Source organism: Osmerus eperlanus, chromosome 19, assembly GCF_963692335.1.
Source record: "Osmerus eperlanus chromosome 19, fOsmEpe2.1, whole genome shotgun sequence".
Taxonomy (NCBI): Eukaryota; Metazoa; Chordata; class Actinopteri; order Osmeriformes; family Osmeridae; genus Osmerus; species Osmerus eperlanus.
The window spans coordinates 14,224,253-14,368,431 of record NC_085036.1 but is presented as its reverse complement, the minus strand read 5'-3'; the positions used below and the strand labels follow the sequence as shown (position 1 = coordinate 14,368,431).

Below are 144,179 nucleotides of genomic sequence, written 5' to 3'. Positions count from 1 at the left end.
AACAGTGAGTTATTCTGAAAAGAAAGGAACTTCCCTAACCCCCGTCACTCCACCTTGCTCCGCCCCCTTCCCCCCAGAACATGGCTGTCTGTTGTGGAAGACACTTTACCCCAAGCAAATCCTTCCTTTTGTTGGGATCTCTGCTTGAAGATTCTGGTGTTAAGAGCCTCGAGAGGTGAGGAAACATTCATGTAAATGAAAGGTCAGGGTGTGAGCTTGCATGCAAAGCTTCGCCTTTCCTGTTTTGCCTTTCAGTTCTATGAGAATGCTTATTAGTGGAATCTACACTGAAGGTATTCCCCTCAAAGGAATGGAAGTACACATGTGACATTGCAAATAATGTGTATTGAATGTTGGAGATGCAGACGTTAGAGGTCTGTGCTGTAAGGGTATTCTTACAGCACAGACCTCTAAGGGAATCTCTAAGGTCACCTAGCCAACTGTGAAGAAGGTAAGAAAATGGTAACAAATGCTTTCACAACTGAAAGGGAAAAATTTATCTCTTAAGAAAACAGAATAATGCTATTCATGTTGCCATAACAACAGTTTTTAATTTTATTTACCAGAGCTGAGCCTAAAATGTGTTCATTATGGCACTAAATATAAAAGGAATCTTTTAGTTTGCTTTTCCCTCAGAGATCAATAATGTACTAACTTTATTAAATATGTCATCGATAAGTATTGTAGCTCATATAGGCTAGACTGATTTCTTATAGGTTTAGTTTATTTACTATAGTTTGAGATAGGCTGCTGGGGATTATCAAGAGGAGCAGAGCAGCACCGAATACTTCCAATTTACCTGTGCTTGTTACAAATGGGAAGAAACTTGAAACGTACTACTCTGAAAAGAAGCCTACTACTACTATCCTATACTTTACTCCACTTTTGCTTTGCTGGCCTGAGTGGTTGTTGTCCGACCACTAGGGGTCACTGTCTATCAACACAACAGACAGCAGACGCCTCGCATCTGGAGTCTCACTGCTTCTTTGAATCAGAGCCAACAGACAGCACAGCTCCAAATCTGAATAAAACAGCATGATCATCAGGCTGGATTAATGAGCAGGTTTTTTTTTCTCATCTTAAAGTAAATGGGAAAGCAGTTAATTTTTTTTTCCGGGGATTCATGTTTGGTCACCATCTTGAGTAGTAGAAAGTAGTATCTACAATAAACTTCAAAATGTGTCCCATAGCATAGATGTGCTAGTGTTAAAACAGTTTAATATTATAAATCAATTAAATTTACAAAAACTGAAATTCTATTTTATATACATATGTACAATCACAACAGAGTATACAAATGTACATTATATTCAACAAAGTCAGGGAAAATATACCCTATTTACCTACAAACAATCAGAATAATGAGTTACACAATATATTCCTACTCATCATCTGAACAGGTTAGATTCTGAGAAACGACCATTTTGGGTTGTGTTCAAATTCATTATTCATTTTCATCATTTTCATCTTGTCTCATCTTTAGTAAGCTACTCTAAGAACTTAACTTCATGAGGCAGACGTCCCATAATAATTCTACATGAACAACGGGACACATCAACCACATCAGTAAAACACATGGCAACAATTCAAGGTATTATGGCAAGGACTCGGATCTTACAGAATCTAAACAGCCAGATTTTTGATTCTCATTGATGGACTGCTAACTTGCTTTTGACTGAGAGGCAAGGGGCGGGTGAGGGGGCTTGAATATGGCCAGCAAAAGAAAATGTTTCGAATGTTATAATTCTAATGTTGATTCCTTTCTTAACTTTGTTTCACGGAATGAAATAATTCAAAACAACTGGACTAGATTCTGATACTGTAATACCCACATACGTTCTAGAGGGCTGATTGCATAGAGATGGACCTGTAACACTTACAGTATATGCACAGTGCAGAGGATATTCATAAAGAACCATAAACTGTAGCCTACTTGGAAGCATAATATGTGCCCATAAATGCTATTTTAAAGACTATTGTGTCCTTTCACATAGAAACATGATCATGAGACAGAGTATGGTAAGAAACATTCTGACTGTGTGATATTTACAAAAGCTTCAAGCTGCCTATGTATGCAAAAAAAAAACTGTTTTGAGAAACGCGTTGAAAAAATAGAAACACATTCTACCTTTCAGGAAAAAAGACATGGCTGGTTTGGCTCAAACAGAATGACAAGTAAATTAGTCACTTTCAAACAATCCAAAGAACTACAGCAAGAAAAATACTAAATTCAGAGAGAAACTGGGTGGCAAAAGTAACACAGAAATTGCATCGTTTGTGTTATTGAGAGCAGACAAAGAAATATTATCATGGAATTCAGGAGATTCAGTCTTGGCAAGCAACTTCATTTCAATTATCAAACACTAAAACATTCATACTGACCTTACAAGAAAGATTGAGAGAGAGAAAGAAAAATCCATAATTTGCTTCAATCAGTGCACATTTTATCTGTGAATCTCTTGTGCTTGAACATAATGTGTGTTATTTTAATCACAGAAAAGCACAATCTTTATTGTATTTTCCTCAATAAATTCAAAAGCTAATAATTATGTGTGCATGTTTTCATAATGGCATACGTGAACCAATCACATTCAGGACCACAAATACAGTTTTGTGTGAAAATACAAGCATTCTACACTCACAGACACAAAAAAAAGAAGAACTTGGAATGGAAACATGACATGAGGTTTTTATCAACCTTGCTTTCCATCTCCTCGCTCATCTAAAAGTCGAGACAAACAGACAAATTTTATTAAAAACATCAAGAGCAAGGACGCCTCTCATCGTGGATGTATAAGGTACGTTTGCAGTCCACCATCACCACAGACAGACTCCAACTGTACGAAGCGTTTCCCCCCCAGAGAGAACAAAGTAATGGTTTACTCCAGGGTGGGTGTGGCCTGGAGGCGTGTGTGACTTCCTGCTCACGAGTGATTGGCTGGAGGGGCCTCCCCTAGGCGGATGCTTCCCAGGAAGGTGGTGTGATTGGTCATGCTGATGGAGGTGTCCTCGTACACCATACGGATGGAGATCTTCTGGCGCGCGCGCAGTAGACACACCCCCGCCGTGTAGCAGGTGTTGAACTTGCGTTGTCCCGTCTCGATGCTTCTTGTGCAGCGCAGGAACGGAGTCTTGTCCACCATCACCTCGTAGCTCGCGATGTCAGTGAAGTTAAGGTAGTAAACCTGACGAAAAAGGTGGGTTTAGAAAACGAGCTGTGAAAAAAATCGAGCATGCAGGGCAGATCCATGAGTGTTGCTATACAGATCCATCATTTTTACTCATGCTTCTGGTGATCTGGTAAAAATCTACTTACAAAAATGTAAATGGAATGCTGTACATTCCCTTCACTCATTCAGACATTTGCCTCTGCAGTTAAGAGATCTGCCATAAGTAAACCCTGTTTCCACATTTATATATTTCAACAGCTTGAAACGAATACTATGACTAAACAGTTAGAGTCCTGTTGAGATGTTTAGGTCATATATATAACAGTGAAAATCTAAAGTTCTGCGCACAAAAATGTATAAGTAAGGTATTCATTAAATCCGTACTCTACAGTATTCTACAAATCGGAGCCACTACCTCAACAATACTCCTCTGACCCTGCTGGTAGTGGGAAAAGGCACGGACCTCTAAGACTGCAGAGTAAAGGCCTGAGAGGCTTGCAGGCTACAGGAAGAGTTAGGCCCAAGGACGTACTCACTTCTACCTGACTATAGATGAAGTAGGTTCCATCAACCAGAACCTCCAGCTCTCCTGAACGGGAGTGCATCTTGAACACCTTGTGGTGAATGGAGATCATTTTCCAGTTTCTTAACACGCCTTCTGAAAGATCTCAGCGTGAGAAAAGGGCAGCCACTCAAAATCCGTAATTACCACAAAACAACACGTGGTTAAACAACATCAAGCACTGACAAAAACATCTTTAAATGCCAAATACACCCCCCCCCCCCCCCAAGATATACATGATTGCATCATATCACTCTACAGCAGTCTATTAGAGCGTTTGTTTCATTGATCACTCTTCTACTGAAGTTCCATAATGTGGGCAGCCTGTCAGGGCTTCATGTCCGGTAGAGAAGAGACGCTTACCTTCCTTGACCTGTATGGTCGTCTCCTGGCCTTGAAGATGAACCACGGCCGGCTGGAACACAATCACACCGAATTTACAGTCTTCCACAGAGAAATGCAACTTTAACGTGGTGTCGTAAACTTTGATATGTATTCAGGATGTGTTGTGTTTTGTTTCATGAAACCACCGTCAGCAGACGAGAACAAGGCGATGTCAAAACGCTCATACCTGACTGTCTCTCAGTCTGACCTTGTCCACGCCTCCTGCGCAAGTCAGAAAACAAATCATGTTAGTTCGACAACCTCACGCAGCGCAGTATATGAAAACACAACATCCTACATTGTGACACAATCCAACTAACATCAGTTTAAGAAACACAAAAAGATTAAACACCAAAGTACATCCACATCCTTTGAAAGGTTTTTCTAGGTCGTTCAGCCAAAGATAAGAAAACTTTAGGGGCACCTGCAGGTCCTTGAGGGCCAGGGGGGCCCTGTGGCCCTGGGGGGCCGGCCGGGCCGGGGGGTCCTGGGGGACCGGAGGGGCCCATGGCGTTGCTCCCAGGGATGCCGGGGATCCCAGGGATGCCAGGGGGGCCTTGGGGCCCTGGGGGCCCCGGGGGCCCTGGGGCACCAGGAGGGCCCTTCTTACCTGGAGACGATAATCATGGAAACCAGCCTTTAAGACACACCAACATCAGCCAAAAGCAAACAGATGAATCTTGAATCGGGCGAATGCCCACTTAACCTGGTAGGGGTAAGCCTTCATGATCTCACAAGCTTGTGTTTTGCTTTACTTTAAACATTCAGTGTCAGAGATTTTGTGTACGTGTAGATGAATGTGACAGATTAACGTGCAGCAATATGAGATGGGGTTGGTCCAGAACATTGACAACAGTTGCTAGGAGACATGTAATTGTTTTTGTTTCTGACGATCAGATTGATTGGCGGTCAAGCCCATGATCCAATCGTCCCTGATCAAATTTGGCCAACGCCTATTCACTCTCCTTCAATCGCAGAGGGCGTGTCCACAGTCACGATGAGAACTGTACCTTTTTTCTTTTCTTTCCGTCTTCCGTTTGACTCTGAGAAAGAGAAAACACAATCAGATAAACGGTGTTGGTGACACACTCATATTCTGCTGTATTGTTCAGCTGAGCTGTTTTACAGTTAGATCCACACGTTCCATCTGCCATTGCACCAGATTCCAGTTGGCATCTCCCACACTGACCCGTTGAAAGCACTGTTCCTTTCAAGACCCTGGAAGCTCAGGGAAATGACTAACACACAAATCATCTGACAGAAGGTGTGGTTTCCAATCAGACACATGGGAGAAACACAAGTATAGGTGGGTAGGCGGGTAAGGTGGCCAATACGCAGGTTAGAACACAGAGATACCTGCCTCTCCCACCACAGAGCGGATCAGAATGTCTGAATCTTTACAACATCCAGGCTGGCTTCTCCTTGTCTCTAATTGCTAATGTTAAGATAAGCCATGAGTCATACAATAAGGATTCAGAGGGGGAGCATGTGGAGCCAACGATCGGATTTAGCTTCAGGGTCCCTGCCCTGAAACAAAGAAAGCTTTCGCCTCGAAATTAAACTAAATTGAACAGTGCGCTTCAAGAGCAGACTGTCCATGAAATAAGATGGCTCAGTTGGTGATGACATCTCTCTGTTTCTTGTAGATGGATCTAGATTGTTCTCCCAGATAAAGTTTCTCCCTGGACACATTAGTGGATGCACTTACATTGTTTTTTCTTAATGAGTGAAATACAATCTGGAACATGTTAGTGAAAGATGTGAAATGCCAAGTCCTGAGTGATTATAGACACAGAGTCTGTGTCTGTATCATGGGTAGGCAGGAGGTGGTCTGGGAGTAATTAGCATTTAAAGACTCAGGAATTTTACAGATTTGAGGAAAATCTCTCTAAAGGTGGTTTGCATTCTTTACAGGCTGTATGTTTCAGTAGCTTTTTCTAGGCTTAAAAGCAGCCAGGAAGACAGTTATTTGAAAAGGTATTTGGTAATGGAATCATACCGACATGCCACGAGCAGTATTTCAACAGCAAGCAAGACAATAAATTATGACACCCTTCTGTCTCTCTCTCCCCAAATGTTTGAAGCACCCCACATTCCAAAAATAGCAGGAATGTTTCTGAGGCGAACTAGAAAATCCCGATAGCTGGGGCTGCGAAGTCTGCAAGCTGAAACACTTAGTGATTAATTAATACTGAGAGATGGTGTAGCACCGTGCGCACGTCTGTGCTCTGTGGTCTGTAGCCGAGTGGTTTCTTCACATAAAGAGAGTTGCGAGTTCCGGAAAACAACTTCCTTTACCACAGCTCTCTCCGCTGCCAGGTAATGCACGAATCTGGCTGAACGATACGTCATTAACGCTGGGATTCAAACACAACAAGACATCTGTGTTACTGGACCCAAATAGCAGATGGACGTTGAAAGGAAAATTGCCTTTAATGAGAGAACAGCTAGCATAGTTTCTTGTCGTGACGTTGGATCAGTGGCTGTAACAGTCACTGCTGGAAAAATAATATCCTCGTTGACTCATTGAGCAATATGTGTTTGTTAACTGCTTGTGTGTGGAAGTGTGGTGGACGTCAGGTGGCTGAGCGGTGAGGGAGTCGGGCTGGTAATCTGAAGGTTGCCAGTTCGATTCCCGGCCGTGTCAAATGACGTTGTGTCCTTGGGCAAGGCACTTCACCCTACTTGCCTCGGGGGAATGTCCCTGTACTTACTGTAAGTCACTCTGGATAAGAGCGTCTACTAAATGTTACATGTTAAGTGTGTGAGGAGCCAAGGATACCTTTTAATGAAAGACCTGTGACATCTTCTAGCTACTCCCTCATCTGCTCCTGTTGGGGCTGGCTGAAAAGTTGTTTTTTCAATGGATGTAATAATGTAATTTTTCTTTATTAAAGTTGTTTCTCAATGTTGTTTTGCATGTCATCTCACGCAATAATTCATTTTTTCTCTCTCTCAAAAACACAACATCAAAAGCAAATATAACAATCAGCCAAAAGCTTTAGCTTAAAAATTGTATATTTTCCAGATGACTTTCATTCCAAATGAATTCAACCATTTCTCTGATGTAAAACAGTAAACATTGCTTGGCTAGCTAAGCTGCAGCTCAGTGAACAACCCTACAGTTGGGAACACACACGCATCCACAGGAAACACTCTTCCTATTTGTTGATTCGTTTTCACTTGGTTTGAATTTCATGGTCTGTTCCTGAAGGTCTAACACTTCAGAGATGAAAACAGCCGTGTAAACCAAATGGACTCTGTCCACCTCGAGTCCGCTCTCTGGCCTGCCTTCCCTGGGACCTGCCTCGTGGCAGGATGCATTGAGAGCTGAGGGGAGTTTAACTCATTAAACAATCTACTTATCTGTTGAATCAATGATCATTCTTTATTTGTTTTCATTGGCTGAAGTCTGATGAAATGTGTTTTTACTGGAAACACGACTACAGCAGCGCACAACTGTAGAAAGATAAATAACTAGAACCTCCAGCGAAGCCATGACTCGGCGGATTGTTGTTTGAGAAAAACAGATATTTTCTTGTTTTTTCGGAAACTTGCGTTCACATAATACACATCCATACTTAAGTGAGAAAGCTTGTTGTTAGCTGACAGTATGATGAGGATGTCCTCTCTAAGACATTGTGCAGTCAGGAGGAATGATCACCCCTGTGGTTTCTCTGGCTATAAAATCTGCTGTAATTGGACAGTATTGGACAGCTATGGGGAAGGCCTCTCTGGTCTGAATTTGGCTGAATAAACACTTGTCTGTGATTGTTATGACGAAAAGGCACCTTGAACAAATCTAGCCTGACAGGAAATTTAAATAGATATAACAAACACTTTAAACACAATTTCCACTTCATGACAGCAATTCTGCTTTCTCTCATTGTCACACTGAGATATCACCTAACGTGGTCAAAGTGTTCAACTGGACAAGCTCTTCTACAGTTCAGACAGTATAGACGCTGACTGTAGTAATAGTGCAGATAGTAGTGTTTTATGTTCTGCATCTCAATCTCATAAAAAATCCTTCAGTCCACAATACTCTAAATCATTGGACAAACATCTTAAGAATGGGATGTCTATATTTCGACATAAGGCTTCTGAAGTGTCTTCAGAAAATGAAAGAGAACATTTCATTAAACCAAGCCAGAAAGAAAGAGCCCCACACTGGGACAGATGGGTGGTGCGTTCATACAAGCTTCCCTGCAGAAACAAGAGCTCAGAATCAGCTGTTCCTCTGCAGGTGTCCCCCAGTGCTCCAGATAGTCAGCACAGCCTCCAGGCATTCATGATCTGAACCAGGGTCATAAATACTGGTCAATGTGTTATGGTGCGAGCAATTCAACAACAAAGGGAGAGATTCTTCTGCATGTGACACGGCACTAATGGACGCACACTTGCAAGGATCGGTTTCTTGGAAGAATACCCATAATGCATCTGTAAACAGATTGTGACAAAAAGTGGTAAAACGCTTTAATGAATGGAACAAATTAGCATCAAAGAAGGGCAACATTGAAAACACATTTTCACAACACATACTACAAAAACACATCTGCTACGAAATGGCTTGTGAAGGCAAACTGCATATTTATGAAGGCAAAGTGCATCTGACATGAAAGAGAAATTATTATTTTGGCAATGGCTTCAGTACCAGCCCCCTTTGGTCTGATAACACAGAGGGTTCTTTTAAGTCTTCTCCCAGGGTCGGCTGATCGACTTCCATCATGAACACATCCGGGAACCGAACACTGGGGCCGGGAACCGAACACTGGGGCCGGGAAGCGAACACTGGGGCCGGGAAGCGAACACTGGGGCCGGGAAGCGAACACTGGAGCCGGGAAGCGAACACTGGAGCCGGGAAGCGAACACTGGGGCCGGGAAGCGAACACTGGAGCCGGGAAGCGAACACTGGAGCCGGGAAGCGAACACTGGGGCCGGGAAGCGAACACTGGGGCCGGGAAGCGAACACTGGGGCCGGGAAGCGAACACTGGGGCCGGGAAGCGAACACTGGGGCCGGGAAGCGAACACTGGGGCCGGGAAGCGAACACTGGAGCCGGGAAGCGAACACTGGAGCCGATCTAACCCTCGCGGGTTAGCTGGTGACTCTTGGAAGATACAGATGGTAGGTATACCATTCGGAATCGATACAGCATCGTGGCACTGGGCTAACTGCCGCTGTTGTTAAGGCATGATACGAACATGACTGATGGCTTTGCATGGCTTGTCACATCTCAGATATCGCACTACCAGCGTTTTATAATGCTCACATGCGATAATATCATTATTGATAATAGAGTTGACTGATTTCAGCGTTAGTAGAGGGGGAATCAAAGGCGCACTTGTGTAAGGAGACACACTTTCACAGAGAACATATCTTCTTAGTGTCTATCCAGATGTGAAAGTGAAGCATTATTTCATATACACTTTGCAAATTCAGTGAACAATCCTAAACACAGTGAGTCTTTGGTGAGAACTGAAAAAGAAATACAGGTTTTGATCTCCTCCAGCAAGCCCAAAACAGGGTTGTACCCGTAATCTCATTCTTTAAGAATATAATCTTCAGACATATTTCAGTTTCACATTTCCTCTAATTCATACTACCACATGGCAACATGCCTTTCCCTACCAAAAAAAATCAAATTAAAAGGCACAAAGTAAACCTTGGCATGGCACAAAAATCTCTACGACTGCCAAAAAACCCTCACCAGTTGTCCAAAAGGAATGGGATATTCTTTTGTGAAACTTCATCCTGTACCAGGCCCTAACACTGCTGTTTCAAGCTTAAGGTTTGTGATTCATGGCAGTGTGTTCCAATACAGCATTTCTTCCTTTTAATCCATATACAAAGGTACACAGACCTGACAGGAACCAGGTGGGGAACACTGTCCACATGCATTCCATACCTTTTAAAAATGGGTTATTATTGTTTTGGCAGATCAATCTTAATCAACCTTGTTACCTTGAATTAAACATAAATCATATTTCACAATCCACCAGTACAGATATTCTAAGCATGTCCTCTAACATCTGTCTAGGTTAATCAACTGGATTGACTTTTAGATCGGGGCTGCTGTTTTTTAGAAAAGCATGTAAAAGAAATAAAATGGATATTAAGTTAAAATTCAATTGAATTGTGAAACGAAATGGCTGTTATTCAAGGCATTGAGTCAGCCAATGGTCATGTCTGGGAATTAAGTCTGCTATCCCATGCTCCACACCAGGGGAGAAACAGCATTATCTAATACTTTGTGATGGTGCTCGCAGCCCTGTCAAGGTCCTTGTCAAGAAACAATTTCTGTTTAAGTGGCCGGCCTTGGGGATCATAACACAAGCATAGGAGCGAAGGCAAAAGGGAGGTTAGCCAACTGGCTGATCTGTCATCTTCTTCTCTAATTAGATTTAAAAAGATCTGCGTTAGCCAGCAACTTCAGTGCTGCAAATTGGAAACGTTTCTCGGTAGGAAACTTGATTGCCCGTGGTTCAGTACACACACGTATTCAAATTCATAAGTATATTTATAGTTTTTTCGAGCCTGCCTTAGTTGTTGAAACATTGACAAAACATCCCTGTATTTCACCTTGCTGTAAATATTCTTTAGGCGATATATGCTTTCCAAGTGAGAGTCACATACTGCAGGTGTAAGCTGAGCAAAAGGGGAGCTATGCTGAAGTAAAATCATGACAGAAGACTAGTGCCAAAACAGCGCGAGATTTATGTGATATAACGGCCTTTGATTTAGTAATCCTGCTGACCATACCTTCAGATCCACGAGAGGTGTACCTGAGTGAGTTTAGAGACACGCCCTCTAAAACTGTACCTGAGTGAGTTTAGAGACACGCCCTCTAAAACTGTACCTGAGTGAGTTTAGAGACACGCCCTCTAAAACTGTACCTGAGTGAGTTTAGAGACACGCCCTCTAAAACTGTACCTGAGTGAGTTTAGAGACACGCCCTCTAAAACTGTACCTGAGTGAGTTTAGAGACACGCCCTCTAAAACTGTACCTGAGTGAGTTTAGAGACACGCCCTCTAAAACTGTACCTGAGTGAGTTTAGAGACACGCCCTCTAAAACTGTACCTGAGTGAGTTTAGAGACACGCCCTCTAAAACTGTACCTGAGTGAGTTTAGAGACACGCCCTCTAAAACTGTACCTGAGTGAGTTTAGAGACACGCCCTCTAAAACGGACCTCTCCACTTGGCATTGTGGGATGGCTTCAAGAGGAGTACAGAACTCAACAGGAAGCAGAGAAAGCCTCTGTTTGTCACGGTCCTGATCCAGGGTCTCTGCTCACGCCAGGGTCGCACGAGTACACCGGGGCACCAGCTCTTTCAACCCCCCTCTATTTCAAACCACATGTTTACACCATAGCATGCCGAGGAAACATAATTAACGTTCCTTTTCCATTCAGGCCTCGATTGCAGATTCACTTCTCCATTGAGAAGGAGGACTGAAGACAGATGGGTTTTTCGAGGTTTCAACATGTCTTTTAATGTGAGTTCACTGACGCATGCAAGTGAAGATGAGGAGAGGAACTACATGACAGGTGAACATTAAACCCTTCCTCTGAGAGCCACAGACACCTGTCAGGGCTTGTCTCAAGGTGCTTGTCTCTCTAGCTGCTTCTCATAACTGTGACCCCAGCCTTTGACGAACAGGTGAAAGTCACCACCATTTTGAACACGGAGGAGAGAACCCTACCTTTAATAGAGGTCTCCATCTATTTGGGGAGGGAACACAGAAGGGGTTCTGGTTTCCTCGCTCCCCCTATGTTGTCTCTTCAACCAACCATCAAAACGGATCCGATGTCGCTGAAAGTTGTATACACACAAGCTTCTCATTTGTGGAAGTGGACTGAACAGTGATCCCACACAAGCTGGTGGTGTGTTGTTTTTCCAGCTATAACTAGATGGTTTATCGTTCTTGTATACATACTGTCTAGTTTCATGAATTGTATAAATACCGTCCGTGACCAGAACAATGCTGGCTATTACAAGTTTTTAACAATTCTTTTGTTTTTATTGTTGTTGGCTCTCCCTGTCTTTCTACCTTCTTTTTCCTTTCAGTACATCTTTCTCTCTTTCTCTATCCCTCCCCCTCCTCTTTCTGTCTCTCTTTCTATATCTCCCCCCTCTTTATCGCTCTCTTTATCGCCACCCCCACCTCTCTCTTTCTCTATCTCCCCCCTCTCTCTTTTTCTCATTCTCCCTCCAGTCTCCCCCCTCTCAAAATCATTTTCTATAGCTGTCTGTGGAGGAGCCATTTCTCCAGGATCTTGGGAATGTGAGCATCTCCAGGCCAGACAGCCATCCCAGCCGAATCCCTGGCAGGCTCTGGGCCCCTGGCTCCTGGCAGGCCCTGGCAGGCTCTGGGCCCAGGTTCCACGCTCCAGGCCCCCTGCCAACACATCTCTGGCTTGGTTTGTCCTCTGGGAGCTTCCAGAAGCAGTACCACTCTCTGAGTACTTAGGGCTTGTGGATACCTTGCACCTTTACGACTTGATCCTATTCTCTAAACATGCTTTGACACATTGTTACTAAATCTATCGATCTATATTTCACGGAGGATTTTCAGCGTTGGTCGGGACAGTAACCATCTGCTCCCGTATGGAGACTGCCATGGAAAGAATCAGACCTGCATGTTTATGTGTAAATCAATCCTCCAGGAAGCAAAGACCTTCAAAACTTGGAGGTAATCAGAGAAACAATACATTGTACAACTGACAGGAACATTCCCCCGTGTTGTTAAAGAACCTGTGGTATGTGCACTCCCTTCAACTGATACCTAAGCAGAGGCCCACAGTGTAATGAAAGAGAGAGAGACGGAGAGAGAGTTAAGGAGAGAGAGTGAGAGAAAGAGAGAGGGAGGGAGAGAGAGTTAAGGAGAGAGAGAGGGAGGGAGGGAGAGAGAGGGAGGGAGAGAGAGTTAAGGAGAGAGAGTGAGAGAAAGAGAGAGGGAGGGAGAGAGAGTTAAGGAGAGAGAGAGGGAGGGAGGGAGAGAGAGGGAGGGAGAGAGAGTTAAGGAGAGAGTGAGAGAAAGAGAGAGTGAGGGAGAGAGTGCAGGCTAATGATAGAGAGCCCAAACAAATTACTGTGTTGTAAATGTACACATGCAATGCATCTCCAGCTTTGAACAAAACACCACATCAAAACGTTCTGAGTTCACCCCTGTCAAACCAGGAAACCGTGAGGATGGCCTCAAAAATGTAATTACTAACGTTTTGGTTTCTTACCAAGTGAATAAGAGAGGGAAACGTTCTCAACAGCACAGACTCAACCTCTGTAAACATGGGTCAGCTCAGCTAGCTAGCTTTACCAAACACATTCCCATCAACATACGTCCCAGTTCACAGGATTTCTGCTGTTTGAGTTCATGAATGTTTTTCAAAGACAACGTCTATCCATCGTGCAAATGAAAGCAGAGTTAACAACACTCCCTGAACGAGTAGAAATTCAGACATACCTGATTCTGGTCGCTTTTGACTCCTTTTGGAGCGAAGGACGACATGTTGGCTGTCCTGTTTTAGGTGAGTGTTTTCCTCCTCGGCCATGAGCGACAAGGCCTGTTATGAAGAGAGGGAGAGAGCGGGAGGGGAAGAGTTGGCATGAACATGTTAGCAATTTTGATTAGTTTAGGTAATCTCTGCAACAACTCTAAATGGCTGTTATGACAATTTGAAAAACAAATCTACAGTAAATTCAGAGTTCAGAGTAAATAAGAGTTTCTGAGTATTTTCTGAAATAGGGAGGTGAGAGAGAACATCTTGATGTTCTTTCAAGGCTGAGACGGAAAAAAAAGACAGATATTTCATCCACAGATTGAAACCCTTCTGGAATGGATTAGATAGTCTCTGTGTTTTGGCCTTTGTTGACACAGGATTGAATTACTTGGCTGTAGTAATTTTTGGTATTTATGAGACCTGCACTTGTAGAACTTAAATTAAGGCAAACTGCTGCGATTGTCAGAGTTCCTCTCCTCAGATACCATGAAGAGAGCTGGCAAAGCGGGAGGGAGAGGGAGGCTGAGGGAGGCTGAGGGAGGCTGGGGGAAGCTGAGGGAGGCTGAGGGAGGGAGAGGTAGGCTGGAGGAGAGTGAGGGAGGTTAAGGGAGGCTGGGGGAAGCTGATGGAGGCTGAGAGAGGCTGAGGGAGGCTGGGGGAGGCTGGAGGAGGGTGAGGGAGGCTGGGGGAGGCTGGAGGAGGCTGAGGGAGGCTGGAGGAGGGTGAGGGAGACTGAGGGAGGCTGGAGGAGGTTGAGGGAGGCTGGGGGAAGCTGATGGAGGCTGAGAGAGGCTGAGGGAGGCTGGGGGAGGCTGGAGGAGGGTGAGGGAGGCTGGGGGAGGCTGGAGGAGGCTGAGGGAGGCTGGAGGAGGCTGAGGGAGGGAGAGGGAGGGAAAGGGAGTCTGGAGGAGAGTAAGGGAGGCTGAGGGAGGCTGAGGGAGGCTGGAGGAGGCTGAGGGAGGGAGAGGGAGGCTGGAGGAGGGTGAGGGAGGCTGAGGGAGGCTGGAGGAGGCTGAGGGAGGCTGAGGGAGGCTGGAGGAGGCTAGGGAGCCTGAGGGAGGCTGGAGGACAGTGAGGGAGGGTGAGGGAGGCTGAGGGGGGCTGGGGGAGGCTGAGGGAGGCTGGACTGTCAGTCGAGGGCCTCTCAGCAGTGCTCCTGGCAGAGCTGATCCATGTTTTAACTGGAGTGGTGCTCTTGATAAATCGCCACAAACGGTACTTTTCATTCAACTGAAAATGCTTTGGCACATAAGGTATTTTATTATGGCTTGGAGTATGATTCCAGTAAGTATGATGTGAAAATCAAGCATAAGTATGAACTTGAGAAAGCCCACTCTTTACTTCCTTTGACCTGCCTGTAAAGCACCTCTTCTAAGATCCAGAAGGAAAGCTGATGGATGCAAAACTGTACCTGTAAAATGTGAACATTGGCAAGGAAGGCTGGGCTTGCCAAACATGAACAATGAACATGACCTCATATGACTCCCAGCCAAAAGATTCATTTTATGGCCCCTCTGCATTCCTGTGGAGTGATAGTCCTCTTCCACCAACTGTGATTACACAGTGCTGAAGTGATTCTGAGAAACTGATATATTTACAGAATTTAAAATGCTGTAAATATCAATTTCTCAGAATCACTTCTTTTACTAATGTAACTAATGTACATTTTACAGGATAGTCTCGGTTCACCGCGATTCCCTAACAGTAATACGTTGTCTTGCTTCACGGATGTGGCATTAACTCTCCGCTTTGCTCCGGTGTTGAAGCAGAAGCGTTTGTTCATTGGGGGATTCCGAACAAAAGAGTGGTGGTGCCTTCCTGTAGAAGAAACTCTCTCTCTCTATCAGGATTAGGGTTATCTCTCTCTCTCTCTCTCTCTCTCTCTCTCTCTCTCTCTCTCTCTCTCTCTCTCTCTCTCTCTCTCTATCAGGGTTAGGGTTATCTCTCTCTCTCTCTCTCTCTCTCTCTCTCTCTCTCTATCAGGGTTAGGGTTATCTCTCTCTCTCTCTCTCTCTCTCTCTCTCTCTCTATCAGGGTTAGGGTTATCTCTCTCTCTCTCTCTCTATCAGGGTTAGGGTTATCTCTCTCTCTCTCTCTCTATCTCTCTCTCTCTCTCTCTATCAGGGTTAGGGTTATCTCTCTCTCTCTCTCTCTCTCTCTCTCTCTCTATCAGGGTTAGGGTTATCTCTCTCTCTCTCTCTCTCTCTCTCTCTCTCTCTCTCTATCAGGGTTAGGGTTATCTCTCTCTCTCTCTCTCTCTCTCTCTCTCTCTCTCTCTATCAGGGTTAGGGTTATCTCTCTCTCTCTCTCTCTCTCTCTCTCTCTCTCTCTCTCTCTATCAGGGTTAGGGTTATCTCTCTCTCTCTCAGTCTGGGGAAACCAACAGGCCTGGCTCCTGTGGACGCTGCTGCTTTGAAACAGAGTTTGTGCTTAACTCTGCACCTGGCCGACATTAAAACCGGGCAGGACAATAAAGGGTGAAAGTAGCGCTGGGAGTTTATTTTGTTTATCAGCGGCTCCTTTGATATCCCAGCCAGCCTGAGAAGACTGAGGACGGCCAAGACTCCAGCAGACCTGACAGGCGCTCATTACAGAGACCGCTGAAACTCAGCTCCATGGAAAGCTGATTCTCGGCATGTACGTTTCCACTGAAAGTGGATGCTGCTCAGCTATGAGCAGGGATGTCAATCATCCCGACAGGAACTCTATACATCACATACTTCTGATAGGTGTGTTCTACTGTCTTCACACAAGAGGATTTTTTATGTATCAGACTTGTGACCTGTGTGCTGTGTACTCAGCTAATGTCAATCCAATATGTGGTTTACATTCATGACTGGAGGGGGAGATATCTCAACATAAAAGATACACAAAGTTAAGTGTGGGATGACAAGCACAATGATGTCATCTTAAATGATTCTTTCCAACAGGCAGCTGATCATTACATGCTGTCAATCACTGAGCGTTATCTTAACGTCACCCAGACACACACACAAACCCACACCTCAGAAAAACAATATCAGCTAAGGCAGCCAATGGCAGGGGGAGGAGGGGGGTGGAATAGAGTTGTACAAGATTATTAATGAAAAGTAATTTGAGGTCTTTGAGCAATCATACCAACAGTGTTCTTAAAAGTATAGTGTTTCACACTTACTGGATTAAGAATGAGGTTTTCAGGATTTGACAGGAACATGTTTTATGTGGGCAGATATTATCTTTCAGTGGGATGGGTAGAACACAGTCAGGTAACCTGTGTTCGTACAACACTGGTCGGTGGCAGTTGTCAAAAACTTGCACAATAAATTAGCCAACACAATGTAATATCTCTCTACAACAACTCTACACCTGATGGCCCAAGGCATAGAAATATTTACGAATTTGAAAATGAAGACTGCGAGACTGAGAGATAGAGTACCTCTCCAAAACAAATGCACGGCACTAAATTATACCACTGTCTTTCTTTTCTCACCAAGCTGAAATTAATCAACCAGTAAATAAATGATCCCATCTAAAAAGCCCTGATGAGACAGGTGCAAAGGAAGGTAACATTCTGAACCAAGAGGTTAGAGGAACTGGAGAAGCTGTCAGACAGGAACCGAGAGTAGAACACACGGATGAGAAGGAGAGAGAAGGAGAGAGAGAGAGAGAGAGAGAAGGAAGGAAAGAGAGAAAGAGAGAAAGAGAGAAGGAGAGCGGAGGAGAGAGAAGGAGAGAAGAAGGAGAGAGAGAGATAGAGAGAGGAGAGAGAAGGAGAGAGAGAAGGAAAGAGAGAAGGAGAGAGAGAGAGACAGAGAGAGACAGAGAGAAGGAAAGCGAGAAGGAGAGAGAGAGATAGATAGAGAGAGAGAAGGAGAGAGAAGGAGAGAGAGAGGGAAAGAGAGAAGGAGAGAGAGAGATAGATAAAGAGAGCGAGTGCCCCTGGGGAGAGGAGAACATCCAATATTAGAGGAGCCCAGTGTTGGGGTGGAGTGGGTTATCACCAGAACAGACACTGACCTGCCAATTCCTAACCTAATGCGCCGGGGCTCTGAAAGCCTGAAGAGACGTGTTGTCTAGACTGTGCAACATGACTCTGCCAGGAGACCACGAGCATTTCTATGCAGGTGGCGTTTCCAGGTGCGTTTTAAATTGCACCTTTTCTTCCGACGGCGGACATGGCCGTCTCATTCATCGCGCTGAAACAGAGGAGACCCAAGAACAACTCTTTCACCCTGTCTGCGAGGGTTCACTCTGCAGCCGGGGCTGGGCCGGGAGCTGGGCCGGGGCTGGGCCGGGGATGGGCCGGGGCTGGGCCGGGGCTGGGCCGGAGCTGAGCCGGGGATGGGCCGGGGCTGGGCCGGGGCTGGGCCGGGGATGGGCCGGGGCTGGGCCGGGGATGGGCCGGGAGCTGGGCTGACGCCGTGACCTCCACGGATCCCTGTTCACCAAGCCGGTGTGGCCAGGAACGGGGTTGAGCCCCGTCAGGCTCAGTTGGAGAGCTGAGGGCTGGGCAGGGAGTCGGCCAACCCCGAACGTAGCCAGGGGGACAGGGGGTGATGGAGAGAGACCAGTGTGACTTATTCCAGACCGCCACAAACAGACCACCCAGAGTTTATTCTCCCTTAACCAAGGCCAACAGGGCTGTGTGTGTGTACGTACGTGTGCGAATATGAGAAATAGTCTTCTCTCTCTGTCTAAACTGTGAATGTGATGTTGTCGGGGGTCAGACTGAAAGATGTGACATGCACAATTTACTTCCTGGAAATGTAAAACTGGGAAAGAAAGACAAGAAAATAAGAAAAAAAAGTGTCCGACTGATCACGGCTAAATCATTGAATTCAGTCCTGCAGTGACATGTAGAGGATTTTTGGCACATGCAGCGTGGTAGTTCTATTCCTATGGGAATGTGCCTGGGAAAGAGAAGCCAGAGGGAGGAACACGATAGCCTGCAGCTACTGGTTTATTGATTTGTTTTGTGGGTCACGCTGGTCCAAAAGATCTTAAATGAGTTATCAAATGTATCTTGGATGGCAGGCCCCAATTATAACACATATAAACTTAAGACTGAGATATTTTGGCTCATTCTACCCATATCTACACCGTGCTGTTTAGCGATCCACTACCTCAAGAAGATTTCAGCCCGGGCTTCGCACACACAGGGAACGTCCTGACAGAGAACGTCCTGACAGGGAACGTCCTGACAGAGGACACGGTGCCCTCTACACAAACACATCTTCAATCAACTATCACACAGAAAAGTTATATTTTCGCGTGGGGTCAATTACGTTTTATCCAATCACAGGAGGCTGTCCTCCCTCCCAGGTGGTCAGAGACCCCGGCTGGTCTGGTTTAGGCCGTGTATCAGGTGTTGACCCAGGTGACAGCAACACACCCACTGTAGTCAGGGCTCACCACACTTCAATAGACTCAAACTGGAAAAGGTTTGATGTGAAACGCACATGTTGGCCTCTGGAAACACACCTTTAGCTGCTCTACAGAGATCCTGAGGTTCAGGAAAACTGCTTCTCTTCTAGTGACAAGCCATGTAAACAATAAAGGCTTGCTTGCGGTGGTGACCTCCTCTTAGCAAGGTAGCGTCTAATCTACTACAAAATATCTTGCTTCAGTCTGCAAGTCAGTTCTAATTAGGCAAGATTTAGTGAACTGAACTGAGCACTGAGGTGGAGATGAAGAGTAATGACTGTGAGAGTGGTGGATGTGTTTCACAGTAGCTTCCTCTCCTTTCCTGTTTATTTTCACTTGTCACAGAAACCTACTTGTGCTTGCATGAGCACTGTTTTTATTTCATGAAAGATGTAGCTGGTCATTACATTGTAAACAGCCCATAAGAAATTGCATCCTGCAATGGATGTGTGGAACGTTTTTATGCCCTTCCCCATGAATCACTTAAAGAATAAACACCAGTTACTGTTTATACAGGCCCAAATGTTTTGTATATATACAAAATGTGGAGAAGTAAATGGCTGTGACTGTTCAATGGGAATCAAATGTGTCCCATCCTTGCTCAGTGTTTTGTAGGAAACAGCCAGCACACTGTGGAGCTGGTCCAGTTGTCAGAGAAAGTTGAAGTGTGGACAGCTCACTTCAACGACCAAGCCCACTCATGTAAACTGTCAATCAAAAAATGTCCTTGCTGAAACTCTGACAGTTATAAATGAATCGCGGTTGGGTGTTGAACTTCTAATCAAATCTTTGATTTGTCTGGTTAATAGTTTCCATCCAAATAAGCCATGCAGACAAGTATTAGATGAACTTCGAACCAGCCAAGACTTGTTATATATACACAACATGTATATAATATTGTACTGTTTATATGCTGTGTGTATATACAGTTAGGTCCATAAATATTTGGACATTGACACAATTTTCATCATTTTGGCTATGTATACCACCACAATGGATTTGAAATGAAACAATCAAGATGTGCTTTAAGTGCAGACTTTCAGCTTTAATTTCAGGGTATTTACATCCAAATCAGGTGAACGGTGTAGGAATTACAACACATTTTATATGTGGCCCCCCCCTTTTTAAGGGACCAAAAATAATTGGACAAACTAACATAAATCATAAATCTAATTGTCACTTTTAATACTTGGTTGCAAATCCTTTGCAGTCAATGACAGCCTGAAGTCTGGAACCCATAGACATCACCAGACGCTGGGTTTCGTCCCTGGTGATGCTCTGCCAGGCCTCTACTGCAACTGTCTTCAGTTCCTGCTTGTTCTTGGGGCATTTTCCCTTCAGTTTTGTCTTTAGCAAGTGAAATGCATGCTCAATTGGATTTAGGTCAGATGATTGACTTGGCCATTGCAGAACATTCCACTTCTTTGCCTTAAAAAACTCTTTGGTTGCTTTCGCAGTATGCTTCGGGTCATTGTCCATCTGCACTGTGAAGCGCCGTCCTATGAGTTCTGAAGCATTTGGCTGAATCTGAGCAGATAATATTGCCAGAAACACTTCAGAATTCATCCTACTGCTTTTGTCAGCAGTCACATCATCGATAAATACAAGGGAACCAGTTCCATTGGCAGCCATACATGCCCACGCCATAACACTACCTCCACCATGCTTCACTGATGAGGTGGTATGCTTTGGATCATGAGCAGTTCCTTCCCTTCTCCATACTCTTCTCTTCCCATCATTCTGGTACAAGTTGATCTTGGTCTCATCTGTCCATAGGATGTTGTTCCAGAACTGTACAGGCTCTTTTAGATGTTTTTTGGCAAACTCTAATCTGGTCTTCCTGTTTTTGAGACTCACCAATGGTTTACATCTTGTGGTGAACCCTCTGTATTTACTCTGGTGAAGTCTTCTCTTAATTTTTGACTTTGACACAGATACGACTACCTCCTGGAGAGTGTTCTTGATCTGGCCAACTGTTGTGAAGGGGTTTTTCTTCACCAGGGAAAGAATTCTTCTGTCATCCACCACAGTTGTTTTCCGTGGTCTTCCGGGTCTTTTGGTGTTGCTGAGCTCACCAGTGCGTTCTTTCTTTTTAAGAATGTACCAAACAGTTGATTTGGCCACACCTAATGTTTTTGCTATCTCTCTGATAGGTTTGTTTTGATTTTTCAGCCTAACGATGGCTTGCTTCACTGATGGTGACAGCTCTTTGGACTTCATATTGAGAGTTGACAGCAACAGATTCCAAACACAAATACCATACTTGAAATGAACTCTAGACCTTTTATCTGCTCCTTGTCAATGAAATAACGAACTCCCATGAGGGAATAACATACACCTGGCCATGGAACAGCTGAGCAGCCAATTGTCCAATTACTTTTGGTCCCTTAAAAAGGGGGGGGCCACATATAAAATGTGTTGTAATTCCTACACCGTTCACCTGATTTGGATGTAAATACCCTGAAATTAAAGCTGAAAGTCTGCACTTAAAGCACATCTTGATTGTTTCATTTCAAATCCATTGTGGTGGTATACAGAGCCAAAATGATGAAAATTGTGTCAATGTCCAAATATTTATGAACCTAACTGTATATGACATATGTGTATAAGACAGGCATGAACCTTGGCCACCAGCTTCACAACATGTTTCCATGTTTCCAGGGGCACTCACTCTCTCTATGTATTCCATGTTTTTATCCAAATATATTTGGATAAAAGCGTCTGCTAAATGAATACATGTAAATGTAATGTTATGAACATTAGTCTGTAATCCAGTCCAGGCAATCTCCAGTGTCCATGTTTTACCACTGACATTGACACAAGTACGGTGTCACGGACGATGTGTGTAAACTCAGCAGATCTGCAGCCAAACGTGCCTTATGACAGGCCCTGACCTGGGATCTTAGAAGCATGACAAGCACCACGTCGGCAGGGATGGTACAAGTGAGGCTGACCAGGTCAACTCTAGCCAGGGACTGTTCCCTAAGAGAGGCTGACCAGGTCAACTCCAGCCAGGGACTGTTCCCTAAGAGAGGCTGACCAGGTCAACTCTAGCCAGGGACTGTTCCCTAAGAGAGGCTGACCAGGTCAACTCCAGCCAGGGACTGTTCCCTAAGAGAGGCTGACCAGGTCAACTCCAGCCAGGGACTGCTCCCTAAGAGAGAGGCTGACCAGGTCAACTCCAGCCAGGGACTGCTCCCTAAGAGAGAGGCTGACCAGGTCAACTCCAGCCAGGGACTGTTCCCTTCACAGCCATCGGAAAGAGTTGGAGCGATATTTAAAGTACAGTTTATTAATAAGACGCCATCCCTCATCATCCAGTCTATTATCAGAGCCTTGCATCACTTTGGGGTCATGATGATCTTGAGTCGAGTCAAGTTTTACCCCAAAATATTTACACAAAAACAACAATTCAAAGGTTTGGATGGGAACTACCTTTTCTCCTCCTCCAGGACAAAAACTGACTCCAGTCAGTTTTTTAATCGTATGCAGATTTCTGTTCAGCCTCCCAGCCAAGCTGAGTAAATTGAAACTCTCCACAGAGCTGAGATTACCGTGAAGACAGCTAAGTCACTGATACTGGAGATGCACACAGTGATTCAATTTCCTTTATTTGATATAATCGTTTGAGCATTTTTTTGGCTAATCTTTATTTGTCTATATAAAGAAACTGACAACCACACCAGCCAGGATCAAGATAGCGTCACTTGTCACTCCAATGGCTACGCCAAAAAATTAATCTACCAATAGATTGTTTGTACCAATTAAATATGCCTTGTGTGTATACCATGTATGTACAGTATGTTTTCATTGCGTACATTCCCTCTGTTCACACGAAACCATGTATCTGTAACGAACAGTTGGATAGATATGCTGCCCCAACCATGAGTAGCACACTCCCTACCAAGCTGCAACCAAATCCCTCACGAGACCAGCCTCCACACGACCCCTTCCCACAGACCCAGAGGAGACCCAGAGGTCGTCCTGACCGCCGCCATGACAGTCCTCCCACACGCCCAGCTCACGGCGTCTGAGGAGGGCCAGGACCCAGACGTGAGCGTGTCCTCACCTCGTCAGGCTTCCCTCCAGGAGGGTCCGGTGGAGGGAGAGCGGCCCGCCGGTCCACAGGCCTCCACATGCGAGCCAGCTGTCGCCTCTCAGTCACACAGCGGAGACCTGACACAGCGAACCACCCGGCCTTCATTACTCCCAGAAACACACCCAGTACACTGGGCTCGTCAGGCTGTGGCTGCTGCCTGTTCACCCGCCGGAACACATCTGAAGGAGATGCACGCTGAGGACACTGACAGAAACTGACCGTCCAGTCACCCAGAAACTGACCGTCCAGTCACCCAGAAACATAACTGATCAGAGAGACTTCATCTAAGGACAAGGGAGGGCCGGCTCCCTGAGCACCAGTAATCAACGATGTTTCACATCTGTGCTGAGAAACTGCTGCACGTGACACTTTCAAGAACTGCCATTCTCCACAAAGCACACCAACGCTTGATGAGTGTTTTCCTACGGACAAACTGAAATGAGATCATTTGTCATTACCCATGTCATTAATAGTCTGGAACATTAACACTGCATCAGTGTCTGTGTGAGTATATACGGTGAAGCTCATTACTCCTTCAACACATCCGCTAGATCTGAACGGTAAACTGTTCAGTATTACAACTCAGAGGCCACACAGAGTCAGTTTAAATCACAGACATGAAAACATGTGACAGCGCCGATGTGTTGTTTCTGACCTCATAGCCCCGCCCGGCAGCCCCGCCCGGCAGCCCTGCCCGGCAACCCCGCCCGGCAGCCCCGCCCGGAAGCCCCGCCCGGCAGCCCCGCCCGGCAGCCCCGCCCGCCAGCCCCGCCCGGCAGCCCCGCCCGGCAGCCCCGCACGGCAGCTCAATAACGTCTGAGGAGAGATAATCCCAGCAGGAGGACAGGTCTCCCGACCGTGGCAGACAGATCTCTTGACCGTGGCAGACAGATCTCCTGACCGTGGAAGCGCCAGGGGAAACGCTAGAGATGAGGTGTCACGTCTCGTCATTTCAGATTAACACAGGACACATGAAGAAGAGGAGTTTCCTCTCCTCACGGTAGCAAAGCCGCAGCTTTTTGAACAACTCTTCTGTGTGTGTTTGTGGATTTACCCCTTTTTTATTATTTTTTTTACACATACAGGACTCGTTACACACTTAGTAAACAAGGTTGGTGTTGTGCTGTGAAAAGTTAAGAGTTGTTTTTTCGTCATCGAAAATGAATAAGATGTGATTGAAACCATGTGGTGTTTGAGCAGAACTTGGCTAAGCCACGCCAGCTGTGAGGGGAACTAGCTTTACATGACAAATTCTCTCAATAAAGAAACTCACAATGAGAGGATGGTGGACGAGTCAAAACTACAGTTGTTGAACCCGGTGCTAACTGTACTGGATAACATCTCTGATCACCATGATAAGGTTGTTAACATCTCTGATCACCATGATAAGGTTTTTGACAGATTATTTCAAGGTCCTCAAAGCTATTGAATGCCAAAATGTAAAATATTTGAAACACATAACCTAACTATTTCCCCTCTGCAGATGAGAACTGAGGAGATGATAAGGCTGTGTGGGGGTGGGTGTGTGTGGGGGGGGGGGTGTGTGTGTGTGTGGGGGTGTGTGTGTGTGTGGGGGTGTGTGTGTTTGTGTGTATGCATGTGTGCCTGTGTTTGTCTGTGTGTTTGGAGGGGGGGGGGGAGTCCACTAGAGGTTAGGAAGTGTCCCCCTAGAGATGCCATCTGACAACAGTGTCACAGAATACATTCACATCCCAGATTGTTCAAAAGCAGTCCGATGGAGTGGGAAAATTTAGGACAACCGAGGGAATCAGCGTTTCTACGGAGACAACTTGGGTCATGTCAACACAGAGCACACTGCATGAAGACTTCAAACAAACACTGGGTACTTTCAACAATAGTTATGAGAAGAAAAGTTCTAAAGTGCTGGGTTTTCCTTAGTTTGAACACAACAAACACTATCAAGCTTCTTTATACAACAGCCAAGACATGCCTGGTGAATGACTCACTGGTCTCTTTCTCTAAACTATGAAAATGTATGGCAAAAATGTTATTCTAACTGCTCCCAAGCTAAAACTGTTCCCACAAAAGGCTACAAAACAGATTTTCCTTATTAACAAAGCAATTGGGTGAACCTAAAATAACTTTAGTACTCGCAATCAACCTTCCTTTTTCTGAAGATGGTTTGATAACAGTGTTCAGACTTGGGCCACAGGACACAGGCACACATAGGAAAGGTTCAGACAGTCTCTGAGTGACTTGGATAAGGGATAAATCTAATCAAATAGACACTCAATGCTCTAGTAATGTAGCCAGACGTTCCATGTCTTACACAAAAAAATCAAACAAAAATTACTGCTTAAGGCTAGGAATAACAAACTACGATTATGTGTCATCCACTTTAAGAGCCTATTAATATATCAGGGGAACGCTGCATTGAAACATGTTCAGATGTTTCCCATAGATTTTACCTCTGGGCTCCAAATATTTTCAGCTGAATTTCCTGCTCGTCAAATTGAAAAACTCTCCAGTGAAACGATAACACTAGTCTGATTCCCTAAGATGTCATATTTGGGTGTGCTTTGCCTTCGGCAAGGGCACAACCTTTGTTCTCTCACATATATTATTATTCTTTTTATTCTTTTTGCCCCCCTAAAACTCAGTCAATATTTGGCCTACATAGACAACCTAGGTGTCAAAAGTTTCGTCTTGGTAGCGATTGAGTTGCTTCTATTGGGATTTACGTTCCGTTGCATGGTTTAAGTGGAAATTAAGTTTTTGTGGCGAAAAGTGAAGCTAACGGTGGCTAACTTGCTAGCCACAGTCAATGACGCTACTTACGTCACTAACGTCACGAAAACTCGCGTGACTACCTCTAGCAGAACATTAGTTTAGCAGCTCGTTAACTTCTGGGAGATAGCTAAGCTAACTGCTTTACTGCAAGGCAGCTGCAGAAACGCCACAAGCAAAGAGGCCAGGGTGATAAGTATTTACTAATTTTACATTGTGATATGACACACAATTGTGACGTGTAATGTACAATATAAGCTGATTTTATTAAGGAAGTACATCTACTTTCGGAAACAGTAGTCTACTATGTCACTGAAGTATTAGCATCATGACATTAGCCTCTGTTGCCCGGGCAACACATACTACAGTGGTCTATGATGCATCTGTTTTCAATCGTTAAAATAAACATTCCTCACAAATACATTTTCGTTGTAGGATTTATTATGACATTACATTACAAGTAAACGATTTGTGGGTGAAATTATAATTACCTGTGGTTTCAAACCAGTGTTGCTCACTGCAACGCTGTAGCCTACCCGAGACACTACAAAAACATCTACACAGCTGTAGGAAGTCAAACGGCGACAGAACATGTTCGGCACTCCCCTTACTTAAACCAAAAGTCTATCTAACTACTAACCTTAACTTCATTGCCACAGCCTAAACTTTGTCAATCTGTTCATGAAAATAATTAATTTCAGCCTAAACCGTACAAAGGAACGTTAAATCCAATTCAACCAAAGCAATCGCTACCAAGACGAACGAACACAGGAGTAGTCTAGTACTGTACCGTAGTACCGGGGCAGCTTCTCCACACAGGGCTATATCGCACTTGGCGCTACCACTGAGCTTTTTATGAAAGCGATTTTCCACTAAATAAATGTCAAGCTTATTTACGTTTTGGGGGGCATATTTTCAGTTAGCAGATGGTACTGTTTGAATCGCGATTCCATCTTCTACTGCCGGTAACATCGTAGAATAATCTTCAAAGGGGGTTCTTTATTCATGAATGAATGCAATACGAGTAGACTAAATTCCTTAAAATATCACGAGAAGGGAAAAACTTAAAAGGACGTTTAAATCATAGAGATTAGGTCAATTTTTACACCGGTCTGCCAAATGTATTCGTTTTGATTCAACGATGAGGCTGCCTCTTGCAGGGGAAATGAGAAGACATCTATTTCATTCTGCACTTCACTCGTATTTTCAGTTGTAAATGAGCAGCAAAAAAAAAGCTTTTAAATCTATGTAATCTTTATAAATAATAAGTATGCATTTTTATATAAAATATACAGAAATATCAGTTGTAAAAATGTCATTCAAAAACGGACCCCTGTGCAACCGACGCAAGCAAGCACACCCTACAATTTCCCCAGAAATTGTACCCTCTCTAGTTTCTTAAGTAATACCAGATTATTTGGTTATCTTTCTAAATATGAAATCTGCAAGTCCATAAATGTGTTGAATGATCACAGCACTTAGGGTTATATTTCTTTTGAAATGAAAGATCAGTTGAAATAATACGGAATCTATGTTTCTGCTATATAATATTTTCCTCAGATGACGTGCTAGTCATCCGCAACATCTGCGCATAATCAAGTATTCAATAACACTGGAAGTTAATTGGGTCGACATCAATTAGGAACTCAAGAAATAAAACAGTTCATAACTCTTGACAAGTTAGATTATCTGCCATCTCGTAAATCCGAGCCACACACTTGAGTGATGTCACATTTGACAATGTGTGGTCCGCGAGAACACTACTTCTTCATGACTGGCAATCTCAACACACACGACCAAGAAACTCTGTTATTTGTTTCAGTATGAGTGCAAACCGCAGTTCCAATGCACTCTGTACCAATAACTGCATACAACGGTTGGTTATGTTGAGTATATTTGTAAAAGGAATTAAATAAAATGAAAGAAATTTGAGGTACGCTGGCTCCTATGGCCTCCGCTGGGTGACGGTTACAGTGCTCCTGGGCAGGCGTCTCTCTTCGCTGAAACAGCCCAGTACATCATCGTTTCTCAGCTCCCCCTGTCTCCAGTAGAATGATGATCTGCACATCTGTGTATGTTACAAACGAGAGAAGGAACCCCCGGTCCCTTTAATTGAGTTTTATAGCTCTCTGGAATTGGTCTAAATTACAACGAAAGACAAACGGGGATGCGTTTTCCGCGTAAGGCTTTCCGACATGACAAATGAGTTTTGTTTTTTTTCATAAACCAAACTGCGCCAAAACTGACATCAAACACTTTGCATATCAACAAAAGGCCTGGGACGTCTCCGACACGCCTTATCTCATCTAGCCTCAGTAATGCCCCACAGCTGCTTTCAGTAAGGCAGTCACGAAGGCCTTTGGACGTCGCTCTGCTCCAAATGAACATCCTGGCTCATCACAAATGGCATTGTCTTTTGAATCTGCTAATCCCCCGGGTTCTAAGCAAGGCATTCACAAAATTGGAGCCATTTACTTTATTCTTAGGAACTTAACACCAAAGATGAATTCAAGTTTAATACATAGGCTATTAATTTAATATCATTATTCCATGCACAGGATATTAAGGAATATGGTTTTGAAGCAATTGTGTGGCCCCTTGTTGAAGACTTGAAAGTCTTTGAAAGTTAAGGAATTCAAGTTCCTTTCTCCAGAGAGCCCTTGTTTGGCACAATTGCAGGTTACGGGAGATAACATAGGGATGCACACACTACTTGGATTCATGGAATCATTCAGTTTAGTAAACCAGAAAACATCACAGTCAGTTTTCAGTGAAGATGACACTAAAATGATATTACGAAACAAAGCAAACAAGAACAGCACTATGCAGACTTAGCATCACTGCTTCTTTTGGCGTTAAACGGACATGTCTGCTCATTGACTTACAATATTTTCATATTTGTAACAATTACGCGCCAGATATAATGCATGATATCCTTGAGGGCATTGGACAATATGAGATAAAGTTACTTCTTGAATATCTCTCTGGCATTATATCGAGACAAGAGATTTGTAACATAATTTATTCTTTAAATTATGGCTACTTGGAAAGAAAAAAATCGGCCAACTAGATTAAATCTAGAGCAGGTAGGGAATAGTATTGGACTGAATGCCATTCAGACATTATGTTTAATTTGTAATATTCCTCTGATATTTGGAGACATTGTTGATGAGGGAAACCAACACTGGCATTTACTACTTTTGTTATTGCAGATAATTAACATAGTGTTTTCTCCTGTAGTAACAGAAGGTATGACTTACTATCTAAAACATCTTACTGTGGATCATCATAGTCTCTTTAAAGAGTTAAATCCACAGAATAATTTAATTTCAAAACATCATTACATGTTACATTAAAATATAGAAAAAAGTAATTGTCAAAAGATTAGCACATTGCAGGTGTGTATTTAACTCTACAAGAGTGTATATATTAACACTAGTGGGGAAGATAACACACACAAATGTACTCTGTGAGTGATGTACATATTTGACACATTCAAAGGTGTTATTTTAACTCCAAAATGGAGGGAGTCATATATACATTTTAGGAGTGTTAAATTAGACTCAAATGTTGCTGTGTAGGGTCATGATCCACTGTTATCTTTGGGACATTGACGGAAGAAAATACAGTCTAATTCAGAGGAAAATAAGAGCTGTTTTGAGAAGAGATCAGTTTTGTTAGTTTACTTTAGGGACGACATGTCCTAACGCTGATGTGGAGACAAGCTGCTCATAATAAAGAGTGTTATGCTCTTTAGATAAAAAGGTTTCGTTTTTGGCATGACATTCTTTCAAAACGAATGAATTTACAAGGCCGTCAGACTAAGACGGAACTGAGATCCTGGCCATGGCAGACCTTACCATGTCACTGTTCCCCACCGGTCTCACCTCACACGGACCTGCTTGAAGCTATGAGATCTTGGAAAAACTGTGAGAAACTTCCCTCCCATCGACATTCGAAAGAGGCAGTCTAACTGCATATGATCAGTTGGTTATTTCAAAGAAAAGACCTGGAATGTTTTCAACATTTTAGCTCACTTTGTTGCCCTATCTCCTTTAGTTTAAGCATTTAATACCAGATTTTTACAAGGTTCAATAAAGTATCCCTTCGCTCAGACGAAAAAAAAAGAAGAGATCTGGTCGTTTGAAGGCTCAGGCTTTTAACGTTTGGTACAGTCTGTACGTGTGAGGCTCACAGACTTATGGCCACATACAAATGATGGATAACAGATAATAAAAATTAATGGGGGTGATTATCATCAAAACAGTAATCCATTTTAAACTACAATCAAATGTAAAAGTTGACAATGAGATAGCACATTTGAACCCCAATGAAAGGGATTTTGAATTGATTTGTGTTGGAACAGTTATGCACACGAGTAGTGTGAGTCAGTGAAGATTAGAAGCAGTGAGGAAAGAAAGTCTTCTTCAACACCGTGCAGTTCAGTCTATGGACATCTAAGTCTTAAACGTTGAACATCCTGTAGTGTCTGACTCTAGGAAAAGGTCTCTATCCCTAGACCTGAAACAGTAGTTCCGAACACACCAAATGCAAGTGATCTCAGTTGGTTCAAATTAAACTAAGTAAATCCCAACGTAAGTCTAAACAACACACTTGGTGCTAGGTAGCTACAAATGACATCTTGCTTTGAGTGGCTCAACGCCAAATTCTCTCAGCCTGTTCTGTTCTCCACGCGGGCTTTTCTATTTGAACATTCAAACCTGGGCTGTTGCGCACCTGTCAGCAATTTGGCAAATATGTTTTTCCACCTGCTACCTCGTTTTTCCCTCCTTTGTTCCTCTGAGTGTTCCCCTGCCCCCCCCCCCTCCCCCCCTCTCCCGCCCCCCGGCTCCGTAGCTGTGTGTTGTGGCTTTAAAACAATTCCAATTTGGGACAACCAGAAAACCACATGAAACATGTTTCGTCAATGTGGCCTCCACATCTGTTCTGCAGCAAGGTTGACAACTTGCTTTCACCACTCCACTATTTTTCATGGTCTCTTCTCCCTCCCAACGATAACCACGACAACAAGGAGACTCAAGTGAAGGAGTCCGATACAGGCTAGGATAGATGTGATGAATGTACAGAGATTAATTTATTTCATTACAATTGTATATACGATTTTCATGTTCAGTTCAAGTTTCCGTAATTGAAATTTCCCAAAGATTTGTGGGCGCATTACTCTTTAACTACATGTTAACGTCATTGCAGGTCGTTAATAAAACAGACTTTAAGAGGTTTTGTGATGAAAAGGTTACAGGTTATGATAAGGACCATGTTGCTACTCTTGATGGTCAGTATCAAAATACTTCTGGTCATATTATAAAGATGTATGTTATGATTCTCTACTCATCCCTCTGTGCTGTGTTACACAGGCCTATACTACAGTAGTATCGGCCTGCTGTCGGATGGTTGAAGCACAGCCTTCATGTTTCCATCATCCTTGCCCCACACCAGTTCTCATGGTCTGAAAATATATTGTGAATAATCTAGGACTAATTGGGATGGTAAATATACACAATCTATCCAGAATATCAAGTGGAATATTACTCAACAGAGTATAAAAGGGTCAGAAAGAAATATTGTGTGAGAAACTTTTCATTTTGACACATAATTCTTTTTGCATATGCTTTTATCCAAAGCGACTTACAAACAATGCATGGAGATCTAAAAGGAAACTATGTACAGTATTTCTGTATCTTCATGGGCACCCTTTGTACAGTATTTCTGTATTAAGAAGGGAACTCTTTGTCTTCTCTGTGCTGTAAACAGACCACGAGCCACAAAACGGATTGTCTGGTTTGCTTCACACAAGAAAGTAAGAACATCTGTCTAGCCACTTGACTGTAACCCCAAGTTCATCTAAACAAAAGCAGGTGCACACAAGGGCAAACATCATCCACAATTAAGGACGTACATTCTTTCCAAACTCTCACAAGGAAACTAAAAGTAAGGAAAACAACAGCATTGACACCTGTCCTCTTGTTACAAACATGGCCCAAGGCCGACTTTTCCTTTGATAGGACTCCAGATAGTTCAATTAAAAACCTAGAGCTAAAATAAACATCATTACCAATCACATGTTCACAGTTCATCATCAGTGAATGATCTAATCTTGGATTGGGGGTGGAGCCAGGACTAGATGGGGAGAGCGTTGGACATAACTGGAAATCTTTTCTGGGCCTCCTAGAAGATCACAGCTCACAAAAAAGCTAGTTAGCCATTAATCAACTTCACATGTCAGTGATCACAAAACTATACTTCGACATCAACAAATGTATCCTATGGTGTCTCAACTGACTCCTAAGACCCTTGCTGATAGGGCACACAGGCTAACATTTCCAACCACATCCACGTAGTGCATTCTCCCACAATCCATTTTAACAATAAGTAATTGAATGGATGTAATTTACTTGCGTGCACAATGTTGCTATTAAAAGGGAACATCCTGTAAGAGATCTCATACTACACCGGGTGCTTGGTCTGGTTTAATGGCAGCGTTGAGAGTTGGCTCCGGATCTCTGTGTGGAGCAAACTGTGCTAGTCAAAGATTTCACACTGAGCTCTGGAGGAAAGCCACAATGCCTCAGGAAGGCAACCGAAGGAAGCACGGGGTGGTTTACCTGTTTTGGTTCATTCAAAATCTCATTTAGGCTTTTTGAAGCATTTTATTCTCCACATGAACCCCTGAAAGCAAACCATTCCTACAACAAAAATTACTTGACTAAATAGTAACTGCCATGGCCCTAGAATTCAGAGGATTACACAGCTGCAAGTGCTGTGTAATTCCATGCTCTTTTCAACGGCATAGTACTCTATGCCGTTGAAAAGAGCATGGAACTTGATAGATTTCACCCAGAATTCTGGTTTGCATTGTCTACAGTAGACAATGCAAACCAGAATTCTGGGTGAAATCTATCAAGTGCTTGAAAGGACTCCAATGCTGTGTCATGTCACAGCATTGGTAGTAGTATGAGATCTCTTACAGGATGTTCCCTTTTAATAGCAACATTGTGCACGCAAGTAAATTGCCAAGGTCCCATCTTTCTGAGCACCTCTGTTCTTAACATGGTTGGCCAGCTCATGAGATTAGACTGTTCAAAAGAGTACATTTGGCAAAGAATTGCCCGAGCCTTTTAAGGATGTGTCAGCATTGTCCCCTGCAGGCCGTCAGACCACAAGCTGACAAGAAACCGGCAACATAACGATTCCAGTCTCCCTCGTGCCAACGCGGTTAAGTGTCGGCAGTTATACTTGGCGGGGATGGGTGGAATTTTACAGCCCACATGCAGAACCCTCTGTAGAGCCCGCATCTGCCCGCCTCAACACGCATCACCAAGTCTGTCTAACAACCCCACTCACACATCCTTGCTGCCATTCATTCAGTCACCAAAAGAAGTTGCGGAACATTGAACTCCCACTACATTATTGTGCAAAAGTCATAGGAACAAGAGACTAGGCTCTGTTATGAATACAGTATGAAATGTGGTGACATAAAACATCACTACACGTGTTCGATCTTGCGTTTAAAAGGAAAGGTCATGTGGTTAAATGGTATCAAGATCACAAAATATTTCCAACACATTGTCAAACAAAGATACTTCATGTTCAAGTTGGGATTTAAAGCAAAACACACTTTAGACCTTGTAAGATTCTAAGTACAGGAGCTTGATGGCATGCATAACGTATCTGGCCAAGGTCCTCTATTACCATTTTAGCCGGTCCTGCTTTAAGTTATTACATCACATCGGGTAAAACAATTACCCCAAACAATAGCCGCACGGTGGAACTCCAATTTAAGCCACACCTACACACACACACAGACACTCTCTCACTCTCTCTCACACACGCACGCACGAATGTGTAATTTCACTGGACGACATTCATTAGGTACCTGAAGGTCAATTGGGTAGCTGACTTCCAGCAGTTGGAAGCCAGGCGCGTGCTTCTCATTCATATCGCTGGTGCCGGCCGTCTGAGACTCGTCTCTGTTTTTCTGGAGAATCTCTCGTTGTACCTCGGATCTCAGGTCCAAATAACAGAACAGTGTGATGAAATGCAAGGAAAGGGATAAAACGAAAAATCCCAAAAATATCTTACAATTGTTGCACTGTCTCCTGCAAATGCAGGTAGACTCTTTCAAATCACTCTCCTCTAAGTTTGCCAACTTTACAGACAAAGATTTCGGTGCCATGTCGAGAAACTGTTCCAGTCTATGCTATCTAAGCATACTCGGCTTCTGGCTGCTCTATGATCCTAACTTGAACTGTCTGCACAGAGTGTACTACAACGCCAGTTATCTTCGGCCACATCTAATAAGGGGGATGGGATTCACTTATGTTACCGTAACATTCAAAGATCCGCCCAGTTGTCTATGATTGGACTGCGCTGATTTCGCTCACTCCATTGAAAAAGGAGCGCTTCGTTGTTCGCTTCGTTCTCGGCAGTGTGGCACTGAAGCAGGACGTGTTCCTTTGTCTTTGTGGTGGCAAGAATAACGCTGTCATACCTGTCCATCATTTTACCTGCGATCGTTATTACGGCTGGGCATTATTATTACACGTCTGTCGTTTATTCAAGACCTGTTATCTCATGATGTGAAAGGAAAACCAGATATAATTCATATAGTTTCTGTCGGCCAGTTTTGTTTTTAAACTTCACTATTTACGGGTGACTTCATGGCCTGCTGTTACGTGATAATCACACACTTTACATGTATGTGCTACTTCTACAAGTACTGAATAAGCTAAGCATGCAATGCAAACAAGACTGTAGGCTATGCAGGTTTTAGTCACTGCATATCTCTCTCTTTCTTCTCCCTCTCTCTTTTTTTGGCTACATATCTGCTTGTTCAGTGATCTTATCTCTGCTCCAGTCCAACATCAACAGCTGAAGCAACATGAGTGGCTCTGGTGAGCAGGGGGAACTAACATCTTTAAAGTGTTATAATAAAAGGCATTATAGCGTAATACTAACATATGTAGGGTCATATATTTTCATCCCCTAAGTCTGTCACTAAAAAGGCAAGCCCTGTGGAATTCATATGTCAACTGAATAATAAACACACACGCTCCAGTTCTGTATCTGCCAACGCATATTGCCATTCTTTCACCATGACTGATGGCCCTCAAGTGAATCCCATCCTGTCAACACAGGTAAAAGTTATGGGACTTCATTTCTCAGTTGGAAATGGAGATATGGTATAACTTCCTGAGTATTTCTACTTCCCTGCTTTGTGGTGGGAGCTTGTCAATCAGGGGGTCTGTGCTCCAACTTAGCAGGTGTTCACATACAGCAAGGATAGGGCATAAAAAGAGAAATGTATTACTAAAGAAAGAAGTACGAATTGGAAATGAAGGGGGGGGGGGGTCTGGAGTCATAGAGCTGCAGAAAACTGATAACACCTGAAAATGATTCTGATAAGAATGAATCTTTTACGAAAAGAAAAATTATGTTGGTAAAAATCATTTACCCCTCTACTTTGACTTGATAACATACTTGTGTTAAGACCAGTGATCAGATGTGTATAATCATGTCACGATGTAGCTTAATTTACCAACCTCGTCCTTTTAAGTAATCTCTCTCAAGTTCACAGCTGTTCCGCTATGACTGCACAGAACAGAAAACATACTGTACACACACTCCCTCCATCTTTGTGTCTTTACATCTCTCACTAATGCCACATACTGTATGCAGCCTTCTCAAGAATAAAACAGCGTCTTTTACAGTCTGGTAATGGAGGAGATGCTGAACTGGTTTCACTCCTGACTCGTCTCAGAGCTGAGACCTGCCACACCACAGAAAACCCTCATCCTCAAAGTGTTAGTGTTCTCTGAAACAGCAGGATCCATCCATTGTTTGGGCAGGAGGGGAGAGAGAGTCTGTGCTGCCTGACTCACTGATGCTGGGGCGTCCGTCACACAACACCAGCCAGAGACGCTTACATATCGTGGAATGTGTTTGGTCATAAAATTGGTAAAATATGATTTAAATAGGAGAGTAATAATTTCCTCATGCCCATGAAAATAATAAGGTATGTGTAGATGGTGGCTCCATGTAGTCCAACATCTAATGAATTTGCAGTTAAATTCATTAGCGCTAACAATCACAGACTTGCTATAACTGGGGCCCACATTTTCACCAGACACACTCATAACTGCGCACTTGATACAGCACAGCTTGTTTCTTGTCGAGGCCAGACACAAAGCATGGCTGTGACCTGCGCTCCAATGTTAATAATCCTGTCGAGTTAGATCATTACTGAACTTATGTTCGATATCCAGGCAGGAGGTGAGGGGTGTGGAGGTGAGGCAGGAGGTGAGGGGTGTGGAGGTGAGGCAGAAGGTGAGGGGTGTGGAGGTGAGGCAGGAGGTGAGGGGTGTGGAGGTGAAGCAGGAGGTGAAGAGTGTGGAGGTGAGGCAGGAGGTGAGGGGTGTGTGGAGGTGAGGCAGGAGGTGAGGGTGTGGGGGTGAGGCAGGAGGTGAGAGAGGTGTGGAGGTGAGCCAGGAGGTGAAGGGTGTGGAGGTGAGGCAGGAGGTGAGGGGTGTGTGGAGGTGAGGCAGGAGGTGAGGGTGTGGAGGTGAGGCAGGATGTGAGGGGTGTGGGGAGGTGAGGCAGGAGGTGAAGAGTGTGGAGGTGAGGCAGGAGGTGAGGGGTGTGGAGGTGAGGCAGAAGGTGAGGGGTGTGGAGGTGAGGCAGGAGGTGAGGGGTGTGGAGGTGAGGCAGGAAATGAGGGTGTGGAGGTGAGGCAGGAGGTGAGGGGTGTGGAGGTGAGGCAGGAGGTGAAGAGTGTGGAGGTGAGGCAGGAGGTGAGGGGTGTGGAGGTGAGGCAGAAGGTGAGGGGTGTGGAGGTGAGGCAGGAGGTGAGGGGTGTGGAGGTGAGGCAGGAAATGAGGGTGTGGAGGTGAGGCAGGAGGTGAGGGGTGTGGAGGTGAGGCAGGAGGTGAAGAGTGTGGAGGTGAGGCAGGAGGTGAGGGGTGTGTGGAGGTGAGGCAGGAGGTAAGGGGTGTGGAGGTGAGGCAGGAGGTGAGGGGTGTGGAGGTGAGGCAGGAGGTGAGGGGTGTGTGGAGGTGAGGCAGGAGGTGAGGGGTGTGGAAGTGAGGCAGGAGGTGAGGGGTGTGGAAGTGAGGCAGGAGGTGAGGGGTGTGTGGAGGTGAGACAGGAGGTGAGGGGTGTGGAGGTGAGGCAGGAAGTGAGGGTGTGGGGGTGAGGCAGGAGGTGAGGGAGGTGTGGAGGTGAGCCAGGAGGTGAAGGGTGTGGAGGTGAGGCAGGAGGTGAGGGGTGTGTGGAGGTGAGGCAGGAGGTAAGGGGTGTGGAGGTGAGGCAGGAGGTGAGGGGTGTGGAGGTGAGGCAGGAGGTGAGGGGTGTGTGGAGGTGAGGCAGGAGGTGAGGGGTGTGGAAGTGAGGCAGGAGGTGAGGGGTGGGTGGAGGTGAGGCAGGAGGTGAGGGGTGTGTGGAGGTTAGGCAGGAGGTGAGGGGTGTGGAGGTGAGGCAGGAGGTGAGGGGTGTGGAAGTGAGGCAGGAGGTGAGGGGTGTGTGGAGGTGAGGCAGGAGGTGAGGGGTGTGGAAGTGAGGCAGGAGGTGAGGGGTGTGGAGGTGAGGCAGGAGGTGAGGGGTGTGCTGGCAGGTCACAGACCGGCCAGTCAGGCCAGCTTGAAAAGCCAGAAACTCGGTGGGTTCCCCTGGTTTCTGTTTTGTCATTGTTGCAGTACAAAAGGGATTAAGTGACTCCATCTGGTTTTCTGAGTCTAGATCTGTTGCTAATTCATCTGGAACCACAGGAGGCTGCACAGCACCCGACACTCTGCACTTTCAGAAAAGAGCAAAGATGAGATTTCTTTTCGCTCCCTCTTACAAATTCACACAGGGTGAAATCCCATCTGGTAAAAGCATGACCTGTAACGATACCATGGTGAAGAGTTTGTTGATTTGAGATGACGGGGAGGTTGCACGGAGTACGTGTACTCTTAAAACCTGTATCACAGGGTCCTTCTCCATCCTCAACACACGAAGCTGTACCACAGATGTAGATCGTTCCTATACTGTATTATTCACAGCCCATGCCTGCTCCTTAAAGTATTCATTTAGGAGAATACTCTCTGTAGAAACAGCATTCCAAAAGCAATAAAAATGAGCTTAATATAAATATGCGTTTTATCACTTTCCAGCATTGGGAATGGATTAGTCTCTCAGAGAGGTTTTATATACGACCCGTAGTTCAGAACGAGATATAAACATCAATACAAGACAGCACTGGGGAGCTGCCTTTTTCTGATGTTCAAACTAGCTGTGATCCATTACATCTCTCAACATCTGACAGATGTCAACAAAGCTCATATTGGAGAACAGGGAAACACTGTGCTATTTGAAGAAAAATGGGACGGTATTATTACTGAATCAATTTAACTGTTGGAAGAATTGAAATATACCATTCAATAACGTCTGAGACTACTTCAGCAGACAGGGCGCAGACCAAGACAGAAGGAAATCATTTTCACGTCATTACAAATACAGTGCCGTTTATGAGACAGTCTGGCATCTTAATGCTGCAGTCAATCTCCCAGGACAAACGAATACCATAAAAATGTCTAGTTGTTAATGACATCAGTCATCTTCAAATGCATGCAATAAGTGATCAACTCTCTTGGCAACAGACATTATTATAAAGAAATCATCACTTTTCCTGGATCCAAAATTGAGTTGAGATTGTTCAGATCATTTTCCACTACTTACTTAACAATGGCGCCATCTACTGGTGTGAGAGAGTAGCACCTATTCATTTCTGGAAGAACAGTTGAAAATGTGTCTGTGTCTCTGTCTGTTTTTCTGGTTTTCACTGTTGAAAGGTACTTGTTGTTTTGGGCCCCCACCTGTTTAAGGAAATTTCTTCTAATTTGTTTCTGAATAAATCAATAAAAATAAAATCTTTAGACAGGACAGCTTTGATGAACGATTGTATTACTTTATTGGGCTTGAACAGTGGGCAGTCACTGGTCCGCCCAAAATACAACAGAAACATAAAAACAGATTACATACAGGTTAACCAGAAACACAGATATGGGATCATAGTTTTTGATTCAGAACAGAATATAGCACAGTTTCAAAACAATCTCAGAAAAAAAATAATGTTATTAGAACTAGTGCAAAAAGGTCTAAACATTAAAGCACAGTGTATAAAATGGCATAAGAAGTAGTGTCCTCGCAGAGCATAGGCCGGGGAGGAAATGAACACACATCCTCTGAGCCTTGTCAAACAGAGGTACGTATTCCTTTACATTCTACTGTAGGATGAGCCAGTGGCATTGGGATGGGGAGGGTACAAGCGGTCTTCTGAGGAGCGGGGAGATCATGAACAGTAATCACACATCGCACCGCCTGACACAAGGCAGCGGCTCTCTGTCGGATCCTGATGTTGAGAGTTGATGGTAGAAATACGACGTTTACTTTCACACAGCTGTGCTGGTTTGGGATCTTATTTTCTTTTGGGGGAGGGGGTGGGATCAAAGGGTCTAAAAAATGTTTTAGATATCAATGCTTTTCATGAAAAAGCTCCACTCTATAAGAGGACAGGGCCTTGTGACTGATGTACAGAATAACTCCAAAGAAAAACAAAGTATGCAAAGAACACCAGAACAGGTCAGAGGATTTCAAACCTAGCAATCAGACACACATGAGAACGATTTATGTAATCATACTCTGTTTAACTGTGTTGCAAATACCAATTCCACGTTTTGTCCACAGATGGACTTCATGAATAAATTAAGGTGGAAATGTTGTTGTAAACTCTGACATTTAGAGCATCTTCCCAATGCTCGCTTACATTCCTGAACATGCAAAGAGAAACTCAAGAGAATGGAAAACCAAATATGTCTCCATGGTGCCCTTTGTTTCAGTCACGTCACGTGACGCATTCGTATCTTGGAAACATATTTTTTTTAACCGTTTACTGGTAAACAGCCCCCCCCCCCCTCCAGCCAGCCTCGCCGGAGACTCAGTGAAATGTAATTAGTGGTAAATGATCTGTTTTATGAGTAAGAGTTGATTGGTGCAGTTCTGATGCAGACAGGGTCTAGGGTGAGGCTTGCAAGGTACAATCATGTGCCTTCTTGAAACGATTAGACACACAGGAGGGGCTCAACTCATTCATATCAACTTTGCATAAACACACGGTGCCCCACTGCAGTACAGTACCTCTGACATTCTCACATCATTTCGCCCCAATTATAATCTGCAATTTTATCTTTGCATTAATCTATTCCTCCGGTAATAGAGGTGGTGGAGATGATGGTGATTAAAATGATTATGACCATATTATTATAACCGTTATAATATATCTAATAGTCACTGGGAAAACCCTGTAACTACACCGCAAAAGTATTCATAAACATGGTTATTCTTTGCAAATTGAGAAGTTCCATTTTCTATGACAGCGTAGATTCGGGAGACATAATTATCGCCCAATTACACAGCTTTGAAAGATCTGTTATCAGACATATTTTATCTGATCTTGCTCCAGAAATCAAATATCTGTCCTGCTTTGGCTAATTGATTGATGACGTTGATTGCTCTATTCATTTATTACCCTGGAACTCACTCTCATAACACACACGTGCACACACACACACACATTCAGAAAAGCCTCTCTCTCACATCCAGCACTATACCTCTACATTATACAGTCCTCCTCCTTTACAGTACAGACTTATGGTTGCGATCACACAGTCTGTTGATGTGAGGATGTAATAGTAAAAAAAGACAATTTGTACCCGATCCCTTACCAGAATCAACACGCTTGTTTCTGGGGGAAAATCTCAGCTGTCCAGCCGTGTTGGAGAGCTCTCAGCCCCGGGCCCAGGAGAACCTCCCTCCTGCCCCCGGGCCCAGGAGAACCTCCCTCCTGCCCCCGGGCCCAGGAGAACCTCCCTCCTGCCCCCGGGCCCAGGAGAGCCTCCCTCCTGCCCCCGGGCCCAGGAGAGCCTCCCTCCTGCATGGTGAAGGGACGTGTCCTCCCGTCCTGCCACCGTGTAGAGAAGAGCACAGGAGCAGAAACACCTCTCCTACCCTCCTCCTACCCTCTTTCTCTCTCCCCTCCTCCTCCTCCTCCTCATCATTACCTCCTCTCTCTCTCCTCCCACCCCTCCTCCTCCTCCTCCTCCTCATCATTACCTCCTCTCTCTCTCCTCCCACCCCTCCTCCTCCTCCTCCTCCTCCTCATCATTACCTCCTCTCTCTCTCCTCCCACCCCTCCTCCTCCTCCCTACTGTCTCTGTAGACTAGACTGGAGGTTCTAGACTGAAGGTTCTAGAAGCCGTGTTCATCAGGCAAGAGCTTCTCCTGTCTTGTAGACTGGAGGTAGAAGGAGGCAGGGAGGGGGCAGGGGAGGGAGATGGAGGCAGGGAGGGGGCAGGGGAGGGAGATGGAGGCAGGGAGGGGGCAGGGGAGGGAGATGGAGGCAGGGAGGGGGCAGGGGAGGGAGATGGAGGCAGGGAGGGGGCAGGGGAGGGATATGGAGGCAGGGAGGGGGCAGGGGAGGGAGATGGAGGCAGGGAGGGGGCAGGGGAGGGAGATGGAGGCAGGGAGGCTAGGGCAGGTGGAGGGGAGGATGGGAAGGAGTGAGGAAGGAGAGATGGAAGAAGGGAAGCAGGAGGCTTCAGGTGGAGGGAGGGAGGCAGGGAGGAGGCAGGGCAGGAGGGAGGCAGTAAGAGGTCATCACTCCTCCCGGGCAGAGCTCTCCTCCAGAGGCAGCATGGCCTCCAGACCCAGGGCCCCTCCACTCTGCACGCTGGAGAACGACACCACGGTGTGCAGCAGGAAGAGGACCAGCACGCACAGACGCATCCGGCTGCTGCCGCCGCCGCACAGCCGCGGCCCGGACGACACCGGCGGGGAGCTGCGCTGCTGCCCCGGCAACGAGCCGGGGAACTGGCTGAGGGCGCAGGCCTCGCCCGCTGAGGCACAGCCGGCCCACCGCACGTCACAGCACTCCGGCTCTGCAGCGGAGAGGTGCTGTTCAAGTAGCCCTGCAGGGGACCGGGGAGTAGAGGCATTTAGTGATTGAGAGAGGGAGTGAGAGAAGAGAGAGAGAGAGAGAGAGAGAGTGAGAGAGAGAGTGAGAGGAGAGAGGAGAGAGAGAGAGAGAGAGAGAGATGAGAGAGAGAGAGAGAGAGAGACAGAGAGTGAGAGAGGAGAGAGAGAGAGAGAGAGAGAGAGTGAGAGAGGAGAGAGAGAGAGAGAGAGAGAGAGAGAGAGAGAGAGAGAGAGAGAGAGAGAGAGAGAGAGAGAGAGAGAGAGTGAGAGAGGAGAGAGAGAGAGAGAGAGAAAGAGAGAGAGAGAGAGAGAGAGAGAGAGAGAGAGAGAGAGAGAGAGAAGAGAGAGAGAGAGAGAGAGAGAGAGAGAGAGAGAGAGAGGAGAGAGAGAGAGTGAGAGAGGAGAGAGAGAGAGAGAGAGAGTGAGAGAGGAGAGAGAGAAAGTGATTGAAAGAGGAAGAGAGGGGTGAGAGACAAAGGGGAGGAGAGTGAGAGAGAAAGTGAGTGCTTGAAAGAGGGGTGTGAGATATGGGTGAGGGAGAGGAAGAGAGAGAGAGATAGAGAGAGACAGAGAGAGAGACACAGAGAGACAGAGAGAGAGAGAGAGGGAGGGTTTTCAGCAGCCCTCTCGTCCCGTCTGATGACTCTTCCAGCAGGTGAGTCGACTCCTACCTGTACAGATGAAGCTGGAGAGCCCACCGTAGACCAGGTCATCGTTGTCTGGTAACACAAACGGACACTTAGTCTGCACCTCCAGACAGTATTGCTTGCAGGGAATCCTGTGGTGACACTGGCTCTGGGTCGCGTTGAAGTATTCTGAGCATAACCAGGCTTTGTAGACTGACTGCAACACAGGAGAGACACATCCGTCAGGGTTCAGACTAAGGCACAGGGCGACAGCATCCTGACTGAACGTGGGTCTGGAGAAGCACGTTATGCATAGTGTTTTCTGATGAAGTGTGTCCTTGTGTAGTTTCATATCTGTCGATAAACTATGTTGGGATGTGTGAGTAAAAACAGGTGTGGCTCACTGGCTCTGATGCCAAGACTGTAAAACAACTTGATGCTATTCCTGTGCAGCAGTTTGCACTGTGCCGCTTCACACACAGAAAGAGAGGTGCTTCTGTCTCTAGTTACAGAACACTTGAACACTTCATGTGAATCCTACTGAAAGAGCTATTTAAAAAGTAAACGCTGTAGCATGTCTATACAGCAAACGGCATTGGGCCAACAGAAAAGATACCCTCTGTCTGTGAGGAAGACATATCTGTGGATCATCTGAGAGCAAAACAAGAGTGCAAAAACGAGAGTTAGAGAAAGGAGAGAGCAATAGAGCTCTAGAGAGAGAAAGAGGGGGAGAGGGGGAGGGAGAGAAAGAGAGAGGGGGAGAGAGGGAAAGACAGAGGGGAGAGAGAGAGAGCTTGAGAGAGAGCTAGAGAGGGAGAGAGCTAGAGAGAGAGAGAGAGAGAGAGAGCTAGAGAGGGAGAGAGAGAGAGAGGGAGAGAGAGAGGGAGAGAGAGAGGGAGAGAGAGAGAGAGGGAGAGAAGGACAGAGAGCTAGAGGGAGAGAGAGAGAGAGCTAGAGAGAGCTAGAGAGGGAGAGAGCTAGAGAGAGAGAGAGAGAGAGAGAGAGAGAGAGCTAGAGAGGGAGAGAGCTAGAGAGGGAGAGAGCTAGAGAGGGAGAGAGAGAGAGAGAGGGAGAGAAGGACAGAGAGCTAGAGGGAGAGAGAGAGAGAGCTAGAGAGAGAGAGAGCTAGAGAGGGAGAGAGCTAGAGAGGGAGAGAAGGACAGAGAGAGAGAGAGAGAGAGAGAGAGAGAGAGAGAGAGAGAAAGAGAGAGAGAGAGAGAGAGAGAGAGAGAGAGAGAGAGAGAGAGAGAGAGAGAGAGAGAGAGGGAGAGGAGAGGGAGAGAAGGAGATAGCTAGAGGGAGAGAGAGAGAGAGAGAGAGAGAGAGAGAGAGAGAGAAGGAGAGAAGGAGAGAGCTAGAGGGAGAGAGAGAGATAGAGAGAGAGAGAAGGAGAGAGAGATGAGAGAGATAGAGAGAGAGAAGGAGAGAGCTAGAGGGAGAGAGAGAGATTTCCATACACATGAACCTGCAGTATGTTGCACACAGATGGAGATGAAACACTGGGCTCCCAGAATAACAAAGACCGCCAGCAGTGATCTCGTGTCTTTAGAAAGCGGCCTCCAATAATGCATCCTATAAATCATAAATACTACTTAGCTAAAGACTTTTTAATGTGATGCACCAAATGTGATGTATTAAAATCTAACTACCGTTGTTCAGTCGGCACTTTAGCTTGAAATGCCTGACATGTAGATAAAATAATCAAATACAAATGAGTTGATATTGATCTATATTGTTACATGTAATACGATGTAATACTAATACTATTATAGTTTAGAGGTTTGTTGACATCAGTTTATCAGGATTTCAAATGCTTCTTGTACGGTTGAGGATATTGTTACCATAGTAGCACAGGAGAAACCTTAACATGTCTAAGCATGGGATGTAAAGAGCTCCAGAGATCTCCCAGGCCTGTTCACGAGGTAGAGCAGAGCAGGTGATGAAGGACACTTCATGATCCTCACTGCAGCGGAGTGTGTTCTGGGTCACAGCTCCTTTTAATCTCGGATTAAGTTCAAAGATTCCTTGTTCCTTTCTTTCAGTGTGGTTGCGTCAGTGTCGCTCTCTGCCTTTCATGCGGTCCAAACTACGACCGTTCTCAGATTGCAAATGTGCTGGGTGTGCTAGCGGGGAATTACGCAACATAATGATCGACTACACGAACTGTGACATGGGCAGTCATGCACAGTGTAGTGTGGCTAACTCTTCTTTCCTAACCCCAAACCACAATCAAACATACAGCATGTCCGCTCATATACATTCAACTCTGAGTGTGTATTGTGCAGTAAGGAGGGGTGTGTCATTCGTCTAAGACGCCTTATAAAGACTCTGGCTATCATATCCTGGATGCTGGAGACCAGAGAACTGACTGGCTCTGACAAGCCCCCCACAGTGCATCTCATGACCTCATAGCTCTGTCTGCAGTTTACGAGCGGATGTAAAATATTTCGCCCTCAGCATCTCCAGTCAGTCAGTAAAAAGTGGAGCTTCAATCTTCAGACAGAAACCCAGGCAGCAGCCTCTCCTCTCTGTGGCTATGGGAGGTCCTGAAAACTGCTGTTTGGATTGGATTCCCCTGTGTTTGGCTTTGGTGCTGGGTCTAAAAAAATTCTCAATGCAAACCCCCCCCCACCTCTCCTCCCCCCTCGACACCCCTCCCTCCCATCTATACACCCCCCGCCCCCCTCCCGATATCTCCTCCCCACCTCCCTCCCCTCCCTCCATCTCCCTGCCTTTCGGAGCTCTCTCCTCACCAGCAGAGGTCCTCAGTGTTACGCCTAAATGAACCACAGCAGAACGCCTTCCAAGTCGCCAACAAGTCATGTCTGGTAACCGTCTAAACAAACCAGAACAGGGAAAACCTCATGTGACACAAAAACAAGGCTTCTCTATCACCTGGCCATGCCTTAGCTTCACATAACCTTTCATAAAACATGAAGCAACAAGCTGCAGAGCTGTCTTGCGGAGCTGCTGAACACATCTGAGGTTACCCATTCATGATGCGGCATACGCCCCCGGGGTTGACTAGTCTGTGTAGCAGGGCTGTGTCAGGCATGCTAACGCTGGCATGGATGTGCTTTTGTAAAGCGTTACTGGATGGGTACTATGCAACCCAGCTTCGTCTCAGCACAGCAGTTTTAATTCTCCTGCTGGCCTTGACAGCAGACTGGCTTGATAGCATGGTTGTTGTTCCACACACTGCCCTGCTACCCTGGCTGCTGTTCCACACACTGCCCTGCTACCCTGGCTGCTGTTCCACACAGCCCAGCGATCTGGCCGCGGGTCCCAGCTCAGCCACCTGACAGGAGTCAGGTGGCTGAGCGGTGAGGGAAGCGGGCTAGTAATCTGAAGGTCGCCAGTTCGATTCCCGGCCCTGCCAAATGACGTTGTGTCCTTGGGCAAGGCACTTCACCCTACTTGCCTCGGGGCAAGTAGGGTGCTGCAAACAACACATAAATGAGTTGTTTGCAGGTTCCATCCAGTGACCCTATAAAACTGTGAGAAACATCCTTCATTTCTCAAACTGCACATTAGTATGAAGGCCTCTAGGTAGCTAACATTATACACTCCAGAACAAAAACTGGTGATCATGACGATGAGAGCTGGGTAACAACGTGAAAAGGTTTGCACTGTGTTGCCAAAACACATCTTGAATTTCCCATGCTTACAGTTCAAGTGCATACACAGACATTTTCAAGCTTATTAGTCCGCCACTCAGAACACTAGTATTTTACCTTCCTTTCTTGTTAGATGGTCGAGATATTTAGATAAAATAACACTTGTCTCAGGTACATGAGTATCAATGGCTAATCAATAGCTTGTTGCTAAGGGGAAGTTACTCATCTGAACCACACAACTACAAATCAATAGTTCCAGCAGAACCCCCAGTATGGGCTCCTTCAAACGAGACCACAGATGAAACCGCTGACACCAATATCGTTTTCATGACATCGTTGTAGGACGTATGGAGAATATTAAGAATGTAAGAGTTAATGGATCTACAGTTTCTTCATCTAAATCAATAGAATATGATGTATATATATATTTACATTTACATTTAGTCATTTAGCAGACGCTCTTATCCAGAGCTCTTATCCACAGCGACTTACAGTAAGTACAGGGACATTCCCCCCGAGGCAAGTAGGGTGAAGTGCCTTGCCCAAGGACACAATGTCATTTGGCACGGCCGGGAATCGAACTGGCAACCTTCTGATTACTAGCCCGACTCCCTCACCGCTATATATATATATATATATATATATATATACACACACACATGATACAATATGTTGCCACATGGTTCAGATAAAGAAGAAGAAAGAGAGTCCAAGCTCATGAAAGAGTAACGGTGTAACCAGCGAGCCTGTCCCTCTCCCTGCCCAGGCTGCTTATCACAGACTGTGTGCTCAGCTGCTAGGATTCCCATTAGTCACCTGCGTGTAACTGAGGCGAACGAGGACTGGGAGCCACCTCACACTACAGTGGCTCTCTTCTGCAGTACTGTACTCCTGAAAGGACCACTGGAGTCAGTCTGGTATGACATCGCTAAATTCAGAACATATCTTAAAATAATATCACTTATTTATGCAGTCTTCGAGTTTAATGCCTGTTAATATTTGTATATATATATATTTGTAAATAAGGAAAATGTTTCAAATAACTAATTATTATTAGATACAAACTCAGGACCAAGGGAAGAGGATAGTATTTGATCAAACTGAACCCAAAGAGAATACACAGTTTAATGACCAACTACAAAAGTTATATGTGCTAACAACCCTGTACATAAGTTCTAATTAAGTTGATTAAAAGTGTGATATCAGGATGAAAGAAAGTTTTGCGTGAGCTCTGCACTTACAGATTGAGGGGTTTCCAGTAAACTGCGAGACCAGAGAGATATATGTGTTAAAGCAACAGCAAGCTCTAAAAGATGGCCTAGTTTTGCCCTGTCTTCAACATTTCTTTGTCTGCTCACCATTGGTGACTCATTTGGAGACTTCAGTCAATGCTAAGAGGGCTAGCATTAGTGCTAGCCCTTCCTATCGTTAACATGGAGTGGGTTGCAGAAAACAGCCTTCAATTCTGATAACAGGCATGATAATCAGCTCAATCAGATTAAGATCTCGACACTAGAACTGTAAAATGTAGTGTTTTTTTTTATTTACATTGGTTGATTTGAACATTTCCTTACCTATAAATAATTGGTTGTCTATAATATTTGTGTTACACATTTATATCTATCTATATATTGTATAAATGAGTTTGAGCATCATGTCAGGTATTTTATATATGTACTTCTCACACAACACAAAGTCACACCAGTACTGTTGACTGACAGATATATGACTGGAGCAGGTGTTGCAAAAATACTGATCTGGGATTTCTATTAAAACTAAAGTGTCCATAGCTGCTGGAGAGAGAGGATTAGGCTTCCTCTCTGGAAGAGCTGAACTGATAGAAACATATTCAGATGAGGTAGGGTGACAGAAAAGCCTTACTAAGCACTAAACCCTGCATGAAAAACCATCATCAAGGAAATCCTCTACTAGAACAGCTCAATGTGACAATCCGAATTGCGTATTTCTGTTAACGTGATAATTTGACAGTACATTAACATAACATTTGACTTTTAAATTCTAGCTAGCACACTTCACAAGATATCATCTGTGTAAGGGCTTGAAATATCTAAATTAGCCAAAGAAGCAAATTAGGGGGAAACCCCTTTACAGCCTGTTCTAAATTGAAACAAATCCTTTCTAATTGTGATTATTATTCTCATTGCCATACAGAGAGAGGTTGCTAGGCACAGACTCCGGTATCTATGGTAACTGCAGGCTCCCCTGTATGGGAGCCCCAGGGGGATTCTAGGAGCTCCTGAACCTATTCTGCTACGGACACAGTCAGGCGCCAGGGCAGGTAAATAAAGACAGAGGAAATCGGCCATGCAAACAGGGGGTTTCCAAGAGTCCCCCTCCCAGAATGCGATGACAAACCTCCAGGCCTGCCCACTGACATCCCTGCCCACTGACATCCCTGCCCACTGACATCCCTGCCCACTGACATCCCTGCCCACTGACATCCCTGCCCACTGACATCCCTGCCCACTGACATCCCTGCCCACTGACATCCCTGCCCACTGACATCCCTGCCCACTGACATCCCTGCTGCGCGCCAAGCACATCGGAGAAGCTCGACGGTTTGACCACGGATGGATGGAATTAATTTGCATAACAATATACTCAACAAGCTTTTATCACTCAAACAGATCCAGCCGGGGGAAACGGTTGTGTCTGGCGACGGCTGTCGCTAAGTGTTTTCAGCAGTTAAGCAACACAACCAAATGGTGATGAGAAAATGTGAGATCAATGTTCTCAATGTGGTTTGGTGTAACCCCCCAATCACTGTCATTAGAATGCTTTTAAGCAAGAAATCGTTTATCAGTTTAATCCATTAATTGTCTGATATTGAACTGCTAAATGTGCCACTGTCGATACAGCTGTATTTAAAGATGAGGATCTCATGCACATTGCCTGCATTGACACATTGCTGCATCCTAATCTGTGTTTTCAAGTCATTGCACAGACCTCTAATTCTGTCCTTCATACAGCTTTATTGTACAGACAGAACAGAGAGACAGGAAATGCATGGGAAAAGGAAGAAGACAAGTAAAAAAGGCCCTGCATCAGAACCGAACCCAGGTCAGTGTTGGAGCCTTAGTTCATAAGGTACTCGCTCTACCTGGTGAACCACTAACCTAGCCTAGCACATTATACCTCTAAGTCTAAACTTTAGTTTTGATTTAAGAGTATGTTAGCATCAAACAGGTAGCGTCAACTGGTTTATTTGTTCAATAACTCCATCTCATTGGCATAAGTCAAGTTTCAGATCGCTGGAATTGGCTATATGCACACGACTGCGATGCGTATTTCTGGGAAAGGAATAGGCCAGGTCTATTACGAGGTTAGAAACGTGACTTTTAATCAGAACAGGTTGTTAACCCTTAGATATTGCTAACCCTAACCCTATTGATCCAAAAATTCAAAGTTTGGAGTCATACAGAGTTACACCAAGGACAAATGTATATCTCAACCAAGGGTTACTTAACCTTATGGGGTCAAAAAGTCAGTCCAGATCATTGGTTTTGCCTGAACACACATATTTTGATTGGTTTAGGAAATAGGCCTAACCATTAAGCATACAATTGACCATATGGCTTATGTAAATAACAGCAGAGATTAATCCCCATATATTGACATAATTACTAGGTCTACTTACTAATTAGTATAATTAGCAGGCCTCATAATAAATTCCTCTAATAGGTATCTAGTATTTGACTCCCTAAATGTTTTGATAAACACAAACAGAAAAATAAACCATATTAAACAAAAGCAACACTTTGTCTCAGTCTCGAGCCTTCCGAGGACTAACAGCCAAATCTCCTGCATCCTACAAGTGGTTTTGAACCACTCTGTAATAAGTTTGTTATGATGAACTAACAGAAGTAATATGGACAGTACTGTTCTGTCGCTGTCAAAGTAGGCAGTGGCAGAGATTTGACAGAGTGGATTCTCCAGTCTGCCTCAAAAGCTGAAGGGGAGAGTAGGAGTGAACACGATATGGCAGGTGGCTATCTCTTTCAGAGATGGACCGGCCTGTTATGATGTAGATACTGCTGGTCTCTCTGGGCTACAGGAAGGTTCTGTGATTGTGTTCTTAGAACGGTATGACTGTGTGTAATTGTGTGTTCAAACAAAAAAGGCGTAAAATGAAAGTTCACGTGAAATAGATCTGTCGAAAACCTCTGCCATGACACTGTACACAGAGATAAGATTTAATCAAATCACCATGCTAAACACTTGTTCCGGCAGGTGTCTGACACACAGGATGGCTGTTCGACTGTGAGAGCTCATAATGGATGTGTCAGCTCTGGAGCGAGGATGATGGTTAGCTAAGTGAGTCATTATCCTTAAAATCTTGCGCAGGCCAAGCCTGCTGAACAAGAACACAGACGAACAGAGAGAGTCTTCCATCTCTCCTGCTGAGTGGAGCCAACAGCACATCCCCCCTCTAATTAGCATACAATACAGAAACTGAGTTTTGATTACAGGAAATTCTCCCTAGTTAGCAAACAATGGTATTTATAAAGGACAACAAAATACTTCTCTGGATTGTGATATTTACAGTTTCGCATTTATACACAGCCACGTAGTATCAATTTGAGTTTTGGTTCAAGTGTTTTGATGTTGCTTTGTGTGTGATCTGATTCAATGCCAGTCATAATAAACAAGAAATCACAAGAGTAAATACATTTTATTTTTCATCCTAAAACTATTTAAGACACCATCCTAACTAATTATTGAAACTGGTTCATGTCAAGGTTTTGCTTCTGAAAATAAAACCGATGGCCCAATTCCACAGTCAGAAGAATCTTTTCATTATCTAACATTTATGACACACAGAACAAAGTTTATTATGTCCCTGTGTACAAATATTCCATGTACCAATAGTACATATGATTTTGAACAGTCAAATATCCAGTCAAAAGTTTCTAAGATTCCGTAACGCAATTGACAGGACCACCTGATTAGAGATCAAATACTGTCACGGGAAAAGTACATAACACAAAACGACAAAAACAAGGAAGTAGTGAAAACAAATCATAACATGAAGGATATAAACACAAAAATGGGACACCGAAGATGATTACACAAAGAGCACATCCTGTTGTTTCACTCTTATTTTCAGTAGAGGAAACCTGCTCCCAGCTGGGCCTTTATCTTTGTCTATTTTCAATCCTGCCGTTCAGGACTACAGAGGGCATTCCTGTGGTGAGGGATCTTATTCACCTGGGTGATAAACACTGACGCCTCATGGCTGTCCATCAGGAGAAACACATAATCACTATCGAGCAGTTGGGCCCAGGATGATCATAACTCACAACAACCCCAACGAAAGAAAGAGAATTAGTGCAGTGTTTAACTCGGAATATTTAGAAAACACACCAGACGGACAGTCCGAGGGTTCCGTTTCACAATTACCAAAAAGCAACAAGTTTTCAGTCCTCCGTAAAAAAGGTCTTACATTTTCTACAGAATCGATTTGGAGAACTGAAGAAGCATTTTTGTCAACGAGGGAAGGACAATGCTGACCCCTCCCTTGGCAGATGGACAGGCACATAGTTGGAAGAGGTGCAGATGGTATGGATATGTGACACTTCCTGTCATAAATCCTTCAGGAGCCTCCAGCTTGCCTCATTGCTATTCCAATAGGCTGAGTCAGCCACTTCCTGTTCTGACACCAGCAGCCATGTCTGCTCCAAGACACCACCTTCTCCGCTCCAAAACACCACCTTCCCCGCTCCAAGACACCACCCTCTCCGCTCCAAGACACCACCCTCTCCGCTCCAAGACACCACCTTCCCCGCTCCAAGACACCACCCTCTCCGCTCCAAGACACCACCCTCTCCGCTCCAAGACACCACCCTCTCCGCTCCAAGACACCACCCTCTCCGCTCCAAGACACCACCCTCTCCGCTCCAAGACACCACCCTCCCCGCTCCAAGACACCACCCTCTCCGCTCCAAGACACCACCCTCCCCGCTCCAAGACACCACCCTCTCCGCTCCAAGACACCACCCTCTCCGCTCCAAGACACCACCCTCCCCGCTCCAAGACACCACCCTCCCCGCTCCAAGACACCACCCTCCCCGCTCCAAGACACCACCCTCCCCGCTCCAAGACACCACCCTCCCCGCTCCAAGACATCACCCTCTCCGCTCCACAACCCACCTCTGTGTCCCTCTGCAACACCTCATGTGACTACCTCAACAACAGCACGCATAGCCACTTGCACCAGTGTACTTGCATTTAGGTCCCTCGATTTGGCACTGACATCTTTTTCTTTTCTTTTGTTCTAATGCAACATCGCTTGAAATGTGTTTGAAATCGCGTTTCGTGAAATTGTCAGAAGGTACCAGGCTACAGGCCTGGGATTGGAGTCCATCAGTAAACGTGAAGGTTTCAGTGCATTCTGAAAATTCTTTAATTATACACTGCTACCTCTACTCAGATTTTTACAGGAAATGTGAAGTCACATAAGATTACCAGTGATTAAACATTGATTCTGATTGGACACACTTCTCAGTGCTAGGGTGCACTTGCGGGCTGAGTTTTAACAGCTGCAGAAGATCATCAATAATTGACCATATAATGTTTTAAATGGAGAGCGCGAGTTGCAGGCATTTAAATCACAGCCAGTTAATATTTAAACATTCCCAAGAACTCGAAAATATGCATAGATCAAGGTGACATCGGTATTTAGAGACCTACACAGCACATTACATTCTATTTCGAAGTGTGACAAGGCTCAAAGTGACGTCCCAGCCACAGCACTCATCCATAGTTTCCGGCAGTATAATAAGAGGAGATCCGAGCTTCGGCACTTCAAACGCATGCCAGAAAAGCAGAGAAAGATATCTGCTGATGCCTGAGCCAAGATGTTGACACCGTCAAAACAATTATGCGTGGAAGGGTGTCTTTTCGTGCTGTCACCCAAGAAGCTTCATCTGTGAGGTCACTCAGTGTGTTCGTCCTTGGAAGGAGCAGTCATTCAGTCATGTAAGGGGGCTGGCGTTCAGGAGCTGGAGAGGTTTGCTTTCTAAATAACACACCCCCACCCCACACAAGAGAACAGATGAGAAATGTAGCCCATGTGGCCTGTCACCTCGAATTTATCTCCGTACTGTAAACACTGTGCCCAGCATGAGTCCCAGAGGATCATGGGTATCTACACGTAATGCGATGAGACCTGCTAGGGATTAATTGATGGCATCGCTAGTAACCTTGTCACAACAACAACCTTCCCACTTCCTAAATCTCGTTTCTCTGAAACTGTGATTAAGATGAGGACGTGTATGGCAACATAAAGTAACACCTGTCCGCATACATTAGCTTGAGCACTGAAACATGTCTTTAAAAAGCCTTTCAACGTCTTACTAATGAGCATTATAGCCCAAAATACAGATTCTTTGGTATAAAAAAGTGTAATACAAACACACACAGGATCGAACAATCTTGTGCCGAGCAAAATAAACTGCTGTCAGGGACAATCTTACTGACATTGGTAAAAAAAAAAAAAAAAACAATCATAGGAAGCTAGAAGCCTTCTTAAACCCTCCAGCCAATCTGCCATCCTGTCAGAAAACATGCGTTCCACAATCCCATGCTGCTCAGATATCAAATCTGCTATAAAACAGGATATCAATAGGGACTACAGCGAGGGTAAGCCGGAAAACTCCTGTTTGGCAGCCCGGCACTACAGACAGACAGGGTGGGAATTATTTAGGATGGGTCTCAATGACAGGAGCTGGTACAAGAAACTCATGAAATATAGATATGGCAAACATTCTCAAAGGGACTGCTTTGGATTGAGACTGATGTACTGTACGCCACAACAGGTGACCTTGATTTATAACTAAAAAAGTAAGTATCTCATGCCATGGATACGTTAAACTTCTTGTCTCTGAAAAAGTAAAAAGAGAAAAGAGCTTTCAAGGGAATTTCCATGTTAGATGATCATTTATGGAGGAACACTCAGCTGCCTAGGAACAGAATGAGTGTTGACACTCAAACAACAATGTCGTTTTTATAGTTTATGGTTTCAGAGGGTGGACTGTCCTAAAAACTGGAAGCCTGTTCAGAGGCCACGCGAGACACAGTTACACACCATAACCTCTGAAAAGTTATGTAACACCTGGGAACCAATTAGTGGCCTGAGGAAAGCTAGCTGTTTCCCTCAGGGCCTTATTTTACAACACACTCAAGCACTGCTACTGTACAAGGTGAGGTGTGTGCCACCAATTACTCTCACAACAGCAGTGTTAGGGTTAGGGTTAGGGTAGTGTAAGTGACACAACAGGGACAACTACAGGACATGTATTCTATTGTTGAGCCTTTATGCATATTGCGGCCACAAGGAATCCAGATTGCTATGTTCTGCTTAAACCAGCTAAAGCCATCTTTTGTCAGCGTAATATGATTTTGATGATGAAGCCGGTTCTGTTCCAATGGTGGGTGGACAGAGACTGTCATTTGATCTTTGATTAGTGAATCAAAGGTCTAATCTAATCAGGTAACTGAAGGCACATAGGGCGGGCTTGTGCATTCATTGCTACCTCAACACTTTGCATGTGGACACGAAAATGAATATCAGATGACGTTAATCTAATAAGGGAGGGATTGAGTAGCATAGACGCCAGCCATGCACATGATTATGAATTATAGAAATGGGAGATAATGACAGTTGTAGGCCTCTGGTACACGAATGCCACTTTCAGTGGGTGTGCTGCAACTACTGACTTTAAATCTCAGGACAAATGAACATTTTGAAGAACAAAACATCTAGAATTCAACACCGTTCAATCCTATCATGACAAGGGTAGGTCTAAGCATGTAGCTCAAATCTGTTTTTGAGATCAATTGTATTGTACACAACCCCATTGCACACTCTCCCTCCATCTGTTCCCTCCAACTTAGTGTAACCAGTCCTCTCTGCATGTGACACCTTACATGGGAACTCTGGGCGCTGGGATGTCACACAGCCTGGGTAGCACCCAATGTGTTGTGAACTGAAAGACACCAAGCAGAGAGAAGACAGACTTCTGATTGGGCCTCTGGTCCCTAATGAGTCATAAACATCCCCGGTACAGAGAGGCTGCCAGAGGAGGAAACACCAAGTATTTGTCAGACTATTCAGGCTGCACAGTGAGGTCACTGACATCCTTAACTGTAAACAGTGAGGCTACCCTTCAAGGTTGAGCTTTTTACGTGAACGTTTTAGTACTTTTCACGCACACTTTTCTTATATTAGTCGTTGCTTGGATATTGAGCCAAGGCATTCAGAAATGATACCTAGACTGTAAGTAAACTGTTGGCACACCTGTCGACCAGGTAGATGAACGCAGCATGAGATTGGCGGGAAGCGCGAGGCATGACTTACCCTACAGTCCTCTGTACGTGATCGGACGGAATAATCCTCCGATAAATACTTGAGAAAGAAGAGGTCAAACTCCTCATATTTTTCCTGAGCATGTTGGTCCAGCCTCATGTACGCCTGGGTACAGACGCTGCAGACATCCTCGTCATCTCCGCCACCGTTTAACAAATCCCAAACCATGTTCTGAAGACTGCAATTCAAACTGTCTGGTCGAGACATCCCCAACAATAAGTCGGAAATAGTGTAAGAATCACAAAAAGAGAGGCTAAAATTCCTAAAATAATCAAGTATTATCTGCGAGGACAACGCTGATGGAGTGGGAGATGAAGGCTCCGAGACGGTTTTTTGCCGATAGAGTGCGGTGCAGGCTGTCTCCAGGTGTGTGTGGCTTTGAGCAGCAGTGCAATGAGGACTTGGAGCAGATTTGGTGAAATTGCTTAGAAAAATACCACATTTCTCCTCGTTAAGACCCGGGTCGATCCCATCAGTCGCGTTGCTCCAGATTTTGCGGTTGCTCCTATCCTTGGACCTCAGTTTAACTCCAGCACACAACCAGAGGTGATCAGAGAGAAGGACAGTGAAAAATAATAGGGATGCCAAAGACATTCGCCATTTCTGTACCCTCTCGGAGTCCGCACAGGGTTTGTCGTTTTGTTTGGGTGCACAGCAAATTTTTAACACGGCGTCATCTTCCTTTCGAAACATCCAAGCACCCCTGATCATATTATTTTAGGGGGGAGACAAAAGCGATCTCAGATAGGGTTTTCACCGCTGCAATATATCCCCCAAACAATGTCACCTATCTCGTTTGCAACATGGTGAAGGGAAGCATATTTTCCAAGTTGTGTCAAGAAATCAATCCACTTCAACTCCCCGGCGTCTAATTTTCACAATAATCCATTGCAAATAAATAACGCCCGGCATAATATTCCCCATACACCCATATTTTTAACATGTTGCAAAACCTCTCTGACACCTCCACCACCAGTGCAGCATCACACAAGAAACGCATAGCACGTACTGAATTCAAATCTTACTCAATATCTGCCATCCTAATGACAGACCTTATTTTTTCTTCCGTTTCTGATGCAAAAAGCGGAATATGCTTCTCATCTTCTCTCTCCTCTATAGAGTCTCATTTAGTCTGTCGCCATCTTCGGTTTAGCACAAAAAACCTTGAGATGTTTTAATTGAAGGGGGGGGGGGGGGGAGGGGCGCCTGCGCTCTAGCTCTCGCCTGTGGTGGTTCCACATCTCTCCTCTCGCGCCCCCCCGCCATTCATTCCCAACTTTCATTCATCCCTTTACTCTAGCATCCATACTCATTGGGATGCATTCGGGATCACATCTGCCATATTTACTAGACAGAAATGTTGATAGTAAGTGACAAATCTAAAAATTTTAGTCAGCAAAAATACGGCATGATAGATGAATCGTAAAATAGGCTACGCTTCTTTCGACTATGGCGCACGCAGGCATCGTGAATACAGCCTGTTTAAACGTTTCAGAAATGTTTTCAGTTTCTGTTTTCTCTCCGTATTTTGAAGAACTCATGTGTGCTTGCCATGCCCACGGTAACCCTCATGCACAATGCTGATGACTAATTAATATTTTCAACATTAAAATGATAATCCTGATAAAAATGGTAGTCATCATATCTTATGTCTGACGTGACTCTCCTGTGCTTTATGGTCATCAATTTTAACGCCTGGCTCTGAGTAACTGTCTCTGGGAGGGAAGTTTACGTCGCTTTGTATAAAAACGTCTACTAAATGAATACATGTACATTAAAACTGTTATTTTTTATTCATGCCAAAATAAACTAGGAATCCTTCTCTCAGAAAATGAGTAGCCTAGGCGCTCACATTTGTGATGGTTAATCTGCAATGTCTGCAAATGTCTCCTCCGTTGGCCAGATCAATGGAGAAAATAAGATTACGTGCAATCATTGTCTATAATTGAGTCTGCTTCATGTCCCAAAGGAGTGAAGATGCTCATCTTGAGACAGGCACTGCTTCTTTGTCACGAGTCACATTATACGGTGCGGAGCTACGTTTGCGGTAAAGAAATAGCCGAGATTCCACTTAATCTGCCACTTAACTTTTATGTAGCCTATGTATGGATATAGCATCGCATGGCCATGCAATCAAGACACGGTTGTTTTCAGCAGTCTGCCTCTTCTGGTTTACAAAACCATCTAGTCATCATCATAACGCAGTTCTGTGGAACATCAGTCCATGTCGAAGTCGGTACAGACGTGACTGAGTCTAAATTGTAATCATACTGGATTACCAATTGAGACTTTGTTGCTGAAGTGCAACAGCCACCTCTTTTTGCAGTATTGTGACATCTACTGGAAGAAAGATGTCAGTGTTTTATTTATTCATTATGTGTCAGTTTGTGTAGCCTACGTGTTTAAATATGTCTTAATTAGCTCTATATTGTTTGAGGCAATATATAACAAAAAACACTGGCATAAATTACAACGGTGTCACGACCAATTTTTGACGCTTTCACGTGATACTTTTTGTAACGATTCTTACTTACACTCGATTTAAGCCAATCAGTAGGCTATTAGGTCTCCACAAACACTAAAGCTGGAAAACAGCTCGTGTGAGAACCGCAGCTTGCTGACGAGTGATGGAGGCTCTGACGTAGGGGTAATCATGTAACACACATAAACATGTGGCCCACCTCTCTCTTCATCAGACGGGCCTTCAAGCAGAGTCCGCTGGAAGATGGGGTTAGGCTTCTCTTTAAGACAGACCTTGGCACCAAGATCAAAGGTTCAATTAGAACCATCTGCGCTGATAACCTGCCAACTTCAGACCCTAGTATTTTTTAGCATGGCGTGCAGCTGCAAACACTACCCATGCTTTATTAAATTTCTTTCGGGCGTTAACCTGGATTTCATCAACCATCATTATTTCCCCCCCTCTTCTGCAGCCTAGTGAAAGAGTCATTAATCATCACAAATCCCGCATTCGTTTTTTTTGGGCCATGGACAGAGCGGTGGAAACCGCGCCGTAGCAGCGCATTATTACGTATCTGTAGTGAAAGCAGTCTTTTCACAGGAGACAACTCCCCTACGCAGGCTGCTTCACACTTGAGATGTCAAAATAAATGATCTGCCTCTGAATTCTTGTATGGCGGACAGTAGGCCTACGTCCCTGTCTGAAGACTCTGGGGTCATGTGACCGGATATCCGTGCTGTAGTAGGAAATACCGCCTCCGCTTGTCTTGTCCACTCCAATGTTCGGATATTGAATGGCATTGACTGCTCTACAGAATTTATACTCATCATTTGATACCCCTCTCGTAGTTTATTGCTTAAATCATATATCAGTCCCACCACAATACTAGCTCAACAGCGCAAATACATGGAAGACAAAGCTGAATAAGTATTAGCTAACTGGTTGGTTGCATGGAGGCCTACTGTGTAGCAAGCTACCAGTTGTATCCGGTGCTGGATTATCAGATACAAAGGACCACATCCTAGTAGGGCTGGGCGATATATTGAATATTAGCGATAATATCGCAATAATTTTGATGACAATGTAAAATGTCAAAATATCGTGAATATCGAATATAAAAAAAAGGAATGCTGGTCCTTGTGTTGCTTGTGTTTTAAGATCACCGAGACCTCTGCATGAATTGTTCCATGTGAGGTCCATTTTGTCAAGTTACAAGTAGCTACCATGTTATGGCAACCGCTTAAATTTGCACTACACATTTTGTACTTTGTAACAATATCTGTTCTATCTAAATTATTATTGTTGTTGTTTTCTAATGGGGGTAAAAGAAAATCATGTTTTTTTTTATTATTTAAATGCAAATGAAAACATATCGAGATATATATTGAATATCGTAACAATGTTGACAATATCGATATCAATTATTTTTTATATATCGCCCAGCTCTACATCCTAGCAGGCAGAATGTACCGTCGCTTACCTGGAAAAGCTGTCTGTGCTCCGTTTTGCTCCTAGCTCCAACCAAGCTCTTCTGATCTAACCCACGGACCGGTAAGTAACTTGTACACCTGAGCTAACTAGAGATTGCTGTGTTAATTGCTAAAGCTAGCCAGTATGAAGGGCGAAAATACAGGGTGTTGATATCACAGCCTGGGAACGTAGCTGTTAGCTAGTTACATAAGATGTTATCACCCTGGCCTGTGCCTGTTCGGTTTCTGCAGCGGTCTTTTTGAAGTTCTAGCTAGGCATGTTATCTCCCATAAGCTAACCTCCCAGTTAGCAAAACAACGTTGAATCAATGTTGTTTTTCTATCGCGAAAGGCGTTGTTTTAACGTTGTCTTCCGCTGCAGCTGAACTGATGTTCTACTGTAACTGAAACGCGAACAGGTTTGTGACAGTGCCAAAGGCAAGCACACCCAATTAAGACTTTTAGAAAAAAACTTTCTTTACATGGAGGCTAAATATTCTGAACAAACCATTGCCCTTGTGTTTCCAATGTGTGTACACGTGCCTGAAACGGCAGGCCATGAAACATCATGAAACATATTATCTTGCTGTGTTCAAAGTTTGTTTTCAACACATGAACCTCATGATCTTGTTAAGTAACCTGTAGGCTATATACATTTCTATCTAGGTTTAGACCACAATGATTCTTCATCTAATCGATTATCTTCCCTAAAATTAAATTAAATTCGATATAGCTAAAATGGCCTAAAAGATAATTGCAACGGCTAAACATGTTGGAGAGCCGGTGACTGGGTCCGTTCATTCTAAACATGGATTAACAGCTCCCCCTGCTGGTAAGAACCTTTAAACAAACATTTAAACACAAGTAGCTTTGAGAATCATTAAAACGGTTACTGTAAAGGTTAGATTGTAGACACGTTTATGATCATGTCATTCATTGTATTTTTTGTTCAACTATCTTAATCAGTCAGACACATAAACTATTAAATTATATAAAAACACAATGCGTTGATGTAGTCCAGTAGAGTGCGATAGAGACCACACCGACGGCAAGAGCCTTCATAACTCCATCATATCACGTATTCACATAGCAGGCAGTTTTATCCAAATCGGGGGAATTAGAACGCAAAAGCTGTAGACCTGCAGACAAACGTTCTGACTAAAAAACACACAAATTACTTTACAAATTACTTTGAAATTACTCTCTCTCTGTATGCCGTACACCCCCCAACCGTAGCCCACTTTATTTCACCTTTTTTCACATCAACTCAACCAGAATAATGTTATTTTCGTGTATGTGTGCATGAGTGAGTGCTTGAGTGTGTGGAGGGGAAGTGGGACTGCACTGGCCTGTGTGTGCAGTGTGGGAGGGGGGGGGGGCGAGGCGGGTGCGTTGTGAAGGAAGTCCTCTTTCGATATGGCCATTCCTCTCTCCCTGTCTCGGGTTACATACCTCAGTCTGTTTGAAGCTGAAAACACAAAACAAATGTCTGCTGTGCTCTGCGCTCGTGTCCTCCTCACTCTCCTTGCATCTCTGTGGTGTCAGCTGTCCGGACGGCCAGGGCCCGGGAACATGGCTGCACATCTACCTGATAGCTAGGGGGCCAGCTGGGGCTTGGTGTGCGGGCCAATGCGCCCAGACGGGAGGGCTCTGTTGGGGCTTGTTTGAAGCTTGGACCCAGTGTCGTAAATCACAGGCAGGTTAAGAACCGGGGTCTGCTGGAGGAACACAGAGAGGAAGAGGCTTTAGAGAGGCCTTCTCCTGGCTGCAGGGCTAAACCGTTACATCATCAGGCAGCTAATCAGTCACCATCGCTGTGCCTCTCTATGTCTGTCTGGAGACAGGGGAATAATTAGACGGCTGATTATAAGTCTCCCGCTGGTTCAGCGATGATGAGAGCCCTCACAGCACTGTGTCGCTGGGCTGCTCACCCTCTGTGCATGACATCACAAGTGGTTGGACCTAGTCGAACATGTTGGTAAACAAAACGACAAACTGTCTTGATGATGTTTTCAAATAGAGGTGGTGTACAAGCTGGATAACACATTATATATACAGTAAATACACATCTATTGATTTATGTAAACAACTTTTCCTAAGATTTGATTTGACCACTGTTGTTCTCTGTTGCCGTGAGCTCTGTGGTCAACGGGTGGTAATCACTGATGGCACTCTGTCATCAGATTGCCAATTTACTTAAAAGGGTCTAATCCACAAGCACTAACACCACATACGCCCACACTTACCCACACTGTACAGCACGTCTTAAAGTCTGTTTGTTATTGATGCAAAGCTTTGAAGCATTAAAGCTCTGGTTTAGAGGCAGCTCAAACGCTCTGGTTTAGAAGCAGCACTAAAGTTCTACTGAGCATGTAACACACCCTGACAGACATGAGCTTGTTAGGTTGACAATACTTTACATAGACACGCTGGGACAGAAATTGAACTGGCCCATTGCAGTGGGTCAGGAAACAGTTTTGTCATGACAAACACGATACACTACTTTACCATCTACACTTCCAAGCCACACAGTGTTTGTAGATAGGTGTTGGGTTGCAGCCGAAGGAGAGAAGGAGGATGAGGGGGAGAGGGGGTCATGTATTGGCTATTTGCCCTCTACCGCCAATGGGACAAGGTTCGAGTGAAATGGAGCTGGGAGCTGAAGGGGTAATCCATCTTTGAAAGAAAAAAACGAAATGTGGGCTTCCACTGTGTGTGCCGATCAACAGTATACAGTCTCACAATTAGAAAGCTACTGTTTCTCCTCCGAAGAACAATCATTAGTCTCCTAGCTGAAGGTCAGGGGTCACTGGCTGTGCGGGGCGTGAGGCTAGAATCAGTCTCAGCCCTGATTACTGTCTAATCTGCTGGGAGGGCTTGTGTTTCCAGTGGTCACTTAGAAACTGATCCTGATTCAGTGCTTCGAACTGCTGGAGGCTGATGAGGGAGGAGGGAGGGAGGGAGGGAGGGGGAGGGAGGGGGGGAGGGGGAGGGAGGGAGGGGGGGGGAGGGAGGGGGAATCGGTGCTGGAGATGTGGGGGAGTCCAAACCTGCTCAACTGGGAGATAAGATAACTTACCCTCCCTCGGCAGAGCCGGATGGCCTGGTATGTTCACACACACACACCAAGGAGCTGGCGTAACGTGATAGGCCAAACTCTGAGATCCTCCAGGCTGAGCTGGTGTGGAGGGAATCTCCTCAGGCTGCATCTCTGGGACTCTGAAACCCAGAGCCACACACACACACACACACACACACAGAGCCCTGGCGTACACACACACACACACAGAGCACTTGGCTCTCTAAGTATCTCTGACAGGCTGATCTGTGGAGCCCTCAGGGGCTTGGTCAGGTGATAAGGCAGCACCTGTGAAGACCGCTGGCATTATCCACCTAAACCTCCCCTTTGAAACATCACTGGTGAAATAGCCCCTCAGAAGGGAATTGTCTCCTCAGGATCTGATATCCATTTATCAACCCCAAGATGTAGGCCAATGTGTAATTAATATTCCATGCACTGCACTCTCCTATCACCTGATGGTTTATACCAGTGACTTATGTCTTTACTGTTGGGGGAAATCAATAAGGTTGCTAAACCAACAACCATATCGATAGAAAATCACCTCAGTAATGAATTATGGCCATGGACAATTATGGAATTACAGAAACATAGAACGTGTGTTTCATAGACTTGAACAAATGATGGCAAACAAGCTCTGATGAGCCCAGCTGAGCCAGCCTGCCTGTGCTGTATCAGGGACAGCAGCTGGCAGCGTGACAGGGGCTATCTTAAAAAAGAAAAAAGAAGTGCTCTGCTTCGTAAACACGCCGAAGCGACAGTTTAACTGCCACTGGTCGTCACATCTCAGCGCCTGACTTGTGGTCCTCTTTGTTCTGCGCCTCCTAAGTCTTTATTAATGAGAGCTTTTATCACACACTCCATGTTGTCTGGTGGTGGGTGGAAGTAGCATAATGATTTGATAATGACAGTGGTCTTCCTGCCAACCACAGCGTTGGCAAGCATTGTGAGGTCGTATTTGCAGTGCTGCCCCTCCCAGTACCACATTGTTAGAGGGAAATTACACTGAGACAACACAGCCACTCTCTTTCATGGCTGTGGTAGAAGACCAGGAAAAATACACACATATGCCCTTACAACAATATATATATACAGTATATATATATGCACACACACATATACACACACATTATATAAATATTTGTCATCATGTTTTGGAAAATTGAAACGCCCTTTGGAACTTTTAAAGTACTTAACTGCATCATCTCTTCTGCTTTCCATGTACACCATGAATACACTGTTTGTCCTGACTGGTGGTAACATGTTGACCTGTCCTGGTCTCTGGACACAGGCCACAACTCAACACATTCCCTGCGACAGGACCCAGGATAAGAAAGGTGAAGGGTGAAGGGGTAACAATGACTAATGCGCTTCAGCTTCGGGGAGTTTTGGTGAATTACATCACAGGAGAAACCACTCCTCTGGCCCTGACTGTAATTCATGACCCCCTTCTCCTAAGTGCAATCAGCCCCCAGTGTCTGGGAAGGACTGGCGACTTCAGACAGAAGAACGCACAATTCCTCTGCCTTCAAACGCCCTCAGATAACCCCTCCTAAATACCCCCCCCCTCACTCCTATCTCTCTAAACCTCTTCAGCAGTGGAATTCCATGATCTGCACCCTGATAGAGACTCTTCCACATGTTCCACCGACAGCACTAGCACAGAGAGGTTTTGTTTTATTTTCAAGAACGTGTGGATCTCTTTACTGTGATCAATTCTCATTTTTAGACCTTAGTAACTGAAAACCAAATCTTCTTCCTCCTGATTCAAAAAGAGATTAGAAGAGAATTTGCCGATGTTAAATACCCATGTACCAGATTGGTACACCCAAACACTGAATATACTTTTTTTCACAACTGCCACAGAGCCAATTGTGGTGTTTTTTGTGCCATTAGATGGCAGTAACAATCTTCCCTAGCTGACCCTCTCCTCTCTCTGACAGGGCAGTTTCCACGTCACGGTGGTTTGTGGGTTCTGGACAGGATGTCGGCATAAATCAATCTTTTTCTGAGCTCTGCTTCACTCTGTGAAAAAGCACGAACATGTGACACGTCAACAGAATATGAGCAACTGCATTTCCTGTCTCGTATGACCAATGTGCCAGCACAAAATGCAGTGTCTCACCACTGCTCTGCCAGCACGGAATAATGACACAGTGCTTCTTTGGATGAAAGAATACTGTGTTTAGCGGCATAAGGCCGGGGTAAATGGCCAAAGCAACCTAGAAAACAATGCTAACAAAAGTTTGAAAATACCCTTTTGCCTCTGTCACACAACAGTTACAGTACCGGAACATGAATTTGATAATAGTAGGGAAGGTTTGGTTCACCTGTTCACATACAAACACATAAAACAAACAAAAACTAGTAGTTATCTTCTCTATATGGTCAGAGTACAGCGTCTCTTTTAGCTGTCAGGTCCGTCTACATCCCACTGCTCTGATCCACAGCTTCATGGCGGAGGGGCTGAACATGAAAACCTTCTGTCTCTGAGCTCGTTATAACTGATGGCTGTTAGACTGGGGCCTTTTCTCTGGGTCTTCATCAGCTGCACGCGCTCACACCCTCTCCAAGCTGAGGGCCAGGAAGCAGAGGGGAAATGCTAATGAGGTACATACACACAAGCCCGGCCAGCCAGACGCCACACACACACACAGGCGTGTACTTTGCCAGATCCTCTCTGGCATTGCTTCCTCTCATTGTGTTTAAGGAGGCTTGCTCAGAAGCACACTTTCCTATTCAAGTATTCATCCACATACGGCGTTTATGTGAGATGTAAAATATGATTTCACCCCTGTGACAAACTAGTTTCAGTCGTTTAAGGTCATGTAGTTAAAAGTGTGATTGCCAAGGGACATGAGCATTTCATTAAATTAAAGTTGGCCCTTAAACACGAAATATGTTGAAGGGCGAATTGTGTTGCTTTTCAATAAAAATTTAAGTGAACTGTCTTAACTGTTATTTTCTGCTGGAGGGCCAAGCTAAGCTCCTCATTTTAAAAGCTGAGATTCAAGATATGCCTAGAGGAAACTTGTGCATTATTCATTAACACTGTTTCCCAGGTGTTTCCATGTATAAGCACGTAAATGTCAGAGGAAGATTAAAGGCTAAATGATAAGACCAAACACCACCTTTCTTACAAATTGGCAATTCAGCCATCGTCCACGAGAAGGTAATGGAAATTTACAACCAAGGGTTTAGGTGCAAATGTGGAAAAAAAACACCACATGTTTAACTACTCTGAAAAGGATACAGTGGAGCTAGAAAACTGCTGCAGCCCGGCAGATTTCCCTCAGGACATTTTCCAAATGGCTGATTTTTTTCAGGTTGATATTATCCCTGATCTCAGAGCAACCACAAGGCCAACGAGGAACGCTCTCTGGTGACCGTTCTGATCTCAGACCTGCTTGCCTTCAGGAGGGCAGGTCTTTGCAAATGGCCGGGTCGGTGGCTGATTCCTTGGGATTTGGAGGCAGCGGTCTGTACTACAGCCCTGTCTTTGTAATTACAGCAGCTCATGCAGAACTGGCTTGGTTGGACTCTACATCAGCCATTATGAGTCATTATGCTGCCACCCTACATTTCATTAAGGCCTCATTATTGCTCAGGGTGCATGTTAGACATCACTGCATCTTGTTGATTTCAGCTTCCTCTCAAGGTACAATATAGTCTGGAAGGAATGTGTTCAGCTGGTGGAACATGAAGCCATGATCCATGTTAGTTTACATCAATTGCCCACTGTGGACAAACTAACAGAACAAAAAAATATAGCTGTAATTCTAGTGAATAACGTTAAAAAATAAATAAAAAATTAAGTCAGTTAAAAAAACAGTTGGTGATTTAGTTTGGAGGGCACAAGTGGCCCCTAATTCTTGGCAGAGTATTTGAAACACTGTTTCAACGTTTTCACACATTTCCACGGCCGTAGAGAGAACACCCCCCCTCTGACAAAGTTCCTTTTCATCCCCCTTCTGTTTTCTGACATCCACGTCCGTGAATAGATTTGTCTTTAGACATCTTGTCAGCAGCCACGTCAGGCGATCCCTGTGAGCAGTCAGAGCTGCAGCCGTCCCTCATCTCCATCCCTGCTGGCCGGGGCGGCCTGTGTTCTGTGTTCAGGACCTCCAGGACTCGTCCCTTTACCCCGGGTGCTGGTCTGGCTCCAGATGCAGACATGCGGGGGTCAGGTTGTGGGGTCAGGGTTGTTCTGGCCCGCTCGCTGCTGCAGATGTTGCCGTGGGAGACAGCTCCCCCTCTCGCCCCCCTCCCCGAGCAGGACACACCTGCAGCATCATCACAGTCACCACCTGTTTCAGCCAATGGGGGGCTGGCTGAGGACAGTCTGATGTTGCGTCGCCCCTAAACGTCATAATGTCCTTCCTGTCACCTTCATGCTGGAACACAGTCAAATGCACGCACACACACACGCACACACACACAGACACGTATGCTTTCACACAAACACACACACACACACAGGCACATGCGCGCACACACACACACCCACACACAGACAAGTATGCTTTCACACAAGCACACACATCTCTTACCTCTGGTGCTGGAGTTGGATGACTTCAGCTGACCTCGGTTGCACGGCTGGGAGGACTCTGGGACTGTCAGACTTCTCCTCAACTTCAGCCTCTTTGTCTGAAGACGATTGTAATCCCCTCTGGGCCGTCAAAGCGTGTGTGGTCGTGGCAGGTTTCAAGAGCTCTCAACAGTTACAGACAATTTGTTCCTGTTTGCCAGGTTCGATCTGTCCCAGTGGCAGCTTTGTGAACTCGACTCCCCTCATACTCTCAGTAAAAAAAACCAGCACTTGGAAAAATCAGGAGCTTTCAGTCTTGCCAAGACCGAACCCTGAACACGACCATGCTGCCACAGCTAGCCTCACTGTGAAACCGCGGCACCTTGGAGACCTGTAACCCAACCCAACATGTTCAGTATGAGTGCATTTCACTTCAACAGGGCCTGTTAGCTGTGTAAAAGAGAAGTCTGGGGGAATAGGTAATCTTCTGAAAGCCAGTCGAATATTTCATTTGAACCGATTCTGATGAGGGATTCATAGCAAGTGCTTCCTCCCCGAAATCTTTTAACACCTTTTGTTTTTACAGATGTGGACTGTGAAAACACAGGCAATTGATTGTCTATTTATAATTCTCTCGTATGCGCCATATTGATAGTAAAGTCAAAAAGAGGGTCGGAATTTTATGAAACAACGGTCCAAAAATGAAACTTTCACGGTTCGTTTTCAGAGTTATGTGTGCACGTTGGCTCCAACGTCAAACCTCGTGACATATTGCCGGGACAGTTAAATTCAGTGGAGCAGAGTCGGTATGGAGCCACCAGCTGGAATAGCGGCATCACCAAGGCCAATAAACACATATTGGCTTTCAGAGCGGGGACTCTTGATTTGCTTTGATTGTTGAGGCCAAACTAATAACTCTGTGTAATGTAAGCAGCGAAAAACCTGAGGATGTTTTCAAAGTGTCTGCTTCTGCCGTTCAATTTCCAGCACGTTGCTTGAAGCGCTTTCTTAGTCTTAACGGTTACCTTCTACGTAGGCTATATGTCCATAGAAGGATAGAATCAGCACTGCAGTTCAGTCTGAATCTCCGAACTAACTTGATTTTATCATGAATGTTTGTTTAATTGCCTGAGGGGTGGTAACGTTGTTTATTTAAACTCAGGCTACAATTCTTGCCGTACTCTTGCACAATGAAACTCTCATCCGGCCAGGGGAGATGTGTGCATAGAAATCCTTGCTGAGTGTTGGACGGAAAGCCAAAGGCACTGTGATACAAAGGCATCATTATGGTTAGGATTGCTACATGGCCACCCAGTGCTAAGCACCTCGGTGTTTCTACTCAGCAACAGGCTTTGTGCAGGAAGTTGTTTTTAAATCTGCAGAGGTCTCAACGCCAACGTTCATAAATGATTCACAAAACAACTCGTTGTCAATAACATAAGTTGCTTTATGACATTGTTGGTTAAAAATACAACCTTTACTTATGGAGTATATCATCTAACCTTTCCAAGCATATTACCTTGAAAACCTGGATACTTCAACACCGGCATTTTCCCAAGTTTTTTAAAAATGAGAATGGAGATTGAAAAACCATGGTATGTTTGTCTTTTAATGTTGATCAGGAGAGTCATCCACAAAACGGTTAGACAATGGTCTAATAAAATATTTTACTTTGATTATGATTGTGGGACAACTGGGAGATTGAGGATGGAGCTCAACTGAAGATGGATGCTTCCTTTTAATAGTCTTTAAAAGGTAATTTACTGATAAAATAAAAAGAAATTTTCCTTCTGGGAAGTACATTGAGAGAGATATGAGGGTGGTAAGGAGCTGCCTGATGCAGCCTCTCTGACACAACCTTGATAAGATGAAGACCGATTTTAAGCAGACACTGTCTAGCGAAAGTGACATATTCCCGATTCCTGAAATAAAAATCATATTTAATGCAAGACACTCTCAAACACTCTTTCTTCCAGCCAAGCCCTGGTGTATTATTGCAGTTAAACTTGAAAACACATTTAATGACTTTTTTGACAGGCTTTCTTTTGCCTCATCTTAAAATAATGATTTTAGCAGCTCTGCATGGCTAAACCCCAGGCTCTCTGGTGGACCTGGGGTTGAGAGCAGTTCAGCTGGATACGAGCTGACAGGACAGAGAGAGACTGGTGTTGGGAGCCTTCACTCCTGTTGCCCATCCCAAACATAAACATCCTCTAGTGTGAGACGGAAAACAGGAAAACATTTTTCCCCACCAGGATCTTGTATTTATTTCAATCCTGAGGTCACAGCTAGACTGTTAAAATGTACAGGCCTCACTGACATCTGCATGTACCTATAACGGGATCCATTTTTTTCACACAAACGTGCCAGTAGCTAAGACACTGTAGCAGTTCTAAAACATGTTGACGATGCTTCTTTAAATTGAGAGGGTTTATTGATATAGAACACAGATATAAGAAGTTAGAAAAAGGCATTGAGCAGAACAGTTAAAGTTACAATAAAACTGGTCATCACATTCAGGTTCCTCGTTCCTCAGTAAAGCTGTTTATAGGAGGCATTTACTCTTATGATCGTCAAAGTGGCCAATTATTTAAAAGGCTCATTTTAACAAGACATAAGGCACCAGCCAGTTGTTGTTGAAACGAGCACTTACTGTCGAATTTAAGCAATTACTTTGTTGTTAAAACTTGTTCAAATATTCCTCACAAATACACTATTAGAAGTTGGTGTTTACTGATGAAAGACAAGTCAAATACTCACCAAGTTAATAAAAGATATATTTTTTATAGTTTCTGAAAAAAAGTTTGCATCATTGATGAGTACTTGAGAAGGACTCTAATATACTGTACTGTACTCTGTGTGCTCTGCTTTAACATACTCTGTTTAGGCTTCTCTGTTCTCCTCTCCTTTAACTATGTGAAAAAAGTCTTGAAAACATTTTCGAAAAAAAGTTTCTGCAATATCTGTTTCTGAAAAAACGTTTAGAAAGGTTTTAAAAACATTTTGTGAAAAAAACTTTCAAATGGTTGAGACAAAGAAGTTTCCCAAAAAAGTGTCGAAGATGTATTTATTTATTTTAATTTGATTGTGGTAGTTTTTCTCCTTTCTGTAATTTGCTGTCTCAAGAATTTATGAGAGACTGATGGCAACTTTCACAACAAAGATCGAGTGTGTTTTTCCCTCAGTGTGGACAAGCCACACAGTGTAAAATAGTCCTATTGTATCTCTAAACCCCTCGTATTACCTCATCCAGGACATTATTTCCTCCTCCATGTATTCTTTGGCAATAAAAAGCAACTCTACATGATAACTTCAGGCTTGCATCCGCCTGCAAGAGGTGTGGTTGTTAGCACAGCTGACGTGTAATATCTTAAGCACCCCAGGTTTAGACCAAGCCAGGGTGCAGCTGGCTGGAGTTTAACAGGAGATAGTGAGTGGACTGTATATTTTTCTGGAGAGATCTTCAGCCACACTGCATCCATCACAGGCCGTCGTACTGTAGGGCCAGCATGTGGAGTGAGAGACCCTGTCCCACAGGTTAACTCTTGTTTACTCTGGAGAGAGTTTCAAAAGCATTCTCAGGAGAGGGGTAGAGAAGGGCCTCTTCTCTCCTTCTGATGCCCCCCTCACCCCGCCCCCCCACCCCCTCCAAACACAAGAGGAGGGCCCGTGGCTCTGACGCAGCCACTGTTAGTGTCATGAGGAACCGCAGGAAACGGAGGTTTATCTGAGTGGACGATGAAATGTTAGTCTCTAGATATAGACACACATGCCTGTATTTACACCCATGTCCACTGCAGGTCAAAACAAAGAGCTGTTTATACGAACGACCTCGGTCTCGCTGCTGGAGATACACCAGCACGACTATGGCAGCGATGTTGGACAAGACATCGCTCAGTATAAAGTCAACAAGCAGTGTTTGGCTCAGAAAAACAGATGATAAAATCAGGAGGTATGTCTACCGATGACAGACAGACGGTTCAAGAATTGAAGACGTTGATTGATTGAATTAGGGTTAGGTTGTTACTGTACCTACAGATCGGTTCAGAGCAGGATATGGTCGAAGAGGAACTTCAGCCTCCTTTAGTCTCTTAGACTAATCCCACTCCCAGGAGAGCTTGAGGAAACAGACCACATGGAGAGCCTTCGGGGTAAGGCCTTTGGGAACACATGGAGGTACAGGTATTTGGTAACACATACTTGAAACATGTGTTTTCCTACCACATAGAGTGGCTGTGTTTTTTTTCGTAAGACATACACAGAAGCAATACACGACCCTAAGACGATTAAAACCATTCCTATTTATTTTGTTTCGTTCCAATTCTCTATGGAAAAAAGAAGAGACGATCTTAGATTTCTTCGGTTGTAAGTACCGAATGCTTACAGTCCAAACAGTCACATGTGAACACTGCTGTAACAATGTTGTGGAGCCACTGCAAAAAGATGAAACTAGGTTCTCTCAACTAAGATTTAATGAAGAATCAATGAATTTTGAATATTTTCTAGCAATAAAAACTGCAGAAGTCTCAAATTCCAAAGGTGTTTATTTGCAGAACATCGAAGGCGTAGAAGTCCAGAGTTGTGGAGTGTAACAGAACATGCAGGTTCAGATGACCATCACAATGTTTACGCTGAGATTATGCTTGGGTTCTCTCTCACGATCCATAAAGATTAGAGCGAAATACCTTAATGACAAGCTCTCTGCTCTGTAGGCATGTGGAAATACCCCAAAAACCTTTACATCAGTTACATGTGTCACGGACGGAGAGTGAATGTTGGAGCCCTTAATGATGAAAGTAATACTAGCCATAAAGAAACCTCGAAATTAAGAAAACATTCACAGGCTGTTTTCTTTCTAAATGAGCTATTTCAGCTCCATCCGTACGAACATTTGAGAGCAACAGGACAAAAAGTAATTCCTCCCTTTGGTCATTTAAAACATGTACAGTAATTACAAATTGATTTATGTAAGAGGCAACTTAATACCAAGAGTCAGGTAATGTCAATGCTTAATTAACTGGAGTCTGAGCTGTAAACAAAACAAAATATCTTGATTAATATTCTTCATATTCTTGAAAGTGAATATTCAATAGATTAATCTAAAAATAACAATATTTCCTTTGTAAAAATCCTCCACATCTCACCATATTTACCAAATGAAGTGTGAAAACTCCCTTCTAGCTCAGAAAACCAAACTTTGATTAATTAATTCCTGAAGGGTTGCTCGGTTCAAAGCAATGGCCTCGCAATGCATCAATCTCAATACACCAAAGACATAATCTACGTCCAAAATGTCTTGTTTTCTTTTTAAGGGGCTAGTTTGAGGTCAGGGGAGTATTTAGACTCAATCACTGGGCCTTGATTATGAGTGTAAAGGGGTGCTGATGACCCTGTGACCTGCAGCATTCCTGGGCCTAGCCTGGTCCTTCTGCCCTGGGACATCCACCTCCGTGGACAGAGCTGAAGTGGACCACTCCTGGCCTCAGCCTGGCTGGAGAGTGGCAGGGCTAATCCCTTCCCCCGGCCCTGCAGTGTAAATCTGCTCAAGGCTTCACCCTGGGTCCTTATTTATATCCTCGACAAGACTTTGTTCTCCTTTTAGAGGCTGTGACTTAATATAAAGCAGATATTTAGAGAAATCCTGCTGTTTCAGGGTTCAGATAAGCAGAGATTGATGTCTGAGTGGAGCACAGGAGAGTGGATCTCCGAGTCTTTGATGACCTGGAGAGGTGGGTGCGGGCTGTGTTCCTTAGTCCGCTGTACACTAAAGTGTACTTACTACTTGTTGACAAGTCATTTACTGTAGGTCGTACGATAGATCACATGGCTGTCTGCCCGTGGAGGCTGTTTCTAAACAATTCACTTCATAAAAGTCAGAGGACAGTCAACTTAACATTCAATACAACCATGAAAGCTTCAACACAACTTTCATGTACTCCAAACATATATTTCATGTGTCCAATTACTCTAATACAAACGTGCATACTGACATGTAAACCTTGGTAAGGGGTTATTAAAGAAATTGTTTAGATTACTGAAATAGTTTGATGTAATCAGTTTCCACAAAAGTTACAAGTATTCAAAATGTATTGGCTTTACGGTGTGTATACAAAGACACTCACAAAGACTTTGGCAAAGGCATGCAATGTCTTTATTATGCACAATACACAGACAAAAGACAAACAGCGTGCTAGTTAAAGGTTGTAGATGTTGAATCATTAACCACAGGAAATCCCAATGTGCACGCGTGCGAAATGGCACAGTCACAGCATGGGGTCGTTAACTATTAAAATCATCCATTGTTCCAAGAACAGCGGTTGAAGTTGTCGTAGCGACGCCATCCTTGAGTTGTTGCCGGTCTCCTTCCTTGAACTCAGGTAAGATTGTAAATAAAACCGCTGACGTATCACAGCCTGATCCTGTCCTTGTTGCCGTTAAACGGCTGTAACTTCGCCACTTATAATTACCAGTGATATAGTGGTTTTCTAACCCTGTTTGCTCTCCAATTACACGCTCGGGGATTTTAGAAATGCTTACAGAAACGCTCACGGAAAACAGCTATACATCATGCTTGTTTGTCTTTATGTTTAGGTTGCGTATCCTGTTTGGAGAGAAGTTTTGTGGGAAAATTCTGTGTCTACATATTTATGAACAACATGCTCCTTTCATTGTTCTCAGATAGAGAGCAGGGTTTAATCATTGAATAAATGGTCTGAGAGCCTGTCTGTTTGTCTAAGGGATGGCCTGAAGCAGCCAGGGGATCCATGTTTTATGGAGTGTTGAGGGAAGTTGTATTTCCAGCGGCGTGGCAATTCTGTGGTATCCTTCATACTTTAACAACGGGATTTCTATAGGTGTCTTGGGATATCAAAAGCTATTACGTTGTAGAAACTGCAGACATTTAACTGTTTGACGCTACTCATACGATGCAATAATAACAACCCCGAAAAACTGATGTCAGTGTTGTTCATTATATTTATTAGATTTGCTTCCATAACAGACTTTTAAGTGAACCCCTGATGGTCCCAAAGGTTGAGAAGGCTAGTTTCCAGTCAACACAGACATAATCACTGTTAAGTCTCAGCTGAGAGAGTCCGTCAATAAATCCATCGTCAGCATTCCAGGCAAAACGGGTCGGTTCCCCTTGCTCATTCACAATACAGACCTCTCTGATGGTGGGTCCCGTCTCAGGAAACTAAACAGTTGGTGCCTAAATTCAATACAAAATTAAATAAGGAGAAGATTAGTTAACTGTTCGCAAAGTTAGACTTGAATTTCTGACACAAATGTCCTAAAACTCCCTCGAGCCAAAGAAATCTGACTGCTACTGTAAGCTTGTTCCAGTGACTTGATCATTGAAAGCAGGGAATTTATTACACATGAGTATTATCATCTGTTGCTTATGGGTTAGGGTTCATGAACTAAGGTTAAAGGATTATAAAGTCAAATTATGGGTCCAAGTCCAAGAAACACAACAACAATCATTCTCATCTAGTAAGTTTTTAAAAGGCCTCAAGTCACATGTCCTTGTTCTGACAGATGTAATGTGCAATAACCACCGTTTCCACAACACAAAAGTGCACCCCTTTAGTGTCGCCTCACACAACTAACCTATTCACAATCAAAGTAATCCGATTTGGGAGTCCAAAACGGCACTAGATCACAACCCAGTCACTGCTTTATTAAATACAATTAAGTACAAATAGCAGTGTGACCAGAGCTATCAGATGTAACAACCATCTTCTTTAAGAAGGAAAAAGTACATAAACGTCATGTAACGTTAGGTTCTGATTTAATTACAAGTCCAGCTGCAGTGTCCTGTGCTGAAAGGTCTCCGTGTTTTAGCTAGCTAAATGTGTGTAGTTTGTTCTAGCCACACCGAAAGGCTGCGTCTATTATTAGCGCGTGCTCTTGACGTACCGCTGCACAGCCAAGACGAGCTCCGGGTGAAACCGCCCAACGGCACAGTCTGGGTAATACGATAGTACACGTTTACATTACAGCATGCTTTGTTTGTGCCACAGGGCACGCAAAGGCTTCCTGTCTTTCACAGTGAATCACTCGTCAGCTGACCTGTAAACAACAACAGTTTTTAAAGATTTCTCCCGGAGTAAGAAGACACTTTTGTAAAGATCCATCATGTTTTATACGCAGGACTAAACACTGTAAAGAGACGTGATGAACTCGAAATACCTTGGCCAGCTTCTGCTTTCCCCTTAGAAAATCCTTGGATGAAAACATAAATGATGTGAAACACTGTGAGACGTCGATCCAACAAAAGTATTGAGCACAAGCAACATTTATTTCAAGACGAGTCCACAAGAGAACATCATATCTGGTTCTGGTTTTGAATGATGACATCATGTACTGAGCCATTCAGATATGAAATATATAGGTTTTTATCATCAATCATATTTACTGCAGGTGAGAAGGAGGAGCAGGAATACTGACACGTCTGTTTTTACAGTGTTCACGAAGAAGAGATATGCGGCCTTGCCTAGCCATAAATACTCACTGTTTTTTTTCTCCGGACAGACATTCTTAGCTGTAAATCTGTGGTGGGTTAAAGAGATGATGTTACAAACGGAAGTTAATTAACAACAGTTGAGTATTTTAGTCATTTGTGTAATTCCAAAAGTTTAATGAGTTACATGGATTTAGTTTTTACATTGATATTTTTCAAATTGATTTTATTTGTTTCCCTCATCAGGTGTAGAAAGTGGATTAGTCCTTGACTTGAGAGGTCTGGCATTCTAGAAAACAGACATTTGGTCATATGGTTTCTGTCATTCCAACAATGTACCAGGCTATAGGCCCAGGAATAGATACAGAAACCTCTCAATGTTAGCGATGTTTAAAAGCACGGTTCCCCGAGAACTGTCTGAAATACAGTCATCGTATTTTTAGAGGGGGTCATTTGTTCAGGCATCTTCACAACTCACTGTGTGTAGTTTATATCCTTGATCCTTGACTTGGCAAACAGCTCTAGTCAAATTAACTTCTTCAGAAACAGACAGTTGAAAGCGCTAGCAGTCCCTGAATTTTAAGTCTGAATTTAATTTTATGTCAAGCAACCTTTTCTGGCCTCTCAGATAACCACTTAAACAAGAAAATAAGTTGTGTAAGCAGCCGGTCTACTTCAATACATATGAACATCAATTAATCTACCAGCACATCCCAGGTGGAGTCTAATGATGTTATTCATTCACATTTTCATTACCTCTCGTTGAGTACGATACATTTTCTAATTAAAATCTACAGATTTTAATTATGATGACACTTACGGATCTACATTATTTGACGAGTGCTGTCGTCTCAGTGAGCCAAGTGAGGCTTGAGTGACTGAATCTTTTATTCAATACAACACCATGTATCGTACCCTAATTATGCTACTGCAACAGGGCCTTGTGTAAACATAGTCACATAGAATATAACCAAATAATGTTTCAAATTACTCCAACAGTCACAAAATCCATCCATCACAATATGTTGGCATTACAGAAAAAGACAACAGTGTTTGGATTTAGACGTGTATGAAGTCGTCTCCTAGGTGATAGAGATTCTATACGGCCTTGTCTGGGCCTCCGGGGCCTCGTTTCAGGGGGGATTTTCCTGCTTTCAAGAGTCATGGTGCTATTCTGGCTGGCACAGGAATATTGAGTCTTACAGCTTTTGACAGCCGGTCTCAGTTTAAAGATTTAAGGATCAGTCACATGTCCACCAAGGGAGAGGGTGGCGGGAGGGAGGAATCTCATCGGGGAAAAGCACATCTCTTTTGGCATTCCTGTCAGGAAGAGCAAAGGCTTGGTTACCCTACCAAGGGTTTCGTTTAGCTTGAAATAATGAGAGAGGGATTCTCGCTAGCGGGAAACATGTGTGCCCAAGGGGGGGTGGGGGTTCAGGCGGGATTCAAGGAGGAATTGGCTGCAGCTTTTACAGAATATTTTTTTCCGGAGCTGTGGCTTGGTGGGGGATGGCTTCTGATTGATTGCATCTCTGTCCGGCTCTGTGAAATATGGTCTGGCACCAGGTGGTAGGGAGAGGAGACGGCACAGCAGCCAGGTATGGCAGAGGACACAGCGTGAGCCGTAACATCTCGGTAAACAACCCTGGCGGGGGAGGATGATGAGAGCTCTCACCAGAGATCTAGGAAGGAACGAGACTTCCTTCAATTGATTCAACATAAACAAAACGCTTATTGGATCTGTTTATATTCTCAAAGTTTAACCACAGATATATGGGTGGGTAGCGGGTCGCCTACGTTACTATACAGCACTGATTGGGCCTCCATGTGACCTCCACTATGACCACTATTTTGTTTAGGAGAATGCTGCATTAAGGAACTAGAATAGTGAAGTTCAGCAAAGGGGTGGGTACTCTACATTCTGCAGATTATCAGTTTTAACCAAGCCCAATGTTTATGCTAAACAAACACTGTTTAGGTAGCACTCAGCCCACACCTACAGGCCTGTAAGGATAGCTAGTGTTTCTACACCCTTATCAGTTTCACACTCACCAGGAAGATGTCAGTAAACACGTTTAAACAAAGGTAGGTAGTCCACCTTTTAAAAACGTTTGACAGACAAGAAGTTGGGATTCCATGATGCGAGCATGTGCAGACCTATTTAATGAATAAGCAGGAGTATGAGACTTAAAAACACAAAAATTGTCTGCAAATCATTCCTGCAAAGCCATTTCTTTTAGTTTGGACACACTGTTTGAATTTCGCCTCCACAAAGACACATTATAACCCACATTCACATTCAGGGACTCCTTTCATCAGCATCCAAGTTTTCATTATGATTTTTATAACCTTATATAAATCAATACTGCTTCTCAGGAAGTTAATGATGCATGACCTCCATTGAAGAAGGAACTAGCCAGCGGTAGAATCAGAGAGGTGGGGTAAGGTAAGCCCATTGAGGATTGGATGACAGTTGAGAGATGGGACACAGATGCAGATATAAGTAACCTGCACAGTAAAGAAGGGAAGGTGTTCGTTCCCAGTTCTTCCCAGAGTTGGAAGAAGTAACTAGCTATCTACTGAGATGTGGCCTGGCCAGGCCAGAATTCCGGAATTTCGGTGGCCAGATGGAGATAGTCTTGGGTGGCAGGAGCTTGGCACAATTAGCTTGCCTGACTAACGCACTGAGGCTGTGTCAAGTGCCCATTCCTCTCTCTGCCCATTTGTTAACTGGTGAGCACCCTGCACACCCCTACTCCCCCCCACACACACCCACAGCAGAGATGAGTCATAAATCTGCTTGGCTGAGAGGCCTGTTTGGTTCTGCAGAGGAGAGCTGAGTGGAGATAGCCTGCTGATATATGAAAACTCCCAACTCTGTTCTGCGGAGAGGCTCTCTCCACAGGAAGGTGATAAGACCCAGATGTTTGTCTGCTCACAGATCCCGCTAAAGGAGGCAGTCTATTGACAACCCTCTACTTTATTAAAACGGTTGTGGCTTAAAAGGCTTTGGGGAGTGGGTCTTGGTTGGAGGTGGGGTGGAGAGAGCTGTTAGCGGTAGAGGGGAGTGTGTGGTGACTGATAAAGGGGAAAGTGAGGCCGGAAGGTTGGGTGTCCGAGGGTTCACAATGTGGAATGCCAGTCAGGGAGTTTAATGATGGCGGGGCACACGCTCTCTCTCCTGCCCTCTCTCCTGCCCTCTCTCCTGCCCTCTCTCCTGCCCTCTCTCCTGCCCTCTCTCCAGACGGTTTCCTGCTGAAACGGTGTCAGATTAGTTTCCCTCGGCTCTCTGTTCTCTCTCCAAACATTTTACAGAAAGAATTTGAAAATAGCTCGATAATATGGATCCATTTAGAGAGCTGTTACTGAAAAAACTGACTTATTCTTTTCACCTTTTAGGGATAGCCATTAACTTCACATCCACTGCATGCTTTACAGCTCATTATCACGTATCGTACTGTGATGGTGAAACACAAGCTGACACAGACTCCGGCAGGACTGTGGATTAAAGAATATCACATTTGGATTACAGGGTATAAAGGCTATGGACCTTGGCCGTCTTAAACCAAGTCAAAAATACTTTCCAACAAAATGCCAACCGTAATCAGTTGACTGGCTTTTTGTGGATGAATAAAAACCTGTGTCCTCGACATCGTGTGATGTTCTAGAATCAGAATATAGAACCATAGAACCCTGAACAACATCAAGTGTTCTGTGGATAATCCCGGATTTCTTTTACTTTGTGTGTTCCAGCGGTGTCGCTGAACCCCATTAAGCAGAGCTCTGATATTTTTCCACTGACCTCATGCCTTCGGGAGGCATGTCTGAGAGTTCATTAAAGCCAGTCTCTCTTTGTTACCCCTCAAGTAAAGATCAGTCAGCCACTCGGAACCCAGTCAGAGGAAGCGACCTCTGGTCAAGGCAGCTGACGACAGCCACTCAGTCAGAGAAGGCCCACCATTCACACGCCCAGCGCCAGCTCCTCCCCAGCTCTACGGGGTGTGAAAAACGAGCAGGGGATGAAACCAGCCTGATGTACTACATGGGGGGAGAGGAGGAAGTCCAACTCAAGCCCTCAGACAGTGATGGATGTGGGGGTAGGCACCCAGGGACAGGTCTGTCCTCTACCCCTCCTCCACCCTGCTCTCTCTCTTCCCCTCCTCCTCCTCTCTCCACCCCTCCTCTGCTCTCCACCCCTCCTCTCCTTCCACCCCTCCTCTGCCCTCCACCCCTCCTCTGCTCTCCACCCCTCCTCTCCTTCCACCCCTCCTCTGCCCTCCACCCCTCCTCTGCTCTCCACCCCTCCTCTCCTTCCACCCCTCCTCTGCTCTCCATCCCTCCTCTGCCCTCCATCCCTCCTCTGCCCTCCACTCCTCCTCCTCTGCCCTCCACTCCTCCTCCTCTCCTTCCTTCCACCCCTCCTCTCCTTCCACCCCTCCTCTACCCTCCACCCCATCTCCTCTCCTTCCACCCCTCCTCTCCCTCCTCCTCTCCTCACGGGGGGCCCTGGGAACAGGAGCTGGCAGGTGCTCCTCCAGAACAACAGGTCATCCGAGTCTTCCTCCAAACAGACGTGATAAAGACCATCCCAGCTCACGCGAGTTCAGGACGCAACAACAACAAGAGCACAAACTGCAGCTCTCCCCAGTATGCTGCTAGGAGTCCAGCCCCCCGCCAGGGGACGAGGGTGACAGGAGGAGGTGACAGAGGCACTGATCTCTGTGGTGACGGATGGTTTGTCACTGGAGTGGAGCTGCTGACTGTCTTGAGCAGCAGCCTTAACCCTGCAGCACGTGAACCAGCGCTGACCCCCACAGCAGGACAATGCATGGATCAGGTCAGGAATTGTACTTGACCTCTGTACAGTATGTCTGAGGGTTCGTCGTATTGCTTCCGTGAAGGAATCGCAGAGGTCGGGTTCATGTCGACAGGTGCGTCGACGAACATGGTGGTACCTGTTTCCCAACATCACTGAGAGTGTTTCTTTGACAATACGCATTTGTGTTTGGTTGGTACTCGGTGGTGTGATTGATTTACATCCATGTGGGAATGGGACATTCAGGGTATCAGGTTGTGGTACAAGGGGATGCAGGGAGTAAGGGAGCCCATACCCTAGAATGACATGGGCCCCTGTGTGGACAGCTGCTTGGTAAATAGAGTTCAGTCTTGTCACACACAGTGTCCCCGGATCCAGCAGGGACTGTCAGTCACGGTGACATCAATGACCACCGCCACGCTATAAGGTGCTAAAGATGTCATAGCGGGATTAAGAAACCTACTTTCTGACACCTACCCTCTGGTTGTGAAAAGTCATCCACCTCTGCTGAATGTGCAGCTCAGCTCCTCAAGTGAACTTTGTGTCGTAGAACTTTACACCTGCTGTTTCTGTGACCCACCTGAAAACCTCTGTCAGGAGGGTTAGGAAACCAGGCAGTACGAGCATGTCAGCCAATAATCTATCGTTGGACAAAGGCCCTGGGAAGCTCTTTTTCCAAGTAGCAATAACTGAGACCAAAGGTTAGATTTTCTTATAGAAATATACAGGATTTTCCAAACTATTTCTGTGTTTTCAGTTGTATTTCTTGTCCGGAGCCAAAATATAAATCCCCGGCTGATCATGGAGATAACCTCTGTGTATCCTGTAATTCTCACTGTCTGAGAAGCCTCAGTCTTCGCAGACGCAGGAAACTGGACGAGCCTTAAGAAGGGTACTCCGAGGATTGTTTTTTCCTGCGGGTTTGCTTTGAACTGCATTGTTTGGAGATAAAACTTCCAAGATAAATGGGAAGGGTTCTAAGCTAAGCCGGTTTCAGCTGTGTTTCTGAGAGGGCTCCCTCAGTCATAAATCAGCTCTGAACCAGGTGGAAGACACAACTGAGAGGCCGAACCAGAATCCCACTAATGAGGTCTTAAAAATAACACTGGGAGTCTGGTCTGTCACACCACATACAGGTCTATTGTTGAAGGGAAAAGAGCACAGCTGTTTTTTGGTGCTAAACGACCTTCATAACTGTCATCTGCACTTGACTGTCACGAACACACAAGATTGCTGACATTGTTCTGAGGAAACAAATGATTTAAAGCTTTTGTTAGGACATCAACTATTTTTTATTGTGTTATTGTCAGTAAAGCTATTTTGTTATTCTGGTCTGGTCGACCAGAATAACATTCATATTTCTCACTAACGGCTAAAGTTGTGGTTCCCTTCCTCTACCATTACTTATCTGTTATTACTGGAGCTGAACTTTTCATGTTGCTTTACAAAAACAAAACAATGAATGCTCTCCACCTTGGCGTGGCAGTCAAGACAAACAGTTTAGTGTGAGGTTATACCACATAAATTAGACCAGTCTGATCTGTACACAGAAAAATGTCAAGCCTGTACAATATTTAGTCTATTCTATCATCAGCTATATAAATAAATATTAGAACAAATGAAGGATCTGCCATTGCAGATGGTAGACGTGATTAGACTGCCAACCCAAGCCAGCATAAACAGCCTGGAAACAGTCATCACAGTTTGGATCAGGCATTAGCATGATGACGCAATATATGCTTCAGACTCTGAGAGAAGCTAAGATTTTATCTTGCATTATATACAGTCTGCATCATCTGCTAACTTTCCGGAGATGCTGCACAGCCATGGTGACTAAGGGGAGCTAACATTAGCATCGTCACTGATGGCTTTTCCAGAAGCAGGAAATGGGATGCTGAGAATCTATAGTCATCACTTCCACCTTTTCATAGCCGGCCTTTTCATTGTTTTTGTGACAAAGGTGGAGCTCTTAACAAGGAGCTCTTGTTATTTTTCTAAACAAATCCACTTGCACTCTTTTTAAGGAAAAGACTCTCAAATTATTATTAAAAATGTAAAATAAGAGAGTATATTGTAAAAAAAAATATATATCACAGATACAGACTACAGGTTTATTTTTTGTTTTCATAGCCAAACATAGTAAACACCGTCCCATTCCTTCCCATTTGGAACTGAACGGTCCAACAAATTTTCACCTGGACCTGATTAATTTTTTCGCCGGCTCATTAGTGACACAGCTAGTGAGTTTAGTTGTGGCCCCCCCTGCGGTGTTGGGGGAGGGAGGGGCGGGGTGGGAATGCTCTCAGTGGCTATTGAAGGCCATCGTTCACAACCCTCACCCCCCCCCCCCTACACTTCACCCTGCCCCCTCCCTTCCCCTGTCTCTCTCTCTCTCTCACCCACCCACACACTCTGGGACTGTACCTCGCCCCTCAAGAAGTGTGAAGACATTCTTTTCCTCTTCACCCTGGCGTTTTTGTGCTTTCAGCAGACACAGGAGGGCTTTTGCTCTTAAATGCAGCTCTAGTTAGCATTCACACAAAGGTCTGCTGAGTAGGCAGGAGAGCCTGTATTTGCATGGACCCTGTCAATCACCCATTAAACAAATGGACCTGTAATTAAACAGGATTAAGGGTTGAACTCCTGTTTGGTTTTAATCCCTCTTTTCAGATGGTCCTTGTCCGTGTTTGAAAGGCGAGGAGACCTGTTGCTTGTGGAGAGAGAGGACGGTCGAACTGCACGTTTCACAGACAAGCTGACCGCGTGTTTGATCGAGGAGTCGACCACACTTTTCATAGACAAGGTTGTGTGTTCTGCAAAACGTGAACAGCAGGTCATAGGAGTTGATGGGGCAGAACCTTTAGTAAGCTCAACAACAGACCTCCACACTCCTCACCCTACAATCATCACTGCTTCCTCTGGTAGCTTTACGTGCACTGTTACACTGTTATCCCACAGACACTCCCAAGTGTTGCAGGCGAAAGACTAATCTGCCTGAAGAAGTCAGACAAACAAACTGAATACTGAGGTCCAGTTCGCCTCGCTCTCTCAGCACAGAGCCCTCCATAATAACACACCAGTGTGATGCGAGCTGGCAGCTGCGATGTGGGCTGGTAACAGAAGTTCTTAGCAGCTGCATCAGATCACAGCTTAACAAAGTTTATTTGGTTATAAATGTTTCCCCTTAAGTGATTCAGGACCTGAAGTCACAAGGGTGTACCCAAAGCAGGGTCAGTGTACCCTGGGCAATTCCAGCCATGCAGATCTGATTAAGTGAATTCACAGTGACTAGAAAGGAACATAGTGACACTGTGCAGGAAGCTTCACCTCTGCACAGTGTCTCTTATTCATGTCCGACAGATGAAGTTCCCCTTCCACGCCTCAGCTGTCAGCTGTCAGCTCGGACCTTACCTGCATGTCAGACACTTATTACCACAGAAACTCATTTCAACAGGACGCTAGTGTTGGATTTCTCAAAAGTACAAGCAACGTTTTCTGTTTTACTTATCAGTGTACTAATCTTGCACACTCATAACTCACATATCTAGGGAGATGTACCATGGAACCAGCTGCTCATGGAGATTATTGCATACTATGACTTATTGTAAATAAGTTGTTAGTCAAAAGTTAATACATTTCATGCAGCAAAATCAATGTAATATATGTGTCTACTCCCTTAAAATTGAAAAAATAACAAGTTTCACAGTGTAAATTAATTGTAAATCCATCGCGCACACAGTAAAGTGTTTCACCACTTTCAGCTCAGATTCTTTCAGCAGTGATGCTTGAAAATAAATATCATGTTATCAGTCATGGGACATACCAGAGAAACAAGTTTACCTCCAAACTGCAGGGGGACAATTTGAGATAGAGGAACAACAAATGCGATGATAATTATAAAAATTCCTTAATTTACTGAACTATTCCTAACTTTCCAACACTGATTACATAAACTGCCAGAGTGGCTGTACAGCGCCAACAGTTATTATACTTCATGCTTTACTTACATACTTTTAGTATTACCACAGTTACATTGAACCTGTTTCACAGTTGAGTTGGTGATCATCCTTAAACAATTTTATCTAAATTACAGGAACATTAAGTACTTTACAAGACAGTGTTGAAAGTGTACTATATCACTTACAAAGAACCAGGCATTGAAAGCTTTGATTTCGAAGGTCACAAAATGTTCATTGCATGAAATTACTTTTGCTATCCTGAAGGCAATAATTTCTGCATGAGCACCCTGTCCTCCCCTCTCCTCGCCCCAGACCCGCAGCACCAACACAAACCCGTCCTTGGTGTGTTCTGAAGCATACCAATGTCACAGCCCTGCTGAGAAACACTATCTCCATTTCAAAAGTCAAGGACCGTTCACTCCCAAACATTCTCCAGCGTTTCCCCCTCCAAGACGGAACTGTTGTTGGACAATATTTTTGTGTTTGGAGAATTATGAGGTCAGCGCTTTAAGTTGTAAAAGCTGATACACCCCAGCACTGTGCAGCCTCACAGAAGGGCTGTTTGGCTCTTGGGGCTGGTGTCAGAGATACAAGAGGGAGAGAGTGAAGTGGACTTGGTTCTCACTGAAGAGCTGGGACTCTTCTACCCAGAAGGGTGTAATACTAATTGAACAGAGCAGCAGATCACTTATGCTGTCGTTGGCCATATGCTGTTGCACTCCAGTGCACTCAAGTGTAGGGGAGGCCTGGGAAAGCAGTCCCTGCATTGATGATAAAGGCAGGGTAATTACACCGTCCTCAAAGAGGCCGAAGCGTTCATCTCCATCCCCCGGAGCAGGAACACTCCTCCGCTGGGCTTTGTCCATTTGTCAGTATAATGTCTCATCCATTTAGTATTTACAGAAAACAACATGGGTGTCGTTTTGTCTGAGTATTCTGTCGTGTCATTATGTCTGAACATGCTGCTGTTAATGTGTAGACAATGCTTCAGTTGTCTTTTTCAGAGACTCATGTTTGTGAAGGCGGTGCGGTGTAAATGTGAGGTGCGTCTCTAGAAAACGCTTGTGAGCCGATGAAGATAACAGACCCAGGACATTAACCTGGAATGCAGGCCGAGGAACCCTGAAACAAATGTGTAGTCGTCTTATAAATTATGCAAAGGGGCCAGGGGAGAATGAACAGAACAGATATAGAAATGTTGAAAACATAGTGTAATGGCTCTGATAGAAACTTTGCAGGGTCTGAATAATTGATGATCCCCAGGACATGCTGAGGCTAGATAAGAGTGTCTTTATCCGTACAATGGTCTAACTATGTCTAGGCAGTGATATTACAAGCACAGACAATGGAGGCTCCGCCTTCTCGTGTCACTTCCCCCTCTCCCGGGTGATTGATGGGCGCTCAGACGCTCCCTGGTCATTGATAACGGAGGCTGGCGGGGGAGGGGGGGGGGGGGGTTCGCTCCAGTCTGCATATATACCCTGCAGTAACTCTGAAGCAAGAGCAGCGCGTCATCATTAGTGTTCATTCTATGGATTTCACTTAACATACCAGGCCAGGTTGAATTTTAGGGCACCCCCCCCTCCAATAACTCCCAGACGATGATTCACTGGGAATCTAGTGGGAGAATCTAGAATCCTCGTGGGAGGATTGTGTTACTCTGGTTATTCCAAACCATCACTATCTGCCAAGCACTATCAATTAACTGCAACTATGATGCACTCTTGCTATAAAAAATTGCAGTAACATGTGGGTATGCAATTATGAAACCAGTAAAGTGCTCACTTTACTGAGTACCTCACCCGTCTGCTACACACATTCATAATGTGATGTACAAAGAAACAAGAATAGTTCAAGCATAAATGTACATTTTCTTTCTTCACTGTTTAAAAACTCTTCTCCTTATTTGGATACCTTCTAATAGTATCATCTTTTATTTTGGTGTTCGGGTCTGTGCAACGTCGATGGTCACAACTAATCAGATCTTATTCTTGATCTTATAAGGCCTTCAGCATGGCCCAGGTGTCTGCTGGGACAGCGTGGTCGATGTGTGTGTGGCGTTCAGAAGGCTGCTGTCAATGGCAAACCTGACCTAACAGAGGAACACACTTTCACCCAGGGGGCGCTGTGAGAGGATGGGGGAAGGAGGGAACGTTTTGGGGCATCTGATCACATCAACATCAATGGGAACTAGGTCAGCTCCTGGCAAATGCTCTGCTTATAACAGAGCCCACACTTTTACCAGAGTCTTTTTAAACATGAGTATCTGTACTTCTACTTGAAGGAAGGATGTGTGGACTTTTTCCATCTCTAGCTGTATATGTGAAAAAAATCTATGCCTGGATATTTCTCCATATATAACAGCCACAAATTCAAAGAAGAAATAATTACTTGACAAATACTTTTTGTTCTGCTCTATTCACCCCTTAAAACCAAATAAAGAGTTGCTGAAATACAACTGTGTGTCTTGCAAAGGTGATGATGGAGAGCTGGGCAAGGAATGCGACCATGCTTTTACAGGCTACGGTGACATTTATGCTGTCTTGTAAGTCACCAGTGTTTGGACAGTTGAAATAAGGGCTGGGAGGCCTGACAGCCTCACGTTACTCACCGAGGGCTGGTGTGTTTGAATGACAGCTGCAGAAGAAGAGGGACTGTTGGTCAGTTCAGGTTTCAGGCCAGGGCCATTTCAGAGGCCCATGCTCTGTATAAGTGATGATTCAGAGGTATGACTGAGTCGAGGGAGGCAGGCTAAACACATGGGGAAATGCTGCAGGTACTTTGTAATCTTTCAGTCTCTTTTTTAATGGTTTTTCAGAAAGCTGCATAGTGTTACATCATCAGCATGATAATAACTCAAGCTTTCATAATGTCAGTGAAATGCATGTCTAGGACATGGACAGTAAACGCACTGCAGACAAGACTTAGATTACGTGACTGAGATCATACGACAGAGAGAGAGAGACCACGTGACTGAGATCATACGACAGAGAGAGAGACCACGGGGAAAACACCAACTCACACGTAAAGCAAAATGTCACCATGTCATCTCTATGAACTGTCTTGTTTGTGATAAACATCATCAGCCCAGACTGATCTTCTCTCATCTTTTCTTCCGAGAGAGAAGAGGTGTCTAGAGAGTTGCAGCCTCAGCCCAGAAACAGCCTCGCTGGAGGCTTTTGACTTCTCTGATTGGCTGCTATTCAGACAGGAGACAGTCAGTTGGGATTGTCTGGCCAGACTCTACCTGATGGCTTTGTCCCAGCACTTTCACTGACATCACAGCCCAGAGAGGATCATGTGACCTGGACACTCTCTGTGGACAGTTCGTATCTCACAGAACTGAAAGAGCTTGTTTCAGGGAAACCTACAGTATATCCTCACATAGGGAATCTTCAGCTACTTTGCCTTTAAAGCTGCAGTTTATTCTAAAATTAGTTCAGCATTTCCATAATGGAAAGAAGGCAATTTAAAAAACAGTCAGAGTATGTTTCCGCTAACTATCGTTAAGGTGATGCTTTTCCTAAGTCTCTGCAACTGGGTCAGTATGACAAAGAGCAGAGCTGAACAACTCGCGATTCATAGAAATGTGTTGAACTTCTCTGTTAGCGCATTTTTTTCCTGTTCTCAGCACAGGGAGAAACCAGTTTCCACACACTGAAATTATCACATTCCTTTCATTTTCTATGTTGTTTGTTTTGGTTTTGGCCCTATATTCATCAGACAATACAGTCTGTTAATGTTTTTATTCAAAATATTCCTTAACTGCTTCAAACAAATCTCTCGACTGCTGCTGAGACATAATGATGTACCCTTAAAATGTTTGTATCCAAAGTAAATTAAAAGTTATTAATAGCCCGAAGCTGTAATTCAAATAAAGCACAAAAGGCATGTCTGCACTTCAAAAAAAAGTTAGTTGGTCCAAAAAATACACCGAAAGTCCAGTGATTGTAATTACAGCACACATGCTTTGTGTCAGTGCTAATGAACATTTTAAACTTTTGCCCTGAATACAACTCTGATACTGATCATGAACATGCAGTCCCTCTATTGTAGCTTCACAGCAATAAATATAGAGGAATATTGAGATATTTAGAAGAAGCTGAAGTATACCTGGACATTTACTGTACCAGTGAGGCCTAATCTTTCAGCATATGGGCTGGGCTCTGTCACGGTCTCTCCCTGCTAACTCCCTCCCTCTCTCCCTCCCCTCCATCCTCCTCCAGCTTCCACCCCTTGGGGTGAGAACAAAGATCCTAATCTCATCGCATTCCTTCGTGCCCCCCTCCCTTCTCTTCCATTAGTGTCCCCAGTGGAAATGATGGATCTGTCACAGTCCTCTACAATTTCATGGCTTGTTTACCGAATCTCCAGGGTTCCCTTTTTCTCGCTGGAAAAGCACGATTATCTTGTGCGGCCCTGCTGCCGTTGGTGACGGAGAAAGATGCGTGCGTCTCTTCAGAGAGGAGAGAAGATCCTGGGCCACCAGCGGACGAACAGTTCGTCTGAGGAAGGAGACTTGTGGAGTGGAAAAGGGAGTCCCTCTGGCTTGAGTTGACGTGATTGATGCTTGAGCTGAACAAATTCTTTACATCAGAGTCTAGCTCAGATCTTCATAGTGTGACAGAGATCCATGGGCCTATTAGTGGACATGGTTTCGTTTATATTCAACGCTTTTTCATACTTGCTCTCTCACACAGTTTCAACTGTGGAAAACCCAATCTGAGAATCCCCCAGGAGCAGTGGAAGCCTCCTCCATAGAAGACACCGACGATGTGTCTATGTGTCTTCATGTGAAACAGGAGGGGGCTGAGAGAAGCAGAGGTGGAGGGAGGCAGAGTCCTTACTGTGGAGTGGAGCTAAGGAGCTCAGCACTTTGCTCTCAATGAGGCGTTTCCAGGCTTTCACTGCTGGGGCTTTGGGGATTCATATTCATGTTCCCGACAACAATAAAAAAAAACTCTCAGAGGAAAGAGGTTAAGCTCTAAATGGGTCTTCGAGGTGGAGGTGTGAAATTAGTCCATTAACCATGAATACCCCTGTGTCAGCCGCCATCCAAATGCTGTCCTCCTTGCGTCTTTAAAAGAAAACTTTTTTTTTATTAACTTCCTGTTAATACTAGAAGACTAGTTGTACTTTAAGCACAGTTTTCTGAAAGGAGGCTTTGAATCATTAATTCAACAATGTTCAAGTACTCAAATAGACGCTTTCAAGTCAATTAACCTTTTTTATTTTTTAAGAGGACTGTTTAATCAGATGAAATAGTTTAAGATAACCTGGATATTCTGTAAAACTAGTTTGCTCCAGAAAACACACAAAGGCTTGGGTGCTTTGAAGTTTTTTTTCCACTTCACAAACTATGAATAAGTCATTCTTCATCAGCTCCATTTCCCTGACAATGCTCTGAATGAACTGCAAACTCCCAAGGATAATCACTGGGTAGCAAATCAAATAAACAACATCACAGAAGATAAACATGTAAATTCTACCATCTCTTAGAAGTTAAGAATCTTTTTGTTTTGTTTTTTTGCTCAAGGTTTTTAGCCTCACTAAGAGTTCCCTGTTACACCACTTCCTCCATTAGTTTCCCACAATCTGCTATTTCAGGTTGGGATTGTTGGATAGCTTTGTGCCAATGTTGGAATGTACCCAACCTCCACAAGAACAGGGCAGCGAGTGATCATGAAGGAAGTCTTCACAGCAGCAAAGGGTCGTGGTCTCACAATTACAGTGAAGGAAGGCGAAGTGACATGAGGGCCTGCAAGGTGAAGATAAATCAAAAAAGGCTTCCTTGTATTCTTATTTTTAAACTGGGAGCCAAAGAGAGTTATGACCTCACCCTCATTGACTTCTCATATGCTCTCAGAGGCTGTCATCTGTTGCACCCTTATCTGATTTGACAAAAGGTTATGAATATTTGTAAAGAGTGGATAAAGGTATCAGCCACATTTTTTATTTTGAGTTTGTGTGCAACACGGACATGCTCATGTCAACAGCTTATCCTCTGGAAGTGTTCATGATGTTATTTGTAAAATTATCTTGTTTTTCATTGTAAAATAATAATTTTAGAAGTGGAAGTCCTGTGAATAGGATCGTATTTACAACGTCGGAGCTAGACTATACAAATCCATTTTTCTGACGTTGCGGTGTGAAATATGCTCATGACAGATAAATATATGGGTTTATTGTGTTCCGTCATGGGACAAAAGAACAACTGTGCCATAATGGCTGAGATTTCCATGCCCTGTCAAACCCAATCTGTGAATGGCCTACACTGGAATATTCTGGAATATTCTCATAGCGGCAGACTGTGACATAAAAACGTAGATAAAAAAAAAACACTTTCTGAACTGTTTCTTGATGTGAAATCTACCCTCTTCAGATGGATACTACAGGAGGATTACTTCAATGTGTTGTGCTACAATGCTCATGGGACTAGTTGACACTGAGTAATGATCTGTATCGCAGCTTAGCTTTGGAAATCACACTGTAAATACGAACTGTAGTCCTGTCCTGTGAGTGGGACAAGCAGCAGCTGTACGGAGAGCAGCTGGATTTTATAGGACTTTTACAGCTCTGCTGCCTCTCCACTGTCTGTCTGGAACTTCATGACATGAGAGGTGCTAATCAGAGATTACATTTAGATCACACCGGAGAAGCAAAAAAAAAATTATAATACCCCAATTAAATGACATTCCTTCTGAAGCATTAATAACGAAGACACACACACACAAACCCTATATGTGTAATATACATTATACGGTGTATGCACAATAATGCACACTTTTTTAATATATATAAAATAGCTAACGTTTAGTATACAGAAAGTGACTGTATTTCAGTTACCACAATGAACATAAAAATATATTTTTTAATGAGCAATGGCTTTATTCTCTCTAGAGCGGTGTCTTGTGAGAAGCTGGTATTGGCCTCATATGACTAAAGCTGATTTATAATCCTCCAAGGCATGTTTCCTACTAATTTAAATGAAGCTTTTTAAAGTTAGAATTCCTTTACCCTCTGAAAGGAGAGAGAACTTCGCTCTTGCTGTGCACATTCAGCCATAAGCTCTTTCCTTGTGAAAAGTCCTCATCCCAGCTGGCAGAGCAGCAGAATACAAAAGCTTCCGTAATCGTGTCTTCCGTTCTACAAAAACAATCCCATTAAACACACAATCATTGATTCCATAATGCTGTTATCGTGGTACTGATAAATATGTTCTGGAAGCCACTATGTAGGCACAGAATGACTCACTTTAAAGCAACTTTCTAAATATTGGACGACAAGCAAATTGCTCATTCTTACATTTTTATAAATAATTGATGACACATTTTAGACCCTATAATTACCCAGGCCCCAGGCTTGGGTCTGTGCTGCAGTAAAGCCGTTCAGTTTCGCCCTCTTCAACTCCCAGCAAAGGGGATAAAACACTGTAGTGTTGTGATCTCCAGTTGTTCTTTGGAATCCGGCGTTTTCTTCGCACAAGACCCCTTGAGACAGACAAAACAATCACATTTTAGTCGTTCTCAAACCCTCTTTGAGGTGTGTGTGTGTGTGTGAGTGTGTGTGTGAGTGTGTGTGTTCGCGCGTGTGCGTTTATGCGTGAGTTTCGTGACTTAGGAACGCACGTATATTTTATAGATTTGTGTTCTGACCATGCTCTTGTTCAGACAAGAACAAATCGAGCGTCTCCCTAGTTAGTAACTCCTCCTGTGTTCCCTGGAACCGTTCATGTGTCTCTCAAGGACGTGGTAGCTGTGGCACTGCACCTGGGAGACCCTCCACCCCCTCAGGCTTCATGTTCTGTGTCCATTACCACATTACTCCACCTCCCACGGGACACTTTAGAATCTACCTAAATGCTTTTTACAATGACCATCACATCCAAAGGAAGATTCTTAGGGGGTTTGAAGTACACATGGCTGTGTTTGAAATGTTACGGAAAATTACAACACGTAAGATGAAATGTCAGGATGTAATATGCAATATAAATGTATGTGTTTGACGTGGGTTACAAATCAAACATCAAATTTAGAGCAATGAGCTATTTTTAGTGAGTCTTCTTGGATGAAGCTACAGCAGTTTCAAAAGGTCACATATAACCGACTGTCATTCTTGAGTTATGCCCTGTGATTACTTACATAGTTCTGCTTCAGAGTGATACAGGTATGAGGTCACCAAATTTTCTTTTTACAATTTAGATGACAAATAATGGCATTCATGTACCACAATGTTGATGTTCATTCCAACAAGAAAATATAAGTGTGTTGATGCAGTGTTAATCTAATTGCAGGTTTGAAAAGGACTATGTCCATTATCAATATTGGTTCAAGTTATATTGTTAGTTGACGGGCAATGAGTCCCCAACACACTTACATCACTGATATTCTTCACACAATTACAATCCATTCCAATAGAGGGCAACATTGTCAAAAGATACATTTGAATTGTTCTCTTCCCGGACAAAACACTCAAACTTTTTCTTCTGAAACAGACCTATTTTTTAAATATTATTTTGACGTTTGAGTAGGGACATAAAGCCACATTATGAATTACAGTCTGTAAAACGGACATCATGTAAAGTCTGACTACCTGACCTGTTTAAAACGTCTTCCATTCCGCGGACATTTAGACCTAAATGTAGATCTACTGCAGTTCCTGCAACTGTAAGCACCACAATTATCTTTTAATGACCATTTACACAGGCTACTGTACACAATCCTCGTCTCTACCGTCAAGGGAAGGATGAACAACTGTGTAATGAGGACTGTCTAACTGTTGATTGGTTGGGTGGCCCTGAGCTTTTCTAAGCGTTGCATTACGTATGCAGCAGAGAGAGCGCGAGGATCGACTCCCACAGTAGGCTATGCATTGCATGTTGGAACTACTGTAGCCTGCCCGTGGAACTGAACGCGAGTGAGTTGAGTTCAGTACAGACTCCCGGTCGAAGTTTTTAAAGAAAGTGTCTTTATATGGAAATTAATAGGCTATTAAAGCCTAACCGAATGCGTAAATGCCGTGAATAATTCTGAGCTTTCTTTGGACGGATCAGATCACGACGGACTTCGAACATGAGTTGGTATCTAGAATAGCTCTACTGTTTTGAAATATTTCAACGGGCTGATATGTAAAAAGACTGGAGACATAATTCAAAGTTGAAACGAAGCAAGGATTTTGTGTGTATTTGTTGTTGTTGCTGCAGCCGGTGGTATTGCACGGATGGAGTAGGCTTCTCTCAAGATCCTCAAAATGTTTTATGCGTGTTCTTGATCAATGAAATGAACTGGATGTATATTTTTAGACGAAACAGAGCAAGATCACAAATGTGCCAAATGGACATACCAGATTTCTCTCAGATTCAAGGACAAAAGGGTCACATTTAGGCAACTGCATTAAATGTGACGGAAGAACGGAAAAACGCACGCCAGTTCACGGACTTTTTACCTGACTTGACACATTTTGACCAGTGGATAACAGTGACAATTTATAAAGTAGCTTTATCAGTGAGCTACGGTGTGTGGTGACCTAAACAATTTTTACAAGTCTGAAGGTTCTGTGTAATAATTTCCACCTGCTATTGTTAGCGCGGCCAGCTCGGAACACAGCGCCTTAGTGACAGTTATCAATAACCACCATCAACGTACTGGATTTCAAGAATCTACATGCTATGCTGACGAATGGGATGTGAAATTGTGCCCGATTCACACTGTAACCACGTTTCGAACAATTTAGTTGCTGCTTGATTTACCTCACTCATTCAGCGTGGAGATGGCTGGCTCAGGTTGCAGTTGGAAGTACTACCTATGGATTTTGACAGTGTTTTCCAGGTCGCTGTTGCCCATGGCCAAGTCTTTGGAGTCGGTGATATGGAACTCTCAAAATCCCAAGTAAGTGCCCTTTAAGGATGCAACCAAACATAAAATAATCCCGCACGAGAGGGCCGCCTTCTATAAACCAATGTATATTGGTAATGGTCTTAAAAAAAGTCATAGACATTTTTTGTCTTCATTTAGATCGGGAGATAGTTATGGAGTGAATAATTTACTAGCAGGGTATCACTTAGGACCCATCATGTCCTGGTAGCCTACATTCTTTAGGGGGACAAAGTGGCAGCAGGCGTCTGTGTGTGTGTGTGTGTGTGTGTGTGTGTGTTTTCTTGTATTTGTGTTTTCAGGTGTTCTCTGGATAGATTGCCACACACACACACACACACAAGTTTATCCATGTGAGTTTGACTTTGAATGGGCCATCCCGTCTAATATAATAACTATACTCTAAACTGTCAATCATCCTCTTCTATAATCATAGCTTCTGTGAGAAGGATTACTTTGTCAATTTAAAGAGGTTTATACCATTGAGTATACCACATATTTCACATTTCTGTTGTATTTTGCAAATATTATATTTAGAACATCTATAATACTACATTTTTAGTTTTAAAAGTTGTGCTTAGGCGAAAATAAAAAAGTAGTACCAACAGTTGTGTGTATCAGACCAGCCAACCTCATAAAAAGTTATGACACTAAACTGTGATCAGTTTGTTTTTATGTTAAAAACTCTCTTCAATATGGGCACATTTTGTTAGTTTACCTAATCGTTTGGAATTTGAAAACAAATAAAATATCCTTGATATTAACGGCACTTTACATATTCCAGAATTAGACCCAAGTTGGTCAGTGATAGAGTCGAGTGAAGTTGTTTTGATAGACCTTGTCCTCATCAGTCAGTGTTAAACGCTGAAGTATTGGACACTGAGCAGATGTTAAAATAAGAGCTTTGTGTTGTTGTACAACAGTTGCTGTCTGTTTTCTTAAGTGACTAGATGTTTGTTTACTCATCCCACTGGTACTGTTTTACCCACTCAGACCCCAACAACGCTTGTAGTTGGGTCATCCTGAGTGCAAGGAAAGAAACACTGATAACGGATGCATTAGGACATCATGTTAATATGGGAAGCTGCATGACAATCAAAAGTACATCTGAAAGTTTAATTATAAAGTATGAAGTTGTGGATTACAATTAACTAAAGATGGGTTGCATGGAATTATCCGAAAGGACTACATAAAAGCATCGAACAAACAAAGAAAAAAAAGTTACACAAAAATGAAGTTGTAGTTTCACGTTTTGAACTGTGTGTCATATAAAACTGTCGTTAATAAACAGACAGCAGTAGCAGCCATTTTGTATCAATTTTATCAATCTTGTGTAAAACGAAGATACAATTTATGTTTGGTATTATTTTGAATGTTTTACATAAAACATTGCAACTCAGTTTTCAGTTAACACGTTACGCCCCCACAAAAAGTAATATTACCTAAACGCACGTTGAGAAAAACAGTATTTCTAATTGATAACATGGCAAAACAGACCCCAAGCAAGCACTCTCAAGAAGCCTAAATAAACATTGTCTGGGTTCTGGTTGGCTGTAACAATTTTATGACTTGAGGTGATGGCCCAGCAAGGAGCTTATAGATGTCTAACTCGGAAACAGACATATGGAATAACACGACCCCCACAGTAGAACTGTTAAATCACTCTGCAAAGCTGCTTACAGGCTTTCCACAGTCATTCCAGGCAAATCAGCTCTCCAATTTTTTAAAGACACATTTTTGCAGACGTCCCTGGGTAGCATGGCCTTGGCCGTTATCTACGCGTGTTTGTCGTCCTCCTGAACCTCGGATGGGAATTGTGATGTTCTGTGACATGAATCTGCACATCTTGTTAGGTTCTGCTCTCAGTAGAAGGCCAACGGGGAAATTATTTGAGCTCAGTAATTTAAATTTCTTTATTCACGGCTATCCTACTGTAAGCAAATAAAGATATGGAAACTGGGAAGAGCAACAAACTACAGCTCAGAAAAATAGACGGTGTTTGTGTTAAAAGATCAAGTCTGTGGTTGAGAAGAGACTTGGCCAGGATTTATAGTTTTTCTTGTGAACTAATTAAACAGGTTGGCAGTTAAATGTCTTTTTGTATTGGTTTGCATGTCTAGAGAAAATCCGCGATGACATTGGGCAACAATTTTGCAAATAGCTTAGAAGACCTTACATAGTTCTGTTTCAACTCTGATGACATTATTCAACTGTAACCTCAGAGAGCCAGAACATTTCCAAAGGGGAAATAGATTATAATTGGATTTATTGATATTGAACAAACCTGTTTTCTCTAATTTCTCAAGAGGGAATAAAATAAGAGGGTTAATTGAAAATCTGTCTTTAATTAGTAAAAGTGGTTTGTTTGGTCCCTTTGAGAGGGCCATTCAGAAGAAACCTAAGAAATACCTGAATAAACATTTTACATGTAACTTTTATGCAAAAACAATAACATAATATTTTTCAGCATATGAACTTGGATTTAATAGATTCCCAAAATATACTTCAATTAAACGTGATAGAAAGTTATGTTTTTGATCAATTGTTTTAACTCACAGGGTGCTAATTTATATGTTTTGACAGTGATATTGTTATAGTTTTCCCCTATGTCATCCCTGATCGTTTTCAGAATGCTGGTACTGTAATTTTTATCTTTTTACAATAACACGTAAAAGTCTTAAACGGGACCAAGCAGGTGGTGCAAGTTACTGTGTCTACAAGAGTTAGCATGTTCCTCCACTTTGACTGGAGTCAACCTGCCTTCGCTTGAGAACAAAAATAGCTTTGTTATTTTTCCATTAAGTTCCTAAGGGCTGGTCACAAAGGTTATGGACCTAGACTTTCTTTTCAAAATATTTTTTATAATATTCAATTATTTCATATTATATTTGGCAAGTATCCAACATGCATGTCAATATATAACATCATGTAGTCAGTGATCAGAAATGACTTTTGTGCCACTAACTGGTTTCTGATTAGTTATCCAACAGACAAGCAGTAAAATAGATAATGAATTCCCCAGACAAGACAGATTAATGTTTTAACCAGTAAGTTAATGAATTATCGGGGTTATCAAGTGAATAGAGCAAGCTTTAAGATACAATTGTGTGAGGAGGAACTATTAAATAACTGCTCGCCCATTGTTTAGTTAAAAACCTATGGTTTAACCCCCAAGACAATGCTTTCAGATATGTAGTACAATACACACAAGCGCAGTAAATAATTAATTCAAATGAAAACGACACTGTGTTTGAAATAACTGTGCAGTCGTATGGCTTCCACGTCCGATTGTTAAGTCATAGCTTGGAGATTGTGCTTCAGATGATCAGCTAGCAGACGGAGAGAGGCCCATGTGTTGGAGCCACGCAGAGGAGAAGCTTTTCCTCGCTGTGGCATCATGATCAATGCTCCTGTGATTAGAAGTGACAGTCCAGAGATTAACTCTGTCACTGTTTAAATAGACTGTGCCAACCCCTCCGGTCTGTAATGAACCCAGCCATGCCCCTGTTCCCTGGGTTTTAGACTGAGTTTACACAAGAAAGGGAATCCTTTGAGGGGTGTCACAGGAGTGTTTTGCCCCCCCTCCTCCGCACGCTGTTTCTGATAACGTTTCACAGGAACCCAGACTCCCATCACAAAGAGCTGGGACTTAAAGCCACCTCAGTACGGCTTAGTTCCGGGAATGAAAGGAGGGTAAAAGCAGTCATTGTGTCATTAGGGACTCTGATATTCCACCTCTAGAAAGCGTTAGTGCTTGAGGCCAGACAGTCATCTAGATTCCGCCATTTTTTGGTCTGCATGGTGTTCAGTAGCTCAGGCTAACACGCCAGGACTGGATTCATGAGTCGTGGTGTTTGCTGTTGTATGCTGATGATTCAGAGCTGCCTGCAACATGGAAATAGGCAGCTAATGGAGTCTGTATTTCCTCTTATGTGGATCGTGTTTCCTCTGTATTTAACAACATAAATGTTTTAGGAACCTTGGTTTAACTTTTGGGTCGCCGTTCTTGGCACAGTTGCTGCCCTAACAAGTTTACGAAGCCTCTTCCCCAATTACTTACTTAATATTCTGGGTTGTGTTGTTGAGAGTCACTGGGGAGAAACATTTACTGTCAAACCAACTGTTAATGGACTGTCTAAATCTCTAGCAGTCAAATATAGAATAGTTGATGTTATTTGTGTGGCTTTTTTCCCCCTTGTGCCTATGCAAAAACATTTCAATAAATTATTTTGACAGTTTATGCAGAGAGCGCCTATGCACTGACTCATGCAGAAATGCTCCTTAAAAGTATAGCTCTCTAATGGTTGAACAAAGGCATCTACATTCTCATACAGTTTCAGCCAAATTATGCTATTGTGAAACATTCATGTTGTCTACATGCTGATATGTTTGCTTGTATGTTATTCTATAGATGGGATAGTAAAGATGAACTCACAAGCCTAAATGTGTATGCATGAGCGCCCATAAACATAGACCACTGTACTTGAGGCTGAAAAATACTGTAGATGCATAATAGAAAGAAAAAAAATAACTATCCGCCAGAGTGCTTCAGTCCTGATGGCCGTGGTTTCATAACTGACATTTATCTGAATTTGCATGCGAGAACGGATTCATGTGTTTTTCCATCTCTTCACCCAGTTCCATACAGTTCACTGCAACTCTTTGAGTCCCTATCAACTGCCAGAGCCGTTTCAGTTCGTTGTTGAACAGCACAAGAACACCATTGTTTGGCACTTTCGATCCATGACTGTTCCCTAAGTCAACTTCAACGGTCATCGGATTCTACCAAACAATCAAGGGATTGGGGATCGGGGGGGGGGGGGGGGTGTGAGCGCTACATGCCTGCTAGCTCGCACTTGCTCCAACATGGTGGCTGGGGTCTAGTGTTCATGGAGATTGACTAGCACAAGGAGAACAGATGTTCCATATCTGAGGGAGAGGTCACACAAATGTGTCGTCAGACAGACTGTTCTGCTTTGTAGTTGTAGGGGACACACATCACCCAGCTGTGATATCTGGAAACAGATACGCCCTTCAACAAGTGCCACAAATTGACAAAGCACCCTTTGTTTCGCTGTAACTGTAATTGTTTTTCATTCGCACGGTTTGCAACGTAAACCCTTCTGGTCGATGTGGGAAAGGCAGCAAGATATGTTTGTGAGAACGTGGAATTGTATTGTTTTGCGGCACGTGCTATTTCGTGCAGGTTCATCCAGGCTGGGACTGTGTGGACGGTACAAGTGACTCAGGATCCTTGTGGTGGTCGTCCAGGCTGTTCTGCTCCATCAGCTTCACAGAGAGAGGCAGACCTGATGGATACATGCACCGCCAAGGCCTTAACTCGGGCCTGGGTGCCATTTCCTCCATTTCCCTTTTCTGTCTCCCTGCTTTCCTGTCTCTCTTTCTTTCCCTCCCCCCCCCCCCCCCCCCTTTCTCTCTCTCCTCCTGTCTCTATACATAAATACGAAAAAGTAAAAAGATATATATATATATATATAAATATAAAAAAAAGAGTTTTAAGATCTGGAAAACTCAAGTCTTGACCTGTATGAACAGGCAGAGCTGGTGTGATGATGGTTGAGAGCAGGACAACAGCAGGGAACCTCTCGTGTCTGTCTGGATTCTGGATCAGGGGACCGGCTCTGGAACGGAAGGCTCTGACAGCCAACCCAAAGCCCGTTAGAGCTGCCGTCTCAAAGCAGATTGAACTAAATGGTCGATGCCATGAGCCTGCTGGGTCTAGCACTCTGTAAGTGTGTCACAGTGCCAGATGGACTCTTTGCTGGAATTAATATTAATTATGAAACAGACCCTTTTAATTTTCACAGTTGGTAATGAGAGAAATTACACAGCAGAAATATCTTAACACAGGCAAGGATGAGAACAGTCATGCTGCCCTTAAGAGTACGTTTATTTATTTTTTCATCCCGGCGAATCATTTACATTTCATGAACACGATCGTTATTCTGATCCTCCACAGAGGGTGCCTGTGTGACGGGACCCGTCCTCAAGTTTTCCACCCTGCATTGTCTGTCTGTCTTGTCTGTCTGTCCAGCTCCACAAAGACCAGCCATCCCGTGGGCCTGTAAGCCAGCGCTCTCTCCCTGGCCCCTTTAACCCCTTCCTCCGGGCTCCTCCACGACCCTCTACGGGCGTTGCTGTGTGAATGACCAGCATGAAAGGATTCCCCCGACCACTGCTCAGAGCTGGGGGGGTGGGGTGCTGGGGGGGTGCTTGGGGGGGTAGGTGGATTAAAAGTCACGCTGGTAACGGTGCTGCTCCCTAGAGCTGGCGGGCCCCCAAACAGCCGAGTGCCCTAGCAGCTGGAGAGAGCGGCTCAATAGGCTCACGCCGGGAAGCATTCTCTCCCCGCTCTATACAGGAGGCTGCAAAGGAATCTGCCCAAACGCAGAAGAAGAAGCAGGGGGGTGGGGGGGGGGGGGTGGGGGGACTAAGAACGAACAGGATCCTAGTTTTTAAAAATTCTGATGAAGTTTAGACAAACTTCAGTTAGCTGCAGTTATAGTTTGTATTCTTCTTTGAAACTTAGCAGAGAAAATTAAAGCCTCGCTCAGTTTTTGCGATTCTGCAGTAGTGGCTTGAGGCTGTGTGCCCCAGGGAGGGAACAGAGAAATCCTAAGGGGCTTAAAGCAAGTGGGATTTGAAGTCCATTAATGAATTATTTTGATTTCCTGGTTATTCTGATAGAGTGAAATAGTCAACGTTTTAGAATTATTTCCTCACCTACTTATTTAGAACTTTTCTTAAAATTATTTAAGTTTTTTATTTTATATATTTTTTTTTTATTACTAAAAAGGACATTTGAGGCTGCTGAGGACAATGCAAACATACCAAAAGGATTTAAATCCTACAAACGAATGAATTTGCTTTTGAGAGGTGGTGGGTGTCCTGTCAGTCTGAGGGAGGAAACGAGCAAACAATGAAGTTCCCAACAAAGCCAGATTGAAATTCTTCTCCTGTTTGGTCTTTCACGTTAAAATAAATGACATTGTCTGGAGAACAGGTACTTCTCCGAGAGAGAAGGGCATTGTCTGACTGCAGTGAGGTCAAAGAGCACACTGTGCAGGCACTGACCGATGAGATTGTGACACCCAAGCCATACTCTCCAATGGAATGTTTCCTGTTTTTAAATTGGCCGTTGAAAACTACTGAAGGCACTAAAATACCCCAAACTAGTCATTTTTATAACGTATCTCTTCTCATGATTTACTTTCTTGCTTGTTCCGCAGATGACACACGATATTTACATGCTATTATATTCTGGATCAAGGTTATCCTTGGCAACGTAAAATATTTGTATTGGTGGGAAGTTTTGGTGGATGAGTTTTTCTATTTAACCTCAACTGAAAAGCTGGGTTGAACCTCCTCTAAAGTGAGGATTAAAACTTGTTTGAGTCAGAAGTTTCACCACACTACAACTGCCTTTTAGCGATTAGTCTTGGTGCATCTGTCATGAGAATTTTGGTGAACAAGCTGTGTTTAAAGGAAGCTTGAGATTATGTAAACCAACAGATGTATTTTAAATCGAAGGCCATTTCAAAAACTAGACTCTTAACACAAGAAACAATATTTTCATGGTTGACTACTGTGTTTTTGAAGTGAGAAGCGAGTTAGAGCAGTTGACACTTCAAACAACCCTGTCAGACCAACATCTGCCATACCAAAGCACACAGCATGCAATGCCCAAATCGTAATAGTTATTTGATACCGGGGGATAATATGCAGGCATTCTTTGCTATCAGGCTAGCCGTTCTAAAACCCCTGATTCCAGTGTTCCCAAATCTAGTCCGATAATCGGACTATAAAAGAGGGAGGAATCTCTAAAACCAGCAGTCCACTGATACAATGTTCTGGCACGAAGAGAGTCCACTGTGTGTCAAGTGCTATTATAGTGCGTCAGCATTTATCCCTTCAGAGTGAGGTTTGAAAAATAGCCTGGCTTAGCACCCCAAAAGTCTATTCAGATTTTCTTTAATACAGCTCTAATTCTCTGCGTGGAAAAAAATATAAAGAAATAAAGAAAATAAAATATTCTAATCTTTACTAAGAATCTAAAACAGAATACTAACGGACATGTTTATGAGATCAATTTAAATTCTTAAAAACCCCAATAATGAGGGATAATTCTCTTGGGGTTTTATTCAGACTCATTCTTGGAAGAAAAAAATGTGTCTGGGTAGGAGCCTTGCTGGGCCTGTAAACGTCAAGTGATGGTGCTCTAGCTTTGTCATTGTGTCTGCTCAAACACAGTTATGCCTGTGTGTGCCTGTGCTGCTGGGTGGCTGTGTGTGCCTGTGCTGCTGGGTGGCTGTGTGTGTCTGTGCTGCTGGGTGGCTGTGTGTGTCTGTGCTGCTGGGTGGCTGTGTGTGCCTGTGCTGCTGGGTGGCTGTGTGTGTCTGTGCTGCTGGGTGGCTGTGTGTGTCTGTGCTGCTGGGTGGCTGTGTGTGCCTGTGCTGCTGGGTGGCTGTGTGTGTCTGTGCTGCTGGGTGGCTGTGTGTGTCTGTGCTGCTGGGTGGCTGTGTGTGCCTGTGCTGCTGGGTGCCTGTGTGTGTCTGTGCTGCTGGGTGGCTGTGTGTGTCTGTGCTGCTGGGTGCCTGTGTGTGTCTGTGCTGCTGGGTGCCTGTGTGTGTCTGTGCTGCTGGGTGGCTGTGTGTGTCTGTGCTGCTGGGTGCCTGTGTGTGTCTGTGCTGCTGGGTGCCTGTGTGTGTCTGTGCTGCTGGGTGCCTGTGTGTGTCTGTGCTGCTGGGTGCCTGTGTGTGTCTGTGCTGCTGGGTGCCTGTGTGTGTCTGTGCTGCTGGGTGCCTGTGTGTGTCTGTGCTGCTGGGTGCCTGTGTGTGTCTGTGCTGCTGGGTGCCTGTGTGTGTCTGTGCTGCTGGGTGCCTGTGTGTGTCTGTGCTGCTGGGTGGCTGTGTGTGCCTGGAGCTGCAGTCACATTGCGAGCTTGCAGCTGTCCCCACAGAAGGGAAGACTTGTCGTCTGAGGCCTTCTCCGGTGTCAGTGTGGCCGATCTCCACGAGATTAAGGGCAAGTATCGGTTGCAGATGGTCCTAATGGTGATAATATAGCTTCCCTAATAGCATGTCTTTCCCCCTGCTGTCTTAAGCTATTAGCCGGCTGTTCCACAAAAACAAAAACAAACTGTGAGGGCAACAATTAAGAAGGAACTCTGAGAGAACTGGACTGTCAACTTTGTCAGAGTAGCGCGGTAGTACACACCCCAGGCAGTGAAGCAGACGAGTTCACAGCAGCCTCGTGCGGACCGATTCAATCTCCTGGCTTTTTCTGTTTTTGTGGTTCCACGAGAGGGGGATATTTTTAGTTGTTGTGTTAGCTTCACTTTTACAAATGAAAGCGTGTTGGCCTGCTCTGTCCGTTTGTGCTAGCTGTGGTGGAGCCCATGTTTCGGGGGGTGCCTCTTTTGTAGTCGATGAAAGAATTAAAATTGATGTGTTTTTTTTTTATGGGATCACAGAGACGTTTTGTTCACAACAAGCGTAACAAGCACTCCCTCACCATGCCCAAAAGGTCAAAGTTCAATGAGTTGTTTCATCTTAGTTTCCTCTTGACAGTAAACAGTGTGTTTCTGCCTGCTGGGTGGAGATTTAATTTGCATTTATATAGATGGCTTCATCTCTCTAGTTAAGCATTGTCTTTGCTGTCATCAAGTTTTACATGACGGGCATGTGTTTCCAAGAGGGTGATTTTACACTTGATATGTCCTCTCAAACAAAATGGAGCATCAGAGCAAAGCCCTCTCACGAGAAATACATATGTTAGCTAGTTGACTGTGATCCCAATCAGTGGAAATTGTCACATTGTGCTACTCAGCTAACCCGTGTGAGATTGAGTTGTCACTCTTAATGGCAGGCCATCATTGAGTTCTCTTTGTTGCCTTCTTCGCTGTGAGGCAGTGCTCCTTTCTCATCTGTTCTTGACTCTGAAAGGATTGTCTCAGGGTTGTACGAAGAGACGAGGCAGACAACATGTAAATGTGGGCAGGCGGAGACCTGCAATTATTTAGAATTGTCTGTGAATGCTAAGGGGGTTTTGATTTAATTATTTATTCAAGATCAACTTTCAGACATCAGCTGTCGTGCTTCATGGATGAAGTGTTCTTAGTTCCAGATGAGGTTTTTTATTTGATGAAAAAACATATTTGCTGTTAATGCTGTATTCCTTCAACCTCCAGACAAGCCTTGACAATCAAATAGTTTTGTGCCAAAGATGTTTGAACTTGCTGTGCCAGGTGTTTTGTAAGCCTCCAAGGGTTTTTTTTCATGATGGTTTAAACAGACACTGTAATGACTATAATCTTTGTGTTGATAGATAAGTAGCCTTGGACAGCAACCTAATATTGCATCCTTTTGTCCCATTAATTAGCTCTGTCCTCAGTGACGGTCAGGATTTGTGATGTCTTCATATATAGGAGAGGCAACAACTTCCAGGCCAGCTCAACATTATTATATGACCTGTGTGTCAGACAGAATGACTTAATGAACTGACAGACTTTGCAGATGCAGTAAAGACATTTGTGAGTCTTTGGTCTTTGTCTCTCAGGAGGCTCGGGCAATGCTTTTTTCCAGTTTGCCAAGTCAGACCTGTTAATTTACTCATTGTTGGTTTCTGAGCTAATGAGCTGCATGTCTGTAACCTGATCAGCGACTCCGATGGGGAGACAGATCCTCATTAAGTCCTTTCTGGAACCGATTCCGTGTAAGGAACTCAATTCAGATCAGTTCCAATCACGTCAAATGCTGCTTGAGAATGTCAGCGCGCAATATTTTAGATCACTGAAAGGTTTCCAGTTCCCTCAAGCAAGGCCACAGACTTCCAGATAGGAACAGTCAGTTTAGCATTTGGAAATCCTATTCCCCACGACGGTTTGTCCTTACTTGTGTATTTCTCCCTTTTTCCTTCTCTCCCCTCTATAAATATCTAGCAAATTGTCTCAAGGTTACATGTTTAAAGTAGACCGACTCCTAGCCACTGGACAGGTCCCAGTCACAATGCATTATTGAGAGATGTCCTTTTCCCCAGTCGGCTGCATAAAGAAAGCTGCCAATCACGTGTTCCGTGTCAGAGCTGAAGAGAGAGTAAGCCAAGCTCATCGTCTCAATACTCTCCACGATGACCTGTGGCATTTTCTCTTCCAATCCGATGGGAACGCATGCAGGCGTCGACAAGGGAGGGTGGGAGGTGGGGGGCGTATCCGGGGGAACCTGCCTCAGGAATGCGATGCTCGTCCAAGCAAGAGCAAGAGGACTGTGATGGTTCATTTCCCAACAAAGAAAGATAAATACAGAACACTGTTACAGGAGGTGTAGAATCAACACAACCTTTTATTCCCTTCATAGTTTGTACAGTTAGATCATAAATCTCTTCATGTCTGGTTTTGTCCTGTTCCCTGGTTGCCATGCGTTGTCATGTGGGACCCGTCCGAGGGTCATGCGTGGTGTTCAGAGTTATCACCAGCGAGGACCTGCCTCTGGGCTTCCGGGCGTGAGCTGGATGAATGAGGCTGTCTTTCTGGATGTGGAACAGCTCATTACACGTCTAAGACGAAGAAAAACATCAGAGCAGCACGTTTACTGTGACATCAGAGCAGCACGTTTACTGTGACATCAGAGCAGCACGTTTACTGTGACATCAGAGCAGCACGTTTACTGTGACATCAGAGCAGCACGTTTACTGTGACATCAGAGCAGCACGTTTACTGTGACATCAGAGCAGCACGTTTACTGTGACATCAGAGCATAGAAGGGAGGACAGCGGGGGTGTCTTCAGTTTAACACCCACCGACCGCTGCCACTTAGCCATGTGGGTTTCTTTTTGATCTCTTCATCTATCACAGATGCATTAAACACTTCTCAAAGTATGCACATTATATAAATATGTAGCGTGTATATTATGTGTATTAGGAGATACATGTGTGTGTGTGTGTGTGTGTGTGTAAATACTGAATATGCATTGGGTGTAAGTATTTTACTGTTTTCACATATATATACACTGCACATCTTAATCTGCATCTAGTTCACAAATATTTTCAACAAAGACTTAAATTAACTCAGTTCTTTCTTATTGTCCCATAAGCATGAAGAGATTCCAGTGGAATGTCATCAGGTTTCGGGTTGTCCCTAACCCTAGATTCATTTTTCACACCTTTCTCCAATCTGTGTAATCACCTGCTTCTGTAATCACCTGCCCCTAAAAACCAAGCATTGCTGTTCTCCCCCCTCTTGTGAAGTCATGATGGTGCTAGGAGAGGAAGGGGAGGTAACCGTGCTTCTGGGGAAGGCCTTCAGCCTTTGTTGTTGTCTCATTGTTCAGCATTCCTTCGTGGTTGGTATTTACTGTGTCATGCTAAAGAAGCAAATAACAGTTTTGCAAATATATTTTGGCCAAGTCATGCCATTTTACCGCTGTGGTAAGTTTATGTTGGCTAGTGTTCTCAGTTACCAAATTATTTTGGGTGTCTGAAACTGCGTTTCTTTAGTTTGTACATTGTAGACAAAGCAATCTTGTTTGTTCTTTTCAGGTGTCGACTTTTAGTCATCGTGCGAGGAAGTTGTGTGCAAGAGTTTCAGTTTGGGAGTGTCTAAGTTAGTCATACCTGGGGCGCTCGTCAATTTTTTGGGGCTGAGACGGCATGGTGTCTGTTCATGTGTGTTTGCGTTGGGAATGCTCACATGCTCGAACAGGTTTCCAAATATTCGAGAACTGTGTGGTATCATTTTTCTACAAGTCAACGAGTAGTCACTAATCTCAAATGTAAACAGAACTTGCAGATGCAACCGTAAAACCTCTCTGCCTGGTTTCGTCAGCTAGAAGTATCCATCAGAAGCAACGTGACAGCTTAGTACACCTGATCTCTCTTTTGATAGTGGGTGTAGATGAAATGAAGAAGTTGAGAAATCAAGGCAACACACAGATGATGTTGACACACGTTTTGACTGTCTGAATAGCTTTTCAAAAAGTGTCAGGATAATTGACATGAGAAGTTGATTCTCACCGCTAGCCCAGGGCTCTTCTCCAGAATACAGACTCAACTGAAGCTTCTAACAAGGGCCTTGATCTGGAAGACACACAGTCATGTCGCAATTACTGAACCCCTGGAGATTGAATCTCCATGGACGCGAGATCTGGATGTACAGTAATGATCGCTAACACAGGGCCTCTTAAAGACGGTCTGGCTTGTCCTACTGTAACTATCCACCCACCCAAACTTGATCTCATCCTTGTGTACCATATCCGTGACATGTCAGTTGTTGAGGTTAATCGTTTTGTTGATTGGATTTAGTTGTTGGAAATCTGTAGTCCCTTAATTTATGAGTGACTAACAGTTGTATGAGGAAAGGTAGGCTGATTATCTGCCTCCTGTCACGAGATGTAGTTGGCTGTAGTTGCAGTGTAATCAGGTTGGCAGGAGGGATATATGTTATTGGCTGTAAATCTCTTCTTACAGCATAGCACTGTGCTGCAAGTGTCTGTAAACTAGACTGCAGCCCATTCACACAAACGCCATTCTACTGGACTGAACAATGCCAAGCTTGTATTTAACAACCGTAACCAAAGAACTGCTTTAGGGGTGAAATGGCTGTTTGTACTGTACCCCTATAAGGTATTATACTATAAACGAGCAAAGACATTAACCGTATGTTAACCGAAGCTGAGGCATGGTGTGGGACGCCCTGGTGAGGCACCTCATGGTGAGGTGTCAGATCCACAGGTCACATGGTTAGTGCCTACTGTTGCCTACATGGTGAGGAGTCGTAGAAAAGGATTTTGTTTATCGGATGCACGGGGAACAGCTTTTTTGAAACGTTTGTTTTTGACGATGTTCTCTCAGCAAAACAGCTTGTTTGACTTGTGGTTCTCTTACCCTTAAATTACTGTCAGAGCCAGAAGATGTTTTTCTGTTAGTTAATGATTTGCAGGCTTGAAGGAAAACGATACCTGCCAATCTGCATTTTTATACAACACCAGAAATAGGCCTGGGGACAGGCTGGTGCTGGGAGGACCGTCTGGATGCAACAGACATGTTTAAAACAGCTCCTCATAAAATAAAGCATTATTCAATTATGACTTAGACACAAGCCATCGTAGATGAAGCTTAACTTTCGAATAACGAATGCAAAGTCCTCAGGACTGAAGGCTGCGAGCGTACCCAGCCTACGAGCTCGCCCCAGGCCCATTGAAGGAGCCCTGAATGGCGCTGGCTTTAGAACCCTGACTAGTCGTACCCTTCTTTGCTTTTCCATCGGATAACTCCTCCTGCAGAGGGGCATTGTGGGATAGACGGGGTATGCCAAGTCATGTGCTTGAATTCCCCCTTGGAATGTGTGAGGGGGGGGGGGGGCGATGCCACTCATCCGAGCTCTTTTCTCCCAGTGTGAAGATCTCAGTAGCTTTGTGAGAGCATGTGAATGATTAAACTTCATTTGCATGGACCACATATTTCAGCTCTTTAATTGGTCGCATTCAAGTTGCTCTAAATCCGTGTTTCGTTGTTTGAAATTGAGTGCGTTTGAGAGTTTTGGCCGAGCGAACTTGTCGTTCGTCCCTGGGCTCTGAGAGGAAGGAGCTACGTTAAACCCCTGTGGGTTGGGGGGGGTAGTGGGGGGGGGGGGGTAGTGGGGGTAGGGGTGGGGGGTAACAGCAACGATGGCTTGGTGGGTTCATAGATGTAATTAACTAAAGAAACTTTCAAACAAGCCGACTTGCAACATCCCTTCGTTTAACCATAATGACCAACATGATTAAAACAATGGTTTGTAAGATTTATTTTTAAATTCAAGATTGCTTTTTTACCCCTAGGGAAATTTGTCTTGGACATGAAAGCAGCCACATAAAAATACATACAACTATAGCGCAGAAACGAACATGAAGTTCACAGCACAAACAAGTGTAGCTATATCTGTTAGTGACTCCCATTGGCCTTCTTAACCAGTTTTATAAAGGCTTTCGGAAATTAGTGTTTTTTTTTCTGTCCAGGCCAACAGCTATAGAATATTCAATCATGTCCAATCAGAGATGATGGGATAGAGGAGGGCGAGAGAGGGAGGGAGAGAGAGAGAGACAGAAGAAGGGAGAATAATTGTGGTAAAAAAAATCATAACGTTTCCATAGCAACTTGTATATGCCAAACGGGTGCATCTTGAAAATGGGATTGGAGAGAGAATGAGGCCTTGTTTCATCTGAAGCCTCAATAGAACTGCCGAGGCTTTAAGTGTGTAGGAAGCACAAATGAGTCAAGAACAAAAGATTACTTCTTTTTTCTTTTTCTTTTTCTTCTTCTTGTCTTTCAGAGTTTGATAACGAGCGCCACAGACAATAAAGATGAGTTTGATCCTTCAAATGTCCCCATATGGCAGGAGTTTGTCCCTGCACCTGCTATATTTAACCCAATTTGATTAAGCAGCTCCCTGCAGTGACAGAGATACTGCCATAAGCGTTGGATTTAATTTGATTTCAACATGGTTTGTTTAAGGAGCAGGGGAGGGTTGACAGAAGTTGACGTCTTCATTGATGGGTTTGAAAAGAGTGACTGCAATTCAGGTCTTTGTGGTCAGCTTCTGAGCATAATGGAGCCAAATGTCTACCAGGGGTTACGACCTTGCCAAGTTTATTATAATGCAAATACCCTCACCGCTAAGAAAACATACGTAGAGGTTCCAAATATTGACTCGGTTATTGCAACGCCTTTAGTTTCATGTCACAAAATCTGCCGTTTTTAATTGGTCATTTTTCCTCATTGTTGTCATAACGATGAAACATCAAGATTACAAAATGCTGTGAAATGATAACAGAAGCAAGGTTAATCTCCAGACTCTACTCCCATCAGTAATCGTACCCTTATGGCTTAAATTGGTGTTTTTGTAATGTTTACCAGATTATTGACTTTGAGGGCCCTGCGCCTGGAGATTGAGCCTGGAGCTCGCCGTGACTGTGTCTCCGCTGAAGGCCGTTCTCTAGCGTGTGCGGCAGAGATAAGGTCCCTGTCCCTCCATATGCTAAACAGATTCCCAGGGGCCCACTGCGTCCAGTCTGGAGTAAGAAAGGAAGAGAGAGAGAGAGAGAGAGAGGCTACCTGCTTCTGACGGATTAGCTGTATATGAAAATCAAATCCACCTCTTTGGTACATTTTAGAAATGCACTCAGTAAAGAAAGAAACATAAATCTTGTCCCCTTAGATTTTTCTTTATTTTTATATTTAGTTGCAAGCGTTGTGTTGTTTGCTTTAAGAATAATCCATTGGGGAAACTAAGCACTTAGTTTTACTCTAAAATATTCTCTCAGGATGGTAACTATATTAAATCTTTGGAAATGTATTACGAAGACATCTTTATAAATTTTTCTTACAGAGAAAAAAAACTGCTACAAAACAACATGCAGACCTGTGTGTGCATCATAACTCCCGTGATTTCCAGACCTCCCAGCTCATGCGTCTTACAGGCGGTATTTGTTTCTCAAAGTCTCCCAGAGTGCCTCCGCATTGGAAGATGAAACTCCTTACAAACCCTGCCGACCGTGGAGAAAGCTGAAATAAAACCATTCTTCCTCAGATGAAAAATCAGCATTGAAAGGACATGAAAGGATTTGTAAGATGGCAAAGTGAATGAAATGGCAATCATTGAGCACCCCCGATGAATATGCTAATCAATCTCATTAATATTCATTACGCTTTAAAACACATATAATACCCTACTGTGTCTGCTGATTTCTGTCCTGGAAATAATAGTAATGAAGCAGAGAGATCCCTTCCCTGCCACGTCAAATTGTCACTCTCTAAACTCTCTAAACCGCATTTCCTATGGAAAGTGGTAGGAGGATATTCAGCGCTCAGAGCCCTAATCGTGAAGATGACCTGTAATTTCCACCGTTCGCCGTGGAATCTAAATAGCCTCGGCGATGCCTGTGCTCGGCCTCTTAGCTCCTCTCAGCAGAAGTCCTGTTTTGTCAGCACAAACCCAACGCAGGATCTGTTTGGACGTTTCTAGTACTCAGGACTCAGAATGGGCTCTCTGCACTCCTCCAAACCTCAGACGTCCTAATCGACACAGGACAGCACCGCGGCGAGCGGAGCGTTGGGGAACGCGAGCTGTTCCGGCTCACCAGGCTCCATTGTTTCACTTTTTAGTTGTTGTTTTTTGACTTGTCTTCCATTTTGTTTTGCTCATGCGAGACCAAATCCATGAACAGAAGAGGGGGAGCAGACAGAGACAGAGAGAGAGAGAGAGAGAGAGAGAGAGAGAGAGCTCTTCCGCTGTGTCGTGTGTGTGTGTGTGTGTTCTGTCACAAAGCTGTTTTTATTCGAGGAGTCGGACAAGTTGTAACAAAGCTGGTTTAGGTTTCTCCTCTTTATACAGTCGGCTTCCTCAAATGCAGTGAACCTTTGTGAGACGCATGGCTTTGTGTTGGCCTCTGGCCGTCCACCTTGTCCTCCTCCGGTCCCATGACCATAAATACAGAGGATTATAACAGAGAGAGACATTGCTGCTTGTGAGAGAGTGTGAGTGTGAGATTGAGAAAGTTTGCTAACAGAGCTACATCATGTACACACGATGAAGAATGATTTTCCATTGGCCCAGAAACACTTGGGAGACAATCGTGAAACTAAACCCAGACACCTGATCAGTCCCTGAGAAAGCCGGAGAAGAAGGGCAAATCAAACAGGTTTGGGAGGGCCGAACAGAGGAGCCAGTGTTTGAGGAGTAAAAGACACACAACAAACCTAACCGCAGGGCTGTGCGCGGTGTGCTGCTCGCTCCAGGCTGCCCACAACTGTTGACAGTGTGTGTGTGTGTGTACACGGCAGTACAGTACGTTTCTATTACAGCACATGAAACATATCACGTATTTTCAATAATATGTTGCTGGACTCGAGAGCTGTTAATGTTTCACGTAGGTTACATTTTAAGACCTACGGTACATTGGCCTCTGCTTTGTATATCTGGTAGTTAAATCTCAGTAATGCAGAACGAGAGAGGGAATTGAGAATACAACATGGAGAGAAATGGTGTACTGTATGACAGGCTGGTGTACTGTATGACAGTGCACTGTATCACAGGCTGAAGGAAGCCTACAAGATTGACAGTACTTTTTATTATGATATAATTTTATCATAGAGATCTTTTTGTGTAAGCAAAGCATGGCTAGGGTTTCACACAGACATGGGAGTTTTAGTGAGTCAGTCTCAATCTTTCTGCCAAGACATGAAAGGAATGAATCCTGGATGGGTTTTCTCATCACCATGTTGAAACTGGTTGGGTACCGTGTGTGAGCATGTAAAACGAAGAGGAAAAAAATTATGAAATTATAAAAGTTACTCGTACTGAAACACATAGTGAGACTCTCTCTCTAGCAACCTAGATGGGGATGTTTGCACGCAAAGAAGCCACTCCAAAACAGAAACAAATGAAACAGATTTAGTTCCCCTTCCCATCAGATCAAAACCTCAGCCAGTATCAGCCGTGCTCTCTGGATTACGCTCCTCAGCACAGCGGAGAGAAAGGGAGATAAAGTGTGATGAATCAAAGCCAATCGGTGAAGCTAAATCCAGGAATAGAACTCGGCAAAGCCTGTTGCTTTGAATTGGAGAGGGAGATGTCAAAATACATTTGCTGGGAGAGAGAGAAGGCGTGGGGAGTCTCGATAAGGCATGCGGACCATCTGTCCATCAGCGCTGTGTTCTTATCTGTGCTGTCTGTCTCTCCACAAGGCTGCCGAGATTAAACTCAGAGCACGGACAAGTCTGTCATACCGATGCACTGTTGACATCAGGCCTGCGTCTAATGCAGTATCCTCTTCTGTGTGAAATGATTGTTTGTTGTGGGTAGATACAACATCATGTCAGTAAGCATGTGACTGGACAGTTAGTCACACTGTCCATCCAAATGTAGTCTAATGTCCAACCCCGTCATGACTATCTATTTGGAACATTCTGTATGGACGGTTCCATTTCAACGTGTGTTTAAACTCATCTGCGTGTTAACTGGTCATGAGGGTCATGTGTGTGGATGCACTCGGCCAACACCAGTCCAGTACGTGGTAATCTAACACTCTGTCTTAGATCTCTCCATATTTCAAATCAGAATGTTTGTCTAAAGTATGTAAGCGCAAAAACAGCAACCAACCTCAAAGCAAAGATCCCTCTTACAAGCGGTTGATTTGTGACGAAATGTTTGGCCTAAAAAATGTTTTTTGAAATGTTTTTAAAGAAACTGACCTTGTGTCCCCCGTGTCTTGCAGGTTCCAGATTGGGAAAGGCCTGGTGATGTACCCCCAGATCGGAGACAAGCTGGACATCATCTGCCCCAAGGGGGATATGGGGCGTCCCTACGAGTTCTACAAACTCTACCTGGTGAAGAGGGAGCAGGCTGAGACGTGCAGCACTGTGATGGACCCTAACGTGCTGGTGAACTGTAACAAGCCCGAGAAGGACATCAAGTTCACCATCAAGTTCCAGGAGTTCAGCCCCAACTACATGGGCCTCGAGTTCAAGAAGAACATCAACTACTTCATCACCTGTAAGTGTTTTGCGTTTCAGGATACTTTTACAACAAGTTGTATGTGGTTGTGTCTGAATACTAACGATAGCAGGTTATATTATGATTTCCACCATATCATGATGATTGATATGACCCGTTAAAATAATTATTTACTTCTTCTCCATGTAAGCCCCATAAACTCACACAACTAGTATCATCCTCTAATGCCCTCTGAAGGCTGGTTTTAGTTCTGGCGAGTGCATAGGGACTGAACCTGTTCAGGTTGTCCACGGATCACAAAGCCACAGAGGCCTTGACTACCTACCGACCTGTTTTGTTTAAGTGCAGCTGGCTCTCACGTCGCAGTGTGACTCTGAACGTAGAGGCGTCCCTGAGTCTCTCTGAGGAGAAATCGTTTCTGTCAGATCCGGTCAGTTGCGGTAACACTGAGACTCAGAGGCAGCGAGGTCATCTCCAGTCAAGCACGGCTGATTTGTTCTGTTACACATCGCTGGGCCAAGCCTATTGGCTGTGACACCCTAACACCGGCACATAATCGACTTCACCCTACTCCACAGGTCTGCTGCCCAAGGCTACGTGGCTTTAACCCTATAATCCAGACGGTCTTTAGATCATCTCTACCAGGGAAGAATCTCCTGCCTTCCTCCACCTCCTCTGAACAGACAAGTCTCTGTTCGTAGAACCATCCCAAATATGCATCTGTAACGCCCCCAGCAACTCTGGTTAATGCTTTTATAATGTTTAATATTAGAGGTATGTTTTTGTCACGCTCTTTCAAGTGCAGAGTAGTCGTAGAGGAAAAGGAGACCTGGCCTCATAAAAAAAGAAAACATTGAGTGAATTACATTTTTTAAAATTACATTATTTCTCGTTGTATAGTTTGGTGCTTTGTAGATACAAAATCTTTGAGTGAACTGTTTGGAACGCTGTTGATACGTTGAGAATAAGCGAGGGAGCCTGTCACAGTGAGCTGTGCGGACCTGTGATAGATTAGCGATGAGCTTCAGAGTTCACAGCTGATTCTCTGGTTTCCATGAGAATGACAGCGAGAAGCCTTCATCGCCCAAACGCTTGTTCTCTCACAGAAAAGTGTGTTTCTTTGATGTTCTGATCAATGGAGTTCATGGCCCTCTCAGAACGTGCTTCTGGAAGCACTGACGATGTTGTCAAGAAAAATTGTGCCTGCTTGCCTGCAGGTAAGATAAATAAACGTGCGTTTACAGGACAGAGAATGCCGTATGAACTGTTTGTCCTGAGGACACAACAAATCATGCTGCAAGTGTTTTGTGTTGACTGATACTGTATTTAACATACTGTGGAGGAATCACAGAGGTTACATTTAGTCTGTACCCAGGGCATATAAAGCTATTTTATAGGCCCACGCAGTTCTTATGACATTGGGGAAAATAAAGTACCTTGAAGAGTTTCCTTATTGAGGTCATATCTTAGTTTCCTTTTGACTCAAAACAGCTGACCATGAAAATTCGTGAGACAGCATCGATTCATCATACTGTATTCAATTGCTGTGCCAAAACGTCTCAATACAACTCTCGGGTAAAGATTTTTCTATTAGGCATCACTCTGCTGATAAGATTCAAGTCCCAGGTTTTTATATAAATGTCTGGAGGCAATTGAACTAGTCTGCTCCAGCTTTGAGCACTTAGCTCTCTCTCTCTGAGTCGCTCTATGACATAGTTTTTTAACTGCTCACTATCAGGGGACTCGTGATCCTTTACGACATTTATACTGCTCTGTAAACATGGTCAGAGCAGAGATAATGCTGAGAATGACTCCAGCGATCGGCCAGGAATTCAGCACGTACACGTAGCATTGCGTTGTATTATATCCTGTGACTTTGGAATCAGAGATATCCTCTCCGTCATGATTCCCTCCACCGTTGTTTACTGGGGAGGATTATCTCAGTGGGCTGGGAGCAGGCGTGGGCCGACTCACGATGGGTGGGTCTCGTCTGCGCCGCACAGTTAGCCTAGTCGAGTCCCTGGGTAAACATGGGGATCAGTAGGGGTGGTGGTCAACTCTCCCCCCTTCCCCCATGAGCCGTGTCTGCCCCCCTGTCAGACCTGCTAGTCTCAACAGGAGGGGTGTCGAGGGGTGTCATTGATTACCCTCTGATGTTAACTCCAGAACCAGAGCCGTTTGGCAGAGCGAGACCGCAAAGCTGTAACGAGAGAAACAGACTTATCCAAAGAACAGAAATCCCTCAAACTAAACACTTGAGGGTCGGTCTGTGCCTATCGTGTGTTGCTGTTTTAAAGACCACAGCCTCCCGGTGTTCTGGGGAAGGGAGAGGATGAGAGGCAGACCTCTCGTCCAGGCAGGGAGGCTGAGAGGCAGACCTCTCGTCCAGGCAGGGAGGCAGACCTCTCGTCCAGGCAGGGAGGCTGAGAGGCAGACCTCTCGTCCAGGCAGGGAGGCTGAGAGGCAGACCTCTCGTCCAGGCAGGGAGGCAGACCTCTCGTCCAGGCAGGGAGGCAGACCTCTCGTCCAGGCAGGGAGGCTGAGAGGCAGACCTCTCGTCCAGGCAGGGAGGCTGAGAGGCAGACCTCTCGTCCAGGCAGGGAGGCTGAGAGTCAGACCTCTCGTCCAGGCAGGGAGGCTGAGAGTCAGACCTCTCGTCCAGGCAGGGAGGCTGAGAGGCAGACCTCTCGTCCAGGCAGGGAGGCTGAGAGGCAGACCTCTCGTCCAGGCAGGGAGGCTGAGAGGCAGACCTCTCGTCCAGGCAGGGAGGCTGAGAGGCAGACCTCTCGTCCAGGCAGGGAGGCTGAGAGGCAGACCTCTCGTCCAGGCAGGGAGGCTGAGAGGCAGACCTCTCGTCCAGGCAGGGAGGCTAGACAGCCTCCGCTGGCTGGATGAGAGGTCTGCCTCTCATCCAGGCAGGGAGGCAGACCTCTCATCCAGGCAGGGAGGCTATCCAGGCAGGGAGGCTAGACAGCCTCCGCTGGCTGGGTCTTCAGAGGCACAGACTCGCTGTGACCTGAGGGCCTGATGGGGATTCAGAGAGACAGCTGCCACTCCAGGTGGGAGGGAGGTTCTGCTCAAGGACGCCCTTCTAAAAGACAGGGGAGGGAGAGTGTGTGTGTGGGAGGGGGGGGGATTTCGTCATGAAATACTTTAATCCAGTGATTTGTTTTCGTCGTGTCACCACAACCAGTAATATTCAGTATTTTTTTGTACAAACTTGGGAGCAGGTGATAGCACATAGAATATGAGGATATCTAACAGCACTGTTCTACTGCAGTATTCAGTGTAATGGAAATTAACACTAAAAATAACCTGAAATTGAAACAGGCCCAATGTTTTTGTTTTAAAGTATTGATTCCATGATGTCACTCTGTGTGTTTGTAAACGACGTTTTCTTGCCGATACGGTAGAAAGACAGCCTCACAGCAAGTTCATCTGAGCTCAAACTAGTCAAGACTCTGCACAGCTTGTGTAGAGCATTTCCCCATATCTCTATCTCTGTTTATAAATCAGTCTTTCAGTGATACCCAGCGCAGCTTTGAAGATCTTCAGTCCAACGTCATCACAATCCCAGTCTTTCATCTCATTTCATCAAGTTTGTTTCATCATTCAACAGTGGGAGCCTTGATTCTGAGACTTTTCACATTTGAATGCATCACACACAAAACCGAGAAAAAAACACACTGTTTGACAGAATATCCTGAAAGATGTGTATGTAGTTTGTCAGCAGTAAGAGCCAGTTATTACTTCAACAAGCTGTTTACTCTCACCACGACTGGATCACTTGTTTGTCCAGTTAGCTGGCTTCTGTTACAGGTCCAGCTGGCTAACTGGACTTGACTCTGGAGCAGTTTGCTGCTAATTCAGACGGATGTCAAACACAAATGGACCCAGAAAGCTGCAGACATGACTCATGACGCGGTGCAGCAGGATTCTCCCCCGGCGTCTCAGCTCCATCCTGGGTCCTCTCAGTCCGGCTGTCCTGCCCCGGCCGGACACAGTTAACCCCTCCAGAGCTCTCTTTCATATCGGGTTCATCAGAGAGCGGCCAGGAGAGCTGTCACGGAAGAAGAGGGAGCTGCTCTGTAATTGGGCCAGATATAGCGCCGCTGGCTCCCTCAGAGCGAAGGAGAGGGAGGGATGGAGGGGAGGCGGGGGGGGGGGGGGGGTGGAAGGGAGGGAGGGAGAGCAGGGAGGGAGGGGAAGGGATGAGATAGGTAGGGAGGAAGAAGAAGAGGGAGGGAGGGAGGAGAACAGAGGGACGTGGAGGGCAAAGAGGGAGGAAAGGAGGAGATTTGTCATGAAGGCTCCTGGGGCAGCTGACTCTAATCTCTGACCAAGCCCCGGGAATGATGTCATCCCAGCGCTCCATCTTACGCCATGACACGTCCAACTGTCTGTTCGTCACTTCCAGACCCCCCAATTCCAGGCTCTCTGCACCCGGGCCAGACCTGGTGAGGTGTTCATGCTGCTGGATAGGTGGACAGGCTTTATACTGCAGGAGATCATGCATGCATGTTTGTCAAACATGGTACTTTATTATTTATTCTACATTATTTTCACCTACGTTTTTTTCACCCCAGTGGAAAAGTAATGTACTTGTGTACTGCTAAGTGGGAATGTGGAAAAGTCATGCAGGAGCATTAGGTTCATGACTGAGAGGAAAGGGACTTGTACAGTTGAAGAGAATAGCTAATGTAGAAAGCATGATCGCTGATGGAAACATTTGTTCCATGCTCTCTGGAGGAGCATTAAAAAGCTGGAAGAGCTGAAAAATGAAGACCGCAAAATGTTCAGTTGAAAGGCTTCTTTTTATCTCTGAGTTCAAGTGGTCCTCCGAAGTCCTGTTTCTAATGGTTTGTTTCATCAGGAATAATCTGGTCTTAACCAAGGAGCCGTGATGCAGAAGTGGTGTGCGGGTCACGAGTGTTCACTGAGGTCAGGAGACTTTAATCATCCAGGGGCAGCTTGACTCTCCAGGAGTAAATGATTATTTATTGGTAGCCATTGCAGGTTTAGACCGCACCTTCGTGGTGCGATTGGAATCTTTCCTGAACTGACTGGGATGGAAGTTGAATAACCGGTCAGTTTGGAATAAATAACATATGATTCCCATTGTGAGGACACAACCCTGGCTTTGATGTTCAGTTGTGCAAGCCTCAGCTCTCATAACGGGCTGCAGCCAACATTGTTCATGTGCCACAGATGAGGAATGAGAATCACCAGGTTCGTTTTCTTCTCTCAGTGGCCGCAGTGTCGGGGGTCGTATTTCCCTGAACTGAGCACCAGGGGGTTTCCACGGGGCCCGTTGTGGTTGTGAATATCTCTGAGAGCTCAGGATAAGTACACTTCTAAAGCAAATGAATCTGATGGGCGTGGTCGTAGATTTGTGTGGAGATCAGAGTCAGTCTCCTGAGAGTGTGGAGAAGCTAGTCTCAATGTTATCATCCTCTTTACATCTGTCTGCGTTCCCGTTCCTTCCCTGCTAGTTTTTTGTAATTTATTTATTCTCACTTTGGTTGCAAAATAATGTTAATTGTTTGCTGTCCAGACTGTCAATCGCTAGATTTGGTGTTCTGGCGAAGAAGATAAAACCAAAGTTTAACAAATTAGTTTAGAATTGCAAATGTGGATGGCTTGACGACTGTAAGCTCATTATTTGTTTACAGTTCAGGCTTTTACGGTAAGCATTCAATTAAAATAACGTTTTATTTTAAACTTCGTTTATGGACCATTGAGGGATTTCCAAAACGGTTTGTGGAGCACTTCTGAGTGGCAATAAAGACAGTTTCAAGAGGGACTATGCAGGTTCTTTTGTCACCTGTGGAAGACTAAGACTATTGACATATCCTTCTGATATTAACCGAGATGTACTTGATATGCCGCATCAACTCATCTTTCAGCATACACCCTGTTTCCATAGCAATTTCCCCAGGTAACTACCCTGGCCTTTAGGGCCTCCAGGGTGACGCGTTCAGGGACATTGTTATCATTGAAAGTCTTGCAGGGTAATGATTCTGCCCCCAGTTCCCCGTGGGTGCAGCTGAAGACTAATTTAACTCCAATTACCTCTTTGTGAGCTCCCTCTCATATTCATGACTGGAGGCGAGTGGTCTCTTCTTAGGAAGGCAGACGATAATGTTCCAACAAACTGCTCAGCAACAACTGGAAATAACTTAATTTTATTTGTATTTCGGACCTCTTGGACTTGCCCCAGAGCACGGCAAGCTGTTGGACACGGAATACTCCATTGTTCTGAACGCGGTAATTGTAAATAATGTCGTAGATTATGATCAGAAAAGTGGAAAAATAACTTGCTCTCATAGTGTTCACTTATATGTCATTAAGATAAATGGGAGCAGTCCTAATGAAATCTTGGCGGGTGAAAAAAAAACTAACCAAGTTTTTGCTGTATGTGAAATTCCTCTTTGCAAACAGTTCGTTTCACTCCTGACAGAGGAATGGCTGTTGAGCCGCCTGTGTCGTAGGCCAGGGTTTCATAAGTCACTGTTGACTTAAACCTGCTCAATCGATGACATCAGAAGGGCACCATGAATAGGTCAGTCGGGGTTCTGTCAGATCCAGCAGACAGCCGGCGCAGCGAGGAGAGACGAGGCTCTTCCCCTCTTTCATTCGTCTTAGCTGAGACACCAGAGAAGCTCTTGCTGCGATGGGAGGGATGTTTTTTTCTAAATACAAAGTTCACTGTTTATTGTGGCTCTAAATCAAATAGATGTGCTAACACGGAGCTCACGAGTCGCTCTCATTTAGAAGACGTCCTCTGCTGCTACAGGGAACGTTGGAAGTGTTTTCTTTTGCTGACTTAATCACCCCTAAGGGTTATCAGCAGACAGACTCTCAAGGGAACCCTTGGCCTTTCATCCTAACAAATCACTGTCTGATCCAAAAAAAAGACAAAATAACAATGACGTGAAGAGCCCTAAAAATGTCTTGCAACATTGTCGTTTCTGTTGAGTTTCATCCTAAAAGACGGACTTGTTCTTGTGACTCGGCTGAAAGTGGCTACGTCCCAGTAGACCAAACGCACGTCAGGAAGATGAAGTCAGTCGAATATTGTTTACACAGAGTCACTGAGTCGAGGTTAACAGAGATAATTGCTGAAGTACACTTCATCTCACTTGTGTTTTGTTAGCAGAAAAAGCTATCGTGTCAGGTTTGCAGTCAGTGTTGTGTGATTGGTTCGTAGCTGTGGCACTACTGGCCTATCAGTAGGTGTGCTGTATCATCAGTAACTATGGCAATGAAGGACGGATAAAGAGTTATGTGTTGAAGTAATGACCAGAATGGAATTCATGGCTCGGCCTGATTGCTGGAGGCACTGGATGGATAACTCGAACCCAAACAGGAACGAGTGAGTCTTCAAACTCACCAAATAAATCTGTAATGAGCTTTCTGTATATCAGACCTTTTATTTCCTTTTGCCGCAAAGCTACTTTTTCCTCTGGAGTTAAGAGACGTGATAAGAGTTCCAGTCCCAGGCTGGGTCCACCGCTATCTCACCCCTCCGTTTGCTCCCGGACATAAATTCTCGTGGCATCTATTGGATTTTAGGAGGCTGTTTAGTCCCAGTGCTGTCAGTCCTGGACGGACAGGGAGGCTTCACAGGGAGCAAGCTAAGACGGCCTTTTTTCTCATTTAAACATCCATCACTTAAACATAAATAAAAGATAAGCATAGACTCGGTGCTAGTGCCGGGAGGCTGTGATTTGTCTATGGAAATTAGTGAAGTCTGTTGGTTCAATGAACCCCCTGCTTGGCCGGGGAATCGCATGACACTTTTAATGTGTTTCCCATCAGAGACAATTTGCTCGAGTTCAAATATTAAATTACGTACTGTATATTCAGCACTCAGGATGTTTAAGATGGGCAGATACACAGGTTCGAAGGTGTTGTGTTGATCTCTTTAGCCGAACTGTAGGAATGCCCTCAGGTGTTGACTGCACCAATCCCTCCTGGTGTGGACTGCACCACTGTGACAGACAATGACACTGCAGGCGTGATGATATCCTGACTGATTCATGACCAAATGAAACTCTCTCTACCTTATTCCTCCATTATCCTCTGCAGCTTGGCTTGCTGCTTGAACTACTTTATCATTATTAATGTTGAATGATCACGATAAGCAAGATGAATAGTTATGCTGGCATTATTCATGTTGCAGATCTGCCCTAGCAAATATTTGCAGTACTCAACGGCATGATGTGTAACCATAATTATGCAGTTTAATGATGTCAGCTTCTATGTTTTTAGTCTAACTGAAGATGGAGGCACGGCTCGATGTGGCGGAATACGGCGCTACCATAAGGCCGTTTTTAGTTTTAAGATGTTCGTTTTTGAGTTGTCCCCATGGAAAATGGAGAAAGTGTAAAACCCAGATGTGGTAGTATAGTGAATATCCCATGTGCCCTTGGGAGGGAGGGCTGGGTTCAGCCCAGACACTGGGGGGCTGGAGGCCTCTGCTCTGGAAGGACAAGGATCTATGAGGCTACTCCATTCTCGTAACATGCAATTTCCATCCAAACTCTTCTGCCAAGATTTCTGCAGAAAAGATGAGAAAGAGAATGCAGTTCCTCAGGGGAGGTTCTGGTGGAAACCTCTGTCCAAGAGAATAGTTTGTTCTTTGGTTAGGATCTTTTTATTTGATGGAGAAAATAGATGACTTTTGTTGTTGTTCTGTGCAGTGTTAAATTAGCTGTTGCGTGAACTGGTTAGGTTAGATTATCGTCAATACTTTAACCTCCTCGGATTATTTTAACGTATTTCTCAAAAGCCATTTTTTATGCAGCAGTTCGACCAAAACTGAAACGGCATGCTTCTCATCCGTTATATTTTCCAGTTAATCCTCCTCTCGGCATGACCTTCAGGATAAAGGATCTTTGAAAGCAGTATCAAGTGTTTGCTTCCTCAGTGGAGGTCTCCAAAGAAGCTCCTCTGGTGTGCCTGGAAGACTTGGGTATTATCTGTGTAGTTTCCTTAGAGTGAAACGAAATACTCCCAGCTGGCAGGAAGATCCAGGCGCTGTCTTGAAGGTAGCGTCACACTCTATGTTGGTCGGCTGCACCAGAGTTAGGGTTTCAGTCACCAGTGCTGCGGAGACGATGGACCTCTCCTCCAGACTCTCTCCAGCTCACTATTTCTGTCAGAAATGCTGCCTCCCCAAAGGCAAACAATTACCAAGCCTGTGCATCATCTTTAAACATGGCTGCAGCTTTGATCTAGCCTGGCTGTGTGTGTGTAATTACAGATATGCCTGTTAAACTTAGGATTTGGGCAAAACTACTTATTCTCCAGTCCCTGTTAAGCACTGACAAACAAACCTATTCATGAATGAAGTCAAATGGAACTTAAATAAATGTTGAGGTTGCAATTTACGCTTGACTTCTGTCCAAATATAAATGTAAAAAAGATCTGAGAGACTTGAAAGCTGTAGTGTTTGGCATAACACAAAACCCTGTTGTGGAAATATTAAACACGTCTCACAGACGTGCTTGAGAGACAACATTCATAAACATCCTGCCTCCTCACACACCTCCTACCTACTCACACACCTCCTAGCCTCCTCACACACCTCCTAGCCTCCTCACACACCTCCTACCTCCTCACACACCTCCTACCTCCTCACACACCTCCTAGCCTCCTCACACACCTCCTAGCCTCCTCACACACCTCCTACCTCCTCACACACCTCCTACCTCCTCACACACCTCCTACCTCCTCACACACCTCCTAGCCTCCTCACACACCTCCTAGCCTCCTCACCCACATCCTACCTCCTCACACACCTCCTAGCCTCCTCACACACCTCCTAGCCTCCTCACCCACATCCTACCTCCTCACACACCTCCTAGCCTCCTCACACACCTCCTAGCCTCCTCACACACCTCCTACCTCCTCACACACCTCCTACCTCCTCACACACCTCCTAGCCTCCTCACACACCTCCTACCTCCTCACACACCTCCTAGCCTCCTCACACACCTCCTAGCCTCCTCACCCACATCCTACCTCCTCACCCACATCCTAGTCTCCTCCCACAGGAACCTTCACAAAGCCCGCTGACAGGTTCAGCGGGGGAAATTAAAAAACGTCTCCCCTCATTTCCGTCAAAGCCCCCCCTGCTTGTGGAGATGTGGAGTTGCGAGCCTGTGGTCTCATTGTGATGTGAGCTGGCGGAGCGACGCCCCCCCCCTCCCCCTCCAGGTCTCGGGCTCCCAGGGTGCAGCTGGTCCTGGGGATTTAAAGGTCGTCCTTAATATCATTGCCAAGCCTGAGTGTGCTGTAATCTGGTGGCAGCGCTGAAATCTCCGCTCCAGCCCCTCAGCTTAATTTGGCAGCAGGCTGGTCAGCTGTGGCTGATCTGATGGGGCAGGCTGTGGTCGAGGCTGCTCCCCCTGCCCCACTCTGATGGGGCAGGCTGTGGTCGAGGCTGCTCCCCCGCCCCGCTCTGATGGGGCAGGCTGTGGTCGAGGCTGCTCCCCCGCCCCGCTCTGCAACCACTGGGCTTTCCCTCCCAACACCAGAATGTCGCCATTAGGAAGCAGAAAACAAATCACTTCCCTCTCCAGAATCTCCACAGTAGCTGATACCATCAGTCTAAAAAGAACTGGATGATTAACTGTTATTTTATTTATTAGGATATCTGATTGTATAATGTACACTATAGCAATACTTTGGTGAATACGACATGCATGATTAACAACCGTCTTTGTTTTTGATGGTTTGTTATTTTACATTGGATGGAAGTGAAATGTAGGTTGAGCAGCCAAGCTTTGCGTGTCCCCTGAGTGGTTATTCTGTGAGGGTCAGTTAGGAGTAGGACCCTCATCTCAGCAGAGTGAATCCCTCTGGGTCCTGTCAGGGTGTCTGCCCCACTCCTCCCTGCGCTCATCTGGGAGTTGAGTTCACAACGACCCATTTTATCCCTTAAGCCGATCGAGCCGATCGCTCATCGAGGCCTTTTAAAGACGCTCCTCTGTTTGTTTTGGCCTGTTTGCTCCACGGCTTCACCCTGCTGCTCGTCTCTGGGTTTAGAGAGGCAGGGGAGGGTCCTCTCAGCGCTGACGCAGATTACCTGCTCGCCTGTCAGAGGGGGCGTGGATTTGTCAGACATGTCACTGTGGATTTGGGGCAAAGATGCCGCTCCTATTTAAGCTGTGAGGAGAATCATGCTACTGTCATGACTTGGTCTTTGCGATGCATTTTGCATGGGCTGTATTTGGTTAAGTACGAGCCTCTGGCAAACATGTCAGTGTGTGTGATTATATGAATATGTTGTATGTATGTGTGGATTCATGCATACATGATTATCTCCTCTGTACAGCCTGTTATTGCTCAATGAACAGATGTAACCCTACTGGGTCGTGTACATTATACCCTATGTCTCCATTCCTTATTTACATGTTAAAGAAAACATGAGGAAAATCAGCCGTGTGTGTTTAATCTAGTTCTGGATTGTGAAGCCAAGCTGAGGACGGAGTCTGAGTTCAGGACTGTTTCCGCCTCATTTAGCCAGTTTGTGTATACGTGTTCTGTTTATGTTCAGAAATGTACCCAGAGACGCCCGGTGTTTTCCTCACAGTACATACTTCCAGTTAGCGTTGTGTTTTCTTCACACAAAGGAAAATTGCAACAACTTCAAATGACAGTTACTGTGTTTATGTAGAGAAGAAAACACTCTGCATTTCATTGGATCCTTGTGGGGACAAGCCAGTCTTAGAAAATCTCATGAAAACAAACAACTTAAGAACCGTACTCACAATAAAAGAAAAAATAATGTGAACAAAATACTTTATTGCAAAATAGAAGATTATCTCTAGGCGTTTGCACGGGTATAACTCGCTAGACAGTGTGTGTCTGGACTCCTGTCCACCTGAGGGGATGAGAGGAAGGTAGAGGAGTAAACATGCTCGAGTTAATTAGAGGTGCTAAAGGAGAAACCAACAAGCATCCGTACGTTTTGTTTTACGGTCGTGGCAGACCCCTCCCCCCAACCCACACACGGCAGGACAGAGGGCCTGGTCTTGGCAAATTAATGATGTGATAATGCCAGTTCTCCTCCCGGTGGTAGAGCCCCACACAGCCATGCCATGATTCAAGCAGAAAGGCTCAAGCTTTCTCAAGGGGATTTTTATAATTGTTGTGTTTTTCTCAGGGTAGATTTCAGTCATTTTTATTTCAACTTCAGAATATTAACAAGAATTCCCGTTTCTCCCATTTGATGTATGCGTTTACCTTTTCAGATTTGTTAAATTCATCTTCAATGAAAGTAAACTATACTCCGCATACTGTTTTCATTTTTATATAATTATTTATTTAGTCTTGGAAAAAAAATATCTTACGGCCTGTGGAAAAGTAGTGAAAAGGCAGGAATAAAGATTTCCAGAGTCCACTGAAACAGATATACATTTTTCTTAACTTACTACAAATAAGTAATTTACTTCTGAAGAAAATCGTTTTCCCACAGTTTCAAGGTTTGTATAGTGACTGGGATTTTCGAATACGGATGATAAATACTTGTGTGTTATTGCTTCACAAGGAACCAAGCTAATATCTCACTGTGAACCCCTCTACGTTGTGAAATATGAACCCAAGTTCCCCTGAAAACAGAAGTTCATTTCAGCAGCTGTGTGTGAGATGGAAGTGATGATGACCTGGTCCTCACACCCTGTTTCATATCCTGTGCTGAAGGATGTTTTCACAGTTCAAAGGTTGATCTTGGTATGCTGAGGCCAACTAAGTCTGCCGGCCAGGGGCTCCTCAGCTCTTCCCCAGAGAGCTGCTAGTCCAAACAAACGCATCTCTACTGTGCACATCAGTAACGACCAGTGGCTCTCAGGCAGCTACACAGACCCATAAAGAGATTAATTTCCTTATCTCATCATAAAAGTGTGTGTCATACAGCACCCTTTTCCAGAGCACAATAAAACCCTGCGATAGGGTGAGGAGTGGCCCATGTTAGGAGGTCTCGGTTGGATAGAGTTGTCTGTCTGCCTCGCGGGCACGGGGGCTTGCCCACGTTGTGCATGGTGACTCGCTTGGCGCCTGGCACGTCTCCCAGGCGAAGGCATCTTAATAGTCGTGACATCATTGGGGGCAGCACTCCTTCTCACCGCCCGCCCTCCGTCTGAGAGGGCGTTAAGGATCCATACAGAAAACTAAAACACAATTTGTTCCCTGGGTTAAGTGTGGCTATTGATCGCTCCAGGGTTGTCCTGGGTTTTTTCTTCACATCCATTCTCCATTCGTCAAGCGCTTTAAACTAACAAGACAAGCCCCTGTCTGATGACAGTCTCCCTCTTGCCAAAATGAGTTATAAAGTGTTACGATAATCTGAACAGATTCTATCTGAGGAATTCAGAGCTTTTGATACAAACCCCCGACTCCCAGAAAACATGGACAGTCTGCTACATAATTAACGCAATCAGAGAAGACTAATGAAGTGTATCTTGGGTTTTCCTTCTGGAGTTGATCTGAACCCTTGACGGTCAGGTTGTCACTTTTATTCAAATCCAACAGCAGTTTGTCTTGAGTTTCTCCCAGACAAAGCTGTAGTCTCTCTTTGAGATAGTGGCTAAATAGAGTAGCTGAATACGTGATTGGACGTGAGACATGAGGGAGACTAGCAGGTAATGTAATCAGCTGAGGTCAGCAGGTAGAGGAGGAGAGCCTGACTCTTTCTCCTCTCCCTCGGTGCGATAGTGTCACTGCTTTCCAAGCCTGTTACCTGATGAATAATGTTCTATTCAAGTGTCTTAAACAGGAATGCCTGTGAATTATTAATAAACTGAATGTAAAGCCTTTTCAAGCCTTGTTTTTTTTGTGTGTTTAATTCGCTCTCCTTTTAATTGTAGACTCTTTCAGACAAACATCCCAGTCTCTCACTCTCTTCTCCATGGGACCAGCTATATAATCACAAACTCATCCCTAAAGATATTCATGAACCCACTTTTGTGTGCGTCTTGTCTACTAATGGCATCCTTGACAAATGCAAAACAAAACGAGGATAAAGAGAGTAATTATGCCCCCCTCCTGGCCTCTGGGGTGCTGGGGTACCTATGCTGGATAGGAGCCATGGCCCTATTCTCAGCTGCCCCCTGACGCTGGGCAGAGCTCCTCTGAGAAGCTCCTTGGTTCTCCTGGAGAGGGACCTTATTAGTCAAACACTCTCCTACATGGAAACTCATTCATGACTCTTAATGAGGATCTGGAAGGGAGGTGCTGTTCCTTCAGGAGGTTGTGAGGGGGAGGATGGAGCAGGGCAAGCAGCGGAGGTGACTCACCCAGGGATCAGCTCTCAAAGGACTCAGATGGGCCTGGGCGGGGCACGGGCTCTCCCCAGCATGGACACGCCCCTCTCGCCTGTGGGCTGAAAGCCTCTTCAAGACCCTGATCCACATTCACACTCCTGCCCTTTCTCTCCGGGTCACCCCTGTTTCTGTGACTTGAGTCCTTGGGAAGCAGGGAGGAGGGAGCCATCACAGGGGTACAGAGACCCTGTTGGCCTGGCCTCACCCTCCCTCTCCCTCTCCCCTCCTCACCCTCCTCCGGCCCCCACGGTGGATGCTGATGGGAAGGACAGCCCCTCCGATAAGGGCTTTAGGCCACTGTGCCACCCAGTCTCTAATTACAAGGCATGCCCAAAGAGAAAGCTAAGCCCTTGGCATTTGCAGCTTGCCATAATTGCTTTTGGCATAACTTGCCTTGCCAAATGTTTGGTACGTTTCTTCAGCAAAAAAAGAAAAACGAAAGAACAAAAACCTCTTTAAGCTTTGGGGAGGGAGGGTGAGAGGTGGGTTAGAAATGTGATTACCACATAAAAATGTTGGACTGTGCAGCTACCTCTCCACGTGTATGATTACAGGAGTGTTTTGAAAGCCACCATATTCCCGTGGGATCAGATTACTATCACAGCCTTGTCTTAGTAAGCAGAGAGCCCTCTCAAAGTTTTTTTTATTCCTCCATTTCCTTCTCTGTATACAGATGTGAGAAACACAGAGCCTCGTATTCATACATTGTTGGTGTCTAAGATACAGCTCAAACTGCTGTTTCCATGGACTTAAAACCTGCTGTAGGAATCAACCAGAACATTTACATTACAATCCCTTACCTGGTGCTTGTGATAAGATTGCTTGTAACCGTGCATGCGATGCGCTGCCCAGTTTTAGACTTTATGCAGGAAGCTCTGTTAACCAAGCCCTCTATTTAATTCTCCAGTGTGTGTGTGTGTGTGTGTGTGTGTGTGTGTGTGTGTGTGTGTGTGTGTGTGTGTGTGTGTGTGTGTGTGTGTGTGTGTGTGTGTGTGTGTGTGCGTGCGTGCGCGTGTGTGTGTGTCAAATAGATTTTTTTTCTCTATACCCATGAACAAACAAATCAAAAGCATACATTAATTCTGAGGGGTTGTAATTATAATTAACGTTCCATTTCCTGTCTCTCCCATCACAGCGACATCGAACGGGACCCTGGAGGGACTGGAGAACCGAGAAGGAGGCGTCTGCGACACCCTATCCATGAAGATCGTCATGAAAGTGGGCCAGGGTGAGTCTGCTTCTGCACACAGCTTGGCTGGAATGTAGGAAAAGCAGTAAAATGGCATCACAAAAGAGCCAGGCAGGATGTGTGTATGGATGAGCGATAATGAAAGCTTTGTTTGAGTACTGTCAAGACTGCAGCGCTAGAAAAACGTTTCATGAGCTATTGTTCACGAAGCCAGACGCCCGGGCGTGGGTTTTTACTGTGGACGCACCACTCCAGAGCTCAGTCTGTGGAAAGTCTCCCAGTGACTTCATCTCTCGTAAAGTAAAGGCTTCAGACATCACAAAATACTGTGTTCTCCACTGTTGGGTAGAGTGAAAAGGGAGGAAGGCGTTTCTGTAAATACAGAGAGAGACACTTTCTCTCACATACCAGCGTTCTCAGTATAAGAGGCTGTGGAAAGATCTTAAACATTCCAGAACCGTTCACAGTTTAGCTCTTTTTCTGGGTGACTCGGGGTGAACGGAACTGCATCACTGACAACTAGTCGCTCACTGAAACGCGTTTAAACCCTGTCTCTCACACACCGCCGCAAACTCAAAACAAGCGTTGACAGTATTAGCCGAATTAACTAGCAGCTCCAAGTGCTCCTTAGCTGAATGTCAGTGCTGATATAAATAGGTCAGGAGTTCCAAGGCGTTCTCAGTCATGTCATCTGTCTAATCTGCCATGGCGTGCCCTGTATAGCTTTATAAATAACACTGTGCAGCATGTATATACATTTGTCTCAATAAATTACCACGCTGACAGTGGATTACGAGGCAGACGCAAAAGCATTCCAGCAGAAATCGATGTGATGAAGGCATAGAGACATACATGGCATGCACAATCATCCTGCTGGAACTAATGAGACCAGCGGAAAAATCTGTTGATCTCCATGTAGATACCATCATTCATCATGGTCTCTCCTCCTCTGCTTAACCTCTGGTTAATATACTAACCGTCTCGCCGGGGCTGTGAGAAGGCGTTTGCTTGGCCCACAGACCTCATGCTAGGAGTGTCAGGGCCACTCCCAATCCCTCCCTAGTCCTGGTCCACACATCCAAAACAAACAAATGACAAAAAGGACTGCCGATAAGACTCTCACAGCAGAGATAGCGTTGTTAGGGGATTATTTATATAGCTGTCTTGAGTTAATACATAGCGTAGCAGGCCTAACATTCCTTTTGTCTGTCCCAAGATTAGTTTGCGCAGAGTTCTGTGACACAGAGTGTCGTTATGTGGAGAACCAGGAGACGATGTGTAGATGATCTGGGTTGTTACCGTATCTGTCACGTGCAAGTAGATTCAGTTGGAACGGTTTATTACTTTAGGGTTTAGGACTATGATGTGACCGTGTCTGAGGTCAGGGTACATTGTGTTTGCCAAAGGATCGGGGCATATTCCCCGGCAGTGACTCATGGTGTTCTTTATCCTCGGAGAAACCACATGTTGCTTGAGGAAACAAGGAAACGTTGCATTCACGTCGAAACATCCGGAGCAAATTCCATCCTAACAAGCGAACAGTAGGAGAGGGGGATTGTTGGACAAAGGAGAGTCGTCTTTCAGATTTCAGAGCTTTGTACTTAGTTGCATTTTTTTAATATATATTTTAGGGGGTCTTTTTCATGCTTTGTTGGACAGTACTTGGGTGGGGTGGTGGGATGGAACACAGACACGGCCGTGCATTTCTCAAAGCTGCCGACGTAGATCAGATGATACAGCCGCCAGACACCACTGCAAACCGCCAACCTCATATATCAACCTGTGTGTGAACATCAGATAATATGCAATTATCAGCCACTCGTCCATGAAATGGGATGGTGAGGTAGTGAATGCTGGGTAGTCTACAAAGTCTGATGGTGAGGTGGTGAATGCTAGGTAGTCTACAAAGTCTGGTGGTGAGGTGGTGAATGCTGGGTAGTCTACAAAGTCTGGTGGTGAGGTAGTGAATGCTGGGTAGTCTACAAAGTCTGGTGGTGAGGTAGTGAATGCTGGCTCGTCTTCAGGGTTCTGGTGGTGAGGTGGTGAATGCTGGCTAGTCTTCAGGGTTCTGGTGGTGAGGTGGTGAATGCTGGCTAGTCTTCAGGGTTCTGGTGGTGAGGTGGTGAATGCTGTGGCACTTTGCTGAGCAGTAAACACATCCCTATGATCAAACCAGCCTTTCAAATCAAATTTTTATTTGTATACCCCTTTTTACAAGCAGTGTCAAAGTGGGCACTGATACGCCCACAGAACTGCACCTAAACCAACCTAAACCCTCAAAGACAAGGCAAAACTCCCAGGAAAACTCAGAGAGAAGTGGAAGAAACCTTGTGAGGAGCAGTTGAGTGAGGGCTCCTCTCCTCCAGAGACGGTCACACATCAAGAGTAGAGATTAAAAAATAAAACAAATGTGCGAATGGATGGTGAAACACAGATATCCAGAGTTCTGAATCAGCAGAGTTTGAATTTGAGCGGTCATGTTACTCCCTCAGGGGGAATGCTCCTCTTTAGAGGTAGGACACACCCTGCTGTGCTGAGGCCGACATCCACACAGCGTGGAAAACATCAGACAGATCCTCAAGATTAAAAGCCCATGTTAGAAATAAAAGCATTTCACAGTTAAAACTGTGTACCAGCACCAGTAAGTTATGCAATCTTTTACAGGGGGGAATAAGTAACACCCTTTTTTTCAAAGTGAATTTAAGTCAAACACACACTGGATAGGCTTCCATCGATTTCCAGTTAAATGTAATTACCTTTAATATAGTTTCCTTATCGTCCATCTCAGACATGGCACAGGAGAAAATGAGTAATAGCTCTCTTGGCAGGGACATGTTTTTTCAAACTGGGTCTTAATTTGGCAAAGCGAAGACTGTTATAGTTGCTAAAACATTATACTTATTGGATTTAATAATCACATTGTCAGTTTTTAATTGAAATGAATTATTACAGCTAAGAAGAAAAAAGTGAAGTTGACAGGAATTAATTTTTATTGCCCCTATTCCGTTTGGAAGCTTTAGTGGAAAAAGATACTCGGGGTCATGAGCATTTGCAGATATCCACACTGGACTCCTAACCATGTTCACTTGTGTGATATTGCAGACCCTAACACGGTTCTACCAGACCCGGTGATCACAGAGCAGCCGAGACGAGAGGACAGCGGTGTGAAGGATACGCCCACCAGCCCGCCCAAGAAGAGGGACAGGGGGTTCGTGCAGCCTGGTAATAAAGGTGAGGATGCCCCCGGCTGGTCTGGAGGGGCCCCCGGCCCCCGGGCCCCCCACGACCTGCTGCTGCCTCTGTGCTCCACAGATCAGTAATAATGAAACCTACCACATCACAAGGTCACGCAGAGGCAAGCTGCCGCCTATAAACACGTATATTTAGTATGTACACAAACACACACACACTCACGTATCATACACACAAACCATACACACACACACAAGAATGCTCCTTTTTTGGTTTGTGAAAGTTCCACTTTTTATCATGTTGAATAGTAATGTGAGTAGACATGGTACTCAAGTGCGGTAATGAAAAATTAAAACCATATCTGTTTGGCTGAGATCTGTTTGCAGATAAGATGAACTAGTCTGCTAAAGCCGTCGGTGTGGTTTTGAGCACATTTTAAATATACACAGTGTTCTTTTGCGTTTGTTTAGCTAGGTTTTCAGTCACCAGAGAAGTATGTTTTCTCAGAAGGCAGAGACTGCCGGAGTTTATATAGTTTTAAAAAGATGTTTGGACCCTTCGGTTCTAGATCTCCTTCAGGACAAAAATAAAAATCAGATGTACTGAAAAAGAAATCCCCTTCTCTCCGATCCTGGAGAACTGCCAAGTCTCTCAGTGTGAGGTATGCCTTCAATGCGAAGCCATTTTTTCTTGATGTGCGACGCTTTTTCTCGAGTTGCTGTCCTGCTCCTTACACTGCACCAGAAGGAAAGAGGTCTCCACCATTACAGAAGGAAGGAGGTCTCCACCATCACAGCCTGTCGTTCTTGTGTACCTGTTGTGACGAGGACTGTAAGAACTGGAGCTTGGTTTATCTCGCTGGTCTGCTCGACCCTACAGCTGAACGCTGGCCAAACACAGAACTGATTCCAAGCCAATCAGGACAGCAGACAGAATATGCAAGCCAATCAGGACAGCAGACAGAATATGCATGGAATTATGGTCCAAACAGCCAGCGGGACTGAAATGATACGTTTCAGCTGACAAATATTTCAGCATGGAAACGTTTCGGGACACTTCGGGGAGGGCTTATTCTCCTGCTGAAGTGGAAAGGCTTTAGCTACCTCATGCTTTGGCGAGGACCTTTTGTTGTGTTACAGCTTTACTTTTGACAGGAGCATAGATGCAATCTGCATTCGCTCAATATAGCAGAAATGCTTTCCCTGTGCCAATGAGTGGATCGATAGAAAGATGAAATGGTGTTTATCCTCAGTAGGAGGTAATACCGTTTTATAAAATGTGTATGCAAATCTTTTTACCGGCCCATTAAGCCCTTTGGAAGCCAAGAGTGAGAAAAACACATTATAAATAACAGATATACTCATGACCAGAATCCAGATTAACCTGGGGGGAAAGATGGCCAGAATAGATTTCTATAAATTATTCAGGACATTCAAAAGTGTTAGCATGGCTCTACAGTTTGGTGCGAAGCTGAACATTAGAGCAGATATTATGGTATGAATAGTTTCACTGTTTCAAAATCATTCAGAGGATCTGGAACAATACTAATGTTCCATGGTATGATAATGTGTCCTCGCTTATCAAACAGCAGGTGGTCTTAATTTTATTAACGTGTGGAAAACAAAAAGGTATTTTCTTGTCTCGACACACCTTGCACAAACGGTAAACCTAGACCAGAGACCAATAAACCTTTATTGACATCGACACGTTCAGTATTTTTCCACAATTTTGTTTCTTCACTCACACTGCTAGATGTGTGGGGGAAATGAGCTTTGAATATATCCAGTTGATTGAGTGATCTTTAGGAACACTTTGGAGTCCATCTCTCTTTCCGGGTGAAAACCTGGCCTCTGATTTGACAGTGAAGTGTTGGGCCGGGAGCACAGCGACCAGCGATGTAGGGAACTATAAATAGTGGGGGACCACACAGGAAACAGGCATGCCACTCTAATTGGACTCAGTCCTCGTCCTCCGTCTCTAATGAGAGACTAGTGTTTTCTTTTCCCTCAGTGCCGGTAATATACATTTAAACAGTTTCTCTTCCTTACACCCCCCCTCCCATCCTTGTGGAGTTTGAACATATGGCTAAACATACACAGTTTAATCCTTCCCTCCTTCTCAGGATGAAGAGGTAAGCTATCATCTGTGGAAAACTGACACCCCCACATGTTCGCTGAGGCCACAGAGTCAGGACGCCTCTGGCTCGACCCACAGTAATATCTGGAGAAGCATGTTTTGTTTTCCTTTACAGTGAGCCAGTTTGCGTACTCGCAGGATTTAACCTCCTAACATGACAACATTAGAGTTCTGTGCCTGATCAGCAGTAGGGCCTCCATTTTAGAGGCTGCCTAGCAACCCCCCCTCCACTAACAGATCCCCCTCCTCCCCCCACAGACACCATCAACCAGGAGAACAACTCCGCGGAGGGGATCTTCAGCTCCAAGCCGGCGCTGTTCGCAGCCATCGGAGCCGGCTGCGTCATCTTCCTCCTCATCATCATCATCCTCATCGTCCTGCTGATCAAGCTGAGGAAGAGGAACAGGAAGCACACCCAGCAGAGGAACACGGCGCTGTCGCTCAGCACGCTCGCCAGCCCCAAGTGCTCCGGGAACGCCGGCTCGGAACCCAGCGACATTATCATCCCCTTAAGGACTACAGAAAACAACTACTGCCCTCACTACGAGAAGGTGAGCGGGGACTATGGACACCCGGTGTACATCGTCCAGGAGATGCCCCCTCAGAGCCCGGCCAACATCTACTACAAGGTCTGAGGCCAGCAGTGCTGTCAGCAGGACGCGTACTTGCAGGGGAAGATCATGGCCGACCTTTTAACTACCTTGTTCGTCTGATGTTGAGAGACACTTTAGATGTTCCAAACAGTGACACTAAAAACCGAAATGAGAAAAGGTTGTCATGGACGTAGTAGTTGAAACATTTTTGATGTTTCTCGATAGGCCAAAGGCAAGTTTCGGTGGGGAGGGTGGGGGGGGGGCTGTCATCTTCTCTTCCTGCTCCTTGCTAGAATTACACACTTCCCCCCCAGTTTGCTATTCTATGTGTAGGATTGTAAGATGGTCAAGCCGATAGAGCGTCCTCTGCTCTGGCAGGACGAGTGGCAAACAGGGTTTGGATGAAAAGGACCTGGAAGAACAGCTGTCGCTTCTTCTAACGATGGAAGCGTCCGCTGCTCAGAGACATGAAAAGGCACAGTGTGGTTCTGTAGCATATCCTTCCCTTTCATAACAATGTGTTCTACCTGCACTATTGTTTTATTTTTGTTTGTTTTTTTCAGATCCCCGTTCACCCCAATCTGCTCCTTCAACATTGTATTTCTTTTCTACTGAATATCTAGTTAATACATACTATAATATGGTAAATATTAATATTTTTACGTGTCCTTTAATGATTGATTTTGCCATCTGTAGGGGTTTTGATGGTTCATAAAGAGCCTGTTCTGTTAATAAAGTGAACACACATATGTCAACCTAGATCAAATAGTTTTGTTAAATACATGTCTTTCATTCTCCCCCCCCCCCCCCCCCCCCCAGCTTGTCTGAACAGGCTAAGTCAGGTATGCAACTGTGAGTCAGCAATGTGCCTCACCCTGGATAAGAGTTAATGAAAGGTAAATAGCTCAATCGGAACGCCGGTGAGAGGTCATCATGAGTGAAATCAATTTAAAGAAAACATATAGGTTATGTTTCAAATGACAGGTCACTTCTGTGTCTGAATCACCTTGGGGATTTTTCGTCGTAACACTCCTTCCTCGTAAATCAGGCCCGCAGTTTTCCCTTCGGTGGAAAAGAAAAACAAGATCAAATTTGTATGAACCTGAAAAAAGTGTGGAAGCAATTAAGATGCTATCAGAAGGGCAGAACCTCTCACTCCCTGCTTGAGTTTTTTTTTACTCCCCAAAGAATCGGATGTTTTTTGAGGGAAAGATGTGTGCCCAACCGTTCGGTACAACGTTTTACTGACGGGAACTTCTTCCAGAGACAGTGAGACGTCTGGGTAGGGAGGTGTGCAAGTGTTCACCACAGTATCGTCCTGAATTCACAGTGCCTACTGAGGATCTTCCATGTGCTCTGAATGAAAAGTGTGAGAAAGTAATGTTCACCATGTGTGTTATGCATCTCCATAAAGATCCAGTCTGAGGAGAATGGATGATAATGGAAAGAGTGTTCGGCATTCATCTGCTGCCCCCGTTCTCCTCAGCCAGGTGTCAGGTGATGAAAACCAAACTTTTTCACATAGCACTGAAAAATAACTGCACAGACTTGTTACAGATATTTACTTTAACTACACTTATACTGTTGCGTAGTTAATTTAATGTCCGTCTCAAAAGGATTTCAGTGCTACTTTTCTGTGTACATAATCTTAAGAAAAACGATAAGGAATCTAAAGTAATAAGAAGAGTTGTGTAGAAAGACCTTCGATGCTGTCAGGAAAACGGATGTGAAGAAGAAGTAGGGCTGTCACTGTTGTTAGAGATGGACATCCTTCCCTTTCTATCTCCGGATCAGGTGATTTAGTACCAAATGTTTTCAATATCACTCATCACAGATGTTTATTCTTTAAAAGTTTATCTCAGTATACTGAATGGTCTCCCATTGTTGAGTCAAGTGTGTTGATTTTTGTTGATTTAGCAGATTTTTCGATTTCACTTATTTACTGTAGGTTACCCTGGCATATGTTTGGGATTATTTAAATTATTAAAACTCTTAGCAGTATCAGCAGAATATGGTCTGCTTCTGCTTTGGCATAGTTTCACAAACTACAAATATGATGGATTCTCTACAAATATGATGGATTTGACTGTTGACATATTTGTGTACTTTCAAGGTTAAAGCAAATTGTTTGTTTTTTCGTTTACTTTGAAACATTCAACAGTGATTAGATAAACAGATCCAGTTGCCTTCACCGTGTAGACACAGTTCTCACATGCAGAACTGAAAACAACCACACCCCTCCATCTCCATATGTCAGACTGAAGTTCATCCTAAAGGTTTAAAGTAATTACACTTCAATGGCTTGTTTATCATTTGTTTGATTTCTTATTTTATGGTAGTTCTATGGCCTGAAGTTATGTAAATATGTGAAAATGTTAAATTTAAAGGTTATGTTAAGAGACCCATTTTACGAACTTATGATTAGTTTTTTAGTGCAAAATTTTGTAAATAGATGTCTTTTTAAAAGACGTTTTGTATAAATCTAGTTTTTTTTTAAATAGAGAAAAAAGTTATTACACAAATCTCATAACGCCGGTATCGAAGTGGCAGTTGGTAAAAAATAAATTTAAAAAATCCCTCAGATATTGTTCCCTTTGGTCCTTCAGTCTAAAACTTGGAGAATCTAGACATTCAATTCATTTTCCATGTGACCTAGTCACCACTGAGTTCCATGGAAACACTGTGCATAAAAAGAGTCAAAGGGGTCAACTCCTATACCCGACGTCCCACATGTATGTTTTAATCAAGGCGAAGGTACACAGTTTTCCTAAAACTAAACTAGAACTAATTGCCTTTTTCGCCGGGCTCCATGTGAATCACTGACATCAGAGCGGCGTCATGTGTTGTGACAGGCTGATGTGTGGTCGAACACAGCAGACTCCTTACTCTCTACTGGAGGAGAGGGTGGGGGAGGAGGGGGGGGGAGGGAGAGGGGGGGAGGAGGAGGAAGAGGGGGGGGGAAGAGGAGGAGGAGGAGGGGGGAGAGGAGGGGGCGAGGAGGAGGGGGAGGAACGCCACACTTTAAGGCCTCTGCTGATCTTGCAACTTTGGGGAAATAAATGAAACCTCACTCCTCCATCAGGCCTGGAGGAGGACAGGAGACTCTCATGACCTCGCCAGATTATCCCAATATTATCCCTGCCTCGATCTAATGAGAAATCCCCATAACCTCCAGACACTCTGCTATCTTATACAGGGTTCCCCTCGCCTATGCTGTGTGTACTGGTTGTTCAAAGTGTAAGAGATATTACAGTGTTGCCCTGGCGATTTACTGTGAGGAAATGTGTGATTAAGTAACATGAAATATAGGTGTTGAAAAAAAAAAAAAAAGAAAAAAAAAAGCATTTTTAATATAGTGGTTTGTTTTACATATACAGCACAGCAAAGTAGTGGCTCAACTGTGTCACTGGTTTCTCAATGTTCCTGGTCTCAGCGTTATTGATCGTTGTTTTTCATCATGGCAGTGTTATTTTCAATGTACATGTAAGCAATTTATAGGTGTGTCTGCTCCATATTCATATATCTCTCCTTTCTTTCACTCGCAGCTTGAAGCTGGGTTCAACATAACCAGTTACAATGGAATGGAAATTCCATGAGCCAAGTTTTGAAATCCTGATATTGCATATTGATAAATAAACTTTTTTCCTATGGAATTTGTCTTGTTTTGTTTCTTATTTGAGTAGACCCAACTTACAATTCCTCTTTTATATATGTATATATAAAGACGTGCAATTGTTTAACATTGTAAACACGAGTCTTATAAGAAGTATGTGAAATTTCATGCTGTGTTACATGATGACAATCTGAGATGCTCGCCACCACAAAGTACCTCAGGATCTTCCCTGAAGCAGCACTGTTCTTGACACGGCTCCACAGAGGAACATTCATCTTATTTTAGTCACCGTGCGCCCCCCAGGTGTGTGGGTGAGGGCTGAGAAAAAGCGGTTACCTGGTACTGCTATTTCATCCTCCACTGCACCGTGGAGCTCATCCCCAGGAGAGCTGCACCTACAACCATACATCCAGTGATCCTGCTCTCATGGCAGGGGGTCAGAACCTGCGCATGTGTGTTCTGATCTCTCTCTAATGAAAGCCCACTTTCATAACGACCGGTCCTGCTGACCACTCTGATCTCAGTGACCCTGAGCCTCCCACAAGTTAATCGAACCTTCCCGGACTCAAAATTACTTTTAATTGGTTGGGTTCAGTTTTCTGTCTCATGCATTCAAGACTCTGCAAACACAGAACCCCCTGGACTCCTTCTGTAGTGTCTGCGAAAGTCATAGGCACCTTTCACACACACACATACACAAATATTATTTTATTTTTCAATCTTCTGCATTAGTGTCAGTATCAAAGAGCAATATTTAAATATTTTTTCAGTTTATTCTTTCAATTTCATTATTTCTAAAACATTCTGCTTTACTTTTGTTAATAATGTGTGCCTGAAACTTTTGCGCAGTACTTTTGTACATCACTCATCGCTTAAATCTTTACCAGGAGTGACAGCCAACAAGTCTGAAATGAGATTTCTCAGAGTCGACGACTTCCCTGCGGCATCCGGACTGGAAGGGACATCTTTTAGCCTTCAACATTATATTAAAATCATAATCAGGATGAACGGTTCTATGTACTCCATTTTCCAGATAGTGATGTCTGGACTGATTTATGAAGAATGCAGTGCAGTAGTTGACTGTTTGGGGTTTGGATCTGAATGGATCTTTCATGTCCCTCATCTCTGTAATGCGGGCCCCCACCCCCTTTTGCGAAAACAGAAAAACGTTTTATTTCTTTCACATCTGAAACTCACAGAGCCCTTTTTGAGAGACAGAGAGAGACAGAGAGAGAGAGAGAGAGAGAGAGAGAGAGAGAGAGAGAGAGAGAGGACTGAAGATTTTCCCGTTTGTGTGAAGGACAGACACGGAATTCAGCGATGTGTGAAAAGAGGGTGGAAGCAACCTGTTGTTGCTGCTCATCACCAGGACCTCTACGCTGCAACACCTTGATGCGCGTACGTGACCTCAGTTTCTGTCACCAAATGTACTGAAGGCTACAACATCCGTATCTCAGAGGGCTTGTGTGTGTGGAACATCTTCTCAGAGCCAGTCAGGCTTGGTAGCAAAGGCACGTGTCTCATCCACGGTTCTTTCAAACATTTAGTTTGTGAACGTTCAGCAAAAAATAATTACATAATAAGTTTCGTTAGAAGTACTGTGAGCGAAAATCCTGTCATGAATATTAAAAAGAATCTGTCTCTATTTGCTTCGTGGAGTTTAAAAAAAAGTCACCTTTTCTAAAATGCTCTGGAGGAAACATAACTCCCTTGAAGGGGATTGAGCTTTAAATGCAGATAACTTCGGGAACTTTACTCTCTCCATCTTGCAACTATAATTTGGCCCTTCAGGAGCTGCCAAGGAGGAAACTGATTGGCCGGCTCAGAGAAGCAGCTGACTTCCTATTGGATAAAATGTTTCTACCTGTCATTCCCCTGGCTTCAATGTGAGGATGACAATAGAAAGATCCACAATTTATGCCTGGAAAACAGATCCCACAGAGGCATCTTCCTCAGAAAGAGTCTGCGATTAAATAGCACTTGAAAGATTGCCGATTTACGATGGAAAGATTCAAAGACCTTGGGATTCTTCACAGAATATGGAAGCAAGCTCAACACAGTGTCCAAAATCTAACACAGACTAAAATATAAGCTTTGAAACACCAGCGACGCAAGACAGCTGATTTATCTGTTTTGCAGAAAGAAATATTATATACAAACAATCTTACAGTGAGTTGGTGAAATCATAGTAGTAATAATGTAGCATTTGTGAAACTTGTTTCAGCGTAATCTAAACGCCGCTAGATCAGAATCAGAATCAGAATGGGATTTATTCGCCATGAAAGTTTGCACAGACAAGGAATTTGCTTTTGCAGGAAGATGCATACAATAAACATAGGGACCTAAAATTTAAATATGTTGACTATCTATACTAAGGGTACATAAACTAGCAGTACTAAGTGGAATTAGAATTAAATAAAATATACAATAAAATATAATATATAGATTGTAATATATGTTTGTTATTTACATTCACATACTACCATGCCTGCTCTCTGGTTTCCATGAATCAAAACCAACTGTCCCATGTCTGTGATATACAGTTTGTTTTTCCTTTTGTCTTTGATGAGTACCTCAGACAGACAAGGAAACAGATAGATGTGGTTCCTGGGGAGGGAACGTTCTCTTTCAGGGATGACCTTAAGCAACAAATGTATTACCGCTCAACGTTTTCAGCAATAAATGTCATGACACTGCCATCCAAGATAACACTCTACCCACAAATTCTGGTTATCTAGCATGTGCTGTCAGACCAGTGCTCAAATTCACAGTGAAATTACTTTTCTAGGCCAAGTTTATGTGGCAGACACTCCGCACTGCATCTTAATGTCAGGAGGAAGTAGTCCCCCTTCTCTCTTTGCAAGAGGCACTGTTTGATCTCCCACATCACTGTGGAGTCTCATGCATATCATGAATGTTTGTGCTGCGACCGAAACGGAAAATAAACCAGTCTGGAACATGAAAATAGCCCCCTCTTCTCCACCTCTCCTCCACCTGTCCTCCTCCACCTCACCTCACCTCTCCTCCACCTCACCTCTCCTCCACCTCTCCTCCACCTCACCTCTCCTCCAGCTCTCCTCCACCTCTCCTCCACCTCACCTCCACCTCACCTCTCCTCCACCTCTCCTCCACCTCACCTGTCCTCCACCTCTCCTCCACCTCATCTCTCCTCCACCTCACCTCCACCTCTCCTCCACCTCACCTCCACCTCTCCTCCACCTCACCTCTCCTCCACCTGTCCTCCACCTCTCCTCCACCTCATCTCTCCTCCACCTCTCCTCCACCTGTCCTCCTCCACCTCACCTCACCTCCACCTCTCCTCCACCTCACCTCCACCTCTCCTCCACCTCACTTCCACCTCTCCTCCACCTCACCTCCATCTCCCTTCACCTCCACCTTTTCCTCCACCTCTCCTTCACGTCACCTCCACCGCTAATAAATAATCTCAATCACTTACATTACGATTTTTACTTTGTTGCAATTGCCCAAAATGTCAGTCATATGGTGGTAAGGTATCTGTACGGTAGGCTCCAGCAGACTAGGACTGCAGGACACATGCAGGGATAAAGCCAGCTACCCTCAAAGGATTCACCTCACAGACCAGGGCAGTCGACTTAGTCACACAACAGGTGAGAGGCACAATTGAAGCTCAACCCAAAGCCTTCTCTTTCCTGGGTGAAATCCGATCCTCCTAGCAGGCATTCAACAGACACTGTCTTCATCCAGGACAACACACTGGGCCTAGTCCAGCCACACACCAGAGATGGCAAAGGTACACACATCCTTCACTCAAGTAGAAGTACAGATACTCATGTTTAAAAAGAAAAGAAAGATTGATCATGCCACCAAATACAGATTAAAATTAAAAAATTAAAAGATTTTTCAGAAAAATAAATAGTGAAGTAAAGTACTGATACCAGTCAAATCTACTTAAGTACTGGATAAGAGCGTCTGCTAAATGACTAAATGTAGTCAGTACAACATTTAGTCAGCAACAAAAAACAGCAACAAAAGTACAGCAACAAAAAACAAGTTTGTGTACTTAATTACTTCCCATCTCTAAAACAAAGTAACAACGGTGTAATTACAGTGTAACAACAGTGTAGTAACAGCATAATAACAGTGTAATAACTACATATTAACAGTGTCGTTATATCCCATCTCTGCCCCACACACTTTTCATGCAGTGAAAATTCATCCTCAGAGCAGATGAAACTTGTAAACGTGTGAAAGCCGGGTCAGCGTTCTCTTCAAGGAACGGGGAAGTACTCAGGTGCATGGCTGAAAGCTTTGCATTTTTTCTGTCAGCATAAAATCTTTTGCAGTTATGTCCTCGGGCCTTCAGTTAACTGCTACATGACAGGCTGCCTGAAAAATAACAAATTCAAAACACCAAAACAGGATTTTGAAAATGAGGAGACATGATACAGTCGGATATTAATTCTTAGGTCTGCTCGACAACGGAAACAGGTCGATAGAAAACACACCGTCTTTTGTTAATTACTGACAAACCATTAAGAGATTTTCTGTTCGATTTTGACAAGGATAAAGGTTTTCTGCTGGGTGAAAGCATCCCTAGGCCCATGGACACCCATGCAGAGGGCCATTGTAGGTTTTGTGGAGCATATCCAAATCGCTCTGGCTTGAACAGTACACACTGTACAGTTCGGTTCACTCGCTATCAATTATGTCATGTGAAAAGTGCAGCAAGGCAGCAACTCCATCGGAGACCTGACCTAAATCCAGGAGCCATGTGCTGGAACAGGGGCAGGGGAGGCAGGAACAATATCTAAATACGCTAGCTAGCGAGAAAGCCAGAGCAATCCCGCTCCCTGTTAGCGAGACAATAGAGCCCACTCATCCATAGAAGCGAAGCCACCGTGCAAGGCTTCGTATAAGAGGTTAGTTTACACATCGCCACTGCTCTGACACCTAAATGCCTGTTTAGATATAGACGTTAGAGACAAGGGGGAACATATGGTACTCGTTTTTTGTTTATTTAGAGAGACGGCGGTTTCAGTGAACAATGACTGTAAACCACAGAGACATTCATTCTTCTTTCAGATATTTCTTTTTTTTTGTAGCTGTGCCCTTGTTTTAAGTGTGTGCACAAAGGAAAGATTCATTTCTCTGGATTTAATATGATCATATCTTCATTTGGATCTCCTTTTAGGATGTTTTCTACCAGTATGGCTGGATTCATTTAGTCAAGGTTTTTTAGACTGTGTATGCCAGGCTTGGCTTTGTGTGTGTGTGCAAGAGAGAGAGAGAGAGAGAGACAGAGAGAGAAAGAGGGAGAGAGAGAATTTGAGTGGTGAAGTTGATTTGGTTAAGGCTAAGCAGTGCTATCCTACCATCTTAAGAGACAGCAGAGAGAACTGGTAATTTGAATATCATGCACAGTCATGGCTTTAGGATCTGGCCCACCGCCCGTTCCTGTCTGCCTA

At 44.4% G+C, this 144,179-nt stretch overlaps 3 protein-coding genes across 7 annotated transcripts; 1 reads left to right on the top strand and 2 right to left on the bottom strand.

Moving 5' to 3' along the window:
- Positions 1-1,182: 1,182 nt before the first annotated feature.
- On the bottom strand, positions 1,183-34,182 carry eda (ectodysplasin A). 4 transcript variants are annotated; one of them, XM_062486330.1, is made up of 8 exons: positions 33,761-34,182; positions 13,580-13,679; positions 5,127-5,159; positions 4,541-4,726; positions 4,304-4,338; positions 4,096-4,147; positions 3,707-3,837; positions 1,183-3,185 (listed from the first exon to the last, which is right to left on the bottom strand). In XM_062486330.1, exons 1-8 carry the CDS (start codon positions 34,058-34,060, stop codon positions 2,925-2,927), a joined length of 1,098 nt encoding a protein of 365 aa, XP_062342314.1. In that variant the 5' UTR covers positions 34,061-34,182; the 3' UTR covers positions 1,183-2,924. The 4 variants fall into 4 exon arrangements, with proteins under 4 accessions (XP_062342314.1, XP_062342315.1, XP_062342316.1 ...); XM_062486331.1 differs by having other exon boundaries at positions 3,713-3,837; XM_062486332.1 differs by having other exon boundaries at positions 3,707-3,828.
- A 7,238-nt stretch (positions 34,183-41,420) lies between these two features.
- nalf2 (NALCN channel auxiliary factor 2) lies at positions 41,421-56,691 on the bottom strand. The gene is made up of 3 exons (XM_062486329.1): positions 55,515-56,691; positions 42,564-42,735; positions 41,421-41,885 (listed from the first exon to the last, which is right to left on the bottom strand). The coding sequence occupies exons 1-3, from the start codon at positions 56,232-56,234 to the stop codon at positions 41,575-41,577; spliced, it is 1,203 nt and encodes a 400-aa protein (XP_062342313.1). The 5' UTR covers positions 56,235-56,691; the 3' UTR covers positions 41,421-41,574.
- Positions 56,692-59,445: 2,754 nt separating this feature from the next.
- efnb1 (ephrin-B1) lies at positions 59,446-138,024 on the top strand. 2 transcript variants are annotated; one of them, XM_062486339.1, is made up of 5 exons: positions 59,446-59,535; positions 113,441-113,718; positions 129,145-129,237; positions 132,301-132,429; positions 134,785-138,024. In XM_062486339.1, the coding sequence occupies exons 2-5, from the start codon at positions 113,466-113,468 to the stop codon at positions 135,159-135,161; spliced, it is 852 nt and encodes a 283-aa protein (XP_062342323.1). In that variant the 5' UTR covers positions 59,446-59,535; positions 113,441-113,465; the 3' UTR covers positions 135,162-138,024. The 2 variants fall into 2 exon arrangements, with proteins under 2 accessions (XP_062342323.1, XP_062342322.1); XM_062486338.1 differs by lacking the exon at positions 59,446-59,535 and adding an exon at positions 93,126-94,186.
- The last annotated feature ends 6,155 nt before the right edge of the window (positions 138,025-144,179 follow it).

Coding starts and splice junctions, on each gene's coding strand:
- nalf2 (XM_062486329.1), bottom strand. CDS start 56,234: ATGATCAGGGGTGCTTGGATGTTTCGAAAGGAAGATGACGCCGTGTTA. Junction 42,736..55,514: donor CACGTACAGAGGACTGTAGG/GTAAGTCATGCC, acceptor CCTGTGTTGCAG/TCAGTCTACAAAGCCTGGTT. Junction 41,886..42,563: donor CTCCAGCTTCATCTGTACAG/GTAGGAGTCGAC, acceptor GGTCCCCTGCAG/GGCTACTTGAACAGCACCTC.
- eda (XM_062486330.1), bottom strand. CDS start 34,060: ATGGCACCGAAATCTTTGTCTGTAAAGTTGGCAAACTTAGAGGAGAGT. Junction 4,339..4,540: donor TGGCCCTCAAGGACCTGCAG/GTGCCCCTAAAG, acceptor TGACTTGCGCAG/GAGGCGTGGACAAGGTCAGA. Junction 3,838..4,095: donor GACCATACAGGTCAAGGAAG/GTAAGCGTCTCT, acceptor TCTCACGCTGAG/ATCTTTCAGAAGGCGTGTTA.
- efnb1 (XM_062486338.1), top strand. CDS start 94,068: ATGGCTGGCTCAGGTTGCAGTTGGAAGTACTACCTATGGATTTTGACA. Junction 129,238..132,300: donor CGTCATGAAAGTGGGCCAGG/GTGAGTCTGCTT, acceptor GTGATATTGCAG/ACCCTAACACGGTTCTACCA. Junction 132,430..134,784: donor CGTGCAGCCTGGTAATAAAG/GTGAGGATGCCC, acceptor CTCCCCCCACAG/ACACCATCAACCAGGAGAAC.